This window comes from Accipiter gentilis, chromosome 19, assembly GCF_929443795.1.
Source record: "Accipiter gentilis chromosome 19, bAccGen1.1, whole genome shotgun sequence".
In the NCBI taxonomy this organism is placed as follows: domain Eukaryota; kingdom Metazoa; phylum Chordata; class Aves; order Accipitriformes; family Accipitridae; genus Astur; species Astur gentilis.
The window spans coordinates 24,522,515-24,653,686 of record NC_064898.1 but is presented as its reverse complement, the minus strand read 5'-3'; the positions used below and the strand labels follow the sequence as shown (position 1 = coordinate 24,653,686).

At 40.2% G+C, this 131,172-nt stretch overlaps 4 protein-coding genes across 15 annotated transcripts; 2 read left to right on the top strand and 2 right to left on the bottom strand.

Annotated features, from left to right (window-relative positions):
• The first annotated feature begins 23,783 nt into the window (after positions 1 to 23,783).
• AQP11 (aquaporin 11) lies at positions 23,784 to 38,175 on the top strand. 3 transcript variants are annotated; one of them, XM_049823076.1, is made up of 3 exons: positions 23,784 to 24,972; positions 30,300 to 30,416; positions 34,462 to 38,175. In XM_049823076.1, exons 1-3 carry the CDS (start codon positions 24,378 to 24,380, stop codon positions 34,512 to 34,514), a joined length of 765 nt encoding a protein of 254 aa, XP_049679033.1. In that variant the 5' UTR covers positions 23,784 to 24,377; the 3' UTR covers positions 34,515 to 38,175. The 3 variants fall into 3 exon arrangements, with proteins under 3 accessions (XP_049679033.1, XP_049679031.1, XP_049679032.1); XM_049823074.1 differs by lacking the exon at positions 34,462 to 38,175 and having other exon boundaries at positions 23,784 to 24,203; positions 24,316 to 24,972; positions 30,300 to 34,454; XM_049823075.1 differs by lacking the exon at positions 34,462 to 38,175 and having other exon boundaries at positions 23,784 to 24,234; positions 24,316 to 24,972; positions 30,300 to 34,454.
• Positions 38,176 to 38,284: 109 nt separating this feature from the next.
• Positions 38,285 to 49,150, bottom strand: CLNS1A (chloride nucleotide-sensitive channel 1A). Of its 3 annotated transcripts, none has more exons than XM_049823078.1 (7): positions 48,956 to 49,150; positions 46,936 to 47,072; positions 44,530 to 44,640; positions 43,669 to 43,779; positions 43,027 to 43,200; positions 41,562 to 41,646; positions 38,285 to 38,905 (listed from the first exon to the last, which is right to left on the bottom strand). In XM_049823078.1, the coding sequence occupies exons 1-6, from the start codon at positions 49,102 to 49,104 to the stop codon at positions 41,579 to 41,581; spliced, it is 750 nt and encodes a 249-aa protein (XP_049679035.1). In that variant the 5' UTR covers positions 49,105 to 49,150; the 3' UTR covers positions 38,285 to 38,905; positions 41,562 to 41,578. The 3 variants fall into 3 exon arrangements, with proteins under 3 accessions (XP_049679035.1, XP_049679034.1, XP_049679036.1); XM_049823077.1 differs by having other exon boundaries at positions 41,572 to 41,646; positions 48,956 to 49,149; XM_049823079.1 differs by having other exon boundaries at positions 41,572 to 41,646; positions 44,530 to 44,637; positions 48,956 to 49,148.
• Positions 49,151 to 53,109: 3,959 nt separating this feature from the next.
• RSF1 (remodeling and spacing factor 1) lies at positions 53,110 to 118,721 on the bottom strand. Of its 4 annotated transcripts, none has more exons than XM_049823628.1 (16): positions 118,450 to 118,721; positions 95,371 to 95,462; positions 90,788 to 90,880; positions 89,917 to 90,122; positions 87,741 to 87,898; positions 82,764 to 84,484; positions 80,177 to 80,374; positions 78,864 to 78,968; positions 77,157 to 77,236; positions 72,425 to 72,479; positions 71,001 to 71,110; positions 67,931 to 67,998; positions 66,656 to 66,863; positions 64,793 to 65,016; positions 62,479 to 62,670; positions 53,110 to 60,987 (listed from the first exon to the last, which is right to left on the bottom strand). In XM_049823628.1, exons 1-16 carry the CDS (start codon positions 118,652 to 118,654, stop codon positions 60,413 to 60,415), a joined length of 4,290 nt encoding a protein of 1,429 aa, XP_049679585.1. In that variant the 5' UTR covers positions 118,655 to 118,721; the 3' UTR covers positions 53,110 to 60,412. The 4 variants fall into 4 exon arrangements, with proteins under 4 accessions (XP_049679585.1, XP_049679586.1, XP_049679587.1 ...); XM_049823629.1 differs by lacking the exon at positions 118,450 to 118,721 and adding an exon at positions 93,187 to 93,379 and having other exon boundaries at positions 95,371 to 95,455; XM_049823630.1 differs by lacking the exon at positions 95,371 to 95,462 and having other exon boundaries at positions 118,450 to 118,515.
• Positions 118,301 to 128,879, top strand: AAMDC (adipogenesis associated Mth938 domain containing). 5 transcript variants are annotated; one of them, XM_049823636.1, is made up of 5 exons: positions 119,088 to 121,282; positions 121,386 to 121,536; positions 122,729 to 122,879; positions 127,392 to 127,487; positions 128,245 to 128,879. In XM_049823636.1, the coding sequence occupies exons 3-5, from the start codon at positions 122,748 to 122,750 to the stop codon at positions 128,383 to 128,385; spliced, it is 369 nt and encodes a 122-aa protein (XP_049679593.1). In that variant the 5' UTR covers positions 119,088 to 121,282; positions 121,386 to 121,536; positions 122,729 to 122,747; the 3' UTR covers positions 128,386 to 128,879. The 5 variants fall into 5 exon arrangements, with proteins under 5 accessions (XP_049679592.1, XP_049679591.1, XP_049679594.1 ...); XM_049823635.1 differs by lacking the exons at positions 119,088 to 121,282; positions 121,386 to 121,536 and adding an exon at positions 118,301 to 118,389; XM_049823634.1 differs by lacking the exons at positions 119,088 to 121,282; positions 121,386 to 121,536 and adding an exon at positions 118,975 to 119,065.
• The last annotated feature ends 2,293 nt before the right edge of the window (positions 128,880 to 131,172 follow it).

Here is a 131,172-nt window from a genome sequence, read left to right as displayed (position 1 = left end):
ACAGGATATAGAGCTACTGCTGCAAACCAGAATTTGGTACTTGAGAAAGGAATGAGTAAAATGTATATCATTTTATTTGCGTTCTAAGCACTCAGAGCAGAGAAAGTGCTCGGGGAGTGTTCAGGGAAAGGATCCATCTTGCCTTCTACTCAGGATAAAGTCAGATGGCCCCTTTCCAGTATGGGGGGAAAGGGTATTACTTACACCTCAAAAGGGTCTTGTCTTCTGTGGGAAGAAGCCTGGCACCAGGCCCCAGCCTCAGAGACCAACTCTGTTGAACAATTGATTTTACAGTGAACATGTAAGAACCGCATTTTTCTCCCCTTCAGCCATACAGCAGAACGAGTACTCCAGCTGCCGTAGGGCAAGGCCTGACGATTTCTTGTCAGCAGTACCAGTATCGATAGTTCTTACCCTGCTGTGCATCTCTGCTCCTGAGCTATCCCTGCACTGTGCTAGCACAGCTATTTCTGCAGCTGTGTGATAGAAGGGATCAAAGAACTGGTCCACCTAAGATTTTTCCTGGGTGTTTTTCAGCCAGAACAAATCCCCAGATATCTTGGCTGACACAATGCAGGGGAACACAAGAGCATGTGAAATCACAGAAGCTAAATCTCAGCTGAGGGACAGTAACTTGTTATGACGTACTAGCTTAGTCACCTGCAATCATCCGTCCACTCCTTTAATCTGCTCTAGCAATTAAGAGACAAATTGGCCTCAGCCTACAAGGAAGAAACCAGAGTTCATGAATGACTTGAAAACTAATTACAAGTCTCTAAGTCTTAATAGTCAGGCAAGGATTAGAAAAAGACAAAAAGAAAAAAGGAGGCCTATAGTCATACAATACACAATTACAAAGTTCCTTAGCTAAAGATCTCACTGCAAAAATGTAGAAACAGCAAGCAGCAGCAAGCAAAACTGAGGGTGATGGTGGGTCAGCATACTACAGCCTGGAGATTTCTCACCCAGTAAATCAGAAGTCAGTCCAGCAAAATAATGTTGTTACAGTGGTGTGAAGTGATGAAGAAGACAGACTATGATTCATCACTGCCCCACATATCGTATAAGCTTGTACAGCTCTGCAAAATATACGTAAAACACTTCCAAATCAGAACCATTTCCTTTTTCATTCTACTTTGTCCAGATAACACAACAAACTAAAGCAGTGGGGAATGTGTTTCTGGACACAAATCCGTGATGCACCAGAGTAAGTGTTTTCTCTAAACAAACACAAAAAAGCACGTCAGCAACAATCTTTCATTTCCTCAGTAAGTTTCAGGCTGTTGTAGTGCCAGAAAAGCAAAGTAGCAGAATAACAAAAGGGCCAGAACACCTGAGTGGTGGAGAGCAGCACTGGGTTCCTCTTTTACATATCCTGAGGTTAGAGGGTGTGTATTACCCATCACTAAGGAAGCTAGCATCAGTTCCAAAATGTATGCAATTAGCACATTACATCTGGTGCATATTCAACATGGACATGCATTTCCTAAGAAATTTGCTAAGATATCTCTGCCTAAAATTAGTTCAAATACAGAAGTAAGAACCAGGGCCACCATTTTAGGAAAGCTGGCTCTGGATTACACTTGTTTGATCTTAGCACTGTCTGCAGTTTTATCTACCGACGTCAAAAATCCAGCTTATACACAACCATTTCTCAGTATTTGGTTATACCCAGTTGTTGCATTCTGGATAAATGGTTAGAGCGTCATAGTGGACATGTTCCCACTTGCCACTTGGTCCCCCGTTTCTGTATCGAGAGGCTCACAGTAAAGAGTCATGATCTGTCTGATACAGGTATAACAGTAGTTACAACCTGGTACAATTTTTTGATGCTTAAATCCCAAATCATTCAGGTTCTCCTTAAGGGTTACTTTCTTGTTGGTTAAGTTACCCTATAGTTGATGGAAAACTCAGAGGAATCTTCATGCCATTCCAATTTTAAAACATCTCTTACTGCTTCATTGAAGTCCTGGAATCTGGCAAAACCTCTGGTGATGAATACATTTTTACATTCCAGATCTCCTTTAGCCAGGAAATTGCACAGAGACAGCTAAGAGCGCTCAGTGCTTTGGTGAGCAGTCAGCAAGTCAGGGTGAATACTAGGGAAGCCACAAGTGACTATTTGATTCTGGAAGCCTTGTGTATCTCTGGAAGTCATAAAATACAGATGGGTAATGGCTTAACAATGAGGTCAGTCTTTGATTCATTAGCTAACAGCTGAATCTAAGCACATATACCCCAGTTTTGAGGCATGCTGCTAATTCAAGCTTAAAAAGATGGGGGGAGTTTTACCCTGCACTGTAAATTTCTGTGGAGCTGTACTGGACCCTGGTTTTGACTTAGATTTTCTATGTTTTCTCAATGATCTGAAGAGTTTTCTTTCTTGAAAAAATATAACTTAGCCACTAGTAACCTTAAGTAAAAAACATATTCAAATGCCATAAGCTTTTTTTGGGGGGAGAGTAGGGGGGTACAGTGCATAAACTTCAAACACATTGGGGTCAGCCACTGGAGCTATGTGAATTCACACCAGGATCTGACTATTTGCATTTTAACCCTACATTGTGCAAGAATCTGAGGAGATGAGTGCCGTAACAGAAAAGCCTGCTTTCAGATATTAAAAGCAGTGTTGACGAGCTCTAAAAGCAGGCATGAAACTTGACTCAGAATTTCCTCTTTTAATCTCCCAACTACAGTCGTAGCTATACTTCTCTGCATCAGAACTTCCCTCAGCCTGCAGTCCAAAAAGCCCCTATCCATCCCTGACCCTATTCTTCCCCAGCTGTTTCTTGAAACATCTAGTCCTACTTCCTCCCATTTCCCCTCCCCTCCATCCCCCCCAGCCTCACTTAATAATCCATCTCATTTTCAAAAGTCCCTTCCCTTCCTGATCCCACCAGCCAACCTAAGGCAAGGACAAGCATACAGTCTAGACGCTCCTTTAGTGATCAGTGTTCCATCTTGACTGGAAATCATGACAGCAACTCTGCTTTGTAAAATACAGGCAGTATTTTACAGCAGTGCTGCAGACGAAGAACGAGGCACCCAGGGAGAGCTAGAGGGGCACCACTGAGAGGTGGTGGGGAAAGGGGGAGGTCGTAAATAATGCTTATTCACTTGGGCCTTTGGAGCGTGAAGGAACTTGCTGACAGTGCAGGAAGTGTGGAAAGTAGCATGGTAAAGGCAGACAAACATCTCAAGCACATGAGAGCATGTCTCCAGACCGGCAAAATAGCTGCAGAAATGACAGAATGAGCTATGGTTGCTGGCCCTTGCCCAGCTGCCAGTACAAGCAAGTGGTCCTGGCCTGCGACATTGTGTGGCAGAGCCTTCTCAGAACTGTTTGCGTGACTGTCCTGGCCTCAGGTGTGAACAGGTTCTCTGGACTGTCCCAGAACCATGACTCTAATCTTCTCTCCTCAATACAAAGAATTCAGAAAAAAATAATTCAGCATTGCCCAAAATGTACATTTGCTGCCTAGAGTCTTTCCAACAGACAAGACTGTGACAGGTTTTCCTTCCAGCATTCAGCTTACGGAGTTGTTTATACGTACCATGGACAAGATGGTATTATAACACACACTCAGAATCACTTTTCTATTAATTTTATTCTATTTTACTATAGACCTATGATGAGATAAATCTTGTCCATGAGCATGTGGAAGAACACAGTAGAAATGGATTTACATGTAACTTAAGCTCAATGTCCGCTGAACTAGTAAGAAATCCAGAATAACACTCCTGAAAGTGGAATTAATCCCAATTATTCTAAACTTTGGTATTTTTTAAAACATCCTTTTACCTATAAGAGGGGAGAAATAAAAAGGAAAACTATAACATCAAGGCAGCAAGGGAGACTCTGAAAGTATGATAAAACAGACTGCAGTAAACTTACCTTTCATTAGGGACTGCACAAGTTTAATGGGCTATCTTATAAAGAAAATAATAATAAAAATAATTTAAAAATCAATTAGCTTTTCCTCTCTTTATTGATTTTTTAAAGTATGCCTCTGGAGAGCTTCCACTTCCAGTATCAGGGTTTTAAAAAAAAAGCCAGGTAGTGCAAGAGACAGTCTGAATGAGACATCAGACAGGGACTACTAATCCAGGGCTATTTATTACTCAAAACCTAACAAACGCAGCGCATTTTTCTACACAGAAAGTCTTGGCTGCATTGGAGGACACTGTAAACAGAGGAGAGTGAGCCCAAAAGAGATAGTAACAGGGTAATGGTACAAAAAAATTAGATTATTTTGCTGGTTTTGCTGAGCTTATTCGAACTGAATGACTCCGAGGACCCAATCCTGTTCTGACTGGAGCCAGAGAAAGATTTGCCACACATTTCAGAGAGAACAAAACCAGCCCTTCAGTCATAGCACCTCTGCCAGATTTTGTTTCACACCCTGCCAAAATGTCATAGCCTGAATCCCTTCAGTAGCTTGAGCCATTTAAAACTGGACTGAACAAAACCCTGGAGAACAAACCGCAGACAGAAATCTTCCCCTGTTCTTTCCCTTATCTCTGCTCTTCTGCCTCAGTGGGTTACATGAATAGCAACCAAAAACTGCAGAGCACTGACAGACATGGAGTCTCTGGGCATTTCAGATGTTTCACAAGCAAGCTGTGAAAATATGAAACCACCATTCATTTCTACCTACTTGCATAGTGTCCAAGATGGACTAAGTGGGTCATAACACAAAGATTATAGAGTAGCTGACTTCAAATGTTTTGGAAAAACTACACTGAATTTGAAATATTTCATGACAGCTTCAAACATCGGTGCAGTTAAATTCTATTAAAATGCAATGTAAAGGTCTTCAGCAACATAATCTGTATTGAACTGGAACACGCAAAGTATCATAAAAACACCAAGATAATTCAAATTATTAACTCATCAAAAAGCTGGAGAGATGGAGCACCCATTTTGCCAGCTAAAGAGCAGCTTTGATAGTTAAACCAATAGAGGGAGCTATAAAAGCTCAGGGGCAATTTGGCTGAGGACAGTGACACTGGTAATTTAATTATACTGGTTGGTCACACTAAAACCAAAGTTACACTGGAGATACAGATCACTTCAAGCCTGCCAAGAGAGCTGGCCCTGCAGAATTCCTTTGATATGATGTACATCTTAGTGCTGTCCAAATCACCGATGAGTCACAGATTGTTCTGCAGGACAGAGGATATCTTAATAAATTAATTTTATTGCATAATCCTTTCCAATTGCTTCCTCGTATATACCTGCAGGAACTGCAAAATAACAACATACAGCCCCCTGAGCTTTTTCACTGGCTGTCTTAGCTTACTACATAGATCTTCCAAAACTGCCAGAATAAAACCGAGGTTTCAGGAACATGCCATCCTCTAACTTTACATTCCTCTGGAATCAGAGGAATGCCAAGTTGCACTGGTTGTGGAAGAATAACTTTATCTAGGATCTTCAGTTTAGACAAAATGCACCACTGTAACTGGCAAGATCTCTGATGAGGTTTCTATCCTGAATCTCACCATCTTGTCCGAGTTTGTTAATTAACAGTTTTAGGGCTGGCTATTTTTTTGTTTGCTTGTTTTGCCACATTTTCTGGGTTACATAGAGATTCTTATCAAATTATTCAATTCTTACCAAATAATTAACTTCATCAGCATAAATTAATCACCAAACCATCCTATGAGCAGTATTGCAGATGGGGAAAATGAGGTAAGAGCTCAACCAGTAGCCTCAGGCTGTGCAGCAAAACTACTGCAATTATGCTTCTTGAATTCAGGCATTCCTGTCTGCCAGTTCTGTTCTCAGACTAGATCAAGCCTTTAAACTGCCCCTAAATGCTTCCAATTGCAGCAAATATAAACCTAGTGGAGCAGACCTGACTCAATGCAGTCATACAGAGAACTAATCTTCAGCAGGCAGGTGAACTATAAGGAAGAAACATTTAATATCAGATTGGCAGCCTCTGTCCAAAGGCAGCCTCTGTTAGCAGACAGCAGCCTTGCAGAAAAACATGATACTGAAACTTACTCTCTGTTGACGGTGGCCTTTATCCCACCCAGACAGGAAGATGTAAATGCCTGTATAGAGAAAAAGGGCCTAGAGGCATAAGGTAAATAATTTTCAAAGAACAGTGCAGAAAGTGAGCCAACTGCTGATGTATGCGGACTGTGTTTGAAACAGTGTGGGAAAGCTACTTGCTCACAGGGAACTGGAGTTGGAATGTTTAAGTTCCATGATGGACAATGCTTTGTTGTGAAATCTGTGTATGGAGGATTTCTTTTTTTTTTCAGGTATGCCTAGATTTCTTGGAAGAGCACATTTAATAAAACCATATTCAAGAGGACTGCGCTGAAGTAATTGTTTTTCTCCTTTAATTTTTAAGTGGTTACAAAACAATGAAGCTCTCAGTTCTTTACACTTCACAGGGGAGAATGTACAAAGAGCTGCTTAATCTCTTTCAGCTCAGCTCTTTTATTCTCATGGGTATCCAGTTGCAAGGTATCCGTATCAGCCTCTGAATTCTCAGCCAATCCCCGAAGCAACGTGCATCCAACTGTAAGCTCTTGTTTTAACATGCTGTTTCAGGACGGACCAGGTTTCAGCATGACCATGTGAGGGTTGCTATGCCTAAATCCGTTTGACATTGGCAGAGGAGCAGTATCACAAAATCCAGCAGTACTCATTCCGATGATGAAATGCTGAGTAAGTGCTTTCACAATGCTAGGCTAAACTTAACGCTGATGTTTGCGATCTAGAAGGAAGCAAGCTATACAACTAAAGTAGGCATGTCACCAAGGAAGATTTGAATGCTTCCTGATTGGTTTTCCAAATAATTATTTCATTTGCTTCTAACAGAGACTAGCTTGCAATTCAAGTATTATATGGTTTTCTTCATTGCAAACTGCAATTAAGGAATCAGATGGCAAGATATAAATCATACCGCAGTATCAGCTGGGAAAGAATAGTGAAACCAGACAATATTAGGGATTCAAATTAATTTTCTCCCATTATTGCTAGGCAGTCTTAAATGCAAAGAGGAAAAAAGGAACATAAATATATTTATAGTTAAGGTAATAAATTAACACCTGTATGCTAAATTAATTTGTTAAATTTGCTAAATGAAAATGCTAAATTTGGCTCAGTCACTTAGCAACAGCTGCATCAGTTTAAGATGTTTCCATTCTGCAGCTGTTAGCTGTCACCTCAGGCTGGAGCTCCCATCCCTCTAGCAAAGTCAGCAGAAGGAGATGTGTGCCTACATTTTGCCTGTTCCTCTCCAAAATCCAGTGTTTTAACTCAGATGCATCTTTATCAACTATCTACTAGCTTGGCTTTGTCATCAGCACGTGTTCATTCTGACAGCTCTGATGTGAAGCAGTAACCCACACCAGAGGGGCACAACAAGCAGTCGTGTCTTAAACTGCCATAGCAATACTCATCAGAGTGTATCCATCAATGCCTGAAGTTAAGACAAAAGTAGAATTGTGAAAAATCATGAAAGTACCCAAGGAAATAAGGACAAGAAAACTTCTACTGGATTTTTGTCACAGTGCAACAAGCAATTTGGAATTACTAGGCCCACAAAAAGGAGCCTAAGAATTAGAGCACAACCCAGGGGAAAGGGAGAACTAGTCTTGGTCCAAGCTCTCTTGACTACTTAACTGCAATGCTGCTGCACCCTTGGTTATTTGCTTGTTTCCTGATGTAAGTGACTGTGTGTGCTGTGATGTGTGTTCAGTTCAGCACTATCTCCTGTAAGGCACGTGTGCTTGGAGCACAGCTTCCAGACCACAACCCTCAGTGGATACAGACAAAGGAATGCCTACTCTGAGGATCCTGGGTACGGTTAAGAGCAATGCAGGAGCTGAACTGCTTGCCAAGACAGTGTCCAGCCCAATGCAGAAGAAAAACTCAGAGTGCAAGAAACTTCGCCAGCCAGAAAGAAATCTCTTTGGCTGGTGATTTTGAAAGACCATGCCTGCGAACCTACACACCTAAACTCCAATAGGACAATGCTCAAAATTTAATATTTTGATCCTTAGATATTCCTGCCTGAGAACAGCACTGAAATAAGTTACAGTCACAGAAAGAGAATCTCTGTGGGCTGGTGCTCACATTTTCTTGTTCAAGCTCATCAAAGAAATTGCTCTCTAGGAGCTACAGCTTCTCCACCTTCACTGAATGCCCTTGGGCAGGGCATAATGGTGTATCTAGAGCAACGGAGGAGGACAGTCTGCCAGGTATCACCGTTTACTATTCATCAGGCTGGAACTCCCTCAAACACCGTGATGTTTTTTCCCATGCTGTCCTTCAACAGGAAGGACTTAACAAAATCTGTAAGAATAACATGCAGCCTCCTTCCTACCATAATAAAATTTAGGCTAAGTATGATGCTTTCATACCGCTCAGCCACAAGGAACAGTTGGTATGCTGGAAATGCTGCTTATTTTACTAATCATCCTCATTTTTCATTGTGCTGTCTCTCTTCAGCTTTCTGAAGCTTTCTGTTCTTACCCTGCATATGTACTGCATAGTCACAAAGGATGCCACAATCTCTGGCTGCTGCATTTCAGACTTAAAAACTAAGCAGACAAAACATGCACCTAGCTGAGGCCACACAGTCATTAAAATTCTGTTAAGTGCACATACATGAAAATCGTACCGGAACTACATGTATTATAAAGACCAAGATCAAGGTTTCCATCCAATGTTTTTATTGGTACCCCCAATGGCAAGGCCATGAATTGTAGGCACAACCATTAAACTAATTATGAGTAATAATTTCCAACCCAAATGATTCTATAATAGTTTGCCAAGCCCAAACTCACAGCTCCAGCATGACACACACACTTCCCAACTGCCCACTGGTACTGAAGAGAGCAGGAGTTATTTTGTGTTTATTTCCACTGGGAGCAGCGCATTCTTGTGTACAAATGGAAAAAAACCCCATCCAACATTGCAAATATATGATTAATCTCTGTAACAAACAGGCATCGTAAATATACCCAGGAAAAAGACCTAATAAGCTAAGTGGGCCTGATTCTTCTCTGCTCAGTATCCTTCTTAGTCATTTATGTTATGACAGGGAGTAGGATACCAAGAGTTCATCATCTCTTTTTTTAACATCTATTTTATTCTGCACCATATATACATATTTAAATTAGAGCTATTAAAAAATCACTTTCAGAGTGTATGCTACCATATTCACACCACTAGTAAGTCCACTTAAGCTTTTGTTAGCCTGTAGGAACCACATGTGGTTCCTTCCTACTACAGGAGCTAAGTTTCCTTCAGCAGACAGTCCTCATGCATAATAAGTAAATGCGGAACATAATATTTGTGGGGAAACATGAAAAAGAAGTAAACAGGATGCTATTATTAAACAAATTCAGATCAGAGATTGCCAGTGGCTATATCTTTTCCTTGTTTTTTTTCCTCAAACCCTGTAAGATAATATGATGACTAAGAAGATCACAGAAACAGCAGCAGGTTATAAGGCCCACTTAGTAAGGGAAAATAAATTTCAATGCATAAACTTAAGTTCCTTAAAAATATAAATCAGCTCAGCAAGCAACCCCAATCCTCAAAAACTATATATAGGAAGTTCTCCATTTCCAGTGTTCTCCACTCTTCAGCCTTCCAGGTTTTTGGTTTTTTAACAGCACAGTTATTTGCAAGTGTTCAGGGTGAGCAGAAATGCAGCTGAAATTACTGCTTTGCATGGTGTGAGGAATGTTTCTAGCAGATTCTGACCACTAGACTGGTATACAAATCGGATACACAAACCAAAGACTGACAGAGAGATTTCCCTTTTAGGTCCACTCTGCAACCCCTTTCCCAAACAAACTAATTAAGTCTTGGTCTACTTCCTATAATACTAGAAAATTGACCTTTTGTAGACGTACAGACACTATACAGAGAGTGGAATTTGCACTTGCCCAGGACTTACCAGCAGATCATGTCAAGCACTCAGTCACTTCATCCAATCATAGACAGTTTAGCATATCCAAATCACACAGGCCTCAAAAAACGTGCACAACCTACACACATGCAGTGACGACATCCCGACATCTGCTAGTCATCAGCCCAGACGGAGCTTGGCAAACCCAGGATACGGTTCGCCCCCTTTGCTGTTTACCTGCATGTTTTCCATGAGTCTTTCCTTTACAACCTGTTAGTTTGATGTAGATAACATGGCACAAAACAACCTGTTTAATGGGCTCATGGGATACTATCATGAAAAATCCCAAATAAGTAGGAAACTTTGAACTCACCTGTTTATGTCACCATTCTTGCCATAATCCTTACTTGCACCTGTTTGACTCAGTTTTCTTTGTGGCAACACACCAACTACTTCACTGAAGTCCTGAGAAATCCCATTTTTCTTGTCCAAAATCAGTTATTTTACAAAATAAACATATACCCTTGTTCTGATACTATCTATTTTGGTTAACTCCTTTTACTTTTTACGTGCTCTCCACTTGCCTCTAAATTCTCCAGATTTGTTGCAAAGCCTCCACTTCCATCAAGGCCAGATCAGTGGGTCTGAGGCTTACAGGCTAAGCTGCAGTTTGCTGGTTGCTCTGCAGGATGCCCAACAAAGAACTAGCACACTTGAGACCTCTACTCCACAGACATTTGGGTTTTCTTTGAAGTAATTTGTCTTTTTGCTTACAATGCAATCCCAAAGAAAGCATTATATAGCAGCAAAGTCACAATGTCAAAGTGTTATTTACACTTTGATTGCAAGAGAACAGTTTTGCTAGCTATGCCCACTATTTTTGCTTGCTGTGGCATCACCTTCTGTGATGGAGGGGGACGTCATTAGGAACATCTACACTAGCACTTCTCCCTTATATAACAAAGTAATCATTTAAAGTGTGATCACTGGTACTTACTGCAGATCAAAAGAAGGCAGCTGATGAAACCAAAGTTTGTCTGAGCGCGTGAGATGACTTTTCTTGTTATTTCAATTGGAATGGAAAGTTTTGATCCTGCAGTTCATCCACATGCCTGCAAACTGAGCCAAATTCTCCTGTCAGTCACAAGTTTGCCACACGCATTAGACCGGAGTCATTCCAGGTGTAACTCTAAAGACTTCCATGCAATCAGACGGTGACAAGTTTAGCCTACTGTTATCTTTTTTTTTCTGTTAACTAAATCTTTTATCCAGGCTTCTAGGATACAGTAGAAACTTAAGTGGACATCACAACCTCCCGGTATTGAACACATCAAATAAGTTTAAGGAAGAAGGGGGAGAGAGAGCTGCCAAAAAATGTCCTGACTTCGAAAAGCTGTACCCGGAGACGTGAAGACAGCTGGAGCAGAACGATGGCTGGTATTCACAGGGAGCAAGTTCCTCAGACAAGCTTCCTGACCTGAGAAAGCCCTATTCTCCCAGCTCAGTCAGAGGGGACTGCAGGATGAAGAACAAGACAGCCAGACTGCCCTTGACCGCCTGCCTGCCTGAGGACATGAGTGATGGTCACTCAAGCGTTTTCAGGGAAGACGATTCTTGCTGTTTCATGTGTTACAAAACCAAGCAGCTTATCTAATACTATAAGAAATGCATAAGAAGCCAGAAACTTTCACGGTCACTACTGCATGCCCAAATCACTCTGAGCTCTGTGGGAAGGAGAAGAATGGATGTCTTCGAAACCACAAGCATTTACAACAAAACAAAATGACAATCTCTATTGTCTGTTAACAGCACTCAGCCTGCAACATCCAGCTGGGGAGTTCTGACATGCACCAGTGAGGCTTAAGGATTTAAAAAGATTTTATATTACAAATTTTTACTAATCATCTTTATCACCACAGAATTTAGAGTACTAAGGTGGTAACAAAGGATAGTAGAAACTGGTCAAAGATAACAGGTCTCCTGTTCTGAAAAGCACACAGTCTAAATAGACAAGTCAAAGACTACACACTGCTGTTCATGTTGCCAAAACAAAGTTCATACATCTCAGGTTTTTTTTAAATGTAGTCCAAGTCAGTAGTAACTGAAAAATCTGCACTTCTGACAGCTATTCTGTGTTGTGACTGCAAAGCCTTGGAATACTTGCCTAGGGCTTCCAGGCTCTACCTCTGTACAAACAATACACAACATTAATTAAACACACAAAAAAGATGCTAAAAGAACACTAATGAAATTTGCAAATCTAAGCATTTGAAGGCTGTGAAATGCCAAAGCGAATGTCAGCTGCACCACCTTAATTAATGCCCTTTGCTTATATACCTTATAATGGATTTTAATTATCTGAGTTGGTGCTGTTTTTCCACAAATCCCTGCTTCCTCATGTGGTTCACAAAAAGAACAACATTCACCCAAGGGGAGATTTGTCTTTATGCACCAAATTTAGGTAGTCTGAGTCTTGAGTAAACTGGATCTACTTTTGAAATACAGATCTTACCATGCTGAACATACAAAAACATAATTGAGATACCTTAGGGATGTGGCAGTAATCCACCCTTTAAAGCAACAGCAGCTCAATTCCTTTTTTCCTCCTTATTTCATGCAAGTTCCAGTGCCTTATTTACTGTAAGCTGGCCAAGCCTGAAGACAGAAAATACTAGTTTATTCTATAGTTTTCTATGATTTTCATCATAATAGAACATCAGCATTTCTTTCTTATTTTGATAATACTCTAGAAGGGGGAGAAGTAGTCTCTCCAGTCCTATAGGGAACAGCTCTTGCTCAGTCTCAGCTTGTCACTTCCCATACATCCTGTCATTTGTTTTGTTTGTCCAATATATTTGTCCCCACGCACACCAGACTGTTTGGGTAAATCTGTCTCTACTCCCCCACAGCCAATCCAACACCTTCATAAGGCCAGTCCTAGTTTCCTGTTCATGTCCCCTCTCTCCCATCATCTTCTCATCCAGTCTCTGTCATTCTCCCACCCACTGTTTTATTTTACTGTTAAAGTTCAGCACATCTCCCCAGAACATGAGAAGTGAGGTTCTTTTTCAGAGGCTTCTGACTTGGCCAAATTTAGGTCAATTTTCACAGGCACAAGAGGCACAGTCCTGACACATAGTCCATCCTCTTGCCAAACCGAAAAAAACACAAAAGCATCCGAGCTTCTAAGATGTTTTAAAACTGAAAAAAACCCCTATTCTTCTCTTTTCATACTGGGAAAGGACTGAACAGCTCTAGCTGAGATTTCAGGGTAAAGTGGGGATGAGTCAGCCCAAGACAGACCCTTGGCTGAAAAACATTAGAGTTAATTAAAACTAAATAGGTTGCCTCAAACAGAGGCCCCATTACAACTGGTTAGAGAAAAATAATTATTTTTATTGCAAATTATGCTTTTTCATGGTCTCCATATGAACTGTGATTATCCTGGTAAGAAATCAGTCACATTTCTGAAGAAATTTGCAAAGTTATGGTCTACCAGCTCTTGACATCGGTTCATTAGATTCATCTCAGATTGTAAACACTGAGAGGGAATTAGGTTTTCAGGTGCAATAGCTGAATACCTCACTCAAGGGGATTTGTGCAGCTAATTATTATGTTTTGAATATGTTTTAAATATGTTTTGAATGCATTGCATCCTTTAGCATACAAAAGGTTACCTTTTTTTAAATTTTTTTTGTCTCCACAGTCTCTTTCATCAGAGCCAGCAGGATTCATTTTCCATGTAGTATTACCAACTCTAGTTCCTTGGTTCATTATAAGTCTGTGTCTTGGAATCTTAGGCATTTATTATCCTTGTTATTGGGCGTTTACCAATTTGAGATTGTGGAATTGGTCTGGAGCGAGCACTTTTGCAAACACTGATAGAGAATCCTACACAACCAAGATTTCTTTTAAGCCCTAGCTCATTAAAAAAACCCAAACAACTCAGGCTCTCTCTTTTTAAGGTATATTTGCATATGAAGGAAAACATACATCCTTCTCCCTTTCCGGACCTTTAGTTTCAGTTTTGCTCTAACATGCAAGCCAGTTTTCCAGTATCCTAGCTGGGTCTGATTTTACTCTTCAGGGGTTGGGCTGAAGACTCTGCCGAGAGCAGACTAGGAGAGACATTGCATTTCGGAGATCGTCTGTTTGATCCCCAGCTTAATTAAAATCCACTCTTCCCATTTATATTTATTGTTTAGACAAATTATGCAGGGTCAGTTTTGCTCTGGCACCGCCTAGTGAACCCTGATACAATTGGTAACTTGACTTTGGCTTTTCTTTAAGATTGCTTCCCAGGTTTCATGGAGATTGTTACATTTTAGCAGGGAAGAGTATTACTGACAGTTAAATGAGCCTGCACATGTTTTAGCTGTGATTCTAGGAACATAACTGATAACACGACTGGAAAGGAAACCTCAAATCATGAATTCATGTTCTCTGCTACTAGAAGCACAGGAATCAAAGCTTAAAATATATGTGTTTTGTTTCTTTGCTTAGAAATCTTCCCCTACTTCGCATTTTATGCTTACATCTTTCTGTTTGTTCTTGTGTCAACATCGTCTTTTACATTAAATAGGTTGTCTCTCTGCGGAGCATTAGCTTGCTCCATGTATTCTGAAACAGCAACCAGAGACATTTTCAGATTTCATTTGCCTTCCTCTGGGCACATCTTAGTGCTTGTTCCACAGCACACTAGCAGCTGGCAACTGCATCCAGAAGCTTTACCTCTACTCTTTCTGCAAATCTCCTCTCTTCTATTGAAATTTTTTTCCTTACTCTCCCTTAGTACCTGACTTTGTGACTCATACTATCAAACTTCACCTGATTTCTCTACTCCAATCCTCAAGGTTATGCAGTGCTTCCTATATGATGTTCCAGCCCTCCTTTGTTTTGATATTGCCTTCCAATTTTATGTCATCAGTAAATTTAATTAGCAGATGCTGTCTTGCCTGAAAATTAGCCCTGAAAATATTCTTCATTTATTGTTTTCATATGTTTCGATTCTATTTTATTAATGCTCTCTAGTTTCATTATAAACACTTGACAAGCCTATAACCACAGAGATCTAATCAAAACGTTGTGTTTATGCAAGCAGCACAGTTGTTACTGCTCCTGTCACTTTTTCCATCAAAGATTTGCTATCATCAACTTTAACACTGTCATTGTTCAGGGTTACTTGGCCGCTAGGCAGACTGGGAAACTGTGACAGCGCTTTAGTCCAATACCTCAATGATAATCCAACTAAAATGAAATGATCTCATTTGTTAAGTTCAGAAACATTACCCACTGAGAAGAAAGGCATCCGTTCATGTTTCTCAGAACTATTTTCCCGAGATTTCTGAAAACTCATGTCAGTTACATACTGAAGTGTTTTCTGAAATCCTGAGGGCTAGAAATTGGAGAAGGTGGGGAAAAAAATGGGTGTTTAGAACAAAAGCTTCAATTCTGGGAAACTAGTGGCATCACAAAAAATTAACAATTGTCTGTAATTATGCGCTGGCTGAATCTGACCCCAAACCAATTTTTGTTTAAAGGTGACCACGAAAGATCAGGCTTCAGAGACTTTAACACGGCACCCCTCAACAGGCTAAAACTCATACAGAGGTAGAAACAGAGTAACTGAGAAGTGGTAGGCTTGACACAGAAGTTGTTTCAACGATCTGATGTCTCGGTGTTGTCCTTCAAGTTACCTCTTACTATCTGTCTTGAAGGATGATGCCTAACATCTTGCTGAGGAAAGAAAGTCTCTTGATAGGCAGTGCCCTCATCTCACCCCCATGAAAATTTTCAAAGCTCCAGTTGATTCAGCTTGGGCCCAGCATCTCCACACCAAATAGCAAAGCCATTGCTCACTTTTTAGGCCAAGAATACCCAAGCAGCAGCAGCTGAAGGTAAAAACAACCAACAAAATCATACCCTGTCACCTGAGCACACACTGCATGCTCTCTGTACATGAGCTGGGTTATGCTTTCTGATCTCACAGTTATCAGGTTTACCAATAACTTGAAGTGGCTGGAGGGAGGATCTCGGGGGGGGTGGTGTCCATACTGGACTTTGATCTTGTGGTCGTGGTACAAACTTGGTAGTCAAGAGGCCTAGATGTTGCTTAGTTCCTCCACATAATCCACAGCCTTCCTGTCATCTTGGGCAAGGCATTTAACTATCTGTTGATTTACCACACAGTAAGGTGAGTCATCTTCTACTGTATCTTGTAGCAGTGCTGTGAAATATACTTTTAATGTTCATGTAATATTCTGTGATCATTGTTATTACTAATTCTTTGTATTACATTAAGGTTAGAGATCCCATCTGAGATCTGATTGCATGCCACACGGCAATGATGATCCATACACCCAAGTGTTTATGCTGTAAATTGACAAGTAGAAAGATGCAGACAAGAAGAACAGAAATCAAATCAAGACCACAACACAAATAATTATGCAAAAAGGATTAGACTGCACCTCTCTTGACTAACATACCAATGCTTTGCTACCAGATTACCTCATCTCTCACAACTAAATTATGACTACTGTATAGATGTAGTCCACTCAACACCTCTTCTTACACTGGGGAAAAAAAATTAAAGTATAAAATATAAGCAAACAAAAGATGTGGTAATCCGCCATAGAAAAAATACTGCATCTCCTTGAGTGAAATGGAAGAAACACTGTTGTTTTAATAAAGCTTTAATCTTATTAAACTGCCAAAGCAATTATGTGAATGCAATGATAAACAGGCATGAGATACCTCCTAGCACTAGAAGCAACAACTTCACTAACATAAACTTCTGCCACGGGGAGCCACTCACTCAAATTGGTCTTCCTGTCTAATGCTGAAGTTTTCCTTTGCTTCAGCTTCATGGCAGCAGAAGCAGACAATGAACAAATGCACCTTATCAACAGGGACTCCAGCAAAGATGAGCTTACAAAATGCTCTCTCTGAAGGAAACCACAAAGGATACAGGCACGGTACAGCTCAAAGGGAATGTGTAAATATAAAACCAGGCATAAATCAGTCATGTTCCTTTTCCACAGTTCCGCAATTTTTCCTTTGGCATCAGAAGCAGAGACAACACCAGAGCCAACTAGAAGTTGTGATCGTTCCCTTTAGATCTGTTTCTTCACTCACCTTCGGTCAAGCTTGCTGCTGCAGCTGTCTGATTCAAATCCTTCTAAGATGGGTTGCCTCCTTTTTTTCCTCTTAAAATCTTTCATCACCTGTTCATATGGAAAAGCAGAGCTCCCATTTGCTTTCTGAACTACTGCTATTGTATTTTTGAGGCTATAAGCAACTCATGAGTCATTATCGCTAACAATTGAGAGAGGGAGAACAAAAGAACTCACTTCTTTCCCACAAAGAAGTTTCTGGCACACTTGCTAACATACATTTTTTGATAAATGCTTTCATACTTGTCAACTGAATGTGATGTCTGATAGCAGGTTCAGAAGGGCACTTGGCAGGTGTATGCAGACATCAGTGGGATAATTTATACTCGAATATACAGTTTACCTACAATTAAACTTTAATTCAAGCACTGCTTTGCCTGGGCCAAAACACTTCTCTGGTAGCAAGTGCAAAAGGACGTGCTGCTAGTACAAGCCCTCCTGCTCACACAGCACAGGGAATGCCACTCAGCCCAGATCCACGAAGAACAAAGTCAAAAATGGGTATGAACCAGGTTGAAAAGTTTTCACAGTTTAAGTGTTTTGCTAAAAACAAGACAGTGTGCTAAAAGACTGCTGGACTCCAAGTCTCTAACTCAGCCCAGCAAAACACAAATACATATTTAAATAAATTTTAGTGCTACATCAGACAATATAGTCCCTCAACCTTCTTTCTAGCCTTGAAACTAGATTTGTACAAAAATACTAATTTGAACCACTGTAAATCGCAGTGGCAATTTATTTGTTGGTTTTGTTCCATGGCACTTCACAGAGTCAGAGAAAGCTAATTATCAGTGATAGCAACTGGAATTCAGTACTGTATCTTTCTTTACAAGTTCAGTAGAATATTGTGTTTTGCTCTTATGTAATTATTTTTCTTAGAAACACCCACAGGTATAAAGAAAACAGAGCAATGATAATTTTTGTTGATCTACAGCACTATGCATAATAAACAGAAGCAGAGAATTCAGTTTGTTGTTTTGGAGACTGTTGTTCTAAATACACTTGAAAACTAGTCATTTCACCTCAGGGCCTTCTACTGGGTTTTTGGCATTTACAATTCTTAGAAACATAGTTCTAAGTTATCTTACATAATTAAGTAAGGTATGTTTGTAAGCAATTAAAAAAAATGCGCACTGATCTCCTTCAGGACATCTTTGCCCTTCTATCAGGTATAACTTATTTTTTAATATTAAAATATTATTTCAAATTCATGGTGCCCTTGCAGGACTAGCAAGGTACTTAAGAGGAAACAGAAAAGGGGATACACAGAGCACTGTAGAATTACTACAAACATGGCTGAAGAAATATCATTAGCAAATAGACTTTTGAGGCCACGTGAATAGGCAAGCTACCTACTTTTAAATACATATATTGCCTAAGACAGGTGTAAAATAGTGATTGCAGGAGCATGATGAGTTAGGGCAGATGATCCTGAAGAAAGCACTTGGGCTTTAGGAGGTGTATCACCAGTGAGGAGACACAGTACCGTAAAGGCCTGGCTCATTTTTGCAGACCTGGAATTTGGAAAAGTATTACTTTGAAAGTTGGGTGCAACGGATATATTGAAACAATAAACATTCATTTCATGGACTCCCTGTTCAATATAGGACCATGTTTTAAGGCAAGCAGTTTGATTCTGGAGCAAGCTTCAAACAGATGGAAAGCAACATGATGTGAACAAAAGATGAAGGACTGCACGCTGTGCAATTTTTGTTAGCAAGCGTCACTTTGCTATCATGAATGGGGCTGTGGCAGCTAACAGCAACACTTACGAAAGGCAAAGCTAAGGATAATTTTGCATTACATAACCCGGGGGGGGGGGGGGGGGGGGGAACACCCAAAAAAGGGCTTAAAACCCAAGAGCCTTTAAAAAATGGGAAGCTTTTTTCTCTGCCTTTAGCTTTTTGTTTTAGTTTTTAGCCTTTTGAATTATGTGAGCTTGTCTTCAGAACGAGGAAACTTAGATCCTTCTGGTTTTAAATCAAAACTGACAGGCATAATCACTTGAATTCAGGATCTTTGGCTTAGGGGGAAAAGAGAAAAACTGAAGTACTCATAAGAAAATCAAGAGCTTTGGCAGCATCAGTTAGTGCAAGGGTCTTTGCCAATAGGGCCTGCCTTCAAATCATCAGTTACTTTAATCTATTTTTGCTCCAGTCATATTCAAAATTTTCTTGAAAATCCCAAGTCTACACACACTACTGCAGTAATAACAGGTAAATTCCTACAGCAAAATATCTTGTTTTGTATAATGTTGAAAGATATTTCTATTATTACAGAACAGTGATTTTATACATATTAACTTGTGTATGTCTTGATGCATCAAAGCTTATGAACATCAGGTGGTTTAGAGACTTCCTTTCTCCATGATTCACCTCATCAAATAACATTGCTTGGTATATTTTTAGGAAAAAAGTGCTTTCCATCAAAGCTAACAGCATGATCAGAAAACAAAGATTAGTGGTAGAACTAATTTACTGTGCAGGGTGGCCAATCATGACTGAAGAGCAACTAAACCTTCTCGCCCTTTGGTACGAGACAGTACCCTTTGGTAGCAGGGCGGAGGAACAGATGGGGGCAACCCCCCTTCAGTTGCTGCTGCCTAAACCCAACAGGGTTTGCAAATCCAAATTTTCAGTCTAGTGGCTGGGCCAAGTCACTGTGGTTACACCCACATTAGTAAATTAAACAAGTCTGGGACCAGTTTCTGCCCTGGAGGCCAACTGGCACAGGACAACCAACATCCATTCTATTAAAGCCTCAAAAAGACAGTGAAAACACACAATCTGCCTATTGGGGATGGCAGGATGTATCCCCTAAACCGTGCCCTGGAGCATTTTGGGAAACTGCTCATTGCCCCAGGCTAAAACCATGGAAGGATTAATGAGAATCAGTAGAAACAACCAAGCTTTGGTGCTCAGGAACATCCTGATGCTGTTTAATTTGCTGGTATCAGCAGAGCTTTAAAGAGCCTGTGCATTTTTCACACTTTGATCTGTGCTAATACCCCCACCAGGCCCTTACAGCAATAGCCCACACATGCAGCAGCATTTCTTGCCCCAATATCAAACACTCTTGGATATATCGGATAAAAGCTCACACATGTACTGAGCAGTTCCCCTGACGACATCATCCCCTGCTCTTTCCTATAGCCCATGCCCCAGGATAACTGTCTGCACAGTAGTGCAGGTACAGCAGAGCTTCCAAGTGCCCTCTGGTGCAAAGTCTGGCACCATCCCTCAAGTGCTGTGAAAAGCAGCTGGAAAGGGGTAATGTCCTAAACCTCCACAGCCGCTTGCTAAGAAAAGCTGTGCGGAAGCTGTGCTTGAGTTGCCAGGGCCTGTGCTCAACAAGTTACTTCTTTTTTGAGGCACTATGACTACTTTTAGTTTCTGTATCTAATCAATTTCCAGTGAAGATTTAAATGTCAGTAGAAAGCTACCAATTTGGGGGAAAACCAGCTAAGTCACAACAGAGAAAATAGGGGCACACGAATTCCATGATATATAGTTAGCTGAACTACAGTTTCAACTGCTCTGCAATTGTTCATTAACATTAAAGTGTTTGGAAGTGTTTGCCAGCATCTTTCCAGCACAATAATGCCCAATTTCACCCCTGCAAAACCCATCCAAGAATTCTTGGCATGTTGATACCCTCCAAATGACTCAGCCTCCCATAAGAAAAGGAAGTAGATCAGGGAATTTTAGGAAGGAAGGGCGCTGAAATCATACACAGAGCTAAGAACAGTTAATTGCATAACTGCTATGGAAAGAGCAGGAAATATGAGGGCTTGGGCAGAGAAGGAAAGTACGAGTACACACAAATAGGAAAGAAAATACAAGCACTGAGATGCATGGAAGGGAAAATGGGAGAAAAGGATGTGGATGGACTCTGAAATGAGAAGAAAGTGGGGAGTATCAGAGAAAAGGAAAAATATGTATGTCCTGGTAGAGAGCAGGCAGGAGCATGAGGGAATCTGGTACACGGAGCAGACACAAGGACAACCTAGAACGAGACACAGAGCCAGCAGTACCACAAGGAAAAAGAAACTGATGAGCCCAACTCATTCAGTTTCAAGAAACTGTATGTTGTAAAATGAATTTTATAAGACATTCCAGGCTTGAACATTCGTTTTTACAAACTATAAAATTAAGGGTTTGCACTTGTATGTAGAAGATCTATATTCTCACCTATCAGTGGCAAAATACAAAACAAAACAGCTATAGGATCACACCAAAAAGAATTGTTTGGAATGACACTACCCTCTGGTGGTCAAAAAATACAGTTATATGTACACCAGGAAGGTAAAATATTCTGGTGGTCAAAAAATACAGTTATATGTACACCAGGAAGGTAAAATATTTGGAGCTGGTGGTACAGATAACTGTGGTTTGTTTGATCCTTTTATTCATGTAATCGGCACGAACTATACTTAAAAAAACCCCAAAACCAACGATCAATTCCAAACCACACTTCAGTAATCCACCTTGAGACCATGCTGTTAAATGACACATCCACCTTATTTGTTTTCTGGCAACCAGGAAGAATAGGAACACCACACATGGCTGTGCTTAGCTATGTAAGTAAATAAAGTAACACAATACTAAATTTCCAAATTATTCCCAAATAAAATGTAAAGCTATTACCAGCAATTTTCTGCTTTATCTCTTTGGAAAATAAGCTCTTCAGAACTGACATTCACTTTTAGTGTGTGCAAGAGAACTCCTAGACAAATAGAATCCAATGTCTAGATGTCACTTTAATACAAGTATTTAATAAAAACTACAATAATGCTTGCAAGAAAGAAAAATGAAGGATAATTTTTCCAAGTTAGTGCTGACCACATCCATAATTGCGTACATTGTCACCAATTAATTAAAAACAGAGTGCATAAAGCTGTCGTCAGAGGGGAAAAAAAAAAAAAAAAAAAAAAAAGGAGCCTATATAGGATATAGGTATTAAAAGACAGCTTTCTTATTCTGATCCTTACTTCTAACAGGACATTCCTTGATTTCATCCAAAATCTTAAATACCTAAAGGATAGAACTGTTTTTTCTTCCACATTAGTTGCACAACATCATTGCTGAGAAAAGCAATTCCTTCAGTTCAGGGATTTCATGAAGGTGCTTCAGGATTTATGTAATGACTTAACACAGTCATGTCTCCTGCCTTGCCTCACTCACATTTCTTGACATCTAATCTCGTACAAACAAAAAAAGCCAAATATTAACCACTCTGCCATTTTCACCTTTCCTCCCTTTTCATTATCACTGTTCAACTGCTGGTTTTTTTTCCCCTTCTGGTAAAAAAAAATAAATCCCTATTTCTCATAGCCAAATGATCCTTCTGGAGCCTTCCAAATACTCTTTTTATCCCCAAACGTCTTTAAGACCAGATGTCTCGATGGTCCTACCTTTCTGGAAATAAGAAAGAGCTTGTCCCGTCACTCCCTTCTAGGGAAATGATTCTGTGTTTTGCAACTTTGATCTTTATGGTAGGCTGAGCTTCAACTAAAAGTAAGGGTTTCCTTTTGTTGCTTGGAAGCAATATGTTTGTGTATTGCCTCCTTTCAAGAAATACACCGTGCAGACCTTGATCGGGCAAAAGTCATTCTTGCCAGGTCTGACAAACTGTCGTCTTTGATGCCACCTTGCGGCAATAATACTGGATTCTAGAAATACTCAGCATTTGTCGCTCCTTGCAGGGGCATTTAACTGCAGCACAGTGGCAACTGCTGCCAGCAGCGCTTCAGTTTTAGCGTTCATAAAAATCAGGATTTTGGCACTCCTAAAAATGCGGCACCAGTCGGTGATGGAGAGGATGAAAAGCAGGAAAAAGTGCTGCAAAACACATTTATTCTTACCACAGTGTAAAAACTAAAGCAGTACATCAAAGGGCACATGGCACAAACATTCGCATGCTCGGAGCCCATGCACTTAATTCTCTCTCCCCGCTAGAAAACCACTCGTGCCGAGAGGTACAACCTGTTCCGGACTTGTAACTGCAAAATAGCACTGCAGTTAAGGACTGAAGAAAAACTCAGCCACAGCCTCATAGGACGGGAAGCATTTACACCAATTACCTCACACTGGACTCACTCAGTTACTGGGTGCAAAAAATTATTCTAAAGGAGGCCCTGCCTATTTTTCAGGGCCACCTTGAGGCTATTTGGGGCCTGCTACACAAGCCAAGTTACCACCTTCAGCAGCATGAGGACGGCACCTATTTTTAGCGTTACTTCCACTGGAGAAGCCCAAGAACCACCACATGCCTCCTGCTGGCGTTCTCCCAAACGCCTTTCTCCCAGCAAGCGCGTAGGAGGAAGAGATTCAATTAACCCACACACCTGCCTCTTGCACAGCGAGGTTCCCAAGAACATGGGAAACCACTCTAAAAGCCTTCAGCCAGGCTGAAGCCAGCGGCCGCCGCCAGCACCTCCTCGGTTTTGCCTCCTGGCACTCCGGCTGGTGGGCAGGGGCCGGACCGCTCCTCTCTTCTCCTCACCTTACTTTACTTCACTTCACTTCGCCTCACCTCACCTCAGCGCCAACGGCCGCTGCCCGCGCGCGGGAACGCACCGGCGGCGCCTCGCGCCCCCTCCCTGCTCCTGCCGCCCCCTCGCCCGAGGAGCCGGGCGCCGCGCGCATGCGCGGTCCCGCAGCCCTCTCTCTCGCGCGCACTGCCGGCGGCGCGCAGCGCTTGACTGAAGGAGGAGAAGGAGGAGGAGGAGGCGGCGGCGGCAGCGGCGACGCCGTCTCGCCTCACCCCACCGCGGGGCCGGAGCTTTATTCTTTAACTGCTTTCGCCTGCCTGCGGAGAGGCCCCGCTACCAACCCGACCGAGATAATTGGCTTCGCCTCCTGTTCCCCCGTGGGCGGGAGTGGGGGCTGGATGTCCCCCGCCCCCCCCCCCCCGGCCTCCGCCGCGGGCTGAGGGGAGCTCCGTCCGCCCCACCGCGGAGGGGCTGAGGGAAAGCAGAGCCCCCTTTCTTCCCCCACCCCCGTGCCTCTTTTCCACCGCAGGGAGAGACCTTCCTTCTCCTAACCCCTTCCCCGGCGGGGAGCGGAGGGGAGAGGGATCCCCCTGCCCTCCTCACCCCTGTCAAGCCGGGCTCCCCTGCCCTTTGCTCCCTGTCAAGCGGAGGGTGAGTCAGACATCTCGCAGGCTGCAAGCAGGTGGGGACAGAAGCTGGCTCCTGCCTCGAAGGGAAAGGGTGGTCATTTTCCCTCCCTCTCCCACTTTCTTTCTCCCCGTAGGTGCCGGGGCTGGACCAGGGTGAACTCCTCCTTCGAGTCCTTCGGCCTGTGAAACTTTCGCCATGGCTGGCGGTGGGGTCGGGACATCGCTCCTGCTGATGGCCGGCATCATGGTAGCGGTGGGGCTGTGCAGGAGATTGACCCGCCGCCGGCTGCGTGCCCGCCAGCGCCTTTGCACTTTCCTTTTGGAGATGTTTAGCACCTTCCAGATTTGCGCCTGCACTAACGAGCTTTGCCTGCTCGGCAATGTGGAGCCGAAGCCGCATACCGCCCTCACTCTCACCTACGGTTTCACCGTCCTGCACGGCTTGACTCTGACCGGCAGCACATGCAATCCCTGTGGCACCTTGCAGCCAATGTGGGGCGGTGGGATATCAGTCAAGATGGGTGGACTCAAAATCGCCGCTCAGTTCGTGGCTGCAGTGCTTGCCAGAGTGTTCATGCACTTCGTCTGGAGCCTGGAGATGGCAGAGCCACATTTTGGAGCACTCTCGCAGGGCTGCAGCAGCCCCATGCAGACTACAGAGACGCAAGCGTTCTGCATAGAACTGCTCTTTTCTGTCGTTTTCCAGCTGAGCGTCCTGCGAGTGGAAGGTGTTAATCCCAAATACAAAGTCCATTTGATTGCTCTTCTCATCACCATGCTCGTCTATGCAGGTTAGTCTTTTTTTTTCTTCTCTGTTTCTGCAATAAAGTTGTAACGGACGGGGGGGTGGGTGGTGGTGTATTTTCTTAAAAGTGTTAAGTTGCAAAATTATTTTTCATAGATTACAAAAAACGCATCAAGGAAAGTCTTCGGTCCTACATGCACAGAGTTCATTTGGAGTTTATGTAAAGTTTGCCTGGTTAGATTCCAGGCAAGTGTGGAGTTAAGAATGAAATGAATTACGAATTTAAAATGTCAAATCTACAACTAAATATCATTAAGAGTTTCACAGAACACTGTTAAAATATCTCAGTGAAGGACCATTTTGTAATCTGATTTTATATGGCGTGAGAGATTTCATATCATGTGCTCTAAGTGGCATTGCGAGAGCGCACCACTGTCTGCATCAGGAAAAAAATGCTGATTGTGCAACGTCAGGGTACAGACCAGTAATGTGGAAGTTCTGCATTCAGGCAATGCATAATTCATATCAGTGCAGTTTATTTAACTGCCTTAAGCCAGAAGCAGGAATGGTTATTTGTAGAATGCATGCAGAAATGATAAAATAATAACTCCTGAAACCAAATGTAAAAAAAAGAAAAAATTAGGTGCCTGTTGTATCATGGCATTTACAAGGGTCTCATGTCTCTGTAATGCCCTGTGTGGCCATGTCCTTGCCTGATTGTCACCTCATGCTTCCCAGAGCTGGGACACTGTCACCTGCACAGCCTCTCTGGACCAGCAGGGAGGAAGAGGTGAGGGGATTCAGTCTGAACTTCTTTCTGCTGACTGTTGATGCTCCCTGTAGTCACCAGTGAAGTGCCAGAGTATGTCACTTGTCACTTGAGTACTGCCCTGCAGGGAGTGGCTTGTACTGGGAAAGAGTTTCTGTAGTTTAGGGTACAGGGAGGTGAGAGAGAAAAGGTTACGGAAGTCCTTGCTTATGCTACAGCCCCCACCACAGAGAAGGTCATCTAGGAGATTATCAAATCCATTTATGAGAGGGCGAGATCACTCCCTTATCTGCAAACATCTGGGATGTCACTGACATCTTGTCCAAAAGGTTTAACTGTATTATGCTATCTAACATAATAGCATGTAGTAGAATAAAGTACAGTCAAATTCTCAGATGTATTAATGAAAAAATAATAATGAAAAGCTTTACTCATTATGTTTAGCTGAAATTAGCTAACACCTGAAAGATTAAAAGAACTCCATGGAGAATTTTGAGAATTAACTTAGCAATTTGAACTACTTTCTAAAATTAATTTTTGAAGGCAGAGGCATCAATGCATCCTAGCACATTAAATATATTTCTGAATTGCTCAGGGAAAGTGTAGCCAAAGATTATCCTAGCTCTTCTACAAGCATAGAAAGCTGGATTCCTGATTCTTAACATTCCTTTCCTGCTTAGCAAATAGTCATATAAAATAATACGTGTCACATTGCCTTTCTCTTTGCTAGTTCATACAAAGAATTCATACCCAGTGTCGTTGGCCAGGCTGGCCTCATATCTTTTTCTAGCAGAAGGCTGTATACCAAGTCCCTTTCCTTGTGACAATGTTGGACGTGTTACCACTATCCAGTGCAATCGATCTGCATGTACTTCTAGGAAACATCAGACCTACTGCACCCAGGCCTCTTTCATATGCACAGTTTGTCTGTATCGCGTGCAGAACACCCTGTGCTACCTGGGCATTTTTCTTTTCCTTTAATCTAGAATCAGGTCTACTGTAAAAATATATAGGTATTCTGGGGAGCAGATCCTCAACCTACTTTTATTCCCTACTTAGTGGAAAATCTCATTCTTTCTTGTTCACTCTGCTCCAAGCTTCCTAAGGTTTGCACTCTTTGCTGTACACTCAGTTTCAAAAAGAAAGGTGAAAAGTGCAGTCCTCTCTCCCTGCAGTAGTCATGAGCCTGGCATTTACTAAGATGTGGGTTGAGGCCTCTTGAGGTAGAGGAGGGCGGAAACCCCAAGAGTTCCATCACTGAGCTATTATACGACTGTGGGAGCAGGCTGCTGCTGTTAATTTCTTTCTATGATGAAGTCACAGGCTTGGACTATAACATCTCTTTTTCAGTGGAAGGTTAGGTATGTACGTGTAGGACATCTTAAGAATTCTCAAACCTTTCTTGCTGCCTCTTTCTCTTTGCCCAAGTCTACACACAAATGTTCCCCAGGATATCCTCCATTGTCCTGCCCCCTCCATTTTGAGGGCTCCTGGTTGGGACCCCCTTCCCACAGCCACTCAGCACAGCCTCCTGACAGCATGCCAAGTAGCTGAGGCAATAGCAAAGGGCCTGCCTGGTGGGTCTTGTGGGATAGCCCTAGCCATGTCTGTTCCACTTCCAGTTTGAGAAACCATGCTTCATACACACAGTAGGAAGAGTGACTTCCAAATTACGGATAGTGGCCTCCAGCAGGTGAAGCTCTCTTCTACAGGCTTTGAAGACAGGCAGATGCTTAACTTAGCTGGGATGGATCATTCTCAGGAAATCTTCTGCACCTCCTTGTTAACTGTTTGTAAGGAACTTGAGCGCTTCTTCAAGAGGAACGGATCTTTCTTGCTCACCCAGCACCAAAGGGCTAGGCAACCAGCACAAGTTTAGGCAAAGCAATGCTAATTTAGGCAAACTGGTAACATTCTTCCTTTTTCCTACAAAAATAGCAAAAGGTTTAGAATATTGTATAAATCATGATTTTTCAAACTTTGACAGATACAGTGTTCTAGCTAGGAACTCAGAAAGGTGCATTACATTTACAAAATAAAATTAATGCTAATGATTTCTTTTTACACACTGATTTTAAAAAACAAATCAATTGTGCCTTCAGGACCTGTGTTTATATTACAGTTATGAATTAATCAGAAATGTTAGAAAATACATCTCCTACATAGTATATCATATTTCATTCCATGAATTATGTTCTACTATAAGTTTGAAAGCTGTATCCTATTAGAGGAATGATTGCTGTCTAAAAAGGGACTGTAAGAAGGAGTATCTCTTACTCCAATTTGGTTTGGGTAAAATTTTGAAGGATAGCCATATCCCCATAGCTTACACCCATCTAAATGTACTGATACACATATAGGGCTCAAAAACATTAAATTGTATTTATATGGTTAACTAAGTGACGTTGTTGGAAAAAATAAGTGTAGCTAGGTCGCTGTTTTGTGTACCCCATGAAAGGTACTTAGGTATGCCATACAACTTACTCCAACAAATAACATCAGATTATACAGTATTTTCAAAATTACAAGCTGTTCCTTTAGTTTTTCTTCTACTTCTTCATAGTTAAAAATATTTGGATATTTTTTTTACATTTAGTTTTACACAAACCAAATTTTTATAGTAGTACATACTGTACACAAAAGCTCCAATACTGCATTCATTCTGTTTCTTCTACTAAGTAAGAACATTATGTCTTTGCATATTAAAGGAACGCTTCAGAAGCTAAGGATGCAGACCTTACATGTTGGTACAGAATATTTTTTGGATATTTCCTTTGGGAAAATGTTTAATTGGGGGAAGAAAAAAAATACACGTTTTGAGGGCTTTTTCATTGACAGGGAATATTACAATGAAGTCAGAATTGTATGAAATTGATTAGATCTTTCTGAGCCAAACATAGCAAGGTAAAAATGACATACATATTTTTAATTCTGAGTTTCTTCCTAATTTTGGTTTTGCCTTTAGTATTTCAAAAGTTAAAATTACTTTCTCACACATTGTGTGGAGCACACATTACTTCACCTGTTTAAGTTTTTATGTATACGCTATCAAAGATGTTACCCTTCTTTTGCCATAAAATCATTTCTCTTTTCTGGTACACAGACTGAGATGTTCAATAAATATTTTAAAATAAGATTATACTAGTGGCCCTAGCCTATGGTTGATATTCCAGTAGTTATTAGCAGTGAATATTGAAGAACAGCAGTTAAAACTGTCTAATGTTCAGAAACAGCAACTGCATCCTGAGAGTGAAATTCTACTCTTAAATGTATGTTTGTGGATATAAAAGCAGAAGCAGTGAATTCATAAATAAATAGATTAAAGCAAAGTAAATTATTGTAGATGGCCTTCCTGGCAACAGTGAAAGTTGTTAATGTGTCAATGTCTAGAATAACAGGCTGCACAGCAAATCTGAGTTGCTCTTCAGACCAAGTGTAAAACCAGAGTAAACTGAGTAGGTCAACAAAGATTAAAATGTTCCCAAACTGTACTAACGGTAAGGAAATAATAATGAGAACACAGAAAGAGAAATACAGAAGAGGAGAATGACAAAGACCTTACTGAAACTTTCGGTAAATGATTGGGTGCTCATAACAAATGAGGATTACAGCAGCATCGTATTTGCACAAAGGATAATTTCAAAGCTCATGCTGGCTTATTTGAGAAAATCAAGAATAAACTTTAAGAAACGAAATAGACACAATTATATTTTATGGGAATAGACTATTAGATAAAACGGGGTGGTTATAGTATAGAAATAGATAATTTTACCACGTAATGCTTTTTCTTGCAGGATTGCAATGAGAGGAACAACATATGTCGGAATTAAAAACACTTAACATCCAGGTTCATCTGCAGTGCAATTACAGTTAGTCCCCACAATGTAATATGTTTGGGTCTAGTTATTTAGAGAATGTTTAGGCAACTTCATTTACATCTGAAGTCAGAGGCAAGGAAAGTTGCTTGGCTTCTTTAAGCTTCCTTTTTCAAGAGAGCGGAGTGGGAGTTGATTTTGTTTTCTTCAAATAATATACAGAATAATCGTGAAGGCTTTTCACCAAGTTATTACCATATGATAATCTTAGTGTTCTATCCATTGATATGATAATATTAGTGTTCTAGTAAGAACGTATAGAGGTCAGTTTAGGAAGAACAGTGCTTAACAGTTTTTCCATTGTCTTGCATGTGTTACATGCAACATGGGGATGTTATGAAAACTTAGTATTTGTTTGCTAATATTTGTGTAATTTCTGTCTCTTCTAAAAGTGTGATACAGACTATTAGTAAAACAGCTTGTAGTCTTATCAATAGAAACATTCAACATTAGGCAAATCCTTCTCTTCAAAGAATATTTGCTAGAAAGAGATAAAGGAAGTTATAGCCTACACCTCAGATATTTTAAAGCATTTTAGAAAACAGTTAAACTGTTAACCATATAATTGGGTAAATAACTTCAGAAGAGTTTATCTGTTGAAATGCTTTCTGCTAATTCATTTTATTGCAGGGTGTGTACATTTCTTGTTGTATTGTGTATGTGCATTTCAATATTAATTTAAAATAAAGAAAGGTGGTTTGATTTTATATTGTTTACATTTTATTGCAGGTGGAAATCTCACAGGAGCAATATTTAACCCAGCATTGGCTTTTTCATTACATGCAAATTGTTTCTATGACAATTTTTTTAGTTACTCACTAGTATATTGGATAGCACCATCCTTAGGTAAGTTCTTAATACTTTATGTATTTAAGTGTTATTTAGTACATGCTTCAAAAAATGGCTGTTCTTTATTTAATAGCCTGCTTGTGTTCTGTTTTAAATAAAATCCAGAAAATGGTCAATTATAACGTACGTGTAAAAGTCATTCAAAGTCATGGTTTTGTGTTGCAAATGTGAGCTACATATTTTAAACTCATTTAATGCTCTATGTAGAACACCTGTAACACTGTTTTGTGAATCTAATACTGACTCTTAAACAACAGTTTTATTCACAAAATAATATCTACTGTTTAGATCAGGAAACAACCATATTAGGTTATATAATTTTTTAGTTTAGATGTCATATTCAAAGTCTAAGTACTTTTGGGATACTTTGACCAAGATATAATGTACTTACCAAAAAAACCACAACAGCACAATTCTAAATGGAAAAAGGTTAGTGTTTAGGTTAGGGTTAACTGGTTAGTTATAAACCAACAGCTGTTTACTCCGGAGCATGAACCTTATGAAGCTGCCTGTTGTTTGGGACTTTATGCCTTGGTATTAAAATCCAGCCTGTTTGAGGTATGCTGCATATTCTCACACTGACCAAAGGCGCACTTGTAGATTCTAGGAGAATATTAAAAAGGACAGGAGGCTACCTGAAAGTAAATATTAGCCTAATTAAGTTCAAAAGAGAAACACAGTAGTTAGCATGCAGTTTCTGTCTTGCTTTGTGAGAGTCTACAAGAACATGGGGATGATTAATTAAAAAAAAAACCAAAAACACCACAGGTATTAGGATGAATGCTTAAAATATGCTTTCTCAATTATTACTGTTATAATATCAGATTTCTTTTATCTCCATAGTGTCTAAACTTTGTAGTTCCCATTCTACATTTTTGCCCCAATCACTGTTAGAAACAATCTATTCTTAGTTTAAGAATATGGACTATTAGTAATGGGAATTTTTTCTAACTTAAATTACGGTTTTAATTTGGAAGCTATTGATTTTTAACTTCTAGTAGTGTGCACATGAAAATGCTTCACGTAATGCTCCATGCTGTTGATTGTTTACAGTTAGTCCCTACAAATCTTGAGCCTTCTGCTTAGAGGGTATATAAAGCAGCAGTCAACTAATCTCGAGTCCTTTCATGTCTGTTAATCCTATTAGAAGGTACTACAGTGGTATTGGAAAGAAGGTGGGCTGTGAAAAACACTGAGGAAACATCTCAAAGGGCTCCAGTTATTCCAAATGATTTATTTTTCGAGTCCATGTCTGTGCGTGTTCTACTTAGTGACTCTCAGTCAGTCAAAAATGGAGACAGTTAAAATTCACTATAATATAATTTTGTTAAATTAGACATCCAAACAGGATGAATGAACAATAGAATAAGCTTGATAAAACCCCACGCACTGCTCCAGTTAGTAGCTAATGAAAGGTCTTCAGCAAAGCTGGGTCCTAGCAGAACACATGATACTCCTTAGATTTCACATTTACCTTTCTGGTATATTAACAGATTTCAGCCTGATACCCATTTTGAGATTGTCTGGGTTGTAAGTACTTGGGCTTTAATATTTTGACAAGGGATCTAAAGAAACAGGAGGCAGAATATGTTTCAGAAAAAACACCATGTTCTACTTAGCAAGATGCATCCTGCAGAACTGCTTTGCAGAAAGCCTTCAGGTGATTTTGTCTTGAGTAAGAAAATTAACAGATGTTAACACAAATGGAACCATGACTTGAGGAATTTAGAATGCGGTTAGGGAGTAATGTTTTATTTCTGTGAAAATTCATAAACGGCACTTTATCGTTAGTTAACATACAGAAAATACATACAGAATGTATTGAATGCAGTCTCCTAATTTATGAGGGAAAGGAACTCCAAGCAGTTGTAAAGATGCAAATACTCAGGACACGTCACATTTAGCTACAGATCACAGGTCTGTGGGTCACCTGAAGGGCTGAGTAGCCTGTTGGTAATATATCTCATTACAAAACAAGGGAGTTTCATGGATACACATAGACCTTATCTTATAAGCCAAGAGTTGTAAGCAAACGTAAGGTGTTGGAGGTGGAAGCATAGAGGAGATAGTTGTATTTGAAAACTGAATTGATGAATACAGGAGTGCACATCTACAAATCTAACACGAAAAGAAATTTTTCTGACACTTTTTGAAAATAAGAAAATAATAGGAATAGATTTCTTTCTTCCAAAATTGCACCAAATGATGAGGCATGTAGGAAAATGACCTGTTACGATGACAATAAAATTGTTGTGAAAAGAATATTTAAGCAGAATCATAAAAGTAGATGATGAGGGAAGGGATATTTTAAATTTAGTTGTAAAAATTACTTTCAGAATCCATGTGTCAGCAGAAATACTGTTTCATACTTCCTAGAAACTGGCAGAGTCATAGTGATATGCTAACCTGATATCTCACTTCTCCCAGCATCGGTATCTTAGATGGTTAAATTACTTTGCTCTTATTTTGAGGAATTCTTTTAGGAGTCTAGGTTTTTTCGTGATTTGCTGAACCAGGGACTAGGATACTATGAAACTTCAAATTGCCTGTGCAAAGTGCAATATGATCTCATTTATGGGCATAGCAAACACCCATGAGGACAAGGCAGACTGAGACCATTCAGTATATAATGGATACCCTGATCTAGCTGTAAGCGACTTCTTAACCACCAACTTTAAACCAATTTGCTTAGAAAGGACACTTAGAACAAGAGAAAGATTATCACATTCACAAGAGGAAGTGGAAGTTTTCTTTTAGGATAAACAAATCTACTGGTAGTTTATGGTCTTTCATGACTATAATCCTGGAACTGTAGTTAAGAATTCATTTTTCAAAATGGCTTCACTGATGTTTTGGTAAAGGTGATTCTCCAGTAGCACTAAAACAGCTAATTCCTGTAGTAAATACAGATGTCAGCAAGTGTTTATGACTTAGCAGGCCTAAATTCTGGACCTAAATTCTGGACTGTGAACACAGAAGCAGTAAATACCAGTAGAACAAAGATAAGTTTCTGTTTTACTGCCAAAGGAATTCGTGTTAGTTGTCCAGGCATGATTACACCATTAGTAAAAATGGGGACTGAGCTTATGCTTCTCTTTCACTACCAATGCAAGGGCAGCTATGAATGGAAGAGTTGGTGACAAGATAGTGGACATGAGGGCAATAAAATGAAATGCTCTTTCCTGGACAGGTGCCAGCTTAGCATCCTGCCAGTTTTCTAACACTATAAAAACAGAATGAATGCCCACTTCCTTAGATTAGTTTTACCAGAAAGACTAATAGTATTCCTTAGAAGAAAAAGATTTTTCACCATCAGGATAGAAAGTAAGTGCGTGCCACAAAAGTCGCTTAGCAGTAGATATAAATGGAGGAGGTAAGCAAGGGAGAAAGAAGGCTACAGGTGAAACTTTCACCTTTCTGCTCAGAGGAGAGGGTATTCAGAGGTTTCCATCAAGTTCAGTACACTTCAGCATGGAGCTTAGCAAAGAAAACAAGAATTGCAAGTCCATGTGCAGTGAAGTGATCAGCATCCAGGAAGTTCTTAGAAAACTGTCGCTAATCAAGTCTAATTCAAATACGAAAGGGCCAGTGAGTGGTAATCCTGTACTTGACCTGCTTACAAACAGAAAAACGGGTGGTGAATGTGGCCACTCGGGTTGTAGTCCTCACAAGAGTTCAGGGTCCAGAGGAAGACTGGGAAGGTAAACAGCAGAGCTGTTCAGACTTTGGACTTCAGGAGAACAAAATTCTGCTTATTCAGGGAATGGCTTATACAGATCAGAATTAAAACATGAAATATCCAAAGAAAAAACAAGATTATCAACTCATAAGGATCACTTGCATGGTCTGTTGAAGTTTTCTTTGTGAAAAAGCACTGACTGCCTCTAACCTTTCCAACAGAAAATTTGATTTTTCTGCAATCGCTGCTGTATTGCATGCTAGACACTCCAATACTTGAACATAATGTGTATTTTCAATACCAGTACTGTGTCTTTCTCAAATACATTTAAATAAAGGTCCTTTCTCTAATTTCTCTATTCAGGTACAATACTTGTGGCTTTCATATGGGATGAAATCCTTCCTCGGATATCCTGAGACATCAAATTTTGAAATCTAGCAGTACTACATTAAAAAAATACTTTCAACATCTGCAGACATGAAGCTTTCAGAAAGCTGTTGACATCGACTGCCCCACCACCTTTCCGTTGTATTTTCAGATTTCATGTTTGAAATATGTGACTTACAACTTTGTATTCAAGTACTTATTTTGTAATAGCATAGTGGGATTTTGAGAATATCTGCCAACATTTTCAGTTAACCCATATGAATGTGAAGGACTGTTAAAACATTGAAATTTTTTCACTTTAGCCATAAGTGCCATTTGCTGACCTTTATTACAACAGCATGCAAAACTAATTTTAAAGAAATACCCAGTCCTTTCAAGGTTTGATTTTATTGGATTTCTTCCCATAGAAGGCACCTGCAAAAAAGGAGCTGAAGATTTTATTCTTATATTGACCTCACCATATTCCTACTTGCAATATACGTACCTCTGAGAGGAAGAAAGGCTACACTACTCCCTAGAAGAGTCTCCACAGCTCTATTGTAGAGGTACCCTACACCAAAATTAAGTCTGTAGGACCAGCATTGTTGTAATAATACTCGAGCACAGGTAAGTAACCCCTCGCTTCCTTACCAGAAGGCTCTGACCCATCCTGTCCCACTATAGTCTGTTTGAGTGTTTATCTTGTTTGGAAAGAGAGGTAATAAAGTACCATCAAATTCTGTGGACACACACATAAAAGGGCATTTTTGGCAAACCAAACCACCCCCTCCTGCTTTATCAGAGATTACTGCTGCCTCTTCACATAGTAAGAGAGACACAGTGTATAGGGATAAATCACGTGGAACTTATTTTTCCTTGATTTTATGTAACTCTTATCAGCTATTTTTCTTGAAATAAAGGAATTTGCAATATAGGAGAATAAGTAAAAAAGCTAAAACCACATGAAAGCTACATACACAAACTGGCACAAACATGCCCTTTATAGCCTCAGCTGAGAACATCACCAATAGGTACCATCCTCTGAAGTTCCATTTCTAGAATGAGGTTTCTTCTGGATTCATCATAATTTTTAGATATGCCAAAATATATATTTTTCAAATTTAAGACTAAAATCAGTTTTTCACTTTATAATTACTAGGTTTGTAGAACTTGTTAACCATCTCTCCTTTCAAAGATCTCAGTAGTCAGCCCCTCAGCTCATTACCCAAGTCACCTTGCAGACCATATTCTAAGAGAAAGGGAGGGAATCAGACAGGGGTTTTTTTCCACAGTGAAATTATGAACCAAGTCTTGAAGAGCTACTGGTGTCAGCTATCTTTTTTGCAAGAGTTTGGGAAGTAAACGTTTTCATGTAATTTCTTACTTATTGCAATAAAATCTTTTCTCGTTTTGATTTTCCAGGGTACCTTTAAGATTATACTGCAAAATGAAATCAACTGTTTGAACATGCTTTTCATAGAAAAGAGCCTTATCCATGACCCTATATTCAGTCATTAAAATAAAATAAAAAAAAGTAGCCTGTTAATACACTGAAGAGAACTAGAACTGCTGGGTTATCATTCAGCAGCTCTTTGATACTAGTGTGAGTAGGCCTACCAAAGGAAACTTATCTGTGGTAAAACTCTTCATGGCAACGACTACACACCACCACGCTGTGAGCCTGGTAAGATGTCACCCTTCAGCTGGCTTTACATTTATCCGCTGATTTATAACGCAGCTGCGGAGGGCTGCCAGAGCAGAAACCCGATACATAAGACCTCTGAAAAACATGTAAATTTACACCAGGTACTGCTTCTAAAACAGATGTTTTGGGAGGCTTCTACCTGTCACTTTCTTGTTTTACTGCTTTTTATCCCTTTTACTTATTTTTAAAGTGATCCATACCTTACAGGTATTTTTTTTTCCCTCCCTGGGACTTTGCCTTTACTGGTGTACTCAAGCCCAGTTTTTAGCCTCATTTCTTACACAAATGAGCCTTACATGATGAACTGATTTGCATGTCTCCTTTGAGCCCATGAGGCCCACACGTTAAAGGACTCAAACCTCAAAAAGCATAAAAACAGGCAGCCAGAGAAAAGAGAAAGCAGAGACACAAACCTGCAGGCAGCCAAGATTTGTTAGATGAGAGGCCCTACTTCCACGTCATTTTTGACAGCCTGCAGAAGCAAAGTCCATAAAGCAAAGAGGTCAGATCTGACTTCTGTATGTCTACATTGCTTATTTTGGCATAACAGAGTTTAAAAAAAACTGGTAAAAGTCTGAGTGATTAACAAGCAGTTGCTCTATTTATAGCCACTAGAAGTAGAATTAAAAAAAAAAAAAAAGTCACTCAAATAGACAAGCCTCAAATTGATTAATTTAAGGCAAAACAAAAGCAAAAAACAAAAAGCAGAAAGAATGAAAAATAAAACCAAGTTACAAACTGAAAAATTTAACTATTTTTGGTAGTACAGAAAGGAGTATTTTACATTCAAAGTAATGAATGTTGACGAAGTATAAGTGTTCCCAGAACACTTACACATAGCTTAAATACAAAGTTTTATTAAAAATAAAACTTGTAAACCCACACACGACACTCCTCAATCATCCTTCAGGGCTCATCCAGGTTTGTTTCCACCTGACCGAAATTAATCTTAGTCCATTGATTTGACTGGAAGCACCATAAAACGTCTGCTCCTGCAGCTCTGCATTAATACAACACAGATTCTCCTTTCTGGAGCTTCCTACTCCTCAGACATAACCTGAGAGTACTGAGAGGAGCTGCGTATAGTCCAGCTGCCCTGTAGGTTAACTGTGCCCATCTGCCAGGATATGTAAAAGGTAGGCTGCAGTTTAATAAGAAAACCAACAGAAAGACCACACTCCAACAACTAAGTTATACAGCAGGAATAAAAATAAAAATCCAAAGGCTGTTTTAACCATGAACCATGAATTTAGAATTGTTATGAGCTTGATTTCCTAAATTATGGTGCTGGTAGAGTTCTAGTACTCCTTAGCTGTCCCGAAATCTCACTATGTGAAGATTCTCCAAATCCCAGTGCAAAAATTAAAGCATCACTCTGTACCCTCCTTTGTTACTCTGTATCCCTAACAAAAACATGCATGCATTTACATAAATACATAATGTATACAAAGTGGCTAGGAAAGACACTCTTGTAGAATGTCTTGTTGCATAACATGCTCAATACTTCATTTATTCAGCAACGTCAATAGTTCACAAGACTATTAAATCACTAATTTGACTGGCATTCCTAATGAATATTCAACAAAGAGTGGTTATAATTTTCACATACCTTGAAACCAAACCATATCCCAACATCTAAGCATGCAGGACCACTCAATACGATTCCAAGAGTGTAGGGCTGGTAAAGAAAAGTTTTCATATAGCAACTTAATAATACTGCAAAAAACCCCACAAGTCAACTTCCAAATCAACTGAAAGTGGAAAAAGTTTAGTATCAGAATTTCATCTGAATACTGGGGGGAAAAATACCTTGAATTTGCTGCCATTGCCCCATGGCAAAAACAACACCACGCAGAGAGATGAAACAGTAAAAGCTCCAGCAGGACTAAGCTCTTGGCAAATCTAAAGTTGGGTTCCTAAGTTTGGGATGTGTCAGACTACTTGTATCCTACAGGCACACTCTGCAAGTGTTCTGCCCTTTTATTCTCACATCTAGGTAAATGACGAAAATGGCTTCACTGGACTTTGTGACAGAAGAGAGTGCTAAAACTCAAGGGATGTCAGCTCAGAGTTGCCAGCTGCTTGCTGAAGGACTGAGAACTGCAACACAGTTGGTTGTGAGATACAAAAATCTTAGTTTATTTAACAATGTTGTTAACATTTAATACAAAGACACAAACCAGTTCTCTTTTTCAGGACTTTGCAGACTGCATTCCATCTCCCCTACCACCCAAACTCTGCTCTGAGAGAAATGAGAGGGATAGCACTGAACTGATAAAGCCAGTTACTTGAGGGCATTAAATTTAGCTTTGCTTTTAACCCTTGGCCAACCCTGTTTCCTTTTAGTTGAACTTTGTAACATTTCTATTTCCATTCTACTCCACTGATGCAATGAACAGGTACAAAAATACAGAAAATTCTAGGACGATCTACATTTCTGTTCTACTTACAGTTTTATTTCTATAGTCCTAGAATTCCTACAAAGGCCCTTTTGAAATGACCCCTGATTAGCCCCATTCAAGTGTTAGATGCAAGAGGTTTTATTGTTTTTTGTTTTGTTTTTTGTTTAAATAACCCCATAGTGGTCACAAATGTCAAACCCTGTTTTAAACATCTATAAAAGCATTTATAGACCTAGATGTCTAAGCTTAGGTCATTAAAAGAAAGGTTAACTCCCGATAGTCACTGCAATGCCTTCAGTTTTACAGCTTATTCTGGAAGTGCCACAAGAGGAATCTGAAAGATAGAAGACACCAAGTTTACGTAATTGGCATTAAAATAAAAGGTTATTAATCTTTACAAAGCAATAGCTATCTGTTATTTGCAGTCACAGAGGACAGCATTTTACTGCAAACCCACTAATTTTCAGAAGGGCTGAGCATCTTTGCCTTTGGCAGCAGCTCTAAACTCAGTTCAGCTAAGGACAGCATGCGCTTACAATCCGCGGTTGTAAGCCTGTGCCCTGCAAGACCCCACTGCACCACCACACACAGACACACCAGTTGCTTCGGAACAATTACTGCAGCCTCACAATGAGACAGACAAAACACTGCTTATTACAAGACCAGTGGAAATGTCCCACATCAACTGTCAGCAAGTCTTCCAGGAGCTTCAGCGGTCAACTGTCACATCTCGTTTGGGTAACGAGCAGTAACATGCAAAATGAGCATCCCACAAGGGCATCGCTTTAGAGGCAGGGCAGCACGTTGCTCTCTAAAGGATCACCAACAAGATGTTCTTATAGGTTGTTTTTGCAGTTCAGAAAGTTAAAAGGGCCAAGCTGCTCCACAGCGTATTAAGAAGATCACAGCGTGCTCCCTCTCTGCCCCTATTTTCGGAGTGTAGAACCAAGCTGCCCTTGTGCTCAAACTTGTCAGCAGGGTGATTAGCACAGACCTGCAAGAGCTGTTCTTGTCACTTCGCACCTTCAGTTGTTTATTGCTGCCGTATATCCTAGGTTTTTGAACTGACTTAAATTACATCAACACGCTCAGGCTAGTGGTTACTTTAAAAAGGCCCATCACACCCACAGCTCCTGAACTGCTACCTGGAACGACGTCATTGCAACGCCTGACACTGCACGTGCAGATGACTTGTTCTGCCCTGACAGGGATCAGCTCCTCAGCTCTGGTCAGCGCAAGCAGGACAGAAGGACTCCCTTATCCAGTCACCTCTCACAGCATTAATCTCCCACAGCCACCTGCTGCACCGTGGAAGGCACGGAGTAAGCAGCAGGAAGAATTCCACTGACCTAAACTACTTCTTACAGGGTGTATTTTGTGCTTTGCTATAAGATCAGTCAACACCACTTCCACCAGCACTTTCAGGCTCCTTAGAGATCTGCTACCAGCCACTAACTCTCTTTAATCCTGCTCAAGTTTAAACCAGGACAATAAGCATTCAAATTCAAGTTTTCAACAGCACAATTTCATTTTTTAAATTTTTTTTATAAACCATGGACCGAAATCATCTTGGAGATGGAGTCATCAGAGCCAAGCTTTCCATTCACTAACTAAAAGGCTCTTCATCTATGGCTGAAGAGTTTTCCTTAATTTTAAAATGTGTCCTTTATCAAATCAGATAACTGTCCAGTGGCAGGACAACCAGTATCTTGACTTTTTTTGGAAGAACTCCTCTGTACTGCAAATACTTTCCCAGGGTAGGAAGTGTGACTGAAGAAAAGTCCGAGTTCTGACACCAAACAATAAATACTAATTTGGGACTAATGGCAGTGGCTGAGATCAGAAATCTCAGAAAAACAGAATTTCAGAAATTTAGAAACAAAGGAAAATAAGCAACAGAGGAGGAAAGCGGATGTGCATCACCCCTCCGCGACAGCCTTTCTTGGGGACTGCAGCCTCTTTCTCAGGGACGCTGTAATCCCTAACCAGCTACTTCTGACCCATTTCCATCAACTTTTTTCAGCATGCCATCTTCTTATTTGCGGACCTTTCCTCCCCTGCTCCATTCCTTTTTTCTCCAGCAAGCGTTTGGCTCCCTGTCCCACAACTGTTTTCCCCGGCATTTCAAGTGGGATAGTTCTGCGCTCACTTTAAGATGAGAGCTGGCAGTCTCACTTCTGAGAGAGGCAGAAGAACTCGGACAACACACCACCGCTTGTAGCAGCACGTGCAAACTGTGCACCTAGCGGGCACTGCTGAAGCAGGGGCGGAATCACAACTCCGCTGTGCCTGTGCATCTCCACAAACACAGTCCCAGAATAAGCTGCTCTTCCTCTCCCACCCAGCGCCAGCAAGGAAATGCTGGCACGTCCTGTAGTGGCATTACAGGAGAAAAGCAGTACAGCTGATGGTAGGCAAGACAGCACACTGGCATAACCACCTAAGCAGGGTGTTGTCTCCAAGTTGTGCACTTCTGACAACAACTGCATCCAAACTGCTCGTTAACTTTACCAGAAACTGTTCCTGCTCCGCTTACAGTGAAGGAAGAGATGGACTTGCAGTGCTGGGAAGCATCCTTACCTCTTGAAAGGCCTGGGAAACCCTGCACGCTAAGGGCAAAATAACAAACACTGAGGACAGTAACTTGTCAGCAATGGCTCCAGCATTCATACATCAGAATCTAAGAGCCTTTAAGATCGGACCATTCTTAAATCTACTAAAGGGCTGACCCATCTTCCAAACAGGCATGTCCGTGCAGGTTACCCACGCAGCGTGATGGTTTAGGCCGATAGGTAATTTTGGACAGATCACTGAACATTTTTCCATACTTGTGATAACTACAGCTACCTTTTCATTCTCTAAATCACCATCATCATGATATCACAAGATACTTCCTGTAGGAGATCTGGGATCATTTCCATTACACAAATTAGAGATGGAAGGCTGCGCAGGACCAAAAAGCATTGGTGTTGGAAGACAGAAGAACTCACAGCAGCATACCTCCTTCTCAGTGATCGACTTCTGCGTCTTCAAACTGTCCCGCAACTACTGGTGCTATGTCCACCTCCATCCCATCTGAAAAATTAAAAGCCAATGCTACGTAAGGCTCACAAGCAGATGATGCTGTCACATGAAAGACAGCGAGTGCCCTCTGTTGACAAGAGATGGCCAGAGCAGAAAACTTTTGCTGAACTTCTGAAAGCGGCCCAAGGAAACTGATGCCTTCACAAGTTTGTGGTTTTTGTTCCAGCTCTATCGGTCAGTCACTTAAAGACCTCACCGCTTCCTACAACCTCATCTCACCCTATCTTATTAAAAGACTTAAATAATATAAACTATTTCATTTTTTAAATGATGTTTTGGTGTAACAAATGGCATGATTCCTTTCAATAGCTTTAATTCCACTCTAACAGAAAGAGGCTGGATCCTGTTATGAAACCACTCTCAGTAATCATCAAGTTCAAAAAAGGAACAATTGCTCTATGCTACAATGTCAAAAAATAACAGAATTCTGAAGCTGAGCAGCCCTGGGGATATTAGTAATTGTAGCAAACCAAGAAGCAGTACTGTAGCAAATAACATTAGGAAGGCAAATAAAACTGATGAAGATGACTTTGAGACATGTGACATACTTGCTGTTCAATTTATTGTAATTTTCAAAATTTGGGGGTTCAGAAACCTGACAAAATTTTCAAATGAAGGGCACTGCTAAAACCAGAGTCTATCACCTAAGGTTATCTTTACATTATATAGATTTATTCAAAGTTGTGGAACAAGGAGAACCTGTAAACAACTGACAAAACAAATAGATTAAGAAAATCATCCACGTGGATAAGAACAGATTGGTTATTATTCTGTTGACTATTCTAGGCAAGCTGATAGTTAGAAATCCACAACTGCTGCATCATTTTTCATCCTTCAGAAACATCAGTCCATACCAAAACACTGTGAATTATATAAAAAAAAAAAAAGCGGCAATACTACTAAACTACTTCCCTGTTCTTCTCCCAGGTAATATATTGCTCCAGTACAGAAAAGGCAAAATTTGAGAGACTGGCTTTTTTCCTGACAAAAAGAAACCTTACTCCTTAAATACACGTTTGAACACTCAGTAGTATTAAGAGACAGCATCCTTCAGAAAAGCAGAAATTTAATTTTTTTTTAAATCCTAAATCAACTTCACCCTACCACTATTCCAGGAAATCATACCAGTAAGAATCAAGAATTCTTAACACAGTGGTCCTCATTCTTTAACACAATCCACGACAGGCAACACACTGCCCATAGGGCCACAGGCATTTTTATAACCTGTGGTTGTGAACAAAGATAGACGCACACAGTGTAGTAAGGTATCACCCACAGCACAGTATTTCCTCAGTCCTGGTGTTGATGGATTAGCCAGACTGGAAAACCACTGCTTTGATAGATTCTTTAGTAAAACAAAGCATTTCTTACCTTCAAACTCCCTTATCGAGTCTTCTGTTCTCACTCCAGCCATGTTGTACTGACTGCTGACAGACTGGGCTAACATGCCTTCTAACCTCTCCAGAGTGGCCTGACCTTCTGCAGTTAAATGCGACAATCCTTCTTCGTAAGTGTAAAAGGTCGGGATGTCACCTTGTTCTAGCTCTGCAAAAACAAGTTTATGTTTATCAGACCTCAGTTTAGGAGCCTACACCAAGCAGGGGTAGAGGAACAGGACAACAGCTAAGCAAGTTATGCTCAGATTAACTGACTGAGATTAAAAGGCTGCTTACATCGGTAACAGAATATACACCGTGATGTGAATTGACCACACCGCAGCATGGGCACCGAACTTGTGCTGGCACATCCACTGGGAAGAGGAAAGGCAGATATTTGTGTCTTGGGGCTTTTGAGAACGAGAACAATGTTTTTGCTGAATTCCAGTGATTTGTGACAGCTAAACTATAGATTTTCTGCAGACTTCTGAGTTTTTATACTGCTCTGTGGCAAAAAAAATGTTTTGGCAAGGCAAGTAATAAACAAGGAACTTCTAAACAGACCAAAACATTGTTATGACAGATACCAGGTATCCAAGTGCTGGCAGGTATTTCAAAAGAAAAAACTGTTACAAACCGTGGGCCTCAACATCGTACTCCTCCCCTTCATAATCGTTGTCTGAATCTTCATCATCTGGGTCTGGGTGCAGGGCCTGGCATTCACACATCGCTGAAAACATGGCTTCCACTGCACAAACACAAATGAACACAAACCTCTCTCGTTTCTCCACCAATACCCCGCAACAACAGGCAAGAAATCCTGGACCGAGTGATCAGAGAGATTGAGAGTATTCCTTTACCAGAACCACCGCTGAATTCGTATTTGAAAACATCATCCAAGCAGCCAGCAGCCATGCAAGAAACAAATCGGGTTTCCTAGATCCAGCCTGGTGCTTTGTCCTCTTAACAGCACTTTTTCCATTATTTCACTGATGACAGAGGCTTATCTCTGGACAATTCAGTCTGCGGTTACCCACTACAGGATTCCTTGCAGCATCTAATACATAAGATTCTTGAAATTTGGATCTAACTGTAAACTCCATGCTAGACAGGATACAACTGCTTTCCAGCAGTAGTGTCAGGACATTAGCATGTTCCTAATGAAATTGTCACTGACTTAAATACCACTGAATTTGTAGTTAAAAAGATGTTTCCCATAATCTTATCTATACACATTTGCAGAGAACGTGTATCTCTGTCATGTATTTACACTTAAAAGTCTCTATTTTAAAGCAATGGAGTTTTCCTTGAGAAGCAGTGCTTGAAATATTCCAGCTTCAAGTAAGATAAAACAATTTGCTTTATTCTTTTCAGCGCATAGAAATCAAGTAATTAGAGAAGGACACTAAAGGATCATATTGTTTACATCTCTATACCCCAGTGTCTTCCACACATAGCCAGGACTTTAAGCTAAAATACAATTTCCCTCTTCACTTACAAGCTGATTTGTCGCTAGGTACAAATCTGAATTCCGCAATCGGTTCAACATCGTCATCGCTGTCTTCCTCCTCCTCCCCTTCAGCCATGGAAGCCTCTTTTGTCTCCTCTTCTTTAGGAAATTGACAGATTTAAGAGAAACATGTTTGTTTTGTCCAAAAAAAGTCAGTTGGTTTATTCTTTCAGGAACACACATGTAATCAAATCAGAAACTGGACACAACCTGAGAGAGGCACAAACCTGCCCACTCCCATCCACATTACGGATATGAGGTCCTCTCACAGCACCTCAACACCACTTACAACGCGCACAAAAACTTCTCTGTTTATAATTTTAGCACTTCAGATTTATGTACCGTTTGCATGATGTATCCATGTACTTCAGGAAAACTGCCTGATTCTTATTAAAAACAGCTGCAGTCAAAAAACCCCAAAACCAGTTCACAATCGTTATCATTTACTTGCACAATGCTATATATGTATTTTTTTAAATCACATGAATTTTGCAGATCCTTAACACTGCTGTCATGAAATCAACTCACTTCCAGTGTGGCCTCTCATATAGGACCGTGACATTTACAGAAGATCTCTACTCGATTTTTGACATTCCTAGCCAGCCAGCAAGATGTCAGATGTAGAAGGTACAGCCAGAGCCAGTGACAACTGTGGGCAAAACCGTGCTTCCTGACTTCTCTGCACTGCATACATGAATAAGTCAGCAACAAGGTGACGTTTTACTTTCCGTAAATACAAAAACCACAAAGATGGCTACAGTTCATCACTTTGTGGCTGAGAACACTGCACTGACAGCCTCAGAAGTGCGTAATTATTTTCTACAGAAAAAGAGGAATACAGTTAAGGCTGTTCCACTGAGAGTGGCTTTTATCACATACAAAATTGGCACCACAAAGAATATTAAGAAGCCAAGAAGCTGCCAGCCAGCTGCCCCCAAAAAATGAAGTGTCCAAGGAAGCTACCCAATTCTTTTCCAGCTGACACCCACAGGCACAGCTTGTTACTGCCGAGTCCAGCTCTTTGTTTTCAATGAAGTCAACCTCTGACTGCCTTTTTCTAAAAAAGGGGCGAGGATAAGGCACATATACACAGGGAGCACAACACAAACTTTCAGAGGAAGAACAAAATGTACCCTGCCCAACTAAGAATGAAGACTCCTGCAGCCCAAGAAGTGAAGAGGTTTGGGTTTAAGACTATTCAGCAGTTAAAATTGCAGGCCAGGGACAGACATGAAAACTAAACAAATCTACTTGTGTAGAAGTTTTACTGTAGCCAGATTTCATATATTAAACAAAAAAAAAAAAAGCCACCCACAAAAAACCTCCACAAAAATCAGTCTATTAAGTATTTATTGATAAGAACTATCACAGAATATCCATATTTTCAAACACCATTATCAGAATGAATTAAAAGCTGGAAACATTATCTTACTTCAGACTAAGCTCAGTTTACTTCAGAATAAACTAAGTTAAAGGAAAATGAGGAAGAAGAACCAAGAGGTGTGCGTACATGTCCTCTTATTATTGGTACTGGTACGACTGTGAGAGAACATTAGTAACATGAAAAAAGGAAATAATGAAGAGTATTAATAGCTTCAAAACGCCTCTGCCTCCTCAGAGTCTTGTCAGTATTTTCAGTATATAGACTATTTAAAGAAAAATTAAATGCCAGATTTTAACCTTTAACTACAAGGACTAGTAGGCATGAAGGGGAAAGGAGACCTGCTCAAGACTAATGCTTGCTACTCTTCAGTTGAGATGATAGTTTATGACACACTTAAAATATTAAAAGTTCTGCCAGAAGAAAAAAATTGATACATCAAACCCAGAAAATCTGCATACAAACAACGAAGCGGAAACCTTGTTTTCTCTAAGTCAAAGCAAGAATGGTCAAATGTTGGTTTTGTGGGAAATCTACAAAGATCCATTAAAGCCTGGTGACATGAGCTATTGTCTTTTTTTTTAAGCAAGCTGTAGGAGAAAACGAATGAAAGCTTGCAGGCAAATGTGAAACAGCAGGAATTCATAAAGCCTGGAGAGGGTAACAACATTAACATAAATTCAACAAAGCAAAAACAACACCTAAGCTGGAATCACAGGGAGACTGCAGAGGAACTAAATTATTTCAAATTAGTATAATGGAGCAGAGAACCAATTTTCAGTGGCTCCAGCTATATATAGTCACATGCTGAGCGCAGAACAGCACAGAAGTGACTCTAAACAAGGGCAAAGCTGTACTTTCAATACAACTATCCTCCAGGGTAATGAAAACAAGAATACAAGCTATTACTTGAATGAAGGATATAATTTTTAAAACCAAAATTTACTCTTTTTGAAGAAGAACTCATGCCGCTCAGGACTGCATGGGAACACTAAGCAACGCTCCGGGCATACCTTCGAATTTGGCATTCACCATGACGTACAAGTGCTCCCATGGGTAGGCGTTCAGGTCCCTGGAGACGGCATGTAAACTTATGGTGGGATAATCCAAGGAGAAGCCAACTCCAGAGTTTTCCAGCCAAGACAGGCGACTAACAAGGAGGGGATAAAAAAAAAAAAAGAAAAAAAAAAGGAAAAAAAAAAGAGACAAGTTAGAAACTAACAGAGGAATCTAAGGTACCCGACTCACTCCTGAAGAAAAGCAAACCAACCCCAAAAATGTGAGTAATTCTGGACAAGGCACTTACCCCACTCTCAGGTAACACACAGTCCTGGACCTGCCCTAACAGCACCTTGCAACGCCATTAACTGATGGCTGAGGTAAAAGAAACCTTAAAGAACGTGAAGCTGAGCACCCTAAACACATTTGCACTAAGCCCTGAATTTCCCTCCCTACCTCTTAAATTTTCTCCTCCCTGTAGATATCTATCATCCCAAAGATAATTAGAGAGGCTCCAGAGTGTGATTTATAACTCAAACTATTAAACGTTCTGTGGTTTTCAAAGATAAAAAGAAAGAACACTGAAAGGAAGTCACTATCGTAATTTCTGGAGGATTATATATCTGATGTGGGTATAGCCTGTATGTAGAAAAACAACCAGTTCTGTGATCAGCAGAGCTAACAAAGCCAGGTTATGTTTTCCCCCCCTCTCACAACTTATGCGCTGTAACCTCTGCTTTCCCCCATTTTCGCTCTCATCCCTAACCACAGGAAGAGACAGCACAGGTTGTCGCCACTGGGCTGCTACCTCCTTCGTATCAGAAAGATCAGTATCTTTTGAGCAGACGAGAAATCAAACTCAAGCCAGTTTTGGGTGTCTGTGATCAATGAGGTCCCACAGCAAACAGAAATATTGAAGGGCAGAAAGTGAGACCTCCACCACATGCAAAATGTGGCGTTCACAAGTTTTTGAGGGGTACAAAACCAACACAAAGGTCACAGAAGACTCCTCGCCTCGGGAAATCAGGCTGAGAGCAAGAGCTAGCGAAGTGGGAGTGAGGAATGTCTTTCCTAGCCTCAATCGGCCAGTTCTCAATGTTTACAGCTGTTGACGTAGAGTCAGTACACGGATCCAAAGCCGCATTGTCCTCCCGGCTGCCCGGTTCTCCCACAGCACGACGCTCCTGCAAACGCTGGCGTTTTCTATTCATTACCAGCAAGTGACTCTGGTAAAAGCTCTGCAACACGCTCGAAACACACTGGGAGGAAGCTGGCAGACTTGTACGTGCCTCACACAAAAATCTATTGAAAGCGAGTTACAAGGAAACTCAACATTATATGTGCTGAGAGGAGATGCTGTGCAAACAGAAGCCCTTGTATCTGCAAACAAAAAACTAAACAAAACAGTAAGTGAAATTCCAGAGAGATTCCTCTCCAAGAGGAACGCAACGTCACTAACAGGTTCAGGTGGGGCAAAAGCCCCTGGAATAGTATTACCCACTTTATAAACACTTTGTAGCCTACAGGTTTTAAAAGACAATTCACTCCTCGGTGCATGTTTCAGATGGTGCTTTCGTTCTAACAACACCCTTTGGCTGCAGAAATATATTCTATTTAAGGTACTTTTCCGTGGTTAAAGAAAATTATGTTGCCTTAGTCAACAAGTTGTCTTCTTGAACCGCGCAACGCAGGAAGGATTTCTAGGAAACTATAAAGAGCTCTGGTAACACCTTTCAGAATAACCAAACTAATTTCCGAAAGGACATAAAAGTGTCTACGCGATTAACACGACACGAGAGACTTCCCAGAACCGCAGTCCTCGCTAACAGCAAAAAAACAACAGCCGTGTCCACTCCCCCCCTGCCAACCGTGGTTTTAATGAGCCGGCCAGCCGGTAATCCCTGGCCGGGGCTGTTCCCTCTTGCCTTGTTTAAAACACGCGTGAATAGCCAGGACATCCCGCACCCCCCCTCAGGGCAGCCCCCCGCACCCCGAGGCCTACGGGGGTCCCGAAACTGCAACACCCCCACACACCTCTCGGCGATGTAGAGCGTACCGGCGCCCAAGGTTCGCCCCGCCAGCACCGCCTCCGTGTCCGGCTGCTGGTGGCGAACGCCCTCGGCCGGCGGCGGGAACCGCTTGAGGAAACTCATGGCGACGCCGCCGCCTCCCTCCTCCACCATCTCTTCTTCCTCCTCCTCCTCCTCCGCCGCCGCCGCCGGAAGCGGAAGCGCGCCCCTGCAAGCCACCAGAAGCGGATCTTCTCGCCTTGCCGGACCTCTCTAGGCACGTCTCGATGGTGCGGGCGGGCGTCCCCGCGCCGCCGCCATATTGGAGACGTTCCCACCTTTGGGGCGGCTGAGAGGAAGGAGAGGGCGAACGGGCCTGTGAGGCACCAGAAGGCTCCGGCGAAGGTTGTGGTTCTCCCTGAAGTAATTTTCCCCTCGTCATCGACCCGCAGGGCAGGGGACGGTGTTTCAGCCCGAAAGGTTTCCCTGCTCCTGAGGGCGAGCTGCGGTGTACCTCCGGAGCGATGCCGTCTGTGTTGCAGAAGCGTCTGTCTCTGGCAGTTTTGGAGTAAAATTTTCATTGTCTGGAAAAGAGAAAGCAAAGAGAAACGCTGAGGTGATCGCTGACGGTACCGCCCGATGACAGTGGATGAGCAGTGTACGTTATTTTGGCCTGTAAATCTCTGTTGGACAGGTGACAAAGGGAAAAACAAACGAGGCAGCTTTCTGGTGACCATTATCAGATGCTGGAAAGGGAATTTTAGATGGATGGCCAGCACCCAGTGCCTGATAGATACACATGGAGAAGAAAAATAAAGTCACAAGTACCTGAATTGCTTAAGGGATATCCTGTTGGTTTCTCTCAGCAGTGATGAACTTGGCATCAGGAGCCCGATGCTACTACAGCATGTACCTGGTGAACTGCCATCAGGGAGCTGGGGATAGTTTTGTGGCAGCGGATTGCAGTAACAGGAAGGCTGCCGTCCCTTCACGAACACTGGCCCAGCATCTTCCCCTGGATTTACACCATTTCTGCAGCAAGTTTCTCTTATGACACATGCTACGGCAGTAAGAAAGAGGGATTACACCAGAACAGGGCGAGTAAATAAATGGTAACATTCAGTCTGCACCAGTAAAGCACATCTCTGTCAGGGGATGCTCCTGATAACTCCATCAGCGAGGCAGCATCACTGCAAACATCTCTTCTCCCTGACTTCTCAGGCTGGCAAATGCTCCTGCGGTAGCAACATACTCACCAAGAGCCCATGCAGTGGTTACCTTGTCATGGTTTTTAATCTTCTGTCCTGGTTTAACCCCAGCCAGCAACTAAGCACCACGCAGCCCCTCACTCACTTCCCCCCACCCCTTGGGATGGGGAAGAGAATCAGAAGGAAAAAGGTAAAACTCGTGGGTTAAGATATGAACAGTTTAACAGAACGGAAGAAACTAATAACAAGGATAAAATGACAATAATAATAAAAGAACTGGAATATACAGAACAAGTGATGCACAATGCAATTGCTCACCACTCACTGACTGATGCCCAGGTAGTTCCCGAGCAGTGACACCGCCCTCCACACCAACTCCCCCCAGTTTATATACTGGATATGACGTCCCATGGTATGGAATATCCCTTTGGCCAGTTTGGGTCAGCTGTCCTGGCTGTGTCCCCTCCCGACTTCTTGTGCCCCTCCAGCCTTCTTGCTGGCTGGGCATCAGAAGCTGAAAAATCCTTGACTTAGTGTAAACCCTACTTAGCAATAACTGAAAACATCAGTGTGTTTTCAACATTCTTCTCATACTGAACCCAAACATAACACTATACAAGCTACTAGAAAGAAAATTAACTCTATCCCAGCTGAAACCAGGGCATCTTCCCTTTCATCAATTTGAATTTACATTTAAGGAGTCATTTACCTACCTATGTGCAAACCCAGGTTCTCACAAACACAAACCAATTAGTAACAGAATTAGGTCTCCATCTTTCCCTTCTCCAGACTTTCCTAGTTATGGTCTTGGATAGCAAAAAGCCAAAGCAGCACATTCTGGAAAAATAAATGTGTGAAGAAACACGGGGAACAAGAACATAATGTGGTTCTTTTAGGCTGAGCTTTCTACAATGTTTTGGAAACATTTATCCATTTTGGAAACATCTATCTATTTTGGATTCTAATTATGCAAATATTATTCACACAAATAACCACCTTGACTGAAATCAAAGCAAATTCCACAATGAGGTGATATTTAAACACTGCTGGAATAGCTTGAAAAAATCTACAGAGGCAACAGGAGATGAGGAAAAGGAAGTTTCTCGACCGTCTTCAAGTTTGCCACACCAAGACAAGTGCTTATCTGGAAACAAAGTTCTACGATTCATCCATGAATACAGATCAGCCAGCAGCAGTTGGTGGGAAGAGATGCAAATATTTGGAAACACGCATTCACCACAATTAGCGGGTATAAATCAATATTCCTGCTCATGTCCATCCCCTCTTACCTAACATGGCTGTCCATCTCAGCCATGGAGAGCCCTCACCACCTCTGTAGGTAGCTGGAAATCACACAACAACTCCTTTAGATTGTCTTAAATTAAAATTTCTGAGTGATTGAAGTTGAATTAAGCCACTGCAGTGGAGAAACACAGAGTTCTTTTCTCCTCCTGCACACAAATGTGAGTCTTTCTTGTGTCACATACCACTCTTCCAAAAGAAGACAGGGAAAAAAGATGGTTTAAGCCCAGAGTGGGAAGTTGGTTTTGAGGCTGAGGTGTTGGGGAGGAGGAGAAATCCTCATCTTCCTCGTTTACAAGCTCCACACACTTGGTACCCCAGTACTGAGTGTTACATCTAACAGAACTTCAGAGTGGATAGGCAGACATTTCCTGTAAGTTCACAAACCAAACAGAATAGCACTATTTGAAAGCTCTTTTTCCTCAGCTGTAAGAGCTTTAAAAAGTGAATTAGGATCCACCCACAGGCCAATGCCTGAACCTTGGATGTCCCAGAGTGATTTAAGTCAACCAGGGCTGTGTTCAGAGGCAAGGGAGAGCAGCAGGTACCTTCACAGGGTTAAGAGTCATCATGGGACAGAAGGTAGGACTTGCCACCCAAGGGCACTTGCTTCCTCTCTGCTGACTATGCAGCACTGCCTGGTGTAAGGTGGCCAGTTAAAACACTCAGAATCTGTCAAAAATGCATATGTAAAATTTTGGCATTGCATTTGGAGCAACAGGATGGATTTCACAGCAATTTCTATTCACTACAGGAACACGCAGTAGCTTGACTAACCACAGACACATTCAAAGAAAAAAAAGATTGACAGGCTTCAGTGATTGACACAGAGAGAAGCTACCCTTTTCTTTGATTCACTTCTCTCCCTGACTTTTTCCTGTTAAAAGTCCTAAAACATCATCTATGTCCATTGCCATAGCCACATCTCAGAACATCTACAGTGTCAGTGCTTCTCTGCAAGCTTCCATCTAGCGGTTCTACACATCTCAGCCTGAACAGATGAACCTAGCTCCTCTCTCATCAGCACCACGTGGAAACCTCACGGATGTATGCTGGAACAGCCGAGCTGGGTACGGTGCTGGCTGCAAGTACGACCCTTGCAACCAAATACTGATAACAACCAGGCAGATTTTCTCCCTAGCTGTGAGAATTCACCACTAATTCAGCCATTACACAACTCCAACAGCTGACGAAATGGGTGTTGTAGCATCAGGCAAGCACTGAACCCTGTTCAAGCTACTGGGTTTTGTCAAGTGACTGCAACACCACTATGAATTTGGATATAAAAATTACAAAGAAGATGGAAGAGAGACAGAAAATCATCAGAACTGCAAAAATAAATCCATCAGGTCTTCCCCACTGTCAGCCAGAGCTGGTCAAAGAAAGAAAGAAAAACTTGTCAATTGAGCTGCCATAACAAAATCCACAGAAAACACGAGTTCACCATTCCCGTCGCAGGCAGTGGCACTGTCACGGGCTGGAACGATATGCAGCAGCCGTTACTCGGTGCTTATTTTAAAAGTAAAAAAGAAATGTATGCGCACATGTGATGACCATTAAAAAGCACTTGTTTCTTCAATACACATTATACTTTGTACATAAGTTATTTCAATTTTTTTTTATTATGACAATTTACATGTCATATTTATATGAAAGAAATGACAGTAGATATTATAACAAAAACATTATGAAAGAAAAGTTACACAATTAGGCCTACAAGCTATAAAATGGCTTCAGGCCCAGCTTATACACAAAGAGTTCTGACCAGACTGTAGTGAGAGACAACGCTGAACAATTCATTAACAAAAATATTGGCACCAGCCTTAACATTTTTTTTTTTTTACTTCATTTACAAGGAATACAGTATTTAAACAGTTGTGTACTGCAAATCTAAAAACATTAGCTGTTAATAAACTGCAGTTAACCCTTTGAGCACTGAGGCCACCATGACTTCCATTTAAAAAAGTTTTAATGCATCATGTTTTACATGCACGTGGTATTACTGGTGGGGGGGAAAAGACAGTGAAAGCACCACCCGATTTATGTGCAACAAGAACAACACTTCCAGTTTTTTCAACGTATCTCCCCCCCGCTACACACACACACACACAGTGTGTGTCCCCTCAGTCCTTTCCCTTTGACACCGTAGCAAGTCATGATTGAAGAGAGACTGAAAAATCAAGGTTCAGGACTCCAGAAACGCAAGGGTTAAACTCTACATAAAGAGCTCAGCTTGTGGAACTTTACCATGTTAACTAACTCTTTAGAGAAAGAAAACAAAAATGAGGCCAACTGTGAATGAGATCATTTTTAAGGAACTCAAGGTTTCTTTGCAAACATACAAACAGCACACAGGAGTAAGACAAAACTGTATTTCATGTAAGTATATCTTAAATTTTAAGAGACCTATCTGGCAGGTTTGATCTAATTCTCACAGAATATTGGAGGATAACCATTCTGCTAGCAAGTAACCTGTTCCGTGTTACCTGGGACACTGAATTTACCCGATGTTTGTCTAACGTACAGGACCTGTGCCTATGCGAGAACCATCACGCACACCGAGAGCGGTGACGCTACACTTTTGAATGGGTCACGTACCATCTCCTGGCTGCTGCAGGAGGGCTGTGAAACGCAGGTAGGAACTACCGACCGCATTGGCATCAACAACAAATCATTTTAATGCTAGTTAGGGGGAGGAGTACCATTTTAATGAATAGAGTATAGGAATAAGATACTGTACAAGATTTTAGAGTCCATGTAACGAGTATGAAATGGAAAACTAAACAAGGCTTATAGCTTTACGATTTGATTTCCTTTTCTACCACTAACTGGAGTAGCAGATTAGTATCTATTAAGGACTTTTAACTGCTCTAACTAACAAATGGTGCACTGGTAACTAGGCCTATCATATGGTTTAGTAGAAGGACTCTATCCCCATAGAATCATTTAAGTCAAGTTCTGACAGACTAATCTAAGTTTAGTTGTGTGGAACACAGGAACAAACAACAAAGCAAACTGTGCGGACTCTGACCGACGTCCCCAGAGGCAAACATTGTCATAATACTCCACGGACTGATCCTAATTTTCTCCACATCCACATTGTGCTGATGGAACATCACCGATTCCCTCAAGGAAGGAGACCTCAAGTAACTTTTCCTGTTACTTTGAAGGTCAGAATGAGACAAGGAGGGTATCGGGATGATTCTCCTAAATGGAGACCTTCCATTGGGAATACAGTCTTTAAAGGGCAATTCAGAAGTAGTTCTTAGGCCTGTCCAAGACTTGTCCTGCAAATGGCATGGGTTTGCATACGCATTTTTCCATTCCGCTTCCCTCCATCCATTCCCCATCTCCTGCTGTTATTTGAACAAGCATTCAAACAGCAGGAGAAAGCAACTCTGTCTGCACCTGGGGAACCAGTGAGACTGACTATACACAAAGTGCTGCAAAGTGCACAAAGTAAACCAACTGAACGAACAGAGCGACTCTTATCATTCAGTTCTCGTTAGTAACCTTTGGGGTTATATGTAGCAATAGTAGATATATTTGCAGACAAGTGCCTTCATTAAGCACGTGTCCCCTCTAACTGCTATATTGTCCCCACTCCTGCTGCTCAGCTCAGGTGCGGGGTGACAGCATTTACAAAATGATAGTCAAAAACCCAAGTTGTAGCACTTCCTTTTAATTGCAGTTAAATCTGGAGCCTTTACACCACATACTCAATTATAAAAACTTCTTATCTACTTTAGAGTGTTCTATTCTTTCCCCCAGAAGCTGTACACAATTTTTTTTTTAAGTGTCATACTAAGCAATATACATCTTTTGCAATATACAAAATAAGTTAAATTACTCTGAAGCGTTGGGACAATCAATTCCCAAGCACATGTTTTTGCTGTTTGGAACTATCTCAGTTAGTTACACCTAATCTAAAATAAGAGCTTGTAAGTGATGCGCGTTTTCAGACGTGATTAATAATCTTCGATACCCCAACTGCTGGGTGTCCAGCTTCAGAAATAATTTTCAGCTGATAAATACTTCTGAAGCCAGAGCTCTCCGCTAGGTCTCAGATTGGGTACTCAACCGTAAAGCACCAAAAATTAGTCATATAAATTTTTTCTTACATCAGTATATACTGAAAAAAATAAGGATCATTTCTGTTGGATTTTTTATTTTCTGCCTTCCAACATTTTAAGCGAGATATAGTCCCTACCCCAACTGTTAGGGAAGGGGAGGAAGAAGAGACTATCAGGAAATGTGGGCTTGATCCTGCAAATCCTTGCTTCAGACAATATCCTAAATGCTTCTTTAGAAGTTTTAAACACTTCAGGAATTCCAGAATTGCGCTCCTTCACATGAATTGCTGGAGTTTCCCCCACCATATTCAACACAAATTTTTTCAGAAAGTTACTGTTTTGGTTGAAGATATTTGATCTTTTATATATATATCTATATATTTAAGGATTTTATATACCCAGTGAATCGGAAGCATACATCAAATGTAAATACGTATCTAGGGTGCGTGCTGCACATTATATCCGTATTACAAGCCTGTGAATAGTAGTCGCTGCACATGTACCAAAACCAATTTTCAAGGCCTATATATTGCCATTTTGAACTAGATGATACATATATCTTCGTCAGACCAGTTCTGGGGGGCTGGCATTACTGCCATAATTTATTTCAATTACTGTGTACAAAGTGAATTTAAAAAAGTAGGTGCCATAAAAATTCCTCATTTACTTTTCATAAGAGAAGTCTGTGAAAATATGTAATTTGAAACAATTATTTGAAAGTTTAGACCAGGCCTTCCTATTGAAGAACATTGCAAACCAAGTCCTAAGCACCTAAAAACAGGTATAAAATGGACACCCTGACAGTGAACTATTAAAATTATTGAACAGTTGTAGGATCTGGATACCAATGTAGTTCAAATGATAGATGTGAAGACAATCAGAACAAGTGTACCACTGCCATACAGTTTTTCTTTTGTGAACATACATTTTTTTCCCCTTGAGGTTCTTTGTGTAAGGTCTCTCGCCAAGAGTTCAGACACAGCAATTAGAAAACAGAAGTGAACAAAAAACAAGTCCAACTAAGTCATTAGCTCCCACTATATGAAGAGTGACTAAGACACTTTAATGCAAAGAAATCTTGAAGGTGACATACTTCATAAATGAGCAATTTAGAAAAAAGCATCTCTGTTTCTCTCAAGTGCTATTAGAGCAATTTTTCATTTAAAAAAAAATCAAGAAGATGCAGTAATTCTATAATGTAATTCAAGATGTACAAAGTCAAACTATCAGAGAGTTGATTGTTCAGCACTGATCTTCCTACAAGATTTCAACGCTAAGGTTTTTTTGGTAGTTTGGTGGTGTCATTTTCCATTTTAAAATCAAGAATATACTCAGGTTTAGAAGACTCAATAACTAGAAGACAGCAACTGCGGTGAAACCGAGTTCTTAATTCAACTACCCTTCTGGTTAGATTAACGCACCACATTCGTTAATTACAGAGCAGACCTACTGTGTACTTTGTGTCGCTGATAGTCACACGAGCTGCGTGGAAGAAAACAAACAGCCATCATTTATCTTGGTGACACAAAAAAAGTCCATTCCTCCACTCGATTTATAGGTTCTTCCCCTCACCGATGCTACTTAAAACTCCACATAGAAGTCAATTCACTTTCTTCCCAATCAGTTACACTCTGAAGAGTTTGCAGTTAAAAAAGACAAGGCTTTTGGTGACAACCTGTGTGGAATAAACAAGAATTTGTTGAATAAATGCTTTGTATGTTCAGCCAATAGCTGCTTGCTCTTGTATTTTTAAATCCATTATGTGAAAAAAATCCCTGGCCAGTTTTCAGTTTCTCATATGGTTTGAGCTTTCTGTTAGTCCAAAGCCACACCTGAAGATCACTATTCAAAGACATTTAACTTCTGATTTACGATGAGTACAGAAGACCACAAGACTGTAAGGACAGCAGGAGGACATTTCCACTCTGGAATCACATATACATACTATAACAGCATGAAGCCTCTGCAGCAGTCAGCTAGCCTCATGTCAGAAAATGTCATCTTTCAAAACAGGAGACTGTACATTTTCCACCAAGCAGGATGCCTTAGAAATGAGAGAAATAAGAGTTTGAAAATGTTAAGACTTTCTAGGGCATTTTTTGCAGTTTTTACTTGCACAACATTCCCACTGGTCTAAGGGGGAACTCTGGATCCTGGGGGATGAAGCTGTCTCAGGTACCAAAGGTGACCTCTTAGTAGTCAGAAAAGTTGTTTTTGAAAAGTGACCTATAGAAAGTAAAACTTGGTAATAACTTGTCATTCCACATTTTTAAAATGCAACGCTCCTGATGTAAGCTTCAATGCTCCAATTCTGCTTCCTGGTCTTTCCTGCTTTTACATCACTCCCTAATTCGCCACTGTTTTTTCCTGGTTGGTATATTCAGTATTGTAACTCTTTTGTGTTTTCCTACATTTACAATTACTTCCCCACTAAGTATTTAACATTTGGGGCTGACTGCAAGCAAAAGTGTTTGCCGCAGCACTGATCCGATACTAAAAGGCTCCATCAGGCAGCAAAAAGGATTATGGCACTGCCAAACAAATGAGAAACCATTGGTTGCACAGTGTTGCTGCACGTGAATTGGACAGTTTGCACTGCAAGTATGAAAAATGCTCAGCAATTATTAACATTGAAAAGTGGAAGCCATATGTTCTTGCTTGTTTTAAAACACAAGTATATTAGAAATGTAGAAGCACTACATTTATTCATCACCTAAGCAAAGAAAAACACTAGAGTAGCTTAAAATGCTACATATGCTTTTAAGAACATTCTAAACTTCTGTGGCTTTTCACTACTCTGTTTTAATGCCTGCTCATGGAAACTGTTAATAGTTAACATCAGTAAGGCAGAAAAATATTTAATCTTTAATGGAATTATGTTCTCATGTAGGAAGAGTGATTTCTAATTTTTTTGAATCACAAGCTTGCTTAGCGCAGCAGATAATGAGCAAGTTCCATCTTTCTGTGTCTCTGCTGATTCTAGTTTTATAGCAGGGTATGTGCACTACTAGAACCTAAATGAGTAAGAGTCATGGAGTGGTTCTGATAGAACTTGTGGAGAAAGAGGTGGGGAAACAAAAACAAGACTTTCAAGGCCAGAAGGTAGGTGATTTTTGGATCTAGGTTTTCTAGAGAGGTATTTAGTAAAGGCCTAATGCCGGTTTTATTACAAGAAAACAGAAGTGCTTAATGACTGACTAGTAAATACAATAAAATGGAAGGGAATCAGGCGGGGCAGGAAAGGAGAACTCACTCCTCGGTGGCAGCAGCAGTTTTGGTGCATCCATTGCCGGCAATGGACATAAACACCAGTCAAAAATCCAAATCTCAGAGCAAAAGGATTAATAGATGTGACCTTTTTGGATTTCAATGTTTGGCAGATCTGTTTGAGCTGTCTGTGTGCTACAACATGTACAAATGGTACAGCCTGCATCTTAATTCAGAGTAAAGAGACAACTGAATGCTACCCAAAGCAAATTTCAGCTCTGCTCTTTATGTGCCCCGTGTTGTGGTTTTCTTCTTTTCTTCTGTTGTCTTTTTTTTTTTTTCCCCCTTGAATAAAAGCACATATCACTTCATGCCCACTGAAAAGTTGATGAGATGACTTGGAGTCAAGCGTTTTCTCTCAGAAATACTGCCTTCTTGAAATCAGTTGGTCACATGACAATTATTAAAACGTATTTTAAAAAAATTCTAATGGCCAAAGGCCAACACTACATTCAAAACCTGCTAATACATCCAGGCAGATAAGTAAAATCAAAACAAAAACACACACAAACCCCAAACAGAAAACCTCCAAAAGGAAAACTGTTCCATTTGTTTACTTCAATTTGAAGTAGATATTAAGGACATGAATGGACCAGTCATGGTTTATTTGAAAATCCCTCAATCCTCTGATGCACTGTCTTTCTGTGGTCAGTGCTGTTTGTACAAACGTATTTCATTCAGAGTACTCCAACAGATGGTGAAACTCGAGTGGCCGGGCAGCTACCGCAGGGTTCTTTTGTCTGTGCAAGTCTGCAGCACGTCAAGATGCCATCCAACTTACAGACTAACTTCACATCCATACGTCCTCCCAATAGACACTGTGCATCGAAGACCATCTGATGAACTAGGTATGAGATAGCTTTATAAATTCATGGCTAGCGTGTTTCGACTGTCAAAAACTTCATTACAGTACACTTTACTGTACAAACACTTTAAAGGATGTTTATTAGGAAAGTCTGCAAGTCATAATGGATAGTAGAGTTCTTGCTTATGGTACCTTATTGGCCTCTAATAACTCTGTCTGCCTCCAGTATCAAAATCAAACTGCTTCCATGAAGGTGATTACTAAAATGAGCTATGGTATGTTAACCTACAACTCACAAAATGCGACAGTACAGACATTAATTTTTTTTTAACTGTCTGTTAAGTTGTAATCTAAGTTGTGAACATTTAAATATAATATATATCTCATATGAAAAAGCTAAAGCACAAGTGCTTCTGCACCCCCCCACCCCCACCCCTTGAGCCAAACCCACCCCAGTTCCGGTTTGGGCCCTGACCGATTTGGAATGCTTTCTTAGGCCACCCATTTCCACAAATTTGTATGCACTCAGGAAATATAAAGTCAAAAATATACAAATCTCTTGTTGTTATAAGGTTTTTGTGAGTGAAATTACCCAGGACCATGGACTTGGAAGGAGAAGGGGGGGGTAAGAGAGGGAATTTACAGCAATTCTCATCTTCAAAGTTCAAAACTGGTCACTTCACAGAAAGACTGCAGGACTGGTGAAATTCTTGCTTCTAAAAAGTGATACTGTAGTGGAGAATTTTCTAGGAAAAATAAAACAGCTTTTAATAACTGGCCCGCTGGTATGAGCTACCGTGGAATAAATTAGCACAAAAATGGAAGTCTTATAACTGTTCACTGTTACAGACGTAATCAACAAGGTCAGTCACTCTCAAAAGTTCATCTTCATCTTCCTCCGGCCCTACTGCTTCCTGCCCACTCCCCGTCCCGTTGGGCGCCAGGCTGGCGCTGGCTGTGCTGTCCTTGGGGGCCTGGGTCTTCTCGCTTGGCTTGCCAATTAAGTTCTCAATGGTTTTACCTGGGCTCTGTCCGTTGGTGGAAGGCAAGTCCACCAGACTGTAGTCCAAAGGGCTCTCTACTTTCCCTACATTATCAAAGTCATCTTCGTCGTCGCTTTCTATCCGGTAGCAGTGCTTCTTGGTGTTGTCTTGAGGAGCTTGTGGTGCTGGCAGCTTATTTGCAGGAGTGGGGGTTTCTGCATCATCATTAGCATTTTCGCAGTTATCTTCGTCGTCTGTTTCGATTCGATTCAGCCGTTTGCGGACAGGCCTCCCTTCCTCTTCCTCTTCCTCTCCTTCTTCCTCAGAGTAGTCATCTGTACTTCGCCGACGTTTTCGAATCAGTCGCTTTGACTCCTTTGTGGACTCATCATCTTCAGAGTTCTTAGATGTGTAGCTCTCTGGAATAAGCAGCAGACTTAAAGCCATTAGCAAATCTGAGTGCAACTGAAACAATTACACTTTTTTATTTTTCATCTTTCACACATTAAAAAGCCATCTCTCTCTCTCTCTCACCACATGCATTTCTGTCTCCTTCCCCAGGTTCCCCAATCATGTCAAAACGCTTGCATTCTTTTTCCTTTTTCAATAACTGCTCAAGTAGCAGAGACCAACAATTTGTTGATATGCTGGTTCCAGTCTGAGGAGTACCAGAAGCTTTGGAGGCAGGTGTATCCCCCCCTAAAAGTGGTAACTGCATGCCGGCAATAACACAGAACTGTAGCCCTAATCTCATGGCACCTGTGTTAGACCCTTGAGAAACTGAGAGCCCAAATAATGGCTACACTATCATAAAAAGATACATATATATGTATACACACACACAAAACTGTATTGTACCCCCACCACCCCCAAATTTATATACAACTTCTTCTAAAGCATATGAACACTGCCTACGTGTCACCTGAAGTTTGCTGCCCTTTAATGGGAGGCCTTTTTTTTTTTTGGCAAACTGGAATATTGCCTACACACTGACAGCCACACTGACAGCTTAGGTGAGGAAAGACAGAGACTGAAAAATCAAATGCCAAACACCATTTGCTGTCTCCTTGTGATTTCCATGGAGAAAAGACACCATCAGTCAGGCACTGTTTAAAGTCACAAGTGCAGGCAGCAAAAAACTATACATCGTACTTCTGACAACAGACTGTACTGAAGTACAAGATCAAGTTTTCGAGATACTGTACTTGTTTCCCTTCATCTAAGAGGATCCTTTAACACTCTGTAAACTCAGGCCAGCATTTCCAAAACTTACCCACAAATCAGAGGCCCTTGAACTGTCAAGCGTGGCTGACTTTCTGAGGAAGCCTGGCATCCATTGCAACCTGTACTGCTCAGCATCTCTGAAAGCCAGACCCAAGGTCTCATAAGCTGGGCACTCAGAATGCAAAGCACCCGAAGACAGTGGCTGCTTTTGTAAAAGCTAATTTGACATCAAAATGCACACCAGTCACTCATGGTGTGACTGACATTACTGAGAGCAGGCTTCCTCTGTTCTTATCACAGCTCCTTCAAAGAAGAAATTGAATGAGTCTTGACCACCAGCACAAACACGATCAGGGCACCAGAAGTAATACCCTTTCTCTTACAAAACAGAATCTCTAAAGGCTTGTGGGATGAAGCTTTGTGGCCTCTCAACAGAAAAGTGATGAAATGGTTACATTAGTGCCAATTTTGGAATCTCAGACACAGTAAATTCAGACAATGATGACTTTTGAGGAGCGACTGTAACAGTGCATCATAAAGTACCAGTGAACTGTTTCAGAAGGAAACAGTTTCTGAGAAACATCAAGGAACTCTAGAAAGAAGATTCTCCAAATTATATACAACTTTCTCTTCATGCTAATGCTGACATATACCAGCTCCTACAAATGGTGGACTGTTAATTTTACCTTCACTATCTGAAGTGGAGAGCCTGCGTTTATGAACTCTTCTTAACTCCTTCCCATATCGGACACTTTTCTGTGAGCCATCACTTTCTGAATCTTCCTTGTAATTAACTTGTCTCTTCTGATTCCGTCTTGATCTTCTCCTCCTAGTTTCCAGGTAATCATCATCACTGTAATCTGTGTAATCACCACTCTCTGTACAGAAGAAAACCGTGATGTGTGTTATTCCATTAAAGCCAAACTGCACAATTTAGACAAGCTTTATACCAGCACCAATAAAATCATAAGCTCTTCCAGCACAGGAGAGTCTCAAGTATCGTGCCTCGTTACCCTGACCTGTTCCAGGGTCATGCATCAGTTCCCCCATTCTTCGCCACCGCAGAATTGCTTGATTTTAAAATCTTCTCACAAACCCTCTTCCTGTCTCCCCCAAACTCCTCCAGAAGGTTTCCTCCCAGTGTTTTTGTTCCCTCAGCTCTACTGGTGCCAAAGATGCCTCCTCTACAATTCCTGACAGCTGAAACAACCTTACGGAACTGGAGTGGATGATACACATTACCACTGACACTGTAAAGTCCTTTCTTTTTTAAAATCTAAATAAATTGTACTCTACTTGAAGACTTTTTAGAATAGTTAGATGAAAAAGCACTGACAAGATGAAACTCCCGGTAAGATCTGAGTTATAGAATTTAAATTAACAACAAAAATCAGTCTCACCTGCTCGTAACTTTGCTTAAAAAAGAAACTGTGTAGAAGAAACTTACCATCATTCACAGTTCTTCCTGCACCAGTCTACTGCAGCTACTGTCTTTAAGAATTAAATTTATTTACATCAGCAGAAAATAGCCTTCAATCAACTTTAGCTGCTTTTTCACTGAGCTGTGCCAAAACAATTACCCCAAAATACATTTCTATACATGTCACATACTGTTCCTAAGTTAGTGATTGACATGAATCACAGATCAAAGTGGCATCCTCTTTACTTCCTAAAATATTAGAGAAAGAATCAGAGCAAGTCAACAAGAACAACCACCTTCAGAAAGAAACTCCATCTCTGGAGACTGAAAACAAAGCCACTTGCGGGATACCTTATTTCCTTAGCTCAATATAGGCTTAAAGCAGGATCCTGAGGGACACTAACAGGGATGAAAGAGAGAAACACATAGTTAAGACTATACTCCTAGACATATATTGAATGATAGTGGAACCAGCCGACTTTATCACGTATGTGTGTCCACCAGGAAACAAATAGTTGCTCCTGTGCATTACAGAATAGACGAGCAATCTCTTTAGACCTCTGCCAGCTTCTTCATTGATAACAGCTTACAATTAGCGCAATGATGCGGTCAGGACAGGGAGACAGCAACTATTTTAAGTGCATATAGCTATCTTCACCTGTCCATGCATGAAACCCTCCTTTTGGAAACTAGTACTTCAAAGCAACTTACTCCAACATGTTCATCATCTATATTCTAGACAGAAAGATAAAACACTGGAAAGCTAGCACACACTGCAATAAGTTAATGCTCCAGTGTACTTAGTACCTTAAATTCACAATAAAAATAAGTAAAAGTAAGTGCTTGCATATCTGGCACTTTCTAGGACTGGGTCTCAAATGAAGCAGAAGCAGGAGGACAGTCTTCGGAGAAAGATGCGAAACATGAAAAGGTTTATGTATTGCAGAGGTATTACTCTCACACCTTAAACTGTGCAAACAGAAAACAAACTGGTTGAAGGACAAGTAGAATAACGTGAATTACTAGATTCTCCTGTGATGCAAAGACCCTTCAGTTACTAAAGATCAAAAAGTATAATTGTGGAAGAGAGAGATTCAAAGTGTTATCGTTTGCTTTCAAGCCTGCCAGAGAACCCAGAATGCCGTACAACTGAAGGAATTTTCTTCCATACAAAGAGAGGGAAAATGTTTCTTTCAGAAGCTTTTTCAGAGGTATTTGGAATGTCTTCAAGGAGCTGTAAAGAAGCATGTTTTTGCCTCCATCCTTTCTCTTCCCTGCAATCGTGTGCCAAACAGGAAGGTACAGGGTACCTAAAACTATCCACAAAGGTGGCCTTTTGAATCATAGCACAAGCATTCATTTAAATACATAATTACTTAAAATGACAAGAACCTAGTACTTGATACCAGTTTCCTGCAGAATATTCACAGCAGAACAAGTAGCAAACTGCTTCATAGCAGAGATGATATTTGACTTGAGCAAAGCAAGCGTTAGTGTCAGTCATGACAGGAAACCGAGACTTCCACTCTTCCTCTCTCCAATACAGAGTTTTTAATAGATCTAAGACTTCTTATACTCACCAGATTCTCTGCTTGAATTGTCCTCAGAATCTTCATCTTCATCATCTTCAGAATATTTTTTCTTGACTGTTTTCCTTCGTAACCGCCTGCTTTGCCTCATGGGCCTGGAGAGGTGTCGCCTGGATATGCGGGCACAGAACTCTGAATCACTGTCTTCGTTTGAGGGTGGGTCATCTTCACTTTCATCCAGATTTTCCTCTGATATAACAAACTCATCCTGAGATCTGTTCAAAGAGACAACACAGACAACAGAGATAGATATTGGAAACAAAGGATCAAAACAGATATATGCAAAGTAAGTACCGTCTTACACAAAACCAGCACAGATCTTATAGTAATAACACGAAGCAAAGATCCAGAGAGACCAAGCTGCCATCACTGACATCAGGTTTCAGTTGTATACTTGGGATATAGCTTTACACAGCAGATTAGAACAGCAGGTGACTATAAACACACTGTCAAACTGAGACTGCAGGTGACATTTACACAGGACGGATTCTAGAGTGTTCATATGGTACACTGCAATGTAATGTCTGCATAGCACTAACTATGGATGAGCATCCCCCGTGGAGGGGAAAAAAAACACCCACCATGTTCTAGCAGAGATGGCCTCCCTTTCATCAACCAAGCATCGTCCTACGCAATTTCTGAGAATTAGACTATTGTGCCTTAACACAAAACTTGCTCTCATGCAAAACATGTATCTCACAAACCTATCAGCTAGTAACAATCATGTCATTTCAAAAGTGAACCAATGCTTTTTTAAAAACAGTTGATCACTGAAGGTACACAGTCACTTGCATTTGGCTGCCAGCTGAATGCAAATTCCAGTATAACATCCAGAAGGCATTCAGCAGATGATGGAGTTGAAAATGCAGGAGCACACTTTAACAGATCAATGCACTATTAATTCTGTGAGATTTACGCAAGCCACGCTCATTGATTGGAAATTTCCAGCACATTTAGCTCAACTATTCAGGGTGCCACTATAATGTCCTCAGCATGGTCACAGGTGAAAAACAAAGCTTAGAATTTGCATCTATGTTGTATAGATTATCCATACACTTAGTAAATTGACTCAGTGACTGGTGTAAAGCTTTAAACGTTGATGGTAAAGACATCATGCTCCATTACATTTCTTCATTGAGGCATAAAGGACATCTAAAGTTATTATTAAATTTTTTAACATTAGGAATTCCCCAGACTGAACAATGAGAAATTCCAAGGAAAGAGTTTCAGTTAGCCAGAGCAATACTCATTTAGCATTTAAAGCTTCACACGATACGTATCTGGTTTTTACAGTATAAACCATTTCTTTGGCTGTTTTAAAACTCTATCTCCTAGAAGGCAGAAATCCAGAATTGACTTCAGAACCTGCGTGTCAAGTTCTGTATGCTCTACATAGGGACATTTTACTTTTCCAATTTCTAAATGACACTCAGGCCCAATAAAAATCCCACAAAATAGGACATATTTTCAAAAGGAAACAACCAGCCTCATTTTAGCTACATCTTTGTTAAGGATTTCTGCTAGACAGTCACATCAGCCAGAAAACTGAGCCTGTCTGGCTCCCTCACTAACAACCATTTACAGAACCCCACAGTGTAGCCTCAAACACACCAGTAACATTTCCAGAACATGATTTGATTAAAATACAGACTGGATGATTTCAGCGCATGGATCCGGAGTGCAGTTTTTCCAGTACAATGACGTTCCCCTAGGCCAGGAGGACTTTTGCTGGCACCATGCAGTGCTGTTCCAGCACTGGGCGCATGCTCCTAATGATCATTTCAGGGGCACTGCAGAGTCACAGAAGCCTGTAGCGGTCTGCGACTTGTGGTGGAAGTTAAATTGCAGACCTACCCATCACTGATCTTGAATTCATCCTCACTCTCTTCTTCATCCAGATTACTGTCACTATCCAAGTCATTTAGTCGCCGTCGTTTCTTGCGCCGTGCTGCAGCAGCCCTTTGTGGTCGCTTGTTTTCTTTCCTTTCTTCCTCTAGGATTGTGGAAATGTCTTTTCCACGGTGACCTGTGATATTAGACATGTCTTTGCCCCTGCCAATGCCTGAATTCAGTGATAGAAACGGTAAAAAAGAGCAAGTTTATTTTTTGTTTAACTTTATACATATCATTCTTCCATGCCTCTAGCTTCAGTCTATTTTCTGCAAAGCAGAATATTTTTTTTGTCATGCAAGACTCTGGCTGGAGTCTTGCTCCGGACACACACGGCCCCAGCTGTGGTCCCTTGGAAATACCGAGGTCCATGCAGAAGACAGTGCGTAAGTGTTGGCATTCTGATACTCAACCCAAACCTACATTATTGCCAATGCTAGTGCCTTCTGAGTAGGGCAGATACCAGAAAATACATTTTCTTCATAATGCTGAATATCCTCCTTGGGAGATGAAGTGTTTAAGTTTTTGTTTGGCCAGGGAGTGGAGTTTCTGAAAAGCTGGTTTTACTGTTGACAGTTATGTTTATTATATGGGTCTTGTGTTACACACCCACAGACATCGGATGGATTTTCAGATTGTCTGTATACATCCACCAAGCTTCTGAAAACTGGTGTCTTTACAGAGATGCCACTAGCTAAACAACTGAGGGATAATATTTCACAGCGGTTTTCTCCAAACAAATTAAGGTGATGCAGAAGTACAAATCCATCTACATCTCAGATACTGTTGAAGATCTCTCTTTTGGTCCCCTATGTTGCCTTAACAAGCAACAAAGAACATAATTTCACTTTACTCACGTTCACCTGAGTAGTGCTTATAGATCTGGATTAATATTTTTAAGACAATTTTGTAGACCCAGTCCTTAGAGGGCCCAACCGTGGACCACTTTATGAGCCCAATTTTTACAGGGGTCAAATGTCAACAGCACTAGCTACTATTCCAATCTCAAATCCAAAACTCAGCAAATTAATTACCAAATACTTTTTGGCATTTTTTGGCAGCTTGGGATGGCCATTCCCAAGGGAAATTATTTCATTTGATTCCAGAAACACAGCAGTACAAGCTGTAAACTACAAAGTTCAAGGGAGAGGACTATATTTGTTGCTTCTCGTATCAAAATAAATTTGGTCTCAATCTTATCAACATTGCAATGAAAAACAAATAACATCAGAAACATACCTCCTCCATCAGCCTCCTTGATATCATCTTCAATTGCCTCATCAATTGCCTCATCAAATTCATCAAACCTAAAAGTAACAGCTTTCATTTACCACTTTGAAGTGAACCCTAATTAAATTATATTATGAAAACATACCTTGAAATCTAAAACCGCTCTAAGAAATCACATGGCACAGACAACAGGCTGGATATATAATAAGTTAGCAAAGATAATGGGCCAGATCAATGATAAAATAGCCATTTTTTAAAAGGTGTGTTTCTTATTTCTACTTGATAGCAGATTATTTGTCATTGCCTGGCTGCCTTATTATTGATTTATGTGAACAGAAAACCACTTCCATTTTACATAACATACCACTGAATTTAACAATATGTAATTTGAAAGTTCTCCAAGACGATTATCAGTGGCATTTTTCACACAAAGTATTAGTCATTTTCTCCACACCTTTTATTAGATGACATACACACTACCAATCTGCAAACAGACTTTCTGAAAAGCACCTATTAAATTAAAAGTATTCATCCTGTCTAAATTTTCCTTGAAAACTTATTTCAGATAGCTTCTTTCTCCTGTTAAAGCTCATGCTAATTATACTTTATGGATCTGCAACATCCTAAGCTGAACAGATAAAACATACTGTACACAGTTCTTTGTAATGATATACAAATAAGCTATAATGTAATGTTACATAACTAGATAGGACAAACAAAAGCAAAATATTTGAGTACGTTTGTCCTGCAGCAGGTTTTATAAAACTACATAAATCTCTGCATGCTGAGTAACTCATTTAAAGGGAACAGCAAATGGAGGTAAAGGATCCAGTCCTTTTACACAGATTACTTCAGTTTGTTTCTTCAGTCATGAATTCAAATCTCGTGAAAAAAGGATTGTTACTTGTATCACCAAATAGATGCCTTGAGATATAACATCCAAAAGTACAAATTTTATTACCTATACAGGAAAGACATTTTATTTAGATGCAAGATTTTCTTCTTCTCATTTTTTTAAAAAATATTTTTTTGGTATTTTTTTTGATACAAACAACTAACAGTTGGACAATACTTCCATTAAAGATTCAGTTTCTCAGTCACAAAAGAAAGATTACAGTTATATTTTGCTTGGTCCTCCATAGTAACCTCCAGCAGAACAAGAAAAGAATAGATCTAAAATTACTCCATATTCCAACAGTAAGCATAAAACACTTTCTTCTTTAAAAATAAGGTGATGGATTTCTGGTCTCTTATATTCCCTAAGAACAACTGCATGTCACGTTCAAGGCAGCTTTACACAGCAAGGAAGTAACTCTGAAATTATTCCATCAATAAGATTAGTTCCACATTACTCAAACACCATTCTCCATCCACACCGCTAAAAAAAAAAGCTCTTTAAAATGTAAGAAATCACTTAAGGCTTTCAAATTACTGCTACCAAATAACCTGAGCTCAAACATGAGCTGACAGCTGCTCGTCCATTAGGTGTAATGGAACATAATTTCTTCTGCTGCTGCTTTATTTATAATGCCAATTTTTGCTAACCTGCTCACGAGAGGACTCAACAGATGACTCGGGTGATATGAAGGGATTACATATCTTTAGAGAACCAGAATGCTAAACAATACAGATTTGTCTGTAAGCGGAATAAGAGGTTTAGCATTTATTTTCTGCTGCTGAAGGAAAGCATACACAATTCTCAGTGACACTAGCAGGACTTTACTGCAGACATATACATTTGAAGTGACACACTGACACGTGTAATATTTTCACCAGCTCAAAGTTATGTGTATGATGGAGTCTTTCTAACAGACTCCATCATTTTGTACCAGAAGATTGATTTTTTTCCAGAGCAACATTATATGAAATATTATTTCCAATAAAAATTATTGTCTTTGCACAACATGTGTCCTGCTGAAGTCGTGCCAGATACCCTACAGGCAAGGTTTTTTTTCTCCTGGTCAAATGCTGCCTGACCCATCATGCACATAATAGCAAATCTATATAATCTTGCCTGTGGCATAATGTTCCTTACAGAAATACTTAATTTCCCAAAGCAGCAATGGCATTTTCATTAGTGTGGCTTCTGCTGTTAATTTAAAAAGTTACTGAAAATCAACAGTGAAGCAAGGTCAGACTGAGTTTTCTGAACAGGCTGGAAAACTCAGCGTATACAAACGCCATGCCTCTCCTCAACAACAAAACCAGAATGACTACGAGTTTAATCATAGTTATTGTTGGAAAGTTTTGAAAGTTGTAATGTTCTAATTTTTGAATGATGAAGGTCTACACAGAGCAAGTACAGGAAAGGTAAAACTTTTTTTTTTTTTTTTAAAATATTCCTAATGCAGCTGCGACAAAAAAACACAAGCTCTCAGGCTACCACATTCTTCTCTAATCCCAAAAGGCAGCATACTTGCCTGGTGAGCTGAAGAGGATATGGAGCATCTCAAGGTATTATTTAGAAAATAGTTTATAACCTTGGTAATACACTGAGAACAAAAGATAATATTAAGATCATGCTGAATTTTGGAAACATTAGTGACCTGTTCTATTTTCAGAATGCACAGAGTCTAAATATCTTGGAACTTTTATTTACTAATTGCATTTTTATCACAATTTCTCTAAAGAGTCACAGACCATTTTTAGATGTACTCTCATAATTGCATTTTAAGTTTCATGCCCTTTTCATGTAAAGAAGCCATAAGGGGGGAGGGGGGAAGAGAGAGAGGAATTTAAGGCCTTTAGACACAAGCCTAAGTCTCTCTTTCAACAGAAAGGAGAGGTATGATTCGCCTGCTTTAACCTCCTCCAGAAACTGCAGTAACACCAAAACCTTCTCCAGTATAAAGTACCATATATATTTTATTTTTTTTATGCACCATCCCTTCACTATACCACCTTGCATGCTTTTACAATTATCAAGCATAACCAGTATTCAGAGAAAAGAAAAAAGACATTTTAGTTGGGCCTCTCTTTTAAATGTAGAAGTATGCATGAGAATTGGTGGGTTGCTCGAGAAAGAAAACAACAGTATGACTTTTCTTTGTTTTACAAGCTATTTAAACAAGCTGCTGACCTGTAGCTTATGCATTTTCGGGTTCTGGTAGACCTCCTTTCAAGCAGCTTTGATTTGGGCTTTTTGGAATCTTTCTTCTTTTCTTCCTGACCTTCAGGTATTTCTGGCTCCTGTTCACATAAGGCAGAAAATGTCAAAAAGCTTTATCTCCCCTCAACTCCACACTCATTATGACTGAACTTGTATGATACAGATATTCATATGACCTAGAAAGCTCATATTCCCAACACAACACATTTTGGCTTCTAATATAAGGACTTGTTACAGCAGAGTTCATGTGAACAGTTGCACATATTGCCCTTACTGGCTACATAATTTCACAAATACAGAGTTTAAGGGTTCAGGCTATTGTATCATTGTGTTTATACTACAACACTGATACAGGTGATACTCCCAGGTCTAGTAAATGCAGCAGCTGAACAAATTGTTGCTAGCATCTCTACACACGGAGCATAGGGACACCTCTACATGGTGCAGTTTCAATAGAGCTCTACGCAGGTTAATTTGATGATATTATCTCCAAGTTACTAATTTAAAAAAAAAAAAAAAAAATCTGCCCCCAGGCTGAACTTTTCAAATATTTGCTCCCAGCCAGAGACTCTTTTGCAAGTTTGTAAAATGTGTTATCATTTTTCTGTTATCCAGAGACAGGAGGAGAAAGTTGGCTTTATCACAGTCAGTGGAAAGTCTATGCTTAAAACAAACAAAAGTTTCATTTTAAACTCTCATGCAAGGAACAGATTATATAATTTCAGATGAAGGCATTTGGCTAAGACTTCAAAAGAATCACTTTAAAATATATTTAAGAAGTGAGAAGAGGCTGTTCTCCACATGAATAAAAACATTTTTCCTCTTCTGTAAAGGGAAACCATATAAAAGCATCTGTTAATAAAACACTACATGTTTATAGTTTTTAACCACAAGTGACTTCAATATACATTTGTCAGAGGCAAATGTCATCCTTCTAATAGATGATACTACACATTCCCTCTGAATCATAAGCCAGAAACATTTGTTTCCATCAGTTCCAGAGGAAAGCTACGACAATTAGCTCAGACCTAGACAACTATACAGCAGACACCAGAGTTAAATAAACTGAATCCCACCTTTATAAACTACAGAACGGTAGACCACTCTACTCAAAACCCAACTGTAATGGGTAGGGAAGTGATTCTGCGATCCTTCACTGCGAGAGGACTCTGTGTGGCACCAGCTGGCTCTGATAAACACAATAAAGCCTCCTTGGTTTCCTGCTAAATTAAATCTCAGTCTAAAACAGAGGGTCTAGAATTACTTCTGACCTCCATATAGATTGATTTTTCTTTCCAAGATGCTACTAGCACTTCTAACACACCACTGAGAAACTTCTTCCCTGAGAAGTATGGAAAATAAAACACTACAACAACATAGATGCAGTAACTTACCTGAGGTGGAATGATGTTCTCAATACTGATACCCACATACACCAATCGCTCTTTTCTTTAGGAGAGAAAAAAATGAAAATAAGCTTACAGAAAGACTGCAGATATCAAAAATAATGCTGTAATTAGCACCATTTGAAACTCTTACTATTGCTAGGCAGAAGCATCCCAAGAGAATGTTCTAACTGAAAACAGTTATTTTAGTTGGAATTATGTGTTAAATCTCGTATGATTACATTTTCCTGCATGCATAATTTAAGAGCTTTCCAAAGAGTTCTGACAAACAGCAGTACTTGATGATTGCGAGCACCACAGAAATGATTGAATTGGGGTGTAAAAAGCAATTAAAAAACAACTGAAAAATAATAAAGTTGTGATCAAGATTATGCTGTCACATCCATAACTACCACCAACTTTGGAGGCGCTGAAAGATAAAATGAGAATTCAAAATCACACTGAACTGGAAAAATTATGTAAAGACGGCATGCATTCCAAAATGGACAACTGCCAGATTTTAGACCCCGGCAGGAACAAACAACTCTAGAAACACCAAGGAACAAATAACTGCCTACGTAGCAGTTCTTCGCCAGAGAACAGCCTGAAAAAAAGATCATCAAAGCTGCTGTGGAAACAACTCTGATGACAGATGGACGTGTGAACAGGAGAACAGGACAACTGAAGGAAGCCTGCCACAGCAGCCAGCCCTGTTCACACCGAGCTGGAGTACTTGGTGCCATCTGGGCACCACACATAACTTCAAAGAAAGATGTGATCCAGCTGAAGAGTTCAGAGCCAGCCCTGGGCACAACTCTGGCTCCTGGCCTTAACTTGTGGCTCCTGAAGGACACAAGTGTCCCATAGGTCTTGTTGTATCTGTCAGTCCCAACTAGAGATGTCTTGGATATCCTAGCACCTCGCAAACAGCACTGGGTGCTGACCTTCAGGGTACTGAATTGAGCTTTCAAAAAAGCAGTCTGTCAGGAAGAATAGCCAGGTACTAAAACAGACCAGGCCAGGTAACCAAACTACCATCACCATAGGTCCCTACTAGCTTTTTTCTAGGAAAACAAGGGAGAATTTAAACAAGTGAAGATATCAAAGAAAGTTGGTGGCATTTCTTGGGCTCTGCAAGGGCTTCAAAAGCAAGCCACGTCTCTACAGATTTTAAAACTATTTTGAACAACAGTATTTTAGACCACACTCTGAAGAACGATCCTGCAGGGGGGCAAGGTATGAACTAGACATTTGCCAGCAAACCTCCAACTTCCAGGATCCAGTGAAACATCATTACAGGTGAAATGAAATCATGCAAAAACCAATGCTAACCTCTTCTGCGGTTCTGAGCTAAAGAGTTTCAATCAACAAGAATCAGACTTCTCAAGTTACAGCGAGTGGTTGTATGAGCACATATCCCATTACACATGAGTTGCAACAGGATGCTTCATGTACACTAGTCATCTAGACCCGTACACAAACGCCCAAGATGCATATTAATTTTAGATACGTTTACCTCGTGTGCATTATTTTTGGCAAATAGAGGCATCTATGTGTAAAAATTTGTTTCCAATACTTTCATTATTTTCTAAAGAATCTAAGTAAATTTAAAAACTCTTCTGACTAGCCTTCTGCACTATACAGTTTTACCCAAATAACCTCCTGGAGAACTCTTTACTGAAAGAATCTAGCATAATGTTATTTTCTTAAATAACACGAACAAGCAAAATTCCTAAAGTAATACTGACAAAGAGTAAAAATGAAAATTTTAGGTTGTTTTACAGCCAAAGAGACCATGAACTTTGACAACTCGGTATCATTGTATCTAAATTGAAATTTCTGCCTGTGTATAAAAATAATTGGGTTTGTCTCCTAATGTCAATTCTCCAAACTGATAGATGAAAAGAAATCTTCATCCATCTGAGCACCACAAGATTAGTTGGATGAGGAAGAATTTTGCCATACACTATGCAAAATCACTATGCTCCTGAATATGAACTAAAAGAGCACCTTAAGGCAAGGATTACAACTGCTAAAATGAAAAGGAGCTAGAAATGTAAACATTTTAGTATTCAGCAAGTGCCTTTGATAGTTTCCTCCACTTCTCATTTCTTGTCATGCAAAACATCAAGAGACAAGAGAAATGAGAAAAATTCAGCTGTTTTTAAACATGATCACTGAGGCTTTTGAGATCTGCTATTCTCCCTGGCTTGAGTACACACTGCTTAAGAAATTAGCAAATGAAACAATCCTGCTGAGGTAAAGGTCTTCAAATGAAATGCAAAATGAAGTATCAAATGCACTCCTTGTTAGTATGTAGCACACAGAAGCTCCACACTTTAACCAGTAGTTTAAATATTTGAACCAACAGGTCTCTTAACAGTAGGTGCAGATAAGCTGCGACCGGTTGTAAACTCTTCCTAGACAAATCCAGAAAACATTTTCTCTCACGTAAGCAGCTGCAAAAGTTGCTACAGGGAAGTCGTGAAAGTGTGCGTGAAAGCAAGCACTCCACCTGATATGGCCTGGGAGAAGTAGACAGGTAGTCGCTAGAGGGATATTCTATCAAGAACTCTGAGAGTCTCTCACATGAGCTAAAAGAGGCATCCATAAAAGCTTTAATGTCCACTCCCTCTAGCTGGTGATAAGACATGATTATAGAAGTTAGCGTGTACGCAAGAAACCTGAAAGTCAACCAGGATGTTGCGGTAGCACCTTCAATTCATGAACAGGAAAAGAAAAAAGGCATGACTTTGATCTATGTATTTGTAAGTCAATGTGAAACCTAAAGTTTTCATTAAAAAAAAAAGATAAAAAACATCTGTTACGTAACACTTTGGGGATGCGCAAGAATATAGCTGAGCAGCTGGATCAATTTCAATCAGATTCCTAAAAGCTAGAGAATAATTGAAAGAGCACGACAGTACCACTAGTTCAAGAAGCACGATAAATAACACTGGTTCAAAGAATCTATTGTGTGTGTGCCCATGATGAGACAGTTGGTGTTCTTCTCTTTGCCAAAAAGACTGACAACACGTACTGTGATTTTACAGAAACATTACATTAAAATATTCCTGTGCCCCAAATAACCAACCTGCTTTAACTTTCACATTGAGCTATAATAAGAACTGTAATTTCTTCTAGGGTTATAATTCTTCAGCCTTTTTACCTTACAATTTGCTAAAATATACCACCATTAAGTTGAAAGACTTCAATATTCAACTATTGTACCATGAAATCTTTTATAACCTACGCTCACTTCTTTTTTTAAGAGACTTAAAAAAACAAAAAAGAAATAATAAAAAAATAATTGGTCTTAAGACATACAATAGAAAACATTAGGTTCATTTTCTATGAGGATCAGATTGCAAAATGGTTGTTAAACATCTGTTTCAGACACTGAAAACTGTTATGACATCAATTGTATGCTCTCCTATAACCACTAAAAGATCGTATTTTTATGCAACACTAGTGATTTCAAGAAAGCAAGACAAACTGGAAAAAGCTTGCATTCCATGTAATGTTTGCCAGCAGAATATTTACCAAAGTAGGTCCAAAAATATTGTTTGCTAGTAATGAGTCTTCCTACCATAAAGCAGAGCAGCAGACACAGTTCCTTTGTGTCCCATGCTCCTGCACAGATGGAGGCTGTAAGCCGAGCTCACTCATAAAAAAGCTAAGCTTTGTTCCCAAAGCTACAAATTCACTAGAATTGGCAAACCATGGATAATTTTACCACAGTGTGATCTAGGTCCACTCTGAGCAGAAGTAACGATGTTAGTTAGGAACAGTCGGTACTTGATCTGTCACTATCATTGCTGCTGCTGCAACAGCAGTACCAAACAGATTTGAAGGAAGCTGAAAACAGACACATTGCGCTCTGCTCTTCCCAGCACCAAATTACTACATGCCATGTGGTATTACAGTACCTGCTACAAATATAGGCCTGCTCAATTAGTTTATTTAAAAGGGTCTCACCTTCTGGTGAAATTTGCCTTTTAAGATGCAATTCATGCAAAGTTTTGTTTAATAATGCATACAGATGTCAGTAAATTTTGCAAAATACTCAATATATGTCCTAAAAGGTATAAATTATGCAGACTGTGTTTCATGTCCCTCATTTTCAGGTCTGAAAACTGTAGATAGGATGTTCCAAATATTAAGGATGTTGTTCATAAATGCAGTAAATTGGTTTGCATTTAGCCTTCAGTAATGGCAGCAGTGGGCACGAAATTTCATTCCAAGTTATAATTTAGCTGACCCACTGCACTACAGCAATTGCATAATCTTGTAAATTCAGCAAGGTCTAACAGAATCTAAAGCAACAGGACTCAAAAACCACATTAATCTGTATGGCCTTTGTAACAAAGTCAGGACTTAACCTTGCTTACAGCAGGAACTCTACACAAGGCTGACAGTATTACTAAAACATGAGGCTGAACCAGCACTGAAACCCATTTAACTGCTGGTATAGGAAAGCCAAATTCGTGTTCAGACACCTTAACCAAAGTTTAATACAAATGTATTTGCTTATCTTTTCCAATTATTGGACTTTTTCTCCCTTCTTGCAAGCTCTCCCAGCACTGTGCCACCAATAATCAGTGGGAAGCCAAAACTGGTCTTACCAATTCCCAGTCTCGTCACTACCCTCCTCCCCAGTCCCCAGTTATTTTAATGATTGTTCAGTTATTACTATTCCTCTGCATAGCAGCTTGCTGTGAACGCAACCAAACAGTAGTACCTGCGTTCTGCACGCTCCTTCTTTTTTAAGACAACATCCAGATCTTGTAATTGTTCTTCTAATTTCTCACAGAGTAATTTCTAAGGGAATGAAACATAATATTAGTTTCTTTCATAACCAACTATTTTCATGTTGAGCTAATGTTCAGACACTTCATTCACTATTTCTATATTTATCTAGAAGAAGGGCGACTGCATTGCTACACAGGAGGCTCCTCTTCAGTGAACAAGGCTTTACAATAAATAAAGACTGTCTTCCTAAAACACGTGCTTCACCATGAACTGCTAAAGAGATGCATCCTCCCAGTAACTGGCATTTACTGTAGGAAGCAATATGCCTAAAGCAAGTATTAAAGTTGTTTAGAATAAACATACTTCTAAATTAGTACCACATTTTTGATGGTATTTACAACCTTGCCCCAGAAAAAACTGAGGATTTCATAGACATACATAATACACATACACAAAGCTGAGTGTGTACACACAGTGATACATGTTTGTCCCTTATCTTAATCTTTGGAGCACGTGATTCTGTGGACACCACAGTAAAAAGTAGAAATACACTTTAGGATTATTTGCTTACCAAATGTTCCATATCTTAGAACACCACTTAATACTCAAGGACCCATACGTAAAAATGACTTTTTATGGACAAATTGTGCCTTATTCCCTGTTAATGCCCTCATCATACTATTTCCAAGGACAGTCTTCACACTTTTACAAATCTGTCATTTTTCATATTGAAAATTACTAAACACCAACAGAGCAAGCAGATGCTGTAACTACAAGCTGCAATTCCAAGTCCTGTAAAGAAAACATTCTTACATATTCAAGATCATCACTACTTAAAAATAGTCCTCAGAAGACAACTAAAAACCAATGGCTAACTTTTTGCAGAGCAACAGCCCTTCTGGCAAAGAATTTTCCTAAAAGCAAGGAAGGGGTTTGGGATCAGGCAGATTATTCTGAAAATGTGCATAAATGATTCCCCATTAATATAACAAGAACAGCATCACACACTCTCTGGCTTATCCTCCCAAGTACCATCCCTGCAAATCTTGCTATTTTAGATGTACATTGAATGAAACTGGACACATGCACTCATTTCTTTCTTTTTTTTTTTTTGGCAGAAGCAGCTTCTAATCTTCAAAAAAGCGTTCAAACTTGTCTATTACTTGATAAGGACAACTCTGGCTTTCCCAGCAGAGGCAAACTATACCACAAGACTCATTAGAAATAGCATCTTTCTCTAACTAGCTTCTGAGCGAATGTCTCTGAAGAAGGAACAGCACTTCAGAAACAGCTGCTTCCTTTGGCCACCAATCTACCCGTTGCTGCCCACTGCTTCCCTCTCCAGGATGATAACATGATGTTTCTTTTGAGAAAAATTAAGATATTATATTTTTAGTACTATGCTAATCTTGAGGTAATTTAACCAAAGATGGGAGAAGACCAGTGTGGTTGGAGACTCCTATCTACATGTCAGCAACACAGAGTCATTCATCAAAAGAAAGGGAGAGGAAAACCATTTTGCAAAACTCAGTTTTACTAATGGACAAGAAACAGGATCAGCATCCCTACCATTCATCACAGCCTATTTTTTTAACAGAAAAAAGATGAAAGAACGAACTTGTTAAACTCCCAGCAAATCTCCACAACCACAAGCAAAGCTAAAAAGGAGAACAGTGAAGTCAAATAGGAACCATACATGCTGGCAGGGTGGGCAGAACCACTCTCCGTCAGGGATTATCATCAAAGGAGGGCGAAGGCAGGCTGTGTGGTATCCACTGTCACAAGAGTCACACAACAAAATCTGTGGAAACAAAATGAATCATGAGTATCTTTTGGCATTCACAACATGTAACAAGCTCCAGAACTATTCCCCCAGCCAACACAGAAGTGCTTTATAAATACTTTGGACTGTGCCAAAAGCAAAAAAAATCCTGTATTATTTATCACTAGATGTTTCCAGGGCCAGGGATGGTTTTTACGGGGAAGTTTATGTATCTCAGTTTTCCATTTTAACACCCTATTTCCTCTTATTATATGTTCTCAGGCACTTAGTACTACTGGACTACACAGATTGTGCACCCATAGTGTGGAATCAGGTAATGCTTTCCAGATCCTGGACTAAGTGAAAAACTCCATCTGGACAAGGTGCACTGTGAGCTGTTTTCCCTCTGCACTCGCGTCCACACGAGGAAACCTGGCTATTTCCTCAGTCAGGATGATTTTATGTCCCGGTCAGCAGAGACAAATCCTCACAGACTTTTAGGGGCATACAGAACTACGCAACTATTAGAGTTCACTTAGCTGGGTAAAACTTGAGATATCTCTTTCCATCACAACTGAGGAACAAAGCGGGAACAAAGCTGTGTGAGTATATACTGCATTATTTATCTCTAACATCTCAAAGGCTGAACTTTGTCTCAACTATGCTAGGATATCTGTCACACACCTGGGAGTATGCTTATTTTGTGGATTCATAGCAGGACTGAGCATTATGATTTCCCAGATAAGCAGAGTAATTCATGATAATATCTACCACTGATGAACGAGAACCATAAACATTAGAAATAGTGAAAGCTCGCTGTGCTATTTCTGTATGGGATTTTGCTGTCCTCAGGGTGATGTACAGCTATATCCAACAAGGATGACTATGTAGGTGTGACCATATCACAAGACACTGGAAAGCATACATTAAACTGCTGGGGTGTTTTTTTAATGTTCTCTCCTCTGTATTCATTGAGATTGCAGGCACAACCTCAAAGCCTCACCCAGATTAATCCTCAGTGGACTGAGTTGTCTTATACCTCATAAAAGATGACATTTCAGAGGTGGTAAACGCAAGAAATAACTTCCTTCCCTCCTTGTTAAAGGTAAACTCATCTACTGTCATGAGTTTACCACCTAAAACCCAGAGAACATTCTCCTATGTACAGCCACTCCAAAGGATGATCTGCCTTCAGATACCACCAAATCTGACACAACAGCCAACAGAAGCTTTCCCCAAAAGCCTACCAGCTCAGGGTGATTGGGAAGGCCACACTTCTTGCACGGCTCATCATCATCAGCAGGTGCAGCTTCTTCTTCCTCCTCTTCTTCCTCTTCCTCCTCATCATCCGAGTTTTTTTCACTCTCCGAGTCCTCACTTTCTTCATTACTTGAGTATTTCCACCTGCCACGTGTTCGCGTACCCGTCCACCGAACCTTGCTTCTCTATGAGACATACCATTTCAAAGAGAAAACACAAAGGAAGCTCACAGAGTTTCTTCCTAGATCTTAAAAAAATGTTTGTCTCGACAGTGAAGTGATTCATTTCAATCAGAAGAGCTGCAGTAAATTTACAACAGAGCATTTCAATGAATAGATTGTCTTTCAAAGAGGCTTAAAACGTAACAGCATAATAAAGGAAGAAAAATTCATACCGACCTGCAGAAAGAAATTTTCAAGAAAGGTTTAAAAGTAGGAAGACAAATTTGTCACTCAGCCCCTTTTTTCTATTTTGACAAGGTAAAGTTGCTTGTGAACACGGTAATCTACATTTAAACCATCTCACTTTTTGATGACTGCTTTCCTCAATCCAAAGAGAATCTTCTCCCCCTGCCCCATACACTTTACATCTTTTATTTCACTTTAGGAAACACGTTTGCATTCTAACAAGTACATTAACTTAAGTATTTCTGGTGCCTTCCTCTCAGATGAGCATACTTTTCTGAAATAAAATCACTGCATCTTTTAAGTGCATAACTTATATCTAGGTATTCTTTCACATTTATACTTTTCCATTATTTTTCTTAAGTGAAAACTGATTCAGTCGATGCTTATTTTTTGCTAATCAAAGGGGCATCTACCCCTTTCTACCATATTTACCATCATATTTTCAATGAAAAACAGATTTCAATTAAAATTCAGAATGTTATTTTGAGTTAGTGAAAACTACTTTCTGCAATTCAGTTATATTATATTTAGAGCAACATACCAAACAGAAGAAAGTTTTCTTCCCATTAACTGACTTGTTGTTAACCAACCTGAGTTCTCTCACAACTCTTACCACCCCCCCCCCCGCTCCCCGACACTGAAAAAGGAAAAGAACTTATCTAGCTTTTTCAACTCAAAATAATTTTTCAATTTTGACTAAACTACTCATTGACCTGAACAAGCTGAAGAAACTAAAACATACAAAACATTCTATTTCTCCTGCAGTATGGACTCACACCAAAGCAGTATTTGTCATATTAGTAAAATTTTGTTTCAGGTTCTTACCATTAATTTCTACCTCTTTACAGATTTTACTGTTCACTAAACTTTAGTAGCAAATGTACTTTAAATCCATGATCGTATTAGTTTAGACTTCAGGATTCATCGTACATCATCATGTCAAACCTATTTTTTAAAGACCCTTCTTTAAAAGAAAACAAATATAAAATAGCGTATTAAAGATTTGGGTATTTTTCATCTTGATGAAATGACAGAAGCTTACTAGTTTCAAAAGTCTTCCTCTACCATATTTATTTTTAAATCTCTCTAGAAAAGTAAGCATCTCTAGATCTCCTTATCTCTCACAAAAAGACATCAGGTTAAAACGACTATAGCAACAGTACTTCAAAATTAAAACTACTTGTAGGAGTTACAATCATTATTACTTGCATTTATTTTCTTTTTTAATGAAAACCTTTAAATGAAGATTTTTCATTTCTTTATGTATATGACAATTTTTCAGTATAGATGTTACCATTCACTGAAAAATCAACTGTTCATTTTATGAAGGTTATTCAACATAGCACTATGTGAAAGAAACTTGCTAAATAAGTGAATATCTTGGCAAAACTACAAAATCGGTAAGAAAATGTGTAGCTGTGGAAAATTAATGGGATTTCAAGTTGATATAAAAAGACTGCACTTAAAAATACAGACTCTTTACTCCTTGTTTCTCTTTTGTACTCCATATCCAGAAAAATGGAAGATAAATTAAAGTTGTTTATAATTACAGAGATTTAGAAGCACACTACACATATGTATAACTTCGTTACATTTACCTGACATACTTTTAAGATTTATGCTGCATAAGCAAAAGTTTTTCATGAAAAAAAGATACCTCCACCCAAAGTAAAACGTATATCCCATGTATGAGAAAAACTAAATTATATCATGAACTCACCACAACAATAACTAGAAACAGAAGTCATAATATTTTTATTCTTCACCATTTGTTGGTTCCTTTTTGGATTACGATCATCCTGACCAACCAGACACCAACAAGTATCCATCTAGTAAATCCACAGGAGCTAGAAGTCTCCATTCAGCCACTCAGCAAGACTCACTCAGGTCTGATCATTTCAGTTTTTAGAAGAATTCACTCCGGTTGACTTGTCTACTTAGTTTAGGTTAAGTGACAAGATTTTATAAACTGGTAAGTCAACAGACATTAGCACTCTCTTAGGGGGCATTTTTAAATTGGTTGAGTCCACTAACTGGATTGCAAAGCTAGTTTCTTGCAAAAGCTGACCAAAGGAACATAATCCTCAATATTCCTACGTAAGTGCATATTCTCCTTATAGATAAGACTGTGCGTATTCTTTATTCCCGGGTAATAAAACTGTATTACCTTGTTAACCTTAGAATTTGACTCCTTCTCTTGTTTTTTTGCATCTTCTTTTCGTTCTGGTTTTTGTGCTGCTGCAGGCTTCTCCTCTTCCTCTTCAGGTCGTTTTTTGTCAGGTTTCTGATCCCGAGTCTCCACGACTTTTGGAGTAGGCTTGGATATTCTTGGAGATCGCCTTAATGTGCGGCCAATGCTGACCTCTTCTGGTGGTGTTTCTGTTTTTCTCTTCCGACTGGAGATCCTGATTGTTAATTTAATTCCTTCTTTCTGTCTTTCAGAAGTTATTTCTTTACTATCTGTTGTACAGCTTTCTTCTTCAGAAACTAGCTTATATTTAAATTTGCTTTTAGGTACTGGAGATTCCTTTTTACTCTCTGAGGAGTCCTCTAGGTTAGAAGGATGGGCATCATCTAATCTATCTGGCTCTGTCTTGGCAGCTTCTGGCTCTTCCTCTTGTTTTTCAGGGCTGGATTTTTCTTCTACATTGCTCTCCTCAGGTAGAGCCATTTTACTATCAGAGCCCTCCTTTTCCAAAACAGGTTTCTCTAAAGTAACAGGAGAAGTAGATGCAGGGAATATCTCAGCAGCTTTTGGTGAATCGGGTTTCTCCTCAGACTCACCTTTACTTTTCAAAGTCTCTTCATCAGACAGTGCAAGCTTGGGCAGTTCTGCAGAAACAGATGCATCTGTGGACTTCTCTAGCTTCTCTAAACATTCTTTGGGTGGCGGTAGTCTGTCCTTCTTCATTTTCACGGCTAGTTTCTCTTCAGATGTTTTGGCATAGTCTTCAGAGTTTGAAGACTCTTCCACTACCATTTCAGTAGTTGTGCTGTCAAGCAACTCTTTTTCCACAGGACTAGATTCCTCCTTTAAAGGCACTTTCTGATTAGAAACCTCAGAGACCACAGCCCCTATTTCTTTCACCACAGTTACTGCATTTTTCTCAACCTCACACGCTTTTATAATTTTACTAACAGAGTCTGATACCTTTTCCCCACTTTTTCCATTTCTCTCTTTTAATGAGCTGCTGTCTTCCTTTGTGCTAGCAGAGTGTTCGGACTTATTATTTTGTATGACACTTGGGGTTATTTTTTCACAGCTAACCTCTCCATTTACTAGCACTTTCCCATCAGGACATAAAGCAGTAATTGTAGGGACTCTCTTAAAAGCTTCTTCTTCTGGTTTCCCTTCTTCCTTCAAGACATCCTTTGTTGGAGTAACACATTTACATAGGGGCCCCTTTATTGGACTGTCATAGTCATCCGTCAGCTTGATCTCTCGCTTTTTAAGCGGTATTTTTGCCTGCTGGTCATTTTTAAGTTTCTCACTTTCTTCCACAGATTTTTCCACAATTTCTTGGGGAGTTCTGGCATTAACACAAAATTCTAACCTCTCTGGCTCATTAACTGCTATTTTGTCCGTACAACTTTTTACTTCTTTTAAATCTTTTGGTTCTATTTTGTTTTCCTTCACCTCTACTTTAACAGGCTTGACATTTTCCTTGAAGGAGTCGCTTTCTTCTTTGACAGTTTGCTTTTCTTCATTGTATTCTGAAGGTTTCTCTAATTTTACTATTACTGGCAATTTTATAATTTCTTTTTCTTCCGCTTTCTCAATTTTCAGCATATTTTCGTCATCTTTGACCACAGGAAGAGGAAGGCTTTCCAATTCCATTGACTGTTCCTCCACCTCCTCTTTTTCTTCTTTGATTTTTAATTGACTTTCTGTTGACAGAAAAAAACAACTATGAAACAACCAGGGGACCTAAAGGATTACAAAAAACATCCATCAAAACAAAGGCATACCTAAAAACCCAACAACCCAAAGTCCCCCGCAGACGAATCTTCTCTCATCCCATTATTAGGAATCTAGCTTATCTAATACTATCATTAAATGAGTGGGTTGCCAGTTTTTTAGTTATAGAATCACAGTTCAGCTTAATTATATACCAAGATAAGCCTAAACTTCAGAAGCTAGTAGCAGAATTCTAGATTCATCCTTCTTTATACAGGCATCACAGCCCCTTCTTTAGTAGTACCACACCATTTTCAGAGAATACATAAAACCTAAGCAGAGTGCACAAAGCATCAACTTGAAGTCTCGAGTTTCTGATTTATTTCACAAACCATAACATGGTGTAAGATTCCATGGCCAAGTGAAAATTCCACATAGAAATCAGTCCCCTGTTTGTAGACACTTTTATTTCAAGAAATACTTAACTATTGTATTCCAATAGTTCAGAGAAAACAGAAGACATTCAACGTTATAGCTTATGGCAAAATTAATTTAGAGTCTCTGGACAACGACTACATCTCCTACATACTATCAAAACACAAATAACAGACAATATTCTACATTCACTGCATCTGTCATTTCTAAAACAAGCACAGGGAGTAGTAGCATATCACAGAAAAACCTGCAGGGCTTAAAGTGCAGTTCCAGCACTCAGAAGAAACCATGTATTTATTTTGTTACTATGTACTTAAGCCTATTATTTATCACTACCACAGCCTCTTAACATCTTTTTTTATTTATTTTACCATACTTTGAGTCAGCTAGGGATAGAACTAATTAGAAAAAGCAAATATAATAGCACTACATATACCATAACAGCATCTTCTACCATCTGGAAGATGTTGTTGCAAGGGTGTTATAACTCCAAACAAAAAGATGATTTTTTTCTTCTACCTCACTCCTCTCCTTCCATGCTAGTGTGATTTTTTTCCAAGATGAGAGCTTCCCAAAGCGGTTAGAAATATACAGGAGAAAGTACATGGCAGCTAACTTAGTAACTTTAAAGAAAATAAGCATTTTAGAAAAGAAGAGAGTGGTGAGGATGAATTCATACATTGTATAATATTTTCAAATACAAAGCACATATCCAAATAAGTCTGCAGTAAAAGATGCATCTCTAGGGCACCAGAAGCAATAACTTTTTGAAGGCTCAAGGCTGGTTTTTTTCCCCTTCATAGAAGTGGTCCCCACTCCGAGCCCTTGTAACATAAAAGCTGCCTCTTTAAAGACATTTGTCTATAACAGTGAGAATGAGATATTTTTTCTGTGTTCAAATTCTTCCGCCCTCCCCTTCACTTCTTTCTGTCTAAGCTTTGTTCAACTATTTCTTCCCTTCACCTACTGCCTTCTCCCAAACTTCAGCTAGGATCACCAGAATCCCAAAACTTCTCTATATGGAAAATAAACAGTTGTTCTATAGTTTAACTCCCCGAACTGCTCGTAAAGCATTTCGTACGTATGGAATGACTCAGTCGATGCACAACTTCTCTTAATGCTATTTGAGTCAATCAGGCTAGTAAAAAACATGTAAGCTTTGGTTCAGTTTACCTTATTTTTGTATAAACTAATTTAATGCTATTTGGGAAGTGGCCAAAGCAAACAGGCATCAGGTCTTCCAGTATGTTTCCACTGTACCTTAGAAGGGCTTTGAGTGTAGTCCATGGACAAACAGGAAGAATTACTTGAGCTTCTCAACTGAAAGGCTCTAAGTAACACTCTGTGAATATACTGACTACACTGAAATCACTGCATGTGTAAATAATTTCATTACTCATTACATACACGGGACTAGTGCCTAGGGGTGATTTTGCATCAATACACAGTCTAATGCAAGTACTGACCCAGGTGAGTGTGCCATGGGATTTGGGGAATTATCTACAATGGGGACATTCATTAAAATGTTTTCAGATGGCTTCTTCTGAATTCAATGTAAAGTAAAATCATATCTGATGCAGAGATCTCAATTAGATGATTTAAGCTGGCTTGACCGATTTTTAGTGAGACAAAGGCAAGATCAGTACTTGGAATTAATTCCACCGGGTTATGTTGTCACTTACATGCAGTTAGATACTGGAAATGCCTTAGACTGGAAGACAATTCTGTTGGTGTTTGTCGCAATTTACTGCAATTTCTACAGTAGTCTTTTAATGCTTTCGCAACTACTCAAATTTTAGCTAAAACTTTTATTTATTTCTTCTGTTCTACACTGTTTGTTGCAAAGAATGAGAATAAAATAGCAAGTCTTTCTCCTTGATACTCAGAACCAAGACAGGCCTTGGCCAATTCCATATATCCAATTAACTTAAACAGATTTGAAGAAATACATACTAACACACTAGAATCCTTAAATCTTGTTTCTGATCCTGAAAATATTTTCCTGTATTTTAACAAAGTGGTAATACCAGGTAGTAACTGGGGAAAAATTGCTTGGTATAACAAGCTTTTAGCTTTTCATAACTTGAGAAAAGATCAGATTCTTATAATGTAAAATACTTCAGGCTAACGGATACTTAGTAAAACCAATGCACAAACCAACAAGTCACGCAAGTTATGAAATATGTGCAATGACATGATAGTAAGGAAGAAAGTTTCTTCGTTAATAACAATACAGTGGAGGCAGCTAAGGACCACTTCACTTCTAAAACATTTTGGTATTTTAAATTGTTTTAATTTAAACTCATGTCTTCTTGAAAAATCACCTCAATTGTGAAACATTTGAGAAAGTAACCTATTTATTTTTTGATTCAAACTCAAAAGAAAAAATAAACAAGACACCCAATACTGTATTGATTTCAATCATGGCATTGCACAAACAGATTTTTCTTTTTAAAATTTTAATGTTGCTAGAACAGGAAAAGTTTGGCAACAGTTCAATGCCCCACAAAAACATACAATGATGAGCATTTACAATATTATACAATATGTACAGCAAAAATAAAATTACTCAGAAAACAATTTATACACAGCTCTCTTATAAATAAACTCTTGAGCCTAAATATGCACTAAAACGCCAAAAATATTTTTTAATGTATTCAATATTTACTTGATTTACTTTGAACAGAAACATTTTTTGTGTTGTTTTTTCTTTTTTAATTCCTAATCTAACACAGTAACTTTTAATGAACTTGAAAATTCTAACATTGCCACAGCACAACATTTAAAATTTGAGAAAAGAAGGCAGAAAACCTTGTGTAGACGTTTCTTCTCCCTTTTTGGTGTCTTCATCTTCTATGCTTGGGCTTTCACGTGATGAATTCTCCTGCTGAGAATTGTTGTTTTTCAAGAGGGCAGGATCAATTTGTGCTTTCAAGAGCTCAAGGGTCTCAGCAAGCTCATTGCGGTTTCTAGATGACAGAAGAAAAAAACATACTGTCTGATAAGCCACTTACTCACCCCAAAGGGATTCATAAAAAAAAAATAAATCAACAAACACCATCTGCTTAAATGAATGCTGCCCTGAAAACCTTATATACAAGCATAGTGAAATGCCTGTCCCATCAAAGCAGCTGCAACTTTGCAGTCTGAAACCTTCCAATTTATCCATACAAAAATAAAATAACTTTTTGGAAGGACCCTTTCTATCTCAAGTCAAGTTCCGGATCCAAGCTGCAACTATTATTCTTTTATTTATTATCCCCTTACCAATCCTCAGTGATTTTTCTCTGCAATTTCTTTTTTCTCTCAGCAGAGAGGAAGTTGTAGTTTTCTGCTCACATACCAAAGGAGCAACCACATCATTCAAGTGAAATTTTCAAAAGCAGTTAAGTAATTTAGGTACTTTTTGCAAGTACCCACCCTAAGCACATGTAGCAAACAATACAAAGTTGTCAAGAAAACTCCAGCTACTCGAGTTACGATAGCAAGAAAACGTTCATGCATCTCTATGCGTGCAAATCTCAGTGCACTGTAACTCCTTATTTAAACTGGACATCTAACTATAAAACCCAACACCTTAATGTAGAATGAGTTTGAGCCATGATTAAACGGTCGTTTTCATAACAGACTATAACAACAGGACTCTCGCAGTTGTTTTTTCAAAGTCAACGTTCAGCAATTCATTTTTTGCAGGTTTACAGAACAAAAGGAAGCCTGGAACTGCAACAACCCTGAGATGTGGAATCTCATGGGTTCAAAACCATTTCACATTTTACAATGCATTATTGTGTTTTTCTGCTGTGAGTGTGGAGTATCAGAACTTTCCCAGCAGAACCCTGATTTCTTCTGCTTTTGGCATTGATCTCTGGAGTCTGTAATGCATGGAGAGAGATAAACACCGCTCAGATCTTGATTGGTTTGTTTAGATACATTTACTTTATTTGCCCACAACAGCTGTCTAAATTTCACTGGTAGTAATGCTTATCATTTTATGGCCCATTGACAGTGGTTTAAACGGTTTAGTATGACTCCCTTGGTTACTAAAGTTATGGATATGTAAATAAGCTGCAGATATAAAGATTAAAATTTACAAACAGAAAACCACCCCATCATCTGACTTTTTTTAGATCTATTTTTACATCTCTACATACTTTAAGTCAGAGTTGATTCTGCTGAGTCCAGTTTAAAATCCAGTTGGAACTCATCAAATTAAAGAAGTTTACATGAAGATGAACTAAAAATGGATAACTAGTAGATATGAAACAAATTTCAAGCTAATTCTTTTTCCAGCAAGAAAGAGTCCATATACTTTGCATAGTAGGAAAATGAAAAAAAAAAGTAACAAGAATCACAAAAAAACCCATAAATCTGAAGCTAAAATACCACTAAAATATTAACAGACCAATCTGCAGCAACTGAGACCCAGGGGCACTGAGTCACGTACACATCAGTCTGCATCAACGTCACCCACCTCATCTTCAGTGATCTATGAGCTGAATTCTACTCCAGAAAATTTTTCATGCCTATTTGTTTTGTCAACAGTTTTATAGTTCCATGACGTTAAAATTGCAATGTAATTCCCCCAAGAACAAAACTGTCCACTTGTAATTTTCTTAATAGAGCAGAAGGTAAAGAAGCAAGAGTCCTCCTCCATTTCCTAAGGCATTTAGCTGGCCAGTGAGCAATATGGAGCCATCGTCCTCAAGAGAGTCTTCTCATGGTACCCTTTCCATATATCCATTGTAGCTCGATTAAGCAGAAAACAAATTATGCATTGGCTATTACCAACAAATCAGTGAGTTATTTCTGTATTGTGTGGTTTTTCACTAAAACATACATGTGAAGGCAGAAAATCCCGCTGTCATGAATCCTCATCTGTGAGAAGTGGAGATTTATTGAAATAAATTTCTGAGCCCCAGTCACAAATAGCTAAAAACCCTGACAAAATAAGAAAGGAAAAAAAGAGGGGGAAAAAAACCCAGAATACCTAACAATGCATTTCCACGTGGATCCATCCTGGTCATCCTGTTCTTCTATGTACATCCTGACATTATGCTCTTGATCCAGCTGATACCAATACATCAGGCCATCCTTGTCTCGACCAATGGGCTGAAGACGCATGGCATCAGCATCCTCCTCATTAATTATATTCTTAAACTTTAGATTGTCATCAAACTGACATTCACAGAGATACTGAAAAAGTGAGAAAGTAGAAAGACTATTAAAATATCAAAATATAAACAGAAATAAGAAAATCAGCTCATTTCCTTTCACTGTAATTTGGAACTTCTTTTTAGGCGCCTCTCTATTGGATCTGTGAGTTAGCTATAGCTATCAGATTTCTTCCCAGACCATGCTGGTTTTAAATGAGACAAGTTTTTGGTTTTGTTTGTTTTTTTTTTTTTTCCTGGCCAGCTTAGAAAGTTATTTTTATTTTTTTTTTAACATAGTACAAATGATGTCATTCTACAATAAAACACATACATAACTTGGAACTACCCCCAACAGTTTTCTCAAGATTTGAAAAGATGAAATCCTATCTCTGCCTTTGGAATTCAGCAAGCTAATAAACATTTTTAAAAGTGTACTGCACAGGCAAATAGCTACTGACAAAACAGTAGGTACAAATCAATTTTCATACAAAGTGTGAAAAATATGCAAAGCGTTACATTCAGTTTGGGCCCATCCCACTACAATGAATATTACATCTGTAACAAGATCACCTCTACATTTAGTATATCTACTTACAGTTCAGTCAAGCTAAATTTGCAATATGATCAAGTGAGTGAGAAAGCCAAATCTTCAAGATATTTAAGCAAGTGAGGAAAAAGTAATTTAGAAACTTGTTTGATGTGTACCTTCAGAATCCCCAGTTTGCATTCAACACTCATTTCTAGGTAGCCTTTTTTTTCCATCTCCCAAGCCCAAGTGCTGTTGAATTCTTGGCATATCTGTCACAAACAAAATAGTAAGATTGCTAGGGTTAGTGGATGAAAGCAACTTTAAACTTTTATATTAATAGTACCTTACTTTAGTAACAGTTATACATTATCTCTTCAGGATTGCAGGTCAGAAAGCTTCACACAAAAATACAAAATAAAACTGGGGTAGGTTGGCAAGCACTGGCAAATCTCCATAGAAGAGCAGATCACCGAGGCCCTGATCACCACCGACTTCTCTAAACCTCTTAATCTTAAATTAGACAGCACAATCTGAACTGGGAAGGTATTCTTGTCTTTGCTGTGTAAAATCTCCCATTTTGCTATTTCTGACTTGTCTATTCAGAACATAAATTCTCTTGAGTAGACGTGATTTCTTATTACATGCCCTTACAGCACTTAGCATGTAAGCTGCCAAGCTCTCTTGGGGCCCCCCAAGTCCTACAACTGTACTGCAGATAATAAATGCAACTGATACTCCCTCCATGCTGTGGAATTACTATTCTTTAGAAAATATCTTGTGCTTCAAGCTGCTTGATAAATATTTTAAAATATTGTAAGTTTAGCCAGTTTCAATTTACTTAAAGCAAATAAATTCAATGACACCAATATGGGGAAAAAAACCTGAACACGAAAAGAAAGTGGCAGTAGAGGATAAATAGATTGAGTCAGCGGGAGCTCCAATAATAACAGTGGAGAAGGAATTCCCTCTCCTCCTAAGCAATTCAGGCATGCTTAAGACAACTGTCATGAACACAGAAGAGCTGCTTATCAATTGAGGACACATGGTGGGATCTCCAATCGGTGAGGCTATTCTAGTGGAAATACCCATTAGAAGCAGGCAAAAGCTAATCATAGCTGCATCTCCAGTCAGTATTACTTTGAAGTGCCAGTGTTGAATCACAACTGTCCAAATTAGCACACGAGGTACTGCTGCTCTTCAATCTGCAAGGAAGCAAAGCCCTGCTGAATGGACTCAGTCAAAACAGCGTAGTCTCCCAATCACCAAATTATTACTAAGCTCAAGATAGAGTCACTAAGCTACTTGGAAACCTGTAAGTCGCATCTGAAAGCGGCTTTCGCTGGAAACAGCAGCAAAAATAACCCTAAATGTCACCCACCAGAAGTACTGATCAGCTGATTCATGTAAAACTCCACATGGGCTATAATCAAGAAACGGGCCGCTACCCCTCCTCTGTCCCCACAGCCGTGCTACCTACCCCCTGCTATCCCTAGTACTGACATGAGTTCTTAAGGGACCCAAGGGTAAGCCTGCAATTAGATTGGATCAGCCAGACCATAAATCACACTGACCTTAAACTATGACCTACAGAGAACAGTGAGGAGTGCTGTCTGGTCACAATGAATCCTGTTGAAGAGCAGTTTTTCCTGCTCCGAGATTAAGGAATATTACACTGGTACTTCTCTGATGCAAAGCCAAAGCTCACAGTGAAAGACAATCACTGCTCGTTCACAAAACAAGGTTACTCCACTTTCTCATTTTCAACCATGTAACCTGAAATAAGCTGCGAAACTGTATATCAAAACCCTTGCTAAGGGCATGTGCCAGTCGCTGTTCATTACTTACTCATTAAGTATGAAAGCAATAATGAGAAGTTTCATGTGCTGCGGAAGCGTATGATTGTCAAAGCAAAAGTTCAGAGACATCAGAGCTGATGAAGCATCTGTTCAAACTGAAATGACTACATTTTGACAAAAAACAGATGATCGTGCTTTCTCTTGACAAGTACTGTCACAACCCTGAACTACAGATCTCATTGATTCAGGCTCCACTGAAATGTTAAGTCTCTGCCTTCATAGAGGGGAAGTTTCACACCAATCAAAAACCTGCTGCTTGTGGGAGCAGCTGGCTTCTGTGTACTAAAGAGTGGTCAGCACCTTCCCACACTGCAAAAGAGACACCAAAACACAGCGCTCAAGTATTTCCAAAGCAGCTACGATGGCATCCAACACTTACTATTACCATGCTCCAGATGTTCTCTTTAAACAATGAGAACAGGAAGGTAAAAGACACAGCAGAGGAGTCTGCTTGGGTGGGACCATAGGCACCTAAGTTCTAACAATCAGAAAAGTGTGTTTGGAACATGCTGATTTCGGGGTTGAAGGTTCCAGATGGAACAGTCCAGAGAAATCTTATCTGTATAAAAACACAAAGGATGCTTGACAAAAGTCAAGTAAAGCATTTTGCCAGAAGACAGTGCAATCTGAATTAACTCAGCTACATGTTTCTCAAAAAATAGCTAAGCTGGACAGTTCCTCTTAGTTGTTAAAACATTTAGGACAAGCCATTTCTTTACCTCGGTCATACATGACCACATACATTCCTTGCGCAGAGGAGAAAAGTCAGATTCCTGGAGCCCTACAGCCATTTTCTTCCAAAATAGACTAGTGTGTATGCTGGTGAGCCAACTTGGGTGGTTCATCATCAGAAGAGGGAAGGGAAAGAACTCTCAACTGCCACGTTCACTTCCTATCCCAAAATATATTCATCTGTCAAAATACCAACCACAGCTCAGAGACAATTTTTTATGATGCTTTTTATAAGCATGGCAGTCAAATAAAGCATATCTTTATCTACCATAAACAGTTGGTATATAAACAAAACATATTAATAATATATACAAGCATAAATATTAAGAGCATGTAAGTTTGAATGTCCTCCACTTAAAGTTTCCTCCTAAATAAGAAAAGAAAATGGTCACATCTAGAACATATCAAACCCTGTTTTATCAAAGCAGCACATCAGTAGTTTCTAAGAAAGGAAAGAGAGGCCAACGTTGCCTCTTACGAGTATGTCAATAGTATGTCGAACAATACTGCTGGCATCTAGGAAGGATGGTCTCAACGGTTCCATACCTTTTCAGTTTTTCCTGGCTTTAGTGGCATTTCCCAATACTCTGTTGTTTTTCTAAATTAATTATACCCCTTCCAAATGGGGACGATATTAGCATACCTCTCTAATTAGTTATATTCAAATTCCTTTGTTCTTCAAGGTTCCTTTGAACCACTGGCTAGAATAAGCTTCAAGTTAACTCTGGAGACTGCTAAATGAAGTAGAATTTATCACCACTTACTTGGTCTTAACAGGGGTGTGTGGGAGGGTTTCCTTACCACTTTCCCATCCTTTCAATGCCTGCTGAAGGCAGATTTTCCAAACTACACCCTCATAAACTTGTTTTCTCCCTCAGCTTTCTGCTTACCTCACAAGTGGTAAGTGGCTTCAGTGGGGTACATAAGTTCACTAGTCAGAGTTGGGTTTTCTCAGCTTGCTGCAATGGCTTTTTTGTATATTAAGGAATTTAACACAATTCAGTAACCACAGTACTTAGTAATATACAAAGTATACAACAGTTACATAAATTATTACATTGTTATTTTAAAACATCATCATAAATACTTTACAACTGTTTAAGAGGTTAGATTTAACCTAAGGCCTTTCAGCAGGTTATTTCCTGACATACTCTCAGTCCCAAAAACATCATCTTAAGACCACACAAACCTCAAGTCAAATCCCTGTATCTGTAAAGCTTATAGATAGCACTTAAGGGGGCAAACTGCAACTAGATTTGCCAAGTACTATGATTTGTATCATTGCTATTACCATAATGCTGTACTTCTAAGTAAGATGCAATCATGGCCACACAGACAATACCAAGACTACATTTTTGTGGATTAAAAGACATGTGGAACAAATCCAGAGGGGAAATGCTAACCTACTAATTTTGAATATATGTATATTTTCTGAAGCAGTGTAAATTCTTTAAGCTGAAAACTACTTGCATGTAAAGTGTGAACAATGGCAGAGCTACAATTAAAACACCAATACAGAATTATGTAAAACAATGAGATGCTATATTTTTACTGATGCATAACTACATTTTCATCTTAGCTGTGCCATTCTGAGCACGCAGATATAAATCACTGCAATACTTTCATTTATTATTAACACATGCTACAAGAACTCCACACGGTTAGTCCCTGTATGAATACCAACCAAATCACAATAATTAAATTATATCCAGACAACTGATACACAAATGAATCATTACTGTGTAAATCTCTGCTCAATTTAGCCCTTTCGGAGGCTATTAAATCTCCTCCTTTATTTAGGGTCTTAATGCTCAAAAAAGTATTTTACTACCAAGTATGAAGGTGCACACTCTTTTACAAGCAGAAGATATTGTCTGTTTTCAGAGGTTTGGGGGGTTTTTTTCTGTTTTTTTTTGTTGTTGGTGGTTTTGGGGGTTTTTTTGGGTTGTTTTTTTTGTTTGTTTTTTTTTTTTTTTTTTTTTTTTTTACACAAGCCTAGGCAGACTGAAAGTTAAGCTGGGATCTTACGCAACTAAAGTCTGGGCACGCACATCGATGTTGGCCACAACACAGCCCAAGGCTCACTATAATTCATACCAGGGATTGCTGACACAACAGCTCATCACAACCATATTCCAGCATTGCAGAATAATACAACGTGCATATTGTACCTTGATCAAATATTTTTCCCATCTGTCTGCTGTGACAGACTTTCCAATCTTTCTCATCAGTTTCAAGTGAAGCTCCACCAATTCTTTTGGAACTGCAGTATTGAGAGAGAAAAAAAAAAAGAAGTTATGAAGACCGGTGCAAACGTACTTCAACACTAAACTCTGATAACACTGAAACACTATGACAAATTGAGAAATTTTAACAAAACATAGTAACTTAAAGTCTGCTGAAGAGCAGCCCCGCAACTGAGAGATGGAGGAAGGTTAATTTAATGGTCTTTTTGTTTAGTTTTACATTTACAATGATCATTGCCCTTCCTTAAAGTCAAGGAAACAGACCTCAGTGATAAACAGATAAAAATTTTGGCAGCATCAAAACAACTGGACAGGAACTATGCTAGTCAAACACCTACAAAAATACTACTGCAAGCAGCAAGCACACCTGCAGCTGCCTCCAGAAACTCCAAAGCCATCCTAGAATATCGCTGAATCCGAGCTATTTTTGGCTGAGTGCATGGTATGGGATAAATGTTCCATAAACTTTGTCCTTACAGATGTAGCTTTGCTATATGCTTACTCTCTTTTGTACTGGAGGGACAGAGAGGGACTCGAGATCTGGGGCTTGACTGATGGAGGCAAGAACTGCTGCTGGGTACAGCTGCACCAGTGCCATCATAGAATCAAAGTTTTCCAACCCAATTTTACTTCTCTCTCAGCGTACACTCCTCAGATACAACTTCAACATCTCATCTTAGCTCCTATCTGTGACTTATAAATCAATCTGGCACCACCAAGTGGCAAATTTGCAGAACATCAGTTTTGTAAGCTAGAGAGTAGTATACAATTTTTTAAAAATATGTAACTGATAACTGTTAATGCAACTCTACACACCCAGTGACGTGAGCTTTCTTATTTGTAATTTGTTGAGAAAAACTTAGACATGAACTTTACAAGTATTTTTGTTTCTCTACTCTTTGCATACAATTTTATTTTCTGAAAGCATTTTCATTACTCCATGCACACACACTTTAGAAGTTTAAAACCCAAGAACTTTTATGATCATAATTTATGACTACATTTTTTCTGCTGGTCCAGCAGCATTACTTGACACAGGATAAACAGCTGTGACACCAAATGTGTCTGTTCTAAACTAGACATTACTAAGATGCTATTTCTTTCACTGATCTATACGACATTTGAGTGTCTGTGAATCTTTTCGATATTTAACTTGAATTCACCTAGCTGATATTTGTCTTTCAATCAAATGCCTCTATTCTCAGATGCACGCACTGAGTTGGTAAAATATCAGTTTGATGAAAATACTTGTGTCATTTCAGAATTAAATCATCGCTGCTGGTTTGCAGCCAGAAATTTAATACAAACTCCTTCAATAAATACATAAAAGTACCAGCCTGGTACCCAAAAAGAGACCTCCTTTCAATGCAGATAATTCATAAGCAACTCAAAACTAGCCCTGACTTTTTCTCTTTTATTCTGTTTGTATTATTTCCATTACATATTGAAGAAACCTAGCACATCTCCTCTTTGGTTTTTCTGAAAAATGATGCATTAAACTACCACATATTTTAAAAGGAACGAGATCAAAGGTCTTAACCCCGATAGGTGCCGAGCACTTGGCATGAACAAAATTAAGCACAAAGTACTTTATACACATGAGCAATTCTATCAAAGTCAACCCATACAATTAAACCTCAGCTTGTGTTTGTGTGACATGGAACTGAGCCAAGTATTCAAAATCTTGCTAGATCAAAGCTTTTGTTCTGCATATTTGTTTTTAATCAGATCTCTTTTTAATGGGTACATACTGATTGAAAACCTAGTTTAAAGAAGCACAGGTGATTGGTTTCGAATAATCAAAACCCCAGCCACCACAAAAATCTTTGCTAGAGTGTTAGTATTCGAAGAAATGGAGAATGTTAAAAATTCAAAAATTGGAAAGTAATTTTGCACACCCTTGGTCAGCACTTACTGGGATTTGTGTTAGTACCTATAGAAACCTCACTTCTTTTCTCAGATTCCAGCATTTCAGCTCTTGCATTTCTAGGACCTTGATGATGTATCGATGTGGTTATTTTCGCAATCTTCACGAAACATTGCAAATCCATACTCTGTTTATTTACTACCCTTTCAAGATGTTTTTCATGTATCATAAAAATATTAATGACTGGATCTCTAGGCTGGCTTTTCGCTAGTTCCCTAGTAAGTGCTTAGAGGAATCATACACTATCCTCCTTGTTCTAAGGAACGAAGTGGGAGTTTTGGAGAAGAAAACTGATGTCCATTTGCAGGCATAAACTAGGGAGTGTGTGAAGTGCAGCCGGACCAGCCAGGGTGCGTGAACCATAGCAGGAGCAGAAGCCTATGGGACTGAGAAATAAACTCCGTATTGAAACCAAAGTAACTAAATAATATATGGATCATGTGCAGCAGTATACACCTGGCCCAGAAATAACAGCTCAGGGAGGGGTGGTAGGAAGGCTAAAGAGTGGTGGAAAAATCTCTCCTTTCCCAGAACACTTATTTGGTGAGGAGAAGTGCACTAGTAAATGAGACTAACTCGTTTCAGTTGTCTCAGAGATGCATTGAACCTGCATAACTTTAAATTAACTTACTTTTGTTCAGAATATATAGAGAATTCTTGACAAGAGTTCTCTGAAGTGGGACATCAATAAGCATCATTTTTACAACACTCTTCTAATCCTACTTGTAACATACCAAAGATGATGAACATGAGATATAATTACTTTTGGGTTGTGGTGTTGTTTGGGTTTTTTAAAACAACAGTAGACTATCATCTCCTTTTTAAAATATCATCTCCATTCAGATAGGACCTGCATCACTTATTTCAGGAGCTCATATAATAACCTAATTAACATTTTTCATTTTTAAAAATTTCACATAAGGGAAGGAACAATACATAGCATCTTTCATGCATAATAGCCATTCTGCAGAAGGATTTGACCAAAAAACTGTGATGGAACATCTACCCCCCCCCCCCCCCAAATCTGAACGATATTCTCAAACTTTTACGAAACACTGAAAAGTAATATAGTAGCTCTCTAAAACCTTCATAGAATGCACTTAAGTGGTGAAGAAAACACCAGGACTCTGTGCACAGGGCTAATAAAAATTGTACAGCACTATTTTAAAAGAAAAACTGTTTCAAAAAATCAAGTATAATTAAACCATGGTGCCATCTGCTAGATATTCAAAAATACAGACTTTTCATAGGAAGAAGCCATGAGTCAGAAAGAATGAGTCACTGTATATACAATTATAGGGCTTCTGGTGGAGTTTAGCCAATTTGTTAAGTCCTGCACTTTCCTGGAGGGCAGGCTCTTGTCTGGACCTCATACAATATCCTTTGAACACTGTTCTATCTACTCCAGCATTTCAGGGAACATCCCATACATCAGTCACACATTTCTAATAAATTTGAGAAAGACAGAAAATTGAAACGGAAGAGGAAAAAGTATGAACACATGGAAACCTCATCATCTGGTTAGAAAAGCTGTAACTTTCAAACACCTGCACAACCACGGATTAAAGGCCTGGCTGTGGGTACCCATTAACACCTTCCCATATAACCATAACCCCATTTTACCTCTACGTATTTTCCCTGCCAAAATGAATATGCTCACAGCTGAACACTCGCCTAAACAGAACCGAAATAAAGGAGGAAAAGAGAGAACGTAGATGACAAAGCCCTGGGTCTAGAGGGAGGATAAGGGGAACTTGTTATTCGGAAAATTATTAAAAATAAAAAACCTTCATTATCAGAGCAGATCTGAAGTGCTGGACAAAGAGGGGAAGATCAGAACCACAATGTACGCAGAATCCCTGGTACTGAAGTGGACTGCAAAGCCCATGCTTCCTCTCCTCCTCCAGGTATAAGGGAAAAGCACACTGAACCCCTGGTGCTGTGGGGACTTAGGGGGAAGGGAACGAGAAATAACATTTTGGGATGCAAAGGCTGCTGGCAGCTTTCACGCTTCGCGAACACAAACAGGTCTTCCCAGTTACGCTAGTAAAACCTTTTTCCATGCTAACTTGTTTTGGCAAATGGAAGAAAAAAGTGACTCATAAGATATGCACAGCAAATACTTCCGTTAACAGGTCGCTCTTTTTCACCTTTCTCCCTTGACCAAAATTATCTTTGCACACTGTGACTCTGCTGTCAAATAAAACCATGCTTAGCAGGTAGACAGCCAAGATCGATGGGGTAATTAATAATCTCCCACCTCCCCTTCTTTTCTGCTAAGGGAAGCTAGCTCACAGTAACCTATACAAAATGACATGTATTTGCTACTGGCACCTTGCACAAAGAATTTAATGGTAAGCAAAGACAAGCTAGCTTCCACCATGTTCAGCTCCCTCTGCCGTCAGTGCCGGAGGGAACCATACTAGAGGTACATGCAGAGGCAAGAGCATCCACTCAGACACTGGTGAAGAGTTCCTATGTGGTCAATTTTCCTCTTAGCCCACCACATACTAACGATGCGCTTAATTCCCTTCACAGACAAGCCCTTACGCACAAATTTGCTTAAAACCAGTTGGTTGCATCCCTTATGAAAGGCACAAGAGTACCCAATAGACAAGTGACCACATTTCTAACATCTTTAATATTCTCCATACTTGCACACAAAAATGGAGAAGTCTCATGAGCAGTTTGAGGCAGCAAACACTTTGTCTTCTAGCTTAGTTTCAACCAAAGGTAAGAGCCTCATCTGGTTCATTAAATAGCCAGCGAAACACTTGGGAAAAGAAAGGGGATAGGATCTCCTTCAGAAGCAGTGCTGGTTTATGGTAACATCAATATTCTTCTCTAGGAACAATCTAACTTGTTCCTTATCTCAACTCTTAGTATAAGGAAAATGGGATCTCTATAGTTGGGATGTGTTATTAAGAAGTTTATAGACCATAGAGAAAAACGGCCTTGGTAAGAACTTGGCATGATAAATGAAAGCACAAAACCTCTAGTATGAACCAGGCAAGAAGTTGCAGTGAACCTCTGACAAATAACTGTGATAATAAGGAGCCCCATACTCATGCAGCAAGCTTAGCATAGAAAAAATTTGAAGCATTTGACCTCTATAGTGTTTCCCAACATGAAAAAGCAGTAGTTCCTGTTCCAAAGGACAATCTAAAGATCTTATTTTCTAGATGAGTCACTTGAGTATTATCCTACCAAGTTGCATGCCCATAAAAAAAAGCACGCAGGAAGGGGGAAAAAAATGTAACCGCTCTGCCTGCCGAGTGAATGAAAAGAACAATCAAACATGCTGTAATTAAACCAAAGATCAAAACAGAAAGAACAAGTCACCAAGTAGCAGTTTTATATCCTGTTCCTAGAAAGATTTTTGGCAGGCATTAAAAACAAACAAACCACACTCACATTTAAATGACATTGTTATCCTAGGAAAGTACTTTGAAATCTGGATACTCAGCAGCTAGATCATTTTCACACAAATATTGGAGTACCTTTGTATCCCTTATCTGTGCAAATACCTACCAGAAGACTCTCTGCTTGCCTGGACTATTCAGAGCACATGCCACTCTAATATTCAGCAAAGTTAAGATTTTTATCTTGCCGATAAACCCCTCCCAGCCATCCCCAGGCAAGGATCCCAGCCCACCACCTCTTTCACTACTGCCTCCAGATGAATTGTGACCAATGTGGTCCCAGTGCTTTCAACTGGGACCAAAAAGCCCTTTCCACCCCAGTTCTTCTAGTAAGTTGTGTCACTAGCGCAATAGACCTTGCTACTGACTTCACTGCATTAGTCCTTGCTGCAACCAGGATGTGACCTCAAAATTCAGCTCTAATTTTAGCTATGAGATTATTTTCAAATGTTTAGAATTTATCATCTGTCAAAACTGCTATTGAGCACCCTTCCCTCTTTTTTTTTATTCTACCCTCTTCCATTGCCTGCAAATCAATCTGATTATGCTTGTGCTCTCTAATGCCCACGCCACCATCAGTCACCTTCTCACTATACCTGAAACAGATTTAAAAAGTATGCATTGTTGTCTGTTGAACTCTTGAAGCTGGAGTTAAGACCATACTGACCTAAACAAAATCCCTACACAGAAGTTCAGCTGTTTTTCAGCAGCCCTTTAGCAGTTGTGAGATGGTTTAATTTTTCACCTAATAAGATGGTTTAATTTTTCACCTAAATGACAAGTCCTCTGTTTCATTCTCTGGCTATTAAGTTCCTAGCAATGTTGGGGGTTTTAAGCTAATATATTAAGCAACAGCAGAAAGGTTAACAAAAGCAAGACTGATGTTAGAATAAAGCATAAAATTTAGGAAGAAAAGCATGCTGTACTGGGCAATGAAAAAAAAATGGAGGTAGAAAAAGAAGAAAGGAAAATTACTTTGAAAACAATGCAGGAAAAAATAGCACATGATCTATTTTAGAAACTGGAAATAGCCCAGGAAAGGAAAGACAGCAAATAAAAGCCCAGTTTACTGCCTTAAAAAATGTACTGAATAAAAAATGGGCTCCATTCCACAAACTCCGGACACATGAACAGGGAGTAAGAAAAATCAGGCTGTGGCAGCAATGTGCAAACAAGCAGACTGCACTGAAAAACAGGTACTGAAAACATCTGAAATTGTAACAGATTGTAATTGTTCACAGTTAAATCACTTGGAGTGACCACACCGTGCATTTCAACTACCTAAGAGCACTTGACTTGCTGATCCTTAATGCATGTGTATGCAAGCACTCGACTCTGAAACTGCTGGGACCACAGCCTATAAAAGCAAAGACACAGCAGCACAAGTATCTTTCATTCTGGCTAGTAAAAATCAGGAAATAAGATCTTCTAAAACAACTCTGGGATTTTTTTTTTGTCTGCTGAGGCATCTCAGCCTCCAATATAATCGTCATAATTATCCAGGACTTTTATACTATAAGCAGAAAAGCCTCTTTTCCCTCCTTAGCACTGAAATGAGAGAGTTGGGGTGGTTCAGCCTGGAGAAGGCTCCAGGGAGACCTTATAACAGCCTTCAGGTACCTAAAGGGGGCCTACAGGAAAGATGGGGAGGGACTCTTTAACAGGGAGTGAGTGTAGCAACAGGACGAGGGGTAATAGCTTTAAACTGAAAGAGGATAGATTTAGATTAGAGATAAAGAGGAAATTCTTAACTATGAAGGTGGTGAGGCGCTGGCACAGGTTGGCCAGGGAAGCTGTGGCTGCCCCATCCCTGGCCATGTTCAAGGCCAGGTTGGATGGGGCTTTGAGCAACCTGGTCTAGTGGAAGGTGTCCCTGCCCATGGCAGGGGGGTTGGAACTAGATGGTCTTCAAGGTCCTTTCCAACCCAAACCATTCTGTGATTCTATGATTCTTAAATAGAGTAGGTGTGACAAAGATGAAAGGTAATCACTAAGATTATGCTTTAGCAGTGGATTCTGGAGTGCTTCACAGCTCCTCAGTGCAAGTATACATCCACACAGCTTCCCGATACACTGGGTAAGTCCACTTTGGAAAGATTTTAGTAGCTTTCAGTAGGTTTTCTTTCACTGGAAAAAGAGACAGGCAGGGAAAAGCTACAGCGGATGGCATCAGCATGCCCAGTTGGGGCACTGGAAGCCAGCCTTTGGAGCATGTTGCGGAACACACTTACCCACACCGCATAGATCTAACAAGTAAGGTGTCCCGTTTTGACTGTGTTGGGCACCAAGGTGTCTTACAGAAAGCACAAGCAGAGTTAGGAGCCCTAGTAAAAAAAAAAGGGGGTTTGATGCATTGATCAGATGGGATTCTTCAGCTCTACAATAGGAAATGCTGAAGTGGCATGTATTCAGAAATGCAACCCCTCTCTGGAAAGATCAGTAGCAAAATGAAGATTTACATCCAGATCTCAGTCTGGACTGAGGCATCTGCTGGCCATTACAGTAATGGAAGTTCACACTTACCAGAAAGGATAGAAGCAAAAGAAGTTGAGATGGCAATGTTTACCTTTTGATCTAACACTAAGTAGTTACACAGCCATTCAAGAAACAGTAAAATTTAATTCATTCACTCTCAGAAGGTTCAAAATTATAACTCCCACTCCTAGGAAGGCAGCCCAGCCCCAAGGCAGGCAGTGAGAAATGCAAGATTCAAGGGCCCAAACAGAGGGGAAGAAAAGCGTGAGTCTAATTCCTGTGAAAAAGGAGCCTGGGTTTTAGTCCCTACTCCTAGCTCCCAAAATTTTTTAGGTATTTTGCCATTAAAAACTAGGAAATAGCAGCAGCATAGCAGTAGGATTCATCTAAACAAATGTAGATATTTACATCTGAGCTAGTTCCATATAAACCATTTATAGCCCATGGAGAGAATAACACTTTCAGGAAGACTCAGCTCATCCTAAAGTAAACATCTAAGCTCTGCTAAATACATTTGGTGAGATTCATTCTGTTGTAGAGTGTCTGGCAAGTTTTTCCAGTGAAAATTAATGTATGTAAGGTCTTGGGGAAAACTCTTGGGGATACAGGAGTGTTACCAGGTACTGGGGAGTACATCTCATTCTTAAACCATTCCCTAAGCTCTTACGCTCCCCATTAAGACACAGGATTGCCATTGCAGAACTGACCTTAGCTCATAAAGTTTATCCATGCACAGACATTCCTTGCAGACAAAATCAATTCTTTAAGCGTGTGAAAGAGCATATATCCCATTATATTAAAGTATCCTCAGTGCAGTGAAGTAAGTGAAAATCAAGATTAAACATACGAACATAGAGTTGCATACATCAGTAGTTAAGAAGGCTTCAGCTTCATTTAGCTTTATTCACGTAACAAATGTAACAAGCTTCTTTTAATGTGTTCTGTTAGAGGATAAGTTGAATGCAGGTCCTTTTTTAGTTCATTATATGAAAACAAGGACAAATTTAAATGCTTTTTAATTCCTTACTTTGTTTAGTTACTAGAAACACCACTCTGGTGTGAATTTTGCTAAATGTCTCAGGTACTGTCCAAGAGTTTTCTTCAGCATTAACAGAAGAAGGATGTTGATTACAGTATAAAATCACTTTCTCCCAATAAAAGGCAATATTAAAAAATTCAGAGCAGATTGAATAAAAATCACTTTTCTAAAATAAGTTTTGTTACCAAGGTTAGAGGTTATCATTCCTCAATCTTCAGTGGGGAAAAAAACAAAATAGAAAGATTTATCCTTTTTCATATATCAGATGAGATCTACTACAAAGATATTTCTGCCCTTTTTGGGGGTTCAACTTTAAATATAGCGTGTTTTTTCTCTAATCACTAGACATCCAACCTGCACTTCAAATAAGTCTCATTTATACTCTGGGATTCACCATTTCATCTTTCATTTACCAACAACTTTACTACATGGTATCAACAGGTGAATGTTTCTTGGCAGTTTCTCTGTAACTGTCAAATATTACAGACACCTTTTCTGGAAAACTTAGTTTGGCAAACTTAGGTCTCCCAATTAAAAAAAAATATTGTAGTTTACTGGACCTTAAGGAAGTACAAGAACGTAACCATGCTACAAAGACATACATTTTATATTTTGCAAAACATTCAGCAGTGACTAATTTCTGTAGAAAAAGTAAGTACTACTCAGTAAGCATTCCACATCTTACAAACAGCAGCATTATGCGAGCACGAGTTTTCTTTAAGGATCAACATAAGCAAACTTTGAAGGTGAAGCCAACACGAGTCATTCTGCAATGGAGAACACACTTCCCTGTCAGTTGGAAGTAAGTAACTGCACTTTTGTTCTGCTCTACAGTAACATCGGCTCATTAATTTATCAGCAGTGCACAGGAAAATTTAAAATATTTTACAGAAATACCAGAGGTCCAGAAAAAGATGCACCACATTTCAGAGACTTCGGCAAAACAGTCATGAAAGCAATGTTTCCAGCAGCTGATGAAGAATCCTGTGAAAGGCGGCAGTCACACAGCTGGATGAAAGTAATTCTACAGCTGAATTCATGATCAAAAGCCTAAAATTTTACAAGTTTAATCCAATTAGCACAGAATTTGAGTCTTCTTTTAAACGGTTTCGCAACTAGTAGCAACTTTTTCTCCATTATTTTTAAAGAAACCAAGGAAGCAAGTGAGAATAGAAATTTAAGAACAACCACCATCCAAGACAATTGCCTGACAAAGTCCTAGTAGTAAATAAAAACACAGTGTGGTTATTGACCAACCTTCTTAAGCTTAGGTCTAAAATAAAGACTTATTTAGGCTTAAAGAAAAAGGAAACCGCTTATATCCTCTTGCGAGCTGACATTTGAATCTCATACAAAGTGAGGATTCACAGAAGTTTCATTCCTTGAAACACGCAACTCTTAAGTATAAACTTCTATGAGCAAACTCATGTTTTGACCTGCTAACATTATTAAATTATCAACCCCCGTTAACATAATTCTTTTAATTGCAAGAAACGGTTATAACTTTGGGGCTATTGCAGCTTCACAGGGGTAGCCAAGACTGTTAGCTTTGGGGTCGACATCATCTCCTGTCTGTCTAGGTAGACTCAAAGCCACAGACCAGTTTGCCAGACTGCCAGCGCCATTACCTCTCTGTAACTCGGGCTCGGTTGCTGCCAGCCACCTTTTACACAACTTTTTAATCTGAGCTAGAAAGAAAGATGAGTGTAACAGCCTGAAGGGACGATGAGTTTCTAGCAACCATTTGCATATTACCATCACTTAAAACTCACGTTTGAGATACAAACCCTCCAACCTAAACAACCATGTGTAGATGCTATCAGGATGGGGGAAGAGCCTGGCAGCTCGCGATGCAGGCAGAAGGAAAAGCGCCACCTGAATCTTCCCACCCAACCGGCTTCCCAAAAATGCAACAGTATCTGAAAAACATAAAACTTGTGACATCAGGAGATCCTTCCCCTCCTGTAGGGCACAAAACAGGTAGAAAGAAGGGAGAACAAACCTTGGCAGTAGAAACTGTGTGTTTGTGCATAGCATTTGGAAGAGAAAACGACGAGTCACAGTGCATATAATCCAGCACTCGGTTTGACAGTGACCACCATCTGCTGTTCCAGAACACGGGTAATGAAAACTCACAGCACACATATGAAATTACCTGCCCCTAGGTTATCTTTAAATCCTCTTTTTAGTTAGAGCCTGGCTTACCTTAGAAGCAAGAAACTTCATGCTCTTACTTTTTTTTTTAAATATTTTCACTACAACTCAATATTCATTAGTGACTAAATCTTTTTGAGCTCTGGCCTCAGTAATAATTTGCAGCAATCATTTGTAATTACAGAACATGTGAAAGGCATTTAAATCTGAATTACTTTTAAATTTCATTCAATACACCATTTTTTCTGGTTTTACAATATAAAAAGAATGCAAACCTCTAGGAGCCTTGCTTTGTATACTTTTAAAAATCTCCTCTGAAGTTAATAGTACCCTTTTCCCAGAAACTTTCGTACAGTCCTCCTTAGTCTCTGATCTGTCTCCATTATCTTTCAAGATGGAGCTGCCACAGCTGAGCACTAAAATCAAGATGAAGGCAAACAAGCAACAGACAAAATTAGAGGCAGATACACATACCCAAAATAAAATATCCCCCCAAGTTATACATATGATTATCAGCCCATTGTTCATGCTATCTGGTATTTTGTTAATTTTTAAACTCCAGCTCCATGTTAAAAGGGGTGATTTTCTCTGACCTATCACAATACTACCTAGAATATTTTGTTGAGCTAACAGCTCAATTTAAATATTCCCGGATGTATTTGTCATGAACGTTTTTTTCCCTTCTAATGCATACTTGCAACTCTGTTTCATTCGCAGTTTTGTTGCGCATTCAGAATACTGTTTTATCCACAGCAGTATTTCCCCTTAGGCCAGGTTAACTATTTCGCCTTGATCTTTTTTAAAACAACTCATCTCCTTCCTGCTTTCTGGGCAAATAAGATTAATTGCCCATGCCATTAAAAAAATATTCAGAATTCTACTTTATTTATACCACAGTGACAAAAAAAACAAAACAAAAAAACTCTTTTTCTAACCACCTTCCTGTTGCTTCATCAGTTTAAGGTTTATGATGATGCTTTCCCTCTCACCCAATGACCATTTTGGATGCTGACTCATGGTTCAGTGGTTGACTTAGCTGGAATGGTTGAGTGAAGCATTCTTCACTGTTCTCCAACCCTCTGCCAGGGAGGGTTATCAGAGATAAACAGAAAGCAAATCCACTCCTCAGCTAGTCCTAACTTAAAATCGACAGCATGAACACAGACCACTGGCAACATCAGTTTGCATTAACACATTGGGCTATAGACTGCAATAGCTCACCTGATTCCTCCTGCCACAAAGAATAATGTCAAAGAAAGGGCTGGGCATGAGAGTTACTATTTTGGTCATATCGGGTAAGGTTGCTGTGGAACACGTCAACCACTTTAATCAGTGACCTCCTTCAAAGACTCTGCATCTATATGTAAGTATCTGTCAAGCATGATCCATCTATCTATGCTTCAAAAGAACTATCCATGCTTTCAAAAGAAAACAGTGGAATATTTTTCTTTGGGGAATAACTAATACAACTATCAGAACTACGAAATTCCAATTTCATAAGGTTTATGAAAACCAGATGTAAAAGCTCCTTGCTTTTGATTCCCTAAATCTTTGTTAGACTCTTTAAAATGTGCTAGACACTGTTTTCCACTACTGTACTCTAATATGAATTTGTGTATTTTTACCAGCTGTATTTTTAAACTTTTTCAGAAAGCCAAATGAGTACCTAATCCTGGCACTCAGCATGCTTTCATATTATTAGGGTGTTCCAGTACATCATTTCCTAACATGTCAGTTTTATCATATTTCATCTTTATTACCAGAAAGGCAGCATAACTAAAGATATCACAAATTAGCCTAATAATGACACCTTATGCAAAGAAGTTAAGTTCTCAGCAATATACTTATTTTAATCATTGTATTGTAGCTGATGATTTTAGACACCCATATTTCCTAGATTTTTTTCTTTTTATGCAAGACATTTCTCTGTCCACACACTCTCCAAATCCACCTTGGCTTTTTTAGCTTCCTTCTTTCTACTGCCAGCTATGAGTACATTCTCCTTCTAGACTTCACCAGGGTTACATTTCCACCTTTCAAACAATTTCTACTTGGCATAAAAACTTGGACATTTAGCCCTTATGCTTATCTTCACCATCCTACTCCCGTTCATCAGATGAACACACATTCAGAAACCTCTACTAGCTTTGCAAGCATGCTCCATCTATGACATAGCATTTTTATACCTTATGACTAGTCCTTCTGGTCTCCCTTCTTATAAACGTTAGGTCTTCCAAACGCTCTATTGTTATTGTATCAATTTTTGTTACCTGCTGCTAACCTTTCTTAACCTTCATACAGATTGCTGAAGTGTTATTTAGGCGGTCAGCTAGCACTGTCTGTTACAGAATTTGTCTAAGTTTAGATATACATTTCAAGGGATAGTTTTGCCACTTACCAGAAGTAACCTTTGCAAAGCAGGGCATTCACATGGCCACTTTAGGTCAGCTTAAGCTAGTTCCCTTTCAACTACCACCTCCAAGCAATACTGGCTTTTTTTTTTTTTTGAGCATTTTTTGTTGTTGTTGCATCCTGCCACGCAGCTCTCCACCTTGGATGCTTTCTTGCAACATACTGTTGATAACTACAAGAACGCCATACCACAGGTTCTGGGATCAAACTAAAATTTCCACACTTCTATCATCCATTAATTAATATGGCTTTTGTGAACCATCACAGTTTGTTCTCAGGAGGAAACCATTATAATCCTGGTAGTCATTAATACTGAAAGGCAGTGAACGTGCCCTTGCACTTGTGCTACTAGAGAGCTGAAGATGAGTTGGAAAATAGCCAAAGCAGTACCTGAGGGACACCGAGTGGAGAAGGAAATCAAATGATTACTTGCACACAAACTTTAACAACCAACTACACTCAGCACACTACTGGGTTCAGGACTTTGCCAAGCAGAACTGACTGTTAGGACAGAAAAATGGTACAGCCTAAGACAACCAAAAAAGTCGCAGAGCTTCATGCTGATAAACACCATTTTCTTGGAAAAGGGGATTTGCAAGGCTGGGACTGGTGAGGTATGACTTGCTTGTTATATATTCTTCAAATATCAATCACACCGGCAAGTTCAAGGGTAAGCAGCGCTTTTCTCCAAGGTACTACAAGATCTAAATGATCATAATGGAAAGAAATCAAATACTAAAGCACAGCTGCTGAAACACAGGAATCTTTAGAAATAGACCTTCCCTCACTTTGAGAAATTGTTTGTTTTCCCCAGACCATTACAAACATCAACAGGGTCACAATTTCTACTGTAGTTCTGAGAAATTCTCTGCTGCTCAAGCTTTAAGAGCTTTGTTTGGCTCTTGGGGAAGAGAAATAACGGTATCAGGCTGACAGCAAACTGCATATACAAGAGACTGACAAATGCTAGAGGCTACTAAGAAATACTTGTTAATGCTAAGATGTTTGTCGAGGTTTGTAGAACAACTGAAGCAAAGGAGAGTTCATTGATTTGGGGAGAGGAGAAAGGGTAATGAAATAGGATGGATAGATCATCTTAGTGTTACGAACAGCCACAGACCTTGCTATTCCACAACTGCAACAAACTATGCTTACTGCAAGGCTGGAGGAAACAAAAAAAATGCACACCTTTTGTAAATGTTTTATTATTTCTCAATGATTTTAACATTTGGAACCAACCAGACAATTTTGTTGAAGCCCACAGCCAAAGCCACTGATGCATTATTCTGCCCCAGCACTGGTGCCAAAGCAGGGAACGAGGGGAGAGCCTGCAGTACAGGGGGAGCATGCTCCACACTGCTGCAGCCTGGGCAGGCAGCCTGGCAGCTTCCCTGCCATGGGATGGGCAATCTCTGCAGTGCACCGAGCAGTCCCGGTGCAGACTGTCTGCATCAGGAGATACTCCTGAAATGCAACTTCAGCGCTCTCGCCAGCCATACATCTGCATTTCCTCCCAGAGGAGCACAACACAGGTCGCCCTGTGAGGACACCAGAGGACACTTGTCCCAGCTATGGCAGATAAACATGAAGTCCTGAGTATCTCCATCAACTCCAACTGCCATTAACCTAGAGGAACGCAGCTGTACCGCTAAGAAACATTATACAGCCCAGAGAGAGATCTTGATGTTAAAATGGATACTTTCAAAGAACTGCAAGACAACTGGCTTTGAGGCAGCAGTGAGCACATAGCCACAATATTACAATATTCTTCAGCTGCATATTTATTCATCATTTTCCCATCATCTGCCCCTTCCTGCCAGTTCAGTCCTTCGGTAGCTCCTCTCCTGTCCTTCATCCCACATGAAGGAAGTCTTTCTGCCATTGTCTTCTTCCTCCAGTAGGATAATAGTACCAAGTCACTAAGTCGGTTCTCCCCCCACCCCAAATCTACCAGGTTTCTGCCTGAGGGATGCAGTCTATCAGCTACTGAAAGGCATGGAAACACCACAAATAGTTATTCTGTTTTACTCTTCATATCAACAATACTATGAGTTTTCCAGAATTTCCCATGAGCTTCTCAGTTTACTACAGGCCATAAACAAGCTAATCTAAATGTCAGCTTTGGGGTGGGCTCAGAAGTGTGCGTACCAGGCTGTGGGCACCAATACCTGCACACATCTGTCCACTAACTGCTCTTACATGTGACAACACTAGCTTGAAATAATCCCAAACAAGAGAAAAAAAGCTGCATCCACGGTGTAGGAAGCCCCTGAGCTACAAACATGGATGCAGGGAGACTATTCTGAGAAACTCTTACAGCTTCTGCAGACCTCTGAAGTTAGCCAGGGCCAAGGACAAGGTACAGTGCTGACGGATTGCTGGACAAAACATAACTTCCAGCTTACATGTGGTGTCATACACAACTCACTTTTATGTTTGTAAAGTTCTCCGATACAAATATACCACAATACAGCTTCTTTCAGTAAACATCATCTCCACTGGCCAGAAAATTTTCCACCAGCAATCACAGATCTTACAGACTTGTCCTGAAATAAGCCTTAAGACTGACTTGAAAGTAATGTCAAAAGTTTTTCCTCCTATTCTGTACATCCAAAGTATGCTGGAATTCACAAAGCCGCCTACCAAAAGCACACCACCCTTCCTTGATGGAGGCATATGGTCCAAGAGAACCTGCATAATCCCTAGGAGGGCTGAACTTTGGCAGGGGGCCTTGGATGTCCTGTCACAGCTCATTTGTGCCTGGACAGCAGCATCCCGAGTTCTTTTTTCCCATTCCACATGACATTGTCATCTCTTTCAGATGGGCAGTGTTACTGGAAAGAGACCAAATGGCTTGTCTCCCCAGAAGTCCAGTGTTTTCCTGTCTTCTATGTAGGATCAGAAGATGATGTGGAGTCTAGTTAAAACTGGCATTGCCAGCCTAAATACGAGAGCATGCTCAGGTGAGCTGACATGCCAGCTCAATACACATAAAGATACAGAATCTCACCATGGAAAAAATAACAAAATAGGAATAGTTAAAACAAAGATATGCATCCATACTCTATTATGAGATACTTGATTCCAAGGTAAACTTAATTCATTTCTTAAATGAACAACTGGAAAGCACATGTGGATAAGGCATGCTGACCTTAAAGTCATATTAAAGTGACTGAAGTGTAGACAAGAGTTTATTCTGCATTAGAGACTTATTTGCCATGAAGTTGGTACAAGAATGATTACCCCTGATACTTACTTTCTCAGAATTTAACCCTCTTATGCTGTTTGAGAATTTCAGCTCCAAGCCACTGGAGTCTACCTTCAACAAATCAGTTAATTTGATGTTTAGAAACATTAGAGGCATAGAACTTCCATCATACTCAAAAATGAAACAAGCACAGAAGTAATACACCACATTCTAAAGTTTACTACATACACTTTTATTCTCCGACAGTTTGTTGCTAAGTTAAAAATACTGCATTTTACTAACAGGTGGTGGATTAATGGCTTTGACATAAATGTTTTGGTTCAGTCCCTAGGTGCAGCAAGAAAGCAATGATCTACTTATATTCCACATATACACAATAAGTTCAGCCTGCATTCAGGTGATAACTACTTGACTGATTCAGAACAGCAGTTAAATTTCTTACTCATAAAGGAAAGGGTGTGAAAAGATATGAACACTCAGACCTGCAGAGCAGATGAAAAGCATTACCTCTGACTAGCTGATACAGCTTTATGGCAGAAGCAAGCTTGTAATATCAATATAGCCACACACTTAATATGTTTAATGAAGGAGATTCAGCAATATATAGTGTGTGAATAAACTCCACCCATCCAGCATTACAGACACTACCAACAGCAGATGTCAGAACTTGTTTGTTTACATAAGAGGACACCACATGAATGAGTCTTTCTGCATTGAAACCAGTTAATAAATCTCAAGTACAGTATCAACTATTAAATTTAAAGTGAAATAATGTTTGGCAGTACTTCCATATCACATTTATCGCCTACTTTTAATACTGACCAGTCTACTGTGGATATTACATGTTACTGCAACGTATCATGACTTTACCCAAGAGTCACGTCAAAAACCCATAACTTCTGACCAATAGTACACAAACATGCTTGATATCAAACATTAAATACACGAAAAATCAAATTCCATTAACACAACACTGTTTCACTACCATCTTCATTAGGAACACACCTAATCTTGAGCTTGTAAGTCTGTCAAACTCCTTGTCATTACATATGGTTGGCTTTTGCTTGCTATATTAAACAGCTACAAAGCTTCAGTTAAGTTTCTCCCATACAGATACTCAGCAGCAGTTAAGTCAACATTAATTGTTAATTTCTTCAGAGAATGGTTAGAGCCCTTAAACTTAATGCTGTAAAGCTTTCCAGAGGCATTGCAATGACAATAAAAAAACGTGACATAACCCACTGAAACAAATGACTTCAGCATCCAAATTCATTTGAAAAGAGAAAAGATGTTAGGTGTCTAGAAGATACAGAAAAAATACAACAGCTTGTAAAATATAACTTACTGCTTTGAAGCATGGTAGCTCCAAAGACTTTTTTTTTCCCAGTTCTACAAGGTAGTATCAGGTATTAAAAGAAAGAGAAAGAAAGAAATTAAAATAGAGATTAGAAAATAGAAGAAAGAAGTTAAAGAAACTATAAATGGCTTGCAAAGATTTTCACAAGCTACCTGTCATTAACCTCAGTTCTCATTATAAGAACAGAAAAGGGGAAGGGGAGAAAAGATTTACAAAAACGGACCTACTACCAGGCATGTGCATCTCATCACGTCTGTCTTTACACCACTTAAACCCGAGCCAACATGTGAAGAGTGTTTTTACTATCAAACTCTAAACAAACACAGCACATTCATGCTGCAATTAAGCAACAAACTTCTAGGCTAGGTCAATCTGTCAGGGTGATTGTCAAGAGTCAAAGGAGATAAAGAAGTTTGAGCTGTGGTGAAGATACAGAAGAGTGCCTCAAGACTAGAAATCCACACACCAAAACACTCTTGCTGTTTTCAAGACCACCTTTAGCATGATCATTACCAGCAAGATCCCGATGCAAGTTCGTGATTTTGCTGAAAGAATATGAAAAGCATGCATACTCGTTACCATTTCAATCAAGAACAAATCAAACCCCATACTGCTAAGAAAAGCCTGAAAAAATTGATGAGCTATCACAGCCTAAAACACTTTGGAAGATGCCATTCACCTCCGGGAGAGGTTCCCCCATTCACACACTAGGGAACCTGGCAAACCAGCAAGCATTTTGCGTAGTCATGTGTAAAATTAGATCTCTGTTGTGCAAGCTAACATTCTACTAATATTTTCATTCACAAGAGACCAAGTGCTTAATTAACATTTATACCGATTCTCAAGCTATTTACTCACACAAAGGAGGTGGTGATTTGATATCATGGTTCCTTAAACACAGCCCTATATACAGATATAGTTCTCACTCCCCTGTAGCACATATATTTACTATTTAAATTTGCAACTGTTCTTCTGTTGCAAGTAAAACTCTTAGTAAAAAGAGAGAGTGTACGTTTGTTAGAACAAGGAGAACAAGCATTGGCTTCCTGTGATGATTTGTTCCAGTTTGCACAGTTTTGCCTCTGGAAGCTAGCAGAGGCAAAAGAGATACAGTACTGTGGCACGCTGTAGAATGATCTGTACCATTACCTTAGTTTTGCATCTAGAAGTACAGTAATATGGGGGTAACATCATCTCCAAGCCCTCAGAAGTTCTGATTAAAATCATATATTGGGTTGCTTTTTAATAAATCCTACAAGAAACAATTTACTTTTTGAGGCATATCAACTAGCAAATTTTGTGAGTTAACACTGTCACCATCTTGACAGACACTCGACTTTACTCTTTCCAGAGAAGTTTAAGATTGTCATAACTGCGACCCAAGTCACAACATTTTATGTAAAGCAAGGATAACCATTCTCAAAGGGAAGATAATTATTCTTCATAAAATAAAATCTTCAGCAGATAACCATAGGTCTCATTACTTTGTTTGAACAGTTGCAACTTTCAAACAAACCGCCAGCAGGAAAAGTTAAGCTATTTTATTGTACAACCTTCCTAAGCAGCAGACTATTTCCACAGCTACCAGTTTATGCCACCATTCAATAGCAAAGGGCAAAATCAACACCACACATTCTTATTTTCCTATTCAAGCATGATTTACATTACCCACCAGATCCCAAAGAACATTTTAGATTGGTTTGTGCATTTTAAGACAAGACCATACCTGTGTACACACAGTTAAAACATCTAACCCGCTACTAGTGTAAGTTAATTTGATATCTTAACTAGTCAGACTACTACGGAAAACTATTCATACTTGAGCACTGCTGTCATTACTATTTGTCTTGAAATTCTCAGGTAGGAGAGGTAATAGGGCTCAAAAGTTCAAGCACTATCTGAGCATTAAAAAAATCTAAAATCCCTCTCAAGAAATATTTGATAGCTTCCTAGCTGTCAACATTTGCTCAGCATCACACAGCATCCCTTCCTGTAAGGGAAGGTTATACATTGTTTCCTTAATACTGAACAAGGTCTTTGTTCTAATTATTAACAGGATAGAAAATGACTGTTCTACAGCTTCTGAACAACATTCAAACTTGAGCTCCTAGTTCTCCTTCAGGGTCCTAATATAAAGAAAATAACTTCCATGGCATCTTCCAAGAGTAACTCTTCACACAAGACAATATAGGCCACGTTTTTAAAAATAAAATAACCACTCCAAAAAACACTTCTGAAACTGCTGAGCATCAAAACAGTGTTAAAGGTAATCAACAAACCCCCCAAACTACCAATTCCCTTCCTTGATTGCAAAATTAATATGGAAAGGAGTTCCAACGAGCCGTTACCTGGCAGCTGAGATTTAAAACTTGGTCCAGATTCTAAGAAGTTCAGAAAAAAAACCACTCTGAGGTTTTGTAGCTATTTGCTTAGATTTTATTATGTATTACTGTGAATGCAAATCCACTATCAAGCAATGCTGGTGTCAAAAGTGAAACTAACTGTATATAACTGAAATCAAAATCCCTTTTGCTATCCAAGGAAATAACACAGTTGGTAAATAACAGATGTGCAGAAAAAAAAGGACCATTTCAGTTTTCAATCCATGTTTAGCAACTTTGACTTGTACACTTAAAAGCACCACTTTGGGGACTGACTGAAGTAAAAATCACATAGAGAAGTCTAGTCACTGCAACCGTTTATCCAAAAGCATAAAATAGATCAGCTAACAGCTACTGGCACCAGAAACCAAGCCCAGCGAGTTGGTTGTATCAAAGGAAAAGAAAACCCCCGTCACACAAGTTATCACACAAAGCTTCAAGAATCACCCAAGTTTGTTTTTCACACCTCCACACTTTCTTAGAAATGAGAAAACACAAGCAAATATATCATCCACACCAGACACAAGCAAAAAACCCCAAGTAATTTAGAGATTACATTTTCAGGAGCTAAAACTGGAACCATCTGGGGGGACTGTTCTAAAGCAGTGAGAATAACCTGTCCCCTGCCAAACAGGAAGGGCAATATAGGAAAAAAAGTTCAAAAATTTGGCATGTATCAAATCAACCCATAACACAAACTCCATAATGCAAGTCATTTGAAAGCTTTTCTAAAAAGGGTTATGCAGTAGTCATTGCCTTATTGACAAACAGCCCCCGCCCCCCATTATGCAATTAAAGTAATCGGGATATTTTTTTTTTATCAAATGCATATGTTGAAAACACAGGTCACTCTCTCATCCTTTTATTTTAATTTATTCTGCAGATCACAAGAAAATTACTCTTACACACCCACTTAAGTTGTGTCACACAGTAAAAACATCACTTTTCTTTACAGGCATCACTTTAAAAGGAGTATTTTCATTAAAAATTCAAGCTTTTAAGTATGCTGGTGGTTTTTATGAATAAGTCTTGCAAAAGTTTAACAAAACAATGCTTTCTCTAATGAGTCCTTTATATAACATAAAAGGCACAGGAGTGCTGAAGAACTAAATATAAATACCTATTTTCATTAAAGTTAGCCCTCGTTTTAGAAGTCAACAAATCTCACCTGTCTTTTTCATATTGGTTAGGCACCAGTCAACATGAGGAGACAATACAGTCATCTCATTTCATTATATTTCAGCAGTGACTGTTGTGAACTCACAGATAGGATGTCTGCACTTTGCAAAAAGCAACTTCCTTTACATGAGGAAGTAACCTACATGCCGGTTTAATCAACCCACACACACGCATACAGGGTGGGTTTGCTGGGGAAGGAGGTGAGAGCGAGTGTCTTTTGGGGGAAAAAGCAGGGGCTCTTGGACCAAAAGCAGCCCTGAGCTGAGCTTCTCCAGCAGCAGGAAGTTTCTATGGGGCCTTGCCGAGCATGCGCCGTGAGCTCCACGGTCTCCCTATGTGGCAAGAGTGCAGAGGCAACAACCAAACCAATAACAGAGACAAGAGAGACCAAGAGCAACAAGCACCTTCCCCTCTATATTCCTACCACCGCCCCCACACAGCCCTCCCCAGGCTGCTCTCTTGGCCTGGGCCCTCCCACATCCATTGCATGGAGCAGGAATTAGAGGGTCTGGCAACCAAATCTGTTACTGGAGAGAGAGGAGGAGCAGCTTGAAAGAAAACAGTGGAGTGCATAACCCATCCCTCCACCTCGCACAGCTCAGGTGGCGGGGGGGGGACGGGGGGAGAGAGAAGAAGCAAGCAGCGAGCTTATCCCCCCCCAACAAGAGGGGACGAGAGGGAGGAGAAGGGAGGGATGGAGGTGGCACACAATGGCTGTCTGTGTGTGTGGGGAGGAGATGGCCTACAACGGCAGCCGTGGGGAGGGCGCAGGGCTCCTCTGTGCCCCCCCCACTCTTCCCCCCACATACAGAGAGAGGAAAGGAGAGGGAGTGAAAGAGGATCAGGACATCGCCTTGTGCGTGCGTGTCCCTTGTTTCAGGGGAGATGTAAAAAACGGACACATACATGGCGAGGGGGCGGTGGTGGGGGGGTGGGCAGCGAAGCGACCCCCAAGCTGGGGGGAGGGGAGGAGATGGAAGACACCCGCTGCCAGCGCCAGGCTGAACAAAAATAGTTATTTCAGGTTTATCCTGCTTTCTGCAGGGGTCCCAGCCTCACAGAGCTCGGGAACGAACCCAGAGAAACGGGGCGGGGGGGGGGGGGGAGGGGGAGGCCCCCACCTCCTCCCCGTGCTCCGCTGTGGAGGGGGAGCTGCCTCCCCCCCCCAACACACACAAGCAGCTGCTCCCCCCTAAAAAAAGAAGAGCCGTGCTGAGGGGGGAGAGGGCTCTTCTCCCCCCCGGGAATCCCAGGCCCCTCCTCTCCCTCAACGCGCTCCTCCCCCGGGGCCGGGAAGAGGCGGGGGGGGGGGGGGGGAATAACCCCAGCCCCCCCACCCCGTCTCTCCACACCGTGGTCGTCGTCCTCCCCCCCCTCAGCCGGCCGTACGGTGAGAGGAGGGGGGGGGGTGCAGTGAGGGGGGGGGGGGGCAGGTATCCGGGCCGCTCACCCTGGTCTCCGGGCTCCTGAGGCGGCTGCAGGACGCGCTCCAGTTCGGGGAAGGGCAGCTCGGGTAGGTCCAGCAAAGCCCCGTAGCGTTCGAGGAAAGAGCAGACGACGGCGAAGTTAGGCCAAGAACCCGGGCAGCAGGGGCCTGCCGGAGGAGGGGGAGGCGGAGATGGAGCCGGAGGAGCCGCCGCCGCCGCCGCCGCCATCTTGGACCTGAGGATGGAGAAGGAGCTGGGGAGGGGGCGGGGGGGGGGGGCTGGGAGGGAGGGGGCGCTGCCGAGCCGCGCCGCCACTATCCCACAATGCAACGGCGGGACGGGGAGGGGAGGGGCGGCAGCTAGAGCGGCGCAAGGCGACTCCCCTCCGCCTCGTGCGGCAAGGGGAATGAAAACAAGGCGGAGCGGCGGTTGGGCGGGGCGGGGCTATTTATAAAGGGGCGGTTGGGAGGGGGGGAATAGGCCGCCGGCATGGCCAATCGAAATGGGCGAGGGGGTGGGACCGGCAGGTGGCGCTGGCCAATGAGAGGGCAGGGTATGTTTCCTCCCCTCTCCCCAGTGTCGCGGGACAGGTGGAGGTTGCGCCCGGCGGGGCAGGGGGTCGCGCGCGCGCGTGTGGCGGTGAGAGCGGGCGCGTAACGGTCGTAACGGATCACCTCAGCGTGAGGGGGGAGGCGGGAAGGGAAGGGAAGGGAGGGCGGCTCGGCTCGGTTCCGTTCCCGGTCCCGCGGACGGGGAGGCGCTCCGTGGAGCGGGCCGCTTCCCGCCCGGCGGGGGAGAGAGCAGGGCCTTGTTCGGGGGGGGTGGTGGTGGTGGTGGTGTACAAGAGCTGTGCCGCTCGCCCTGCCTCCTCGCGGTTGTACCCTCCCCCGTCCCCCGTCCCGCTTCTTTAGGTTCTCTGGACTTTCCCCCCTCCCCGCCTTGTTCTCCCTCTTCTCCTCTTACCAGCACCCCACCCTCTGTGACTCCCCCAATAACTGGCCTTCATCAGGGTCCCCAGCAAAATTAGATTACTGCGTTCCCCAAAAATGTTTTCCTAGTTCTTAAACTCGACATCTGCCCTCTCCCTACCCAGTTCATTTAGACTTAGCCCGTCCTTTAGACTTGCCTTTCTGCCGTCAGTTTTTAAATCCTGATTTCTTTCCCAGCTGCTGTATCACTTCTGAAATGGCACTGGCTGCAGGGAAGTCACCCACCTTCACCTGCTGAACCTGTTCCCAGGCAGCACTGGAGAACTACGTTGTCTTTTGACACCTTGCAGGAGTTGTTCTACCTAAAACTTGGCATATACTGACTTGCTTTTTCACCTTTATCCTCTTCAATCTTGGGTTGTGCCTTGGATTTTATAAAACATTCTTTACTTCTAGAGTCTCTCCATAAAATATTCTCTGGTGCACTGCTCTCGTTCACCTCTTGTATTCTACTTGTTGCTGGTGGGTGCTACTCTGAAACAACGTTTACCTTCACAGAAGGCAGGTGTGCTGGCAATTTTAAAATCCACCTGCTTGCCCGACTGTATTTCAGTCTCAAGTTTCTTCTGTTTCATTCTCAGCTGTTTTTTTCTTCTGCCATCCTTAGCCACTGCTTCCTTCCTTTCTTTCAGTATAGTCTCCTTGCATTAACTTGTATTTTGCCTCCTTCAAAGCTCTTCTGCTTCCTTTACTTCCTATGTTTTTAAACTCTTACAACTTTGCTTATGGATTCCTGAACCATTTCTCCTCCATGTCTTTGCGTTTGGACTACTGCAATTTACAAAAATTGCTATTTTAGGTTATACATGTGAGTCTTACAGTTCATGGTCTCTTTTGGTCTTAAGTGGTACTGCGTATTTTGGTGCTGTACATTTGTCACAGTGAATAATTAAAAAACCCAACTCATTTGCTGGCAATATTTTCCTACTCCTTGCTGATTGGTGATTGGACCATGCCCTGCGTCAAGAATGTACAAAGTTCCTGTTAAAAAGTTCATTCTTACTCCAATTTAAGATACTCTTATTAGTTAAATGACCTGACCTTACTGATATTCTCTGGCAGTATTAAGGGAAACCACTTTAGATGAAAAAATTTTATTTATGGCTTTTAAGTTTTATTTCTTCATTTCTGTTATTTATATATTTTTGTGCTGTTTGGAAAAGATAGTATGGAACCCTTGCTCGCCCATTTGCAGTTTGTGCCTGTTTGATCGCACAGTCCCAGCCTTGTAATACTATTTAGGTTGGGGAGTCTGATGTTCCTAGTCATTTTATTGTTTGTTCACCTCTGTCTACCCTCCAGGTCTAATTCTGCCATTTCCTCTCAAAACTAGCACAGGCAAAAGTTACTTTCATTCTTCAGAGCCAGGTTCTGGGTGTTTTTTTTCAGCCTTTACGCTTTTGTTGATGGGTGATTCATTCTGTTGGGACTATTGTGGGTTATTTCTTCTGCTATAATCTCCCTTCAAGCAGTTTTTTGGAAAAACAGTCTTACACACCTTTGTTTGAATCCGTTGCGTTGCGGATGTGTACTGAGAGTATCTAGAATATATGAATCCAAGCAAGTTTCACTCCCCCATAGCTGCTTGCCTGGCTTCCTGTTTGGCAGGGCACATGTGCCACTAACTTCACAAAGGAACAAGAAAGAAAAGAATCGCCCCGCTATTCTGTGGAAGAAGCACCTCTGGCAGACTCAGTCCTGTGCTGCGTCCAAAGTAACGCAGTCTTTACTTCATGTGATGTTTGAAGCAGGATGCTGAGGTCTGCTCCTGGCAATCTGAGAAGAGCATCTCCTGTCTAGCTGAACTGTGGTTTGCTGTAGCACGTGCAAGACAGAAAGGGAGGCTTCCAGGAGGACTGGCAGCCTGGTAATCCAAAGATTTCTCTTTTGCGAGGGCTCTCTCTTTAATCTGTGCCACCAGGGTTCCATGATCGATTTCTTTTTTCCTGGTGAATTGAACAATTAACAAGTAAAGGATGAGAAACTGCATGTCTGGAAGGATCTGCCACTGAGGTTTTCTGGATCATCCAGGAGCAGAGCTCTTTTTACTGCAGAAACAACCAGTTTTCTTCATAATGCGGATTTCAGACCATCTTCCTTCTGAACTGGAAGGGCAGAAGGGTGACTCCATCCTTGAGACGTGTCAATTGACTGCCATGCTAGTCTCGAGCGTTCCCAGGGTATCACCGCGTGAGTCCCTTCTTGTCGCCTACTGCCAGAATCACACCAGCAATCAGACTGCAGTAATGTGAAGGACTGTGAAGAGGGCGTAAGCTCTCATGGTGGGGTGAGGTGGTGCTTTATGAGGCAGAGTCCCTGCCCTACTGATGCCCAGCTGTGATTGTGATAGCAGATCTAAAAATGACTGCGGCTAATACCAAAAAGCGGTTGGTGTATAGCAGCGGTGATAAGGTCTCAGCTGGAGCACTCTGTCTAGTTCTAGGCAACAGACATAAAGGAAAGATGCATAACAATTGTTGGCTGCCAGGGAAAAAAAAGGAGAAAATAAGCAGACATTTAGAAAACATGACTGAAGGGAAGTTTATTTAATCTTTCTTTTAGAAAGGAAAAAAGACTAAGAGTTAAGTCTTCAGGAAAACAAAAGATGGAGGAAAAGACAGATTAAGCTGTTCTCCTTGTCCACCACAGAAAGGATTAGAAATAATGGGTTTAAGTTGAAACAATGAAGATTGAGGTCAAACAGTAGAAAAGATATTGAGTGTTTAACTATCCTGAGACATTACATAGAGAGACTTGGCCTCTGGAAGGAATGACTAGGGAAAGAAGGCTTGACCCCTTTAGGTCTCTGGACGTCTTGTTTGCTGCAGCAATATGGCAATGCCATTGTTTTGTTCATGGCTTTTCTATTGGGTTGGTTTGTTTGGGATTTTTTTAACCTCATTTGCGGCTTTACATTAATAAAGCGGCCAAAGAAACAGTGTATCTCTCAGATATTTTAGGAAATTATTATCATCTTCATTGTACATTTTGGGGAGAAGATTAAAACCCAGATGTGAGGGGATATTCTGGGACCTGATCCCTGTCGATAGTTTCAAAAGTTGAGCACCCAATACTTGTATAGATTTAGCATGTAAAATGATTTGCCCAAAATCCTGCACAAAATCCCCAAGAGGACTGGTAATTCAACAAATCTGCTGATCCTCAGTTCAATTCTGTTGTCACAAAATCATGTAGATAAAGTCTGTAATAGCATTTCCTTCCTAGCTCCTTGGGGCAAGGACAGAATTTTCTGGTTTTATTAACATGCTGCATATGTTAGCCTGATGTTATGTATTAAATATCCTTTTTCCAGACTTTGGTTCAACTTTGTGATGTCTTCCCCCGAAATTGCTTCCCTTTCTTGGGGTCAGATGAAGGTGAAAGGCTGCTCTACAACATATAAGGACTGCAAAGTATGGCCAGGAGGAAGCCGAACCTGGGATTGGAGAGAAACTGGGACTAATGTAAGTTTGCTGTTTACTATCTATCCTGCATTTTAAACAGGACTCTGAAAATGGTCCAGAGAACAGTTGTTACAGTTCCAGCCAGAAATTCAGCCAGCTGCCTTTTGCTTTCATCTAATCGTTAGACTTTTCCTGGGAAGAACAGAGTGTGTGTTTTAGAAGTGACTGTGCGGAGAGGTCAGAGGACTGCAGACACACAACGTCCTACCAGTGACAGGGTGTAGCAACTGTTGCCACCAGGCCTCACAGCTACCCTGACCAGACCACTGTCACACGCCTTGGAGGTCTCAAACAGCATTCTGCGTTTGATTAGGAGTGCGATTGTCATAAGATGCTGGTAACAACCTTTTTTCAGACTGTGTAAACAAAAGTTGTCTTGAGTGGGAGAGGAAAAAAATTTATGGGAAGTTAAATCGACAGTAACTGACCTTAAGTGCTTGGAAGACAACAATGCATGTGGTTTAGTTTATATCCTTTTCCTTGGGGTCCCTTGTACTTATTTCAGAGGAAAAATATGCAGATACAGTGTCATACACACTGGTTTCTCCATGAAAAGCTCACAGTCTGGCTAACCACACAATGACTTCTCTTGGTAGCCATATACTAAGCGCTTGCCCTCACAATTTTTAAACTTTATCTGTAAATGCTATCATCAGAATTGTATAAAAGTACATGGAATAGTTAGTATTGATGTTCCAGATTTAGAAGCAGTGTAACATCTATTGCATTAGGAACTTGATGTTGATAATTCTCTCCATGTTAGGGCTTGCGCTAGGATAGCTGTATTGGCTAGAAGAAAAAAATCCATACTTTCTAAGCAAAAGTTAAAGCACAAAAGAACTATGTACTGATCAGGTCTTAGACCCAGCACTGGCAGCCCTATCCGCACTGAGGATACAGCTCTGTTGAATTCATCTTGACGCAACTGAAGGGTAGAACGTTTGGTTTTGGAACTTAATCTGTAATCTTTGGGGGAACAGAAGTTTTTAAGCTGTCAGAGTTCAGTTTATACAGAGTATGTAATGCCAAGAGAAAGGTAGTGCTGTCATGCAAAGATATCTGTACCTTGCAGAGAGAAAGATAGCTGTGTATGTAACCTTTTTAAATATATTTCATTTATGGTCTGATTATAAAAAATGAAGCTTTCCCTGGCTGTTCAAATGGGTGGTGAGAGTCACTTTTTGTTTATTTGACGATACTGTTTTCCTGGTTTATACACACATAGGACAGGAGAAGCAGAACAGCTACAGTAGCTGAAAAGTTCCCAACTAGTTCCCAGATCAATCACATTTTGATATTAATTCTGACCGCTTGAAAACTTTGGTTTCAAATTATAACCACCTACTAACCTTTAGGAGGCTGTACTTTCCTTTTAAAGTTTCTGACAAGTGATATCTTCAGGTGACAAATAAAAGCTTTTAAGTCCATAAAAGTCCTTAGAGGAGTCCTTCAACTGAAACAAGAAAAACAAGTCTATGTTAAAATCAGAGGGGGAGGGAAAGTTGGGTTATTTGGGGAGGTAGGTTTTCTGGCATCCTTTTATATGATCCAGAAGTAAAACCCACCTATTTAGGTTTTGCCTTATACAAGTCACTTGTAAGGCTCCTGCTTTAGGTCAGTTCTGTCCCCCTTGCAGCTATGAGGAGTTAGGTGATTTGGTTTAAAAACAAATAGCAAGTGACAAATGTGAGAATAGAACTAAGCTTTTCTAAACTGCATCTCCAACTCTGGAAGTACAAAAAAGTTAATCTGATCAGCACTGGAAATTCACCAGATGCATTTTCTGCACGTTTCTTTACTACAGTGTGCCTACTTTCTTTGAGCATGTTTTTCCTGGGGGTAGGTGGAGCTGAAGTTTGGGAAACAAGCAATGCTGGTCCTATTTCCAACTACAGTGTGGGACAAATTGCTTCCTTTCCTTCTTTGCTATCAGGCTGCTGTATAGTATATAGTTCTTTCATCGAGCAAATTGTGTAACTGGCTCTGCAAGGTTCTGTAAGTAACTGTAATAGTTCTTATGACCTTAACCCTTGGGGATGAAAGGCAGCCTCCCTGGCTGGCTGCAAATCAGTGCCGTCTGCTAATGGGAGAAAAGAAGTAGTAATTCCTGAAAGGAAGGCCGGAGAACAAAATAGGCAAGAAATTCTACTGCCCTTCCTCTTCCCTTCCAGCTGTCAAATCAAGAACGATACAGTGATTCCATCATGTTACTTTAATGACACTAGTTTCCTACAAAACATGCGGAAGCCCCCACATCAGAGTGTCTTGTGTAACCGAAGAAAATCCTTTTGTTCCATGGCTTTAATGTCTCAAGACTACTTATCATATGACAGCAAACCTTCCCCAGCAATCTAATTATTGTAATTGCAGTAAAATGTACCAGTTCTTTTTGTCTAAGTTTTGAGTCAGCTTTAAAAAAACCCAAAGGAAAAGCATTACCTATTCTGTCATAAACATGTACTTGCAATAATTCGGTCTGAGAAAGCTCAGCATATTAAAGTGACCTCTGCGTTCTAGGTGCAGATATCAAATGTCAATGGGCACAGCCGTTGGCCCTGGCAGCCAAAAGGACCAGCCGTGTCCTGGGGTGCATCAAGCACAGCCTAGCTGGCCGGTCGAGGGAGGTGATTGTCCAGCTCGATGCTGCACTGGTGTGGCCCCACCTCAAGTGCTGTGTGCAGTTTTGGGCACCTCCGTACAAAAAGGACATCAAACTGAGTGTGTCCAGAGGAGGGCAACCAAGGTGGTGAAAGGCCTCAAGAGCAAGACTTAGGAGGGGCAGCTGAGGTCGCTTGGTTTGTTCAGCTTGGAGAAGAGAAAGCTGAGGGGTGACCTCATGCCAGGCTACAACTTCCTCAAGGGGGGCAGTGGAGGGGGACGTGCTGATCTTTTCTCCCTGGTGACCAGCGACAGGACATGAGGAAATGGAATGAAGGGGAAGTTCAGACTGGATGTTAGGAGACGGCTCTTCACTGAGAGGATGGTCAGTTATTGGAACAGGCTCCCCAGGGTACCAAGCCTACCAGAGTTCAAGGAGCATCTGGACAACACTCCTAGTCATATGGTTTAGTTATGGGTAGTCCTGTGAGGAGCAGGGAGTTGGACTCGATGGTCCTTATGGGTCCCTTCCAACTTAAGATATTTGGTGATTCTATGAACTTGGAGAACCATAAAGGTGAACCATCTCTGTTGCTGAAATTCCAGATACCAGCCAGGCTAAAGGCTTTCTTGCGGGATAAATTTAATCCACTCATTGAAAGTGGCACCCAACCATGGAAGGTTTCCCTCACCTGCAATTTCAGGAGCTCATGTGTTTGTTTCAGGTTGAAAAGTCTGGCTTGCTCTGTTCTGCAAGGTGAGGCAAGCACAGGGCTGAGAAGACAACTCCAACACCTTGTGTGAGGCTGCAGCATCAGCTGCTGAAGACTTGGGCAGGGGAAAAAGAACAAGAGAGGACCTAAGGATGTCAAAGAGAAAAGCTCACTAACCAATGGAACAACAGAAGCCAATTGTTAAGCTGGTGCTTTGACCTAAATTCATTCAAAGAATGTAGTATTTTCTGGAAGTATAGGGCATGAATCATAAAAATAACGTTCTCCAGAAGTCCACCATGGCATTACCTACTTCAAGTGAGAAACTCATTGTGGTCCTCTAAAAGAACTTAAGAATCCTACCCAAAAAAAGTGTGTGTGGGGGGGGGCATATGAGTAGTATTTATGGGTTTAAAAAAATGCACACCAAAGAGGGGCCAAATTCTAGCCACAGGTTGGATACTTGGCTATACAGAGATGTGTAGAGATTGAATCCAGGAGGAGAATTAGTATGATTAGTAATGTTTTATATTAACATTACTGGTGTATTTGTGGATTCATGTATTTAAAGCATACTAGCAGTAACAATCAACATGCTGTTAAAGTTCTTTTTCTTTGAGGAGTTTGGTTTCAAATATTCCTTTCTCAAAATTAAGAATAGTGCAGAAATGGAAACCATTAAGTGAAATGAAGCTAACCAATATGTTTCAGTCCTCTTTGGTAAATGAGATTTGCAAAGTAAACAAGAAAAGAATTAATCATTTTAATTATTTGAGGAGCTCTTTGTAATTAAAGTGAGCAAACTTTGGCTTGCAAAAAGAGTTACAAAAAGAGTTTGTTCATTGGAAAACAAACTGCAATATGTTGCTATTTATTGATTTCACTTTAACTGTTAATATTTATAAAATGCTAGTTGTTAGATGTAAATATTTTAGAAATGTGTAATGCATCTCTTTATTAACTGTTTAATAAAGAGTGATAATATTGCCATCAATTAACTATCATCCTTCATCTGCATATAAAATACCTTTTTTAATTACCAATGTTCTCTCCTGTGTGTATGCAGAAAAGAGGGTTGTGTTATGTTTTGGTACTGCTAATTTACCCTGCTACTCAGTGGACAGCTTTGAAACATGTAGACGAAGCTTTCCTGGTTGATGCTGTCAGTACACAGACTGTTATTTCCCCCCCCGACACTTAGCATTCTCCAGGAGTGCAACCAGCTGACCTTGAAGAAGTTGTCAAGAAGGGTGTTAAAACTATGGTGATTGGTCGTGGCATGAGTGAGGCTTTGCAGGTAGGTTTTTCTTCCATGAGAAACATAAACTAGAACTGTTCGTTTTCTCGCTGATCAGCAGGGTGGGGGAAAATGTCTGATGCTTTACTAAGAAGGAAAAAATTCAGGATGCTGAGTTAGCATGACTGAGCTCCTGCCAGGAGTCCTTTTCCTCCTGAAAAAACCAGCATTTGAGCTCCTCTGTATTAGCGTCAATGTCAAGCAGTAAACCAGGTTTCCGTTCTGCTACAGGAGCAATTTAAACAAGGAGAATTTTTTACAATGTCATTAGTCCCCCCCCTCTTAGAATAGGTTATGAACTAGCTCTCTAGCCTGCTGTAGATACTTTGATAATTAGGCATTTTTGTTACTAATGTTGGCAGGGTGTCATTTCAACAGAGAAACTAGCTACAGGAAGCTCAGAAGTGCTGAGCTTTACTACATGAGAAGCAATTCTTTAGCTTTTTTGGTGAGGTGAGTAACACCTTGTTTAGATTTAATTACCTTTAGCTCCAGTTCTGTTTAGTTTTATAAGAAAGGGCTGCATTTTAAATGGTGTAAGGAGAAACAGGAGGTGTGTATATAAAAGTAGGGTTATTGAGGAGAAAAAAAAAAATCAATCTTAGCAATATCTAAGCATATTATCAATTTGGCTACTATCAGTTACTTAAGTGCATCTACTAACAAATGGCACCAGTACCTGTTTTTCTTCAAGCCTTACAGTGTGAGGGGAAAAGAACCTAATGCTTGCTCTTCCCATTTCCTTTTCTCTTCCAAGGTTCCGTCATCCACTGTGGACTATCTGAAGAAAAACGGGATTGATGTGTTGGTCTTGCAAACAGAGAAGGCTGTGGAAGAGTACAATGCGCTGGCTGCTCAGGGTATCAAAGTGGGGGGAGTCTTCCATTCAACCTGCTGAAGCGTTACAGCTCACTCCGCCTTTCTTGACCACAGCCAAATCACAGACACGCCTCTCCGCTGAATCAGATTACAGTCAACAGTGTGGACTTATGTGCCAAGGCATTTGTGCGTTAACAATTTAAAATGCAAGGACAGTTTATTAGTTCAGGATTTAAACAAATTGAGTGCTCACAAAAGGGGGCTGTTAATGAAATCCTTTAATTACAGAACCATTTCCATACATTCTTAAGATTGACCTAAACTTCCTCTGAAGACTGTCCATGTTCTGGTTACTTAAATTTTCACCTGTTGGCTAAATTAAGATAATAGGTTTTGAATAGTTTTATTAGGAAATGGCCTGAAATTACATTACTAGCTATTGGAATGCAGCCATAAGATAGCTGGTGAGTACAATCAAGTGGGAGATAGATACAAAGCAGTGGTAAAGAAGCACTTTACCACCACTGTATAAATAAGTTACAATAAATTAAAAAGCTAACCCAGAACATACAACTTTAGCTCCTGCTGGTGACGTCAGTCAGGATATTGGCTATGCAGATCTGTTTGTGATAATTCAAGAACATCACCACTTACCACTTAAGTTTTACATTGAACCTGGAAAAAGGGGGGGAAAAAAGTCTACAGGGAATAAACACAAAATCTGTGTCTTGAAGAATTTTCCTATTAATTGTGAAGTGGGAGGATTGAGTGGTACAAGATGTATCCATTCAAAAATCTCTCTGTGCTTAAAATCATCAGAAAGATTTATCACAAAAGTAGATTTTGCAACATAAAATGTTGATTTTTAGGAAATCAGTCTAAATTGCTGCTAGCAAGTTCGGAACAGATGTGGGAATTCTCACTGGTCATCATTATCTGGTGACCTAAACATTGTGCCAACAACCATATTATTACACTGAAAATTTAAAAAGTTCTCGTAGTTGCTGTTCTTGGTGGGCTTCTGTTAATATTACCAGTTACAAGTTACCTACTGTCGATTTTTTTCCCATCAGGCTCAGTAATTCTTGATCCGTGCGTATGAAGTCTGTGTGTGTTAATGAAAGTACAAAGATGACACTATAAAAGCCCTGAGGCACTTGGAGCTATCCAAGTAGTAGCAGAGAGGCTTAGATCAGTATGAGAACATGACTTTCCCAAGACCCAAGAATAACCCTTCACAAAATACTATGTTCTTTTTCTGTTTATTTGCTCTAGCAATCATTTAAAACCTTTTATCTGATAAAATACAATGTGGTGTAAAAGCAAAGGGAAAGTGAGTATGTGAAAATTTTATCTTGCCATCTCCTAATTACGCCAGTATTTTCTACTAGTGTAGCTATATTTGAGGCAAGATCTTACCAAAACCAGCAAGAACTGCCTTTCCAGCTGCATCTGTGCTCTCTGACACACCAGCCGGTACAATTCTCATCGTAACTGCTATGACATTTTTCTGAATAACTTGCATGGTGCGAAGTAGAAGGTGAACCACTGACCCAGAAGACCGTAGTCATCCCAAGGGAATGCCAGTAGAACCAGTTCCTACCAATCTGCAGAGCGTGAAGACTTTTTGCATTAAATGTCATTATCTTACAGTGGAGGTGGTTTGACTCTCTTGATCACAGTCATATAGTTGTGTTATTTTGTGAGCTTTTGGGCCTTAAGGCAGCCTTAAATAGGAAGAGGCTTTGTAAGGTTTTTACTGAGAGGGCAATTCCATTTTTTATAAGTACTGCCATATGCGAGTTACACTGTTAGGAGAAGTTGAGCAAACACCTAAACTTTCACTTCCAGGGTTTTTTTCCTTTTTTTCTTTTTTTCATTTTTTTAAAATATTTTCATACTAACGTGGCACGTTAATGATGAAGCCACATCCAACAAAACTGCTCAGCCCAGGTGCTGCATTTGAGAAAAATACCGTGGGCTCCTGTCACCCGCACGATGTGTTTTGCGCTCCCAAAAGGCATGGGAGGAGCAAACCCCGTGTAGCATTGCCAGGTGACTTTCAGAGGTGCGCCCTAGCCAGCTTTGTGCTGCAGCCTCTTAATTGTGCCTTTCATTTGGCAACCGGTAGGATACAGAAGATTCCACTTCTAAAACAGGGAGAAATGGATTTCTCTTTTTAAAGGTAAATCCGCCAAGTTTTGCTACCATCCGTACAAAATTTCGGTGTCCACAAGGAGACTTATCTGCTGCAAGTTTTTTCCATCCCTATCTTCTATTCCTGCTGCTGTCACAGCTTCCCGAGTCGGCTTTGTCAGTTCCCACAAAAGCGGCCGCTCCACTTGGGCTGCTCCAGTCACTGAAAGCCCCATTTCCTCCTTGGTGCCTGAAATGGCTTTGCTACATGGTGGAAACAGCTGGGACTGATTCATCGAAAAAATTCAACCAGAGCTCAGAACGGTATCTTTCTTAAATCGCTGCTTTCAGCTAGAGCCATAAATAATTTGCTAAAATTACAGGCTCGTCGCCCAAATCATGGGAATGCACTTTTATAGGGCAGGATTTCTCGCATACCCCACTCCTCTGCCTCCCACCAGGAAAACGATCTCCCAGTAGGCAGCGAACTCCCACCCTGACGCTCTCATTAAGGCAGAGCCACGGCTGGGCCGGGTGCCAGGCAGATTCCACCCCAGCTGCTCCGCCGCCCAGCGGGTCGGTCCCCAGCCCTTATCTTTGTGAAGCAGCACGTGCGAGCTGGCAGCCAGGAGAAAGAGGCCATAAAAAGGCTCACAGGCACACCGAACACGACGCGACCAGCATTTTTAAGGGACGTCGGGCAGCGTTTGTGCAAAAGCCTAGCATTCGT

What these genes read in the sequence shown, in the direction of transcription:
- AQP11 (XM_049823074.1), top strand. Translation starts at nt 24,378, where the DNA reads ATGGCTGGCGGTGGGGTCGGGACATCGCTCCTGCTGATGGCCGGCATC. An exon ending in CACCATGCTCGTCTATGCAG is followed by an intron (nt 24,973 to 30,299) that starts GTTAGTCTTTTT and finishes ATTTTATTGCAG; the next exon opens with GTGGAAATCTCACAGGAGCA.
- CLNS1A (XM_049823078.1), bottom strand. Translation starts at nt 49,104, where the DNA reads ATGGTGGAGGAGGGAGGCGGCGGCGTCGCCATGAGTTTCCTCAAGCGG. An exon ending in GGTGAATGCCAAATTCGAAG is followed by an intron (nt 44,641 to 46,935) that starts GTATGCCCGGAG and finishes AATTTCCTAAAG; the next exon opens with AAGAGGAGACAAAAGAGGCT. An exon ending in GTACGATGTTGAGGCCCACG is followed by an intron (nt 43,201 to 43,668) that starts GTTTGTAACAGT and finishes TTGTTTTTGCAG; the next exon opens with AGCTAGAACAAGGTGACATC.
- RSF1 (XM_049823628.1), bottom strand. Translation starts at nt 118,654, where the DNA reads ATGGCGGCGGCGGCGGCGGCGGCTCCTCCGGCTCCATCTCCGCCTCCC. An exon ending in AAGGAGCGTGCAGAACGCAG is followed by an intron (nt 72,480 to 77,156) that starts GTACTACTGTTT and finishes TCTCTCCTAAAG; the next exon opens with AAAAGAGCGATTGGTGTATG. An exon ending in CAATTCAAGCAGAGAATCTG is followed by an intron (nt 62,671 to 64,792) that starts GTGAGTATAAGA and finishes TCTTCTGTACAG; the next exon opens with AGAGTGGTGATTACACAGAT.
- AAMDC (XM_049823635.1), top strand. Translation starts at nt 122,748, where the DNA reads ATGTCTTCCCCCGAAATTGCTTCCCTTTCTTGGGGTCAGATGAAGGTG. An exon ending in GGAGAGAAACTGGGACTAAT is followed by an intron (nt 122,880 to 127,391) that starts GTAAGTTTGCTG and finishes CCCGACACTTAG; the next exon opens with CATTCTCCAGGAGTGCAACC. An exon ending in GCATGAGTGAGGCTTTGCAG is followed by an intron (nt 127,488 to 128,244) that starts GTAGGTTTTTCT and finishes TTCTCTTCCAAG; the next exon opens with GTTCCGTCATCCACTGTGGA.